The 143,502-nt window shown below is 42.9% G+C and overlaps 5 protein-coding genes and 1 non-coding gene across 15 annotated transcripts in view; 1 reads left to right on the forward strand and 5 right to left on the reverse strand.

Annotated features, from left to right (window-relative positions):
- Positions 1-1,534: 1,534 nt before the first annotated feature.
- Positions 1,535-69,217, reverse strand: Rhot1 (ras homolog family member T1). 6 transcript variants are annotated; one of them, XM_076936197.1, is made up of 22 exons: positions 68,879-69,107; positions 54,402-54,460; positions 50,558-50,639; positions 48,941-48,984; positions 48,466-48,519; positions 47,528-47,580; positions 41,102-41,210; positions 40,536-40,637; positions 31,685-31,783; positions 31,122-31,230; positions 30,277-30,397; positions 24,465-24,549; positions 23,716-23,861; positions 21,901-22,001; positions 20,159-20,289; positions 19,362-19,445; positions 17,485-17,604; positions 15,958-16,160; positions 14,819-14,914; positions 13,126-13,248; positions 3,948-4,091; positions 2,357-2,597 (listed from the first exon to the last, which is right to left on the reverse strand). In XM_076936197.1, the coding sequence occupies exons 1-22, from the start codon at positions 68,952-68,954 to the stop codon at positions 2,480-2,482; spliced, it is 2,259 nt and encodes a 752-aa protein (XP_076792312.1). In that variant the 5' UTR covers positions 68,955-69,107; the 3' UTR covers positions 2,357-2,479. The 6 variants fall into 6 exon arrangements, with proteins under 6 accessions (XP_034360785.1, XP_034360787.1, XP_034360786.1 ...); XM_034504894.1 differs by lacking the exon at positions 3,948-4,091 and having other exon boundaries at positions 1,535-2,597; positions 68,879-69,151; XM_076936198.1 differs by lacking the exon at positions 14,819-14,914.
- Positions 69,218-77,523: 8,306 nt separating this feature from the next.
- Positions 77,524-96,514, reverse strand: Rnf135 (ring finger protein 135). Its single transcript, XM_034504361.2, has 5 exons — positions 96,069-96,514; positions 91,682-91,825; positions 87,199-87,382; positions 79,628-79,702; positions 77,524-78,059 (listed from the first exon to the last, which is right to left on the reverse strand). Exons 1-5 carry the CDS (start codon positions 96,426-96,428, stop codon positions 77,530-77,532), a joined length of 1,293 nt encoding a protein of 430 aa, XP_034360252.1. The 5' UTR covers positions 96,429-96,514; the 3' UTR covers positions 77,524-77,529.
- A 2,989-nt stretch (positions 96,515-99,503) lies between these two features.
- Adap2 (ArfGAP with dual PH domains 2) lies at positions 99,504-125,001 on the reverse strand. Of its 5 annotated transcripts, none has more exons than XM_034506095.2 (11): positions 124,375-124,986; positions 123,571-123,701; positions 121,531-121,622; positions 119,414-119,493; positions 117,682-117,794; positions 113,851-113,997; positions 109,210-109,293; positions 105,551-105,613; positions 103,775-103,852; positions 102,724-102,986; positions 99,504-101,606 (listed from the first exon to the last, which is right to left on the reverse strand). In XM_034506095.2, exons 1-11 carry the CDS (start codon positions 124,655-124,657, stop codon positions 101,534-101,536), a joined length of 1,407 nt encoding a protein of 468 aa, XP_034361986.2. In that variant the 5' UTR covers positions 124,658-124,986; the 3' UTR covers positions 99,504-101,533. The 5 variants fall into 5 exon arrangements, with proteins under 5 accessions (XP_034361986.2, XP_034361987.2, XP_076792315.1 ...); XM_034506096.2 differs by having other exon boundaries at positions 102,758-102,986; positions 124,375-124,975; XM_076936200.1 differs by lacking the exon at positions 105,551-105,613 and having other exon boundaries at positions 124,375-125,001.
- Tefm (transcription elongation factor, mitochondrial) lies at positions 123,701-141,259 on the forward strand. Its single transcript, XM_034507780.2, has 5 exons — positions 123,701-124,044; positions 135,047-135,600; positions 137,535-137,992; positions 140,022-140,171; positions 140,664-141,259. Exons 2-5 carry the CDS (start codon positions 135,558-135,560, stop codon positions 141,105-141,107), a joined length of 1,095 nt encoding a protein of 364 aa, XP_034363671.1. The 5' UTR covers positions 123,701-124,044; positions 135,047-135,557; the 3' UTR covers positions 141,108-141,259.
- On the reverse strand, positions 128,662-128,808 carry LOC117712157 (small nucleolar RNA SNORA43). Its single transcript, XR_004607226.1, has one exon. It is a non-coding gene; the product is annotated as a small nucleolar RNA SNORA43 (small nucleolar RNA).
- Positions 141,260-142,647: 1,388 nt separating the features above from the next.
- Atad5 (ATPase family AAA domain containing 5) overlaps positions 142,648-143,502 on the reverse strand; it is a 44,494-nt gene continuing 43,639 nt past the window's right edge. Inside the window, exon 23 of the mRNA XM_076936203.1 lies at positions 142,648-143,502. This exon is cut by the window's right edge and continues 627 nt beyond it. The gene's annotated coding sequence lies outside the window, so the exon portion shown is untranslated.

The following is a 143,502-nucleotide window of genomic DNA, read 5'->3' on the forward strand; positions in this document are numbered from 1 at the left end:
AACATCATAACAAATAGCCTCAAACCTGTCCACTTATGAGACGATGCTACTGGTATCCAGTGAGAAGTTTTCCTTTAATCCTTTAGTTATTAACTCTCTCATTTTTCTGAGTATTCTTAGAGCTTGCATTTTTAGAGCACACTGTCAAAGCCAGAAGCCTCTTACTGTACGTTCCCATACTAACTAGTTCTTAAAGTGTAACACAAAGGGACAACCTACACAGCCGCAGCCCATGAGGAAGGCTGTGTCGGGACTGCCGCTCACACTACCACTCAGCTGACAGACACAGGAGGCCATCCAGGCTTCACAATGTAAGTCAGACATCAACAAAGACAAATGGGGCCACTATCCTCTCCGACTTTGTGTGAACCAAAGATACTTATCGTAAAGTGAAAAGATTAGCCAGGCACGGTGGCACTTGCCTTTAAGACTTTAATCCTAGCACTCAGAGAGGTGCATCTATAAATTCTAAGCCTCCCTGGTCAACAAAGGGAGTTCAAGGCCAGTCAAAGTACATAGGTAAGACCCTGTCTTAAAAACCCCAAAACAAACAGAAAACAAGATTGAGAAAAAAGTTTAAATATTGAACCTAGCACTTGCCACACCCACCCACCCCATCCTTTAAGAAGGGTTTCTCTGAACTAAAACTCAAGAGATCTGCCTCTGCCTCCTGAGTGCTGGGATTAAAGGCGTGCGCCACTGTGCCTGGCCACTTTCCACTTCTCCATAAGTTGCTTTCTTTCCTGTTTCTCACAAACACAGCAATCTATTAGGCATATTTATTTGAAACAATATTTTAGTCAAAACAAAGAGAGATGTGGAAGGAAAGAAATAGCTGTCTTTTAAAAGTGCATAGCTGAGATCAATTTATTTGGTACACGGGAAATTCTCAGAAAACAATCAAAATTAAGGGCTCAAAGATGGCTCAGCAGGGAAAGGCATCTGTTTACCAAGCCCGATGCTCTGAGTTCTATTACCAAGACCCACACTGTGCCAGGGAACTGACCCCTCTAACTTGTCTCTGGGCTCCACACACGGGCCACAGCACACACAGGCCCATGTACACACAGATATACAAAATAAAGACACATGTGATAAAAAAATAAGGAAAATAAAAAATGAGGTGTCGCCATGTTTAATTTTCTTTTTCTTCAAATATAGAATGAAAATGGGAAGACGAAGGAGAGGGGAACAAGCAGGTGGACAGGTCTGTAGACGAAGGAGAGGGAACAAGCAGGTGGACAGGTCTGTAGTTGGCTAAGTCGTTACTGTTGCTCGGGAAGGGACGAGTTGGCGGAGGGAGGAGCAGATGCCGTGTAAGCACCAGGAGCACCGCAGGCAGAGCACTGCAGGCCTCTCCGAGAGCACACCCACAGCCCTCTAAGACCTACACACATCCTTCAACTTCCTTCCTACCAAATAGCACTTTTTTGTATAAAAAAAATAATGTCTAAACTAAGAAAAGTAGAAACTAGAGGAGCAGACTTACATCTGGACACAGATATTTACCTCAGAAGACAAAAAAATCTCAAGATCACAGTATACAGCAGTTATTTATTTAAATACTTGAAAAGGTCAATGATGGAAAAAATAGGTTTATTGTGAGAGTTTATATTCATTAGATTTATTTTACCATTAAAAAAGTGTTGCCTCTAGGTTATCCTGGCCAGATATAGAACACTTCATGACACATGCAGCTACGGCAATATACTACACAGACATGGCCATTATAGGACGGTTTTCACTTCAGGTGAGATTCAGCAGTGGTCAGGGTGGCTTCTTTATTATAACTAAAAACATTGATAATATACAAATAGTTTTCCCCATTTGATTGAAAGGGCTATAAAATTCACACTCTGACAAAGAAGCAATGTGGTGACAGAAAAACTCCGCTACCTGCTCCTGCCTCAGGTCCTCAGCCACAACGTTCTAGGTTTTATGATGGCTTTGATGCCGGCCTACCATAAGTGACGGAAACAGAGTGGTTTTGGAAAGCTGACTTTGACTCCTGTGTAATCTTAAAAAAAAAGAAGAGAAACAGCTATAGAAGCCAAAGGATCGTTCTGAGTCACCTTGAAATAAATACGTGATGCCTGAGTAAACACAATCTCTGGGTGACTGAAACCTAGCAGGGTGAGCCAAGTGAATACTAGAACACTACTGTAGAAATGTCTGCAAACACCATTTCTAGAAGTCAGTTCGGGAGACCATATCTTGCTTGGATATGTACATTATTTACAAAATATTCCCTTTTGGCCTTTGAAATTTAGCCACTTATATTTGGCTACTAAGATGTTTTCTTTCCACATGCCAGCCAATACTGCAGTCATTACTATGAGTAAAATACTCTTATGCATGAATTACAAATATTTATAAAGTAACTCTGCATATATAAATATCTCAATATTTCTAGCAGAATTTAAAGCATTCAGGATGTACATAAAAGTATGTGTTTTGGTAGGCCGGTCCTTTTTCTTAATCATCGCTGTTTCAATAGTGCTTTGTACATAGCAAAGCCCACAACTGCAAAGACAGTAGCACCGAAGCTTGCTCGAAGCCAGAATGTTGAGCTCTTGAGGTCAGCTTGTGTCACATGCCTGCAGTCAGAAAATAGAATTAATATTTAAAACATTATTAGTAGGAAAAAGTTACAGTACTTATCTAACTGTCTATCTGGGGGAAGTATTAGCACACTTGTCAGGCTAATTGCATACAGTAATGCTTACCCCAAACACTGACCAATATGGCTATACACACAATATAGACATCGGTAAAGACAAATGTCTTTACAATTAGCTACTACTTGGAAGTTAACACCTAAAATTTTATATATTTTTGACACATGGGAAATGAAGTCAGATAAATCAGTTGAATACTTTTCAATATTACCATTGTCCTTTAAAATGAGAATTAGGCTGGAGCCTCCCATTTTCAGGGTCACATTCATTGTGTGTAAGAAAGACAAGTCTTCTGTCCTCAGGAATCAAAAGCTATCTTGTAAGCAGTTAATTGACAAGTGACAATACTGTCTCAAGAGCAATGAAATTTACTCCCTCTAAAACATTCCAAGGAGGAAGAGAAGATTGACCAGTTTGCATTAGTTTGGTTACTGCTAATTAAAGAGAAAAAACCCAAAACTAAACCAAACAAACCTTGATGTTAGTCAGACAAGCAGTGATAATGACAGCAAATGAAGGGCATGATGTAATGTGATGCACCAAAAGGTAAGGGCACAAAAGAAGCCATATTATGCACGACAAGATCAGGAATAGCCTGTGCCACAAACTGAGTTTGTGAGCATGTTCAGTTAATAACACTGCTAAGCACCCTCAGGCGTCTCGAGTATGACAGCTCACCATGAACAGGACAGAGTTTAAAGCAATGGTCTGAACACTGTATTTAAGTGCCAGTAAAGAGAGTTAGGCTGGGCTTTCAGGTAAGCGGACACAGCAGAGATGCTATGAGAATGTCCAGAATTAAGAGCTCAGTTTAGACAGTCTTGGCTACTTTACAATTAGGCAGATTTGAAGCAAGAGTCAGATCATTAATAGAAGACACTGTCACACACAAAGGAATTAAGAGCCAAGAGTTCAAATCGTACATAACTACTTAGTCTTAATCATAGCTATATAATTTTGGATTAGTTCTCACAAATGCAGTCTGTTCTTCCCTAGAAACCACTACAACACAAGCCCGTGCTCCATGCTCCTCACCACAGGCAAACAGCACATCACTCCACAGCTCATCCTCACCCCAGGTCTCTTTTCCCAGTTATGTTTTACACAGCAAAGTGATATCACAGGTTCATTCTACATTCTAAGTTAGTTCCTCTAGCAGGCATTGTTTTTACTTTTTAAAAGGTTAGGGAAGAGAATATTTAGATCTCAGTTTTTTTCTAGCTGGGAAGATTCTAACAAGGCCAGCCCATTGGTGGTGGGAAATGTTACCTGTCATCAAGAAAAAGCTGACCATGAGATGACTCCATGAAGATGGAATCTTCTACAGAGCTGACGGCGTGCACCTGGTGAGTAATACTGCCTTCGTCGTCTGCTAACAGCATGGCACCCCACTCAGCTACCCGGGCTTTTAACCTTTCATACACATGCACACAGTTGGCAGTGCAGAGCAGAGCTCACAAAAGAACAGGACTCAAAATAACATCTTTCAATTAAACACCCTACATATATTTTGGGCTGCTTTTCGATCATATTGAATCTTATGCTTTCTATATTTGAAATATATGTATTACATAGATAACTGCTGAGTTAAAAAACAATCTCTAAGTACTCGTAAAACAGTCATACACTGAACAAGGAGACCGAAGCTGCTACATGCATCTCCCATATAACTCCAGGAGGCTGGTCTTAGTATACACGAGACACTAAAAAAAAAAATCCTTCAAACCTGACAATCACAGTAGTCACTCAAATGAGGTTAACAATCACTAGTCATGAAGTTTATGTACTTAGAATTTCAGAATGCTGAAAAATAAAAGTTTCGAAAGAAACTTTTCATGAAGAAAAAAATGACTCCAACTGTTCTAACAGTTTGCTGTTAGATCATCAAGAATCCAGACTGAGATGAACAGTTTGCATTTCTAATAGGCAAAGAGATGACTTAAAGCAGTGGTTCTCAACTTGGGGCTGTGGCCCTGTAGGGGCTGTCGAATGATCCTTTCACAGGGGTCAACCAAGACCATCAGAAAACACAGATATTTACACTATAATTTATAACAGCAGCAAAATATCAATTATGAAGTAGCAATGAAAATACTTCTGTTGGTAGAGGTCACCACGACATGAGGAACTGTATTAAAGGGTCACAGAATTAGGAACACTGAGAACTACTGACTTAAAGTAACATCACAGGCTGAGAGTGTATTAGCCTTTTGCTTCAACTTTGAGTGCTTATGACAGGCAATACTGGGGGATAACCTAGGGCCTCGCACGTCCCATCACTAAGCTACATCTCTAGGTCTATGTATTTTATTTTGAGGCAGGGATCTGTGGTGTGCCTTGAGTCTATCTATGATCCTCCCACTTCTGCCTCCCAGGGCTGGAATTACGGTCAGGAGTCACTGTGTCCAGACAGCTTGTTTTTGTTTATTTTTTCCCTTTTTCTTCAATGTACAGGGAGAAAGCAATGAGCATTAAAGCTAGCCATAGTCACACCAGCGTCTGTCACAATTAGTTCTCTCAGCAGTCCTTAAATGAGTGTGTGCTTCACAAAGTTCCCTTTGTTGCTGCTGTTTTTGAGCTCTTAGATTTTAAGTATGCTGCCACAGCCAGCTTCCTTTCTGTTATGTCTGTTGTTGTATTTTTAAATATTTTAGTAGACTTTGTAACGTGTTTTGTCTGTCTGTATGCATGCCTGTCACCCTTAGAGATCAGAAGGAAAATGTAAGGATATTGGATCTCCTGGATCTAGAGTTACAGATGGTTGTGAACTATCGCATGGGTGTTGGGAATCAACAAGTGCTTCTAACCACTGTGCTGTGACTCCAGCTCACCTCTCACTTTCAGTATTACTTTAATTAGAATTCCCTGCAACTTCTTAGAAAAGAATTTGACGTTTTAATTTTTATTCCTTTTATCTTTCCATTTATCCTTTTTTAAAAAATTGGATATTTTATTTACATTTCAGATGTTATCCCCTTACCCCATTTCCCCCTCCCAGAAACCCCCATCCTATCCCCCCTCCTTCTGTTTCTATGAAGATGTGTCCCCACTCCCACATCTCCACCCTCAAATTCCCCTACACTGGACGTCCAGCCTTCATGGGACCAAGGACCTCCTTCAGTCTTCTCTCTATCTACTCCATTGGGAACCCCTTGATCAGTTCAATGGTTTATCCTTTCTAACCTTAACTCATAGGAAACAAATGCACTAATGCAGTGGTATTCTAACTTTACAACTCCATTTACATATCTCAGGGAGGAATTTTTAAGAAAGTACTCATAGATAACTGTAACATATGAGCTATTAGGGCACAGAAGTATTATCTATAGCTTTTCTTTTTTTCAAATTACATATATCAAGTTGAAAACTATTACAGAAGGTTACCAAAACTATAATCAAATTCTGCTTCTATATATGCTATTAAAAAAGGTTTCTGGACCTCCTTGCTTCATTTCTCTAAGTGTTTCTATCCAGCATTTCCTACATTTATGTCTAATAATAATAATGTGTATGTGTGTTGTCAGAAAATCAAAGTTTGGCTTTATATATAGAAACCTTGCTTTGAAAGAGATCAAGAGACTTTAGAAAGGGAGAAAGAATATAACCAAATTATACTGTATGAAAACTTAAAAAGATGATTAAAAATCACTAAGTAGCACAGGTGACTGAAAGAAAAGAATACCTAAAGGACAGATTAACTCTAGCACTCTCCGATACAGAAATACTATCATATAAAGCAGTTGTCAAATCAGAATAGGTAATAAATAAGAATTCTGGCTAGTCCAAGCCAATAAACAAGCTCATTCCTATGTACTTAGTTCATTGCTTTCAGATTCAAAAAAGTATTTAAATATTAAAATAATTTCAAATGGTGTTTTTCCCCAGCAACAAAATTTACACTGTTGGAAATGAAAGCAGAGCTAAGATGACCTGACTACAAGTGCATTTCCTTCTAGTGTGGGTGATCAGTGGGAATGAACCCACAGGCCCCTGCGTTTGAATGCTTGGCTTGGGAAGTGGCACTATTAGGAAGTATGGCCTTGTTAGATGAAGTGTGTCACCATGGAGGTGGGAATCTGAGGTCTCATATATGCTCAAGCACAGCCAGTATGACAAAATCTGCTGTCCTCAGATCAAGATACAGAACTCTCAGCTCTTCCAACAGCAAGTATGTCTGTATGATGCCATACTTCCCACCATGATGATAATGGGCTAAACTGTAAGCCAGCCCCAAATTAAATGTTTTTCTTTATCAGAGTTGCCTTGGTCATGGTGTCTCTTCACAGTGATAAAACGCTAACTATGACAGAAGCTGGCACTAGGAGTGCAGCATCGCTGTGATAGGTGTGACCATGCTTTTGTTTAGAGAAATGTGGACTCTGGGACACTGATTTAGGAGTGCAGTGGAATGCTTTGAGCACTGCTTAATGGGCCATCCTAGGAGAAGCGTAAGACAGTGGTGCTGAGGATGATTTGAACTGTGGGAACCTGGTTCAAGAGATTTCAGAGGTGAAGAATTTTACTGATGCCTAGAGAGCATTTTTGTGATATTTTGGTGAAGACTGCCTGAGGCTAACATGAAGAGATTTAGATTAACTACATTAACAAAAGAAATCTCAAAATAGCCTAGTGTAGACTCTGCTGTGGTTACTACTGCCCACTCTTATGAAAAGTGCTTTGCCAGGCAGTGGTGGCACATGACTTTAATCCCAGCACTTGGGAGGCAGAGGCAGGCAGATTTCTGAGTTCGAGGCCAGCCTGGTCTAAAGAGTGACTTCCAGGACAGCCAGGGCTACACAGAGAAACTCTGTCTTGAAAAACAAACAAAAATTACTAAAAAACCCACCAAAAAACAAACAAACAAGTGTTTTGATGAAAAAAAAAAAAAAACAAACAAGCTAAGCAAGGAAAAATACAAACTATGAAAAGTGTCACCAAAAGTGAGAGGAACTAAATCATAGGATTCAAGGAGATAAACAGATGGAGAAATGAAATAAAGGGAGTGGTGACTCGAGGAAGACCACACCCAGCTAAGCATCCGTAGTGTGAAGAGGAACTAAAGACAGAGAGCTGCTAGAGTCAGGTGTATAGGGCACTCCTTACTGCAGAGGATCAGGAGACAGAGGCATGCAGATCTCAGGTTCAAAGTCAGACCCAGCAAGTTCCAGGACAGCCAAGCCTAGGCAGTGAAGGAAACCATTGAAAACAGAAAGTTGGTGTAGATTTAATTGAGTGACGGTGCCATGTTCCAGCCCCAGCAAGCAGCAAAATTTGGCAGCTTCAGACATGTGGTTCTTCTGGCTTTAGAGTCAAGGATAGAAAGAAAGGGGTTATGAAATCTCCCGCCATGACTAAGGAAAGTCACTGAGGCCAGACATGTGGCTGGGGTATCCATGAATGGAGGCCGAGAGAGGCCACTGTGTGAGGCTGTGAAGGTGAAGCCTGGATTGCCATAGAGACCCCCAAGAGGTCAGAGATGCAGAGCTGTGGGATACCTGCTGAGGAAAGTTGTTACCAGGGAGTGGAACCAACCCTAGAGAAGGAAATGTGTTGCAGTCAACAAAGCTGAAAGGAGCTGGAGATCTGAAGAGCACTTGGACATCTGACATGGAGACGCAGAGTTTAGAGTTTGCCTGCTGGCTATCGGGTTTTGTTTTGCTCCAGTGAGGAAATACTGGATACCTTCCCTACATTTTCAAATGGTACTGTATGTCCTATGCCATTGTATGTTGGAAGTAGGTGATCTGATGTTTGACTTTGATTTTATAGGGTATTAAATTTAACAAATTGCATGAATCTCAGAAGAGGCTTTGAACTTTGTTGAGACTGTGACAGACTATGGGGACTTTTGAAGTAGGACTAAATTCATTTTGCACTATGTTATGGCTTCAAGTATATAGGGGGCAGGGAGTGGAACATAGTGGTTTGAATAAAATTGTTCCCTCCCCACTCCCAATTCTATAGAACAGAACAGAACAGATTCATGTGTTTTAATTCTTGGCTAACAGGGACTAGCATACTAGAAGGTGTGGCTTTGTTGGAGGAGGTGAACTTCAAGGTTTCATATATGCTCAAGTTTGGCCAATGTGACAGTCTCCTTCTGTTGCCTTTCTATCCAGATGGAGAACTCTCAGCTTCTCCAGCCCCATGTCTGCCTGCTCACTGCCACGATTCCCTCCACAATAATGGACTAAACCTCTGAAATTGTAAGCCAACTCCAATTAAATCGTTTTCTTTTTTGTTTGTTTTTTCTTTTTTTATTGGATATTATATTTACATTTCAGATTTTATCCCCTTACCCTATTCCCCCCACCACCCAGGACCCTCCTATCCCATCCCTCTCCTCCTCCTTCTATGAGGATGTGCCCTCACCTACCCCCCCACTCCCAATAAGAGTTGCTATGCTCATGATGTCTCTTCATAGCAAGAAAACCCTAACTAAGACAAAACTATGAAACTGTTCAGATATGAAATGTATGTTTGTATGTAGCCCTTGCTGTCTTGGAATTCACAGTTTCTCCTGTCTCTACCTCTGGAGTGCTAGGTTAAAATCATGCTTGCTTTCTTGCACATGTGCATGCGCCCCTGTGCCCCACTGTCTTTAAATCAAACAATTAGTGGGAAGTGGGAAGTCTCCTCGGGGAATGAGGCGCACCTAAAAGTCCTTCAATGACTTTTAATGAAGTACCTGTTTTTTTTTTTTTTCTGCTTGTATTAACAATATTAAGATATGCTTAGCATGGCAACCAATACTGTCAACGTCTGAGAAAACCAAAGTCTCCACTCTCCTCTCGACACCCAAATACTTTTCCTTGGATGAATGGTAAACTGTGAAGTGAAGAACAGAGACAGTGTCCTCCCGTAGTGTCCTCCTTTTCTGCTGTATTTGTGTGTGACAGGTTCTTAAATTTGTGGTAATCTCTTGCCTCAGCAGTACACCAGGCTTGGTCTGCCTCCATTTTCAAGGGACTTTACCTTAAAACTAAGACTATAAAATGGTGACTTATACACATACTTTGTTCTGATAATTTCTAAAGTCTTTAATGCATATTTGTCAATTACCAGAACATTTCACATCAAATTTTGTTTTCTGGTGGGTTTTTGTTTGTTGAGACAAGGTGTGTAGCCCTGGCTATCCTGGAAGCCTGGATCAGGCTGGCCTAGAACTCAGAGATCCATTTGCCTCTGCCTGGAATGCTGGAACTAAAGGCGTGCACCACCACAGAGTCTCTTTCTAGTCCATTAGAACGAATTCTGTGGTACAAGCTTGTTTCAAATGCATAATAATTCTCCTGCCTCAGACATTGTTTTCCTCCTCAGAAGTCAGTGATGAGTGCTGACACTATTGTTAAATTCCTTCCCACTTTAACAGGTGTGACACAAAGGGCTCACTTGTTAGAGGGTCTCAGTGTAGAGCAAGCACATCAATTTAATCTATCTCCAAACTATCTCACCTAGAACCTGACCAAATCAAACTATGTGCAAAAATTGTCACCAATGCCACAGAGAATGACTCAGTCTGCTATGATAACAGCTTCCAGGATAGATATTGAAATGGGTAGTTTGTAATTACTGTAAGCCAAGGTAGACTCACCAAGAATAAGATATCAAACAGATGTCACTTCCTATTTAATAGATAAAACAATCCATCGGTATGTCAGGAGAATGTGACAAAAATTATACTCTGATTTAAAAAAAAAAAACAAACCTTTCCTAAAACTCCTGATGGCTAAGAAGATACAGTGTGTACCTGGTAATAATATATAAAGTATACTAGATAATAATATGTAATATATATTAGGTAACATACAATATACACTAGGTGGTAATATATAATGTATATTAGATAATAATAAATATATTTTATTATTATTTTTTTGAGCTAGGTTCTCAGGATGAAGTTTAGTAATGCCTTAAACTTACTGTGTAAACCAGGCTGGCCTTGAACTGGAGATCCTCCTGCTCAGCCTACCTGAGTGCTGGGTGTGCCACCACACTCAGCTTAATGATACAACAGTTTTTAAACTTTATTACTTATCGTTTTGTTTTATTTTTTGAGATAGGTTCTCAAATAGCCCAGGCTATTTATATAAGCCAATTCCTGATCCTCCTACCTCAGCCTCTCAAGTGCTGGGATTACAGATGTGTCCTCCACACCTGGATCAAGTATTATTTTTTGCCAACTGAATTTTACATCTATCATCAGCAGAGTTTCCTATGACTTGTCCACTTTCTTTCCAATATATTTATCAGTAACTTGAAAACTAAAACACATCTAATATATGCAATTTGCAAATAACAAAATGATTGTTATATAATGGGATAAATTATAAAAATAATGTTTGAATGACTGAGCTAGAACAAATGGATTAAAAAGAATGACATTTAATAAAGAGATATATGTACCTAAATTTCCATTTAAAATGTCAGCTAAAATATTAAAAACACAATTAGAGAGGAAGGGACATTTGCTCTAATAGTGCTTCTTATGAAGAAAGGCTCCAATTTTGATTAGCCCCAGTTAATAACACATGTCATGTACTAGCTGGGTGCTGAACATGTGCCGGCTAGTTCTAGACTAGTCAGACAACACCTGCAGCACTGTTCGCCACTCTCTGTGGCACTTGCTAATTTAAGGGGATTTCAGATGGTGACAGTGAGGAATGATGTCACTAAAATCACCTAATTATTCTGCCTGGAGAAGAAAACGTCTGAAGAACTGCTATGTTGATGAGGAACGGTGGTCGGATGCTGTTCTAAAGGACAAAGCTAAAAGTAACAGAGGAAAAGCTACAGGAAAAACATCTTACCTAAAAAATTTAAGAGCAAAAGCAAAACTTCTCTCCAAAACAGAAAGCTGTCAACAAATAGCTACCTCTCAGGAAGGCATACAGAGAGAGTCATTCTCATGGTATTAACCAGATGGATTTCAGAATCTTCTAACTCTTAAGACCTAACACCAGAGCCCCTGGGTTTGTTTGATTTGAACTAGCCTTAAACTTTTGGCAGTCACCATGCAGGGTCTGTCTGGTTACTCCTTTACAAGATGCTCTCAAAAGACAGAGGTAGAACTTTATTACCAGAGGAGCAAGGTAATCCCTTCAAAGCAGTCCTTGAAGAGGCTACATCCTTATTCTGGAGGTGTTACTGGTAAAGCATCACTAAGACATGTAGAGCATGCCTTTAAAACCCTTGGCAAACAGTCAGCATCTCATAGGCTCAGCTCCTATATTGGTGGTGGCCACACACCAGATTATTTAATCCAGTTAAAGAGTCTAGCCAGGATATAGATGTAGCTAAAGTATTCAAGGAAGGGCCAAGGAGCTGAATAGTTTTAAACTAAATGTATTACAAGCTTGATCATATGTTGAATCAAGCCTAGCTCTTAACTCTATTTAGATGATTTAAAAAAACAAATTCATCCTTAGGCATATACAAATTTGGCATAAAATATAAACTAATATTACATAGGTTTTATTTTGGTTTTTGTTTTTTTGTTTTGTTTTTCGAGACAGGGTTTCTCTGTGTAGCCCTGGCTGTCCTGGAACTCACTCTGTAGACCAGACTGGCCTCGAACTCAGAAATCCACCTGCCTCTGCCTCCCAAGTACTGGGATTAAAGGCGTGCGTCACCACCCGGCTGATACATAGGTTTTAAATTTTTAAAAATTTTAAAAAGTAGCATGGTAAGAAGAATAATAAAAGTTCATTGCTTTGATAGAATAAATGTGTCCCTTCCCCATTTCATTTTTAAAGAATACATGACTTTCTAGGGCTATGTCATAGCTTAGCTCACTAAGAATGACTTCAGTATGCAATCTGCTTATTTGGAATAAATAGGGTTAATAAATTTGAGGAGGAGGGCTCAGAACCAGCACAGCTCTTTTTTCTCTTCCATCTCTCAAGACCTTTAAAGCTGATGATCAGTCTTGTTTCTAGAAGCCATGTTCTTTCAAGTAAACATTCCAGATACTCCCCCCCCCCAATTTCTCAAATTATAAATGGTGTCAAGAAAAGAATATGATTCATATTAGTATGGTTTGCATATGGTATGTCATAGGAACATGAACTAATACAGCACAGTGTTTTGATTTTGGATTGACATGTCTTCTCCTTACTGCAAAAGCCCTCCTAATCTACAACTCACACCCACAAGCTTATAACATCCATGTACATATTATGTCCTAAAACGGAACAGATAACTACTTTCCTAATGAAAAAGACTCAAATCTTGTTCTATAGTTCCCAAAATAGACCTATTAACCAAAAACATTATTAATGATGATTCTCAAACTAAACATTGCCACCACATTGAGACTTTCAGTGGGAGTTAGTGGGGGTCAGTTGGCTTTTGCCTTTGTAGTGAGTAGCTATATAATAAATAGTTATCCACTTTTTCTTTTGTATTTTAACAGAATGCCTGGTACCCAGTAAATAAAGTTAAGAACCTGTTAAGAACTGCAGTGAAGATTTTGTTCTTTACAGATTGCAGCAAGTCTGAGTTGAGGAAGTTCTGACAGATGCAAAATGTACACCTGTTGCAGGTGCACATACAGCGTAACCGGGCATGGCTGTGAAAACACACAGAAGGACAGGGTTGAGTTCTCACTTATAAATATGGCACAAGCTGAGGGTGCCAACTTAAAAAAGAAGGATTTAGGCATAAGCAACACTGTTTGTAGAAAGGAGAAGGACAGTGTGGGGCATGCTAAAGTTGTGCAGAATTCCACATTTGCTGAAAACACAGTGAGCAGTAACAGCTCTTCCTCCCTCCCTATAGAAAATCTAGGGAATATTAGCTAACACTTTACAAAAATGTTGGAGGGGGGAGTGCAATCATCATTAGATGAGTTTTAGTGGAATACATATGCACAGCAATAGATGGCACCCTCAACTAAATTAATAAAAGTAAAACTTGAGTAAGCCATAGCACCAACTGAAAGGACAGGTTTGCTAGCATTTGAGTAAGCACTCCCTCATCTTCCTCCTCCCTCAGCATACACACATGCCTGAAAACCAGGAAGGAGAAGGGTGACAAACGTACAAAAGCCAACCCTATGAAGATATGAACTGCATCATCTTTAATGCACCAAGCACCCTGGCTCCCAAAGGAAATCAGAGTGCTTTATAAATTTACACTAGAAGAAATGCAGGGCTAATTGCATCAGCTACAGAACAGCAGCTGTAAGTATGACGGATGACACTCTGGCAAGGATGTAAAAATCTACAGTGAGCCAATTGAATCAGTTATGAATTGAAGGACTTTCTGACTCCTTTCTGGTTCAGTGGAGTGTCACTGGTTAGCGCAGGCACATGGGGTAACCCACTTCACCTAAGCCCTGACTAGAATGCAGGGGCCTTCAATGACTGTTCAGTGGTCAAACAAAGCCATCATACCACCCATGAAAAGGTACTGACTGGCGCAAAACACACTGAGAAGAGCACCATTCGATGAATTAATGCCACCACTTCCTGGGACATCCGGTCATTTTCAGAGGCTTCTCAGTCAAAGGACTTGCCTTAGCCTGTGAGTGCTGATGAGACCACAGCACATAGAGGTGTGGTTGTAGCCATTAGCAGTATCCCAAAAGTGTCTAACTCCCAATATGAAGAAAAACAAGAATCAATTTTGAAAATTAATGCTAAAGACATTTCTTTTTCAAACTTGGCTTGTGGTGAGTAATTGTATTTCTGCTACCAAGACACTGCCAGCTGTCATACTGGAATCCATCCGTGATTTTATAAGCTCCATCTGACTCGTCTATATACACATGGCTCCACCCACCAAAGAGGAGAGATGCAAAGTATGCTGAGCAACAGGGAGATGCTTCATGAGAAGTGGTTTGTAGTTGATTACATAGGAAGTCTCCATATATGTACATTTATCATATATACACACACACACACACAAGTTAGCATAGGTGCTGTAGAGACACAGCTCCAGGCACGCCTGCAGCGACCTATGCAGCTGGAGGGGTATTGACACAGCAGGGACGGCACTGAGTTACAGCTAGGCAGGGGGTCTGACCAAGCAGTGCGTTTCTAGATAGTTCTAAATATTAACAGCAACGAAGGAGATTTGGCCACCCTATAAGAAAATGTAAACAAATCCCACAGAATCATAAAGAAAAAGTAACTTACAAAGCAGTTTTTAGAAAGACCCAGATTTTTCTCAAATTCTCTATTCTATCAGTGCTGCCCATGTCTCGGGAGAGGCTGCCTCTGTAATGATCCTCTCTGTAGATAACATACATGAGAGTTTTAAAGCAAAGGTAAAACAAGGGTTTTTAAATCTTATATTAATAGGAATGACTTGTCTTCCAATACAGATAGAAAAGCAAAGATTTGCTTTTTTTTTCCTAAGTATTTAATAGAACACCAGTCAGTATACTATGACTTCAAAAAATCTGTACAATTAACACCTTTTTGGAAAGCATTAGTCTTTGTTTATAATAATGTTTAATTATTATTGTTGTATTTGAGTATTATATTGATTATACGCTAGTTTTCATGAGAAAAATGACTTAAAGACTGACAAGAGAAATAAACAAGAGTACACTCTAAACTCCTGAGAAACGCACTGCCTGAAAAGCTGTTTGTTACAAAATCGAATTTATACAAAAACACTACTTGAGTTGGATGTCCTTAAGATCATGCAGTTTTAAGGCAGTTAGTAAACTATGAAGATAGCCATAGTTATATGCTTGTATATATGCATGTATAGATATAATAAATGTACATGAAATTTATGGCTATAACAATGCAAAATCTTTACACAGTGGACACTGCACTTGTAACTTTTTACAGCACTTTAAAAAAAAAAAGCAAATACTGAATTCAAACATAAAATTTAATCTCAATGTAAATTTATAAAAGACTAGAATTCGGCACACACCAAAGGTCAACTAAACCACAGAAACATTTAAAAATAAAATTGTATTCATATAGAAATGCCTTATAAGCATAAAGCGATATGATGTCAACTTCATTTTATCAGAACAGGATTGCTGTTCAATGCTGGGTGGGAGCTGTGCTTTGTCATACTATTCTGTTAGGACAGCTACAGCTTGCTCAAAAACATACAAGTATTCTGGAAGCACTGCTTCTATCATTTGTGACACTCAAACCAAATGTGCAGTTGTTCAAATTTAGCCCTTCTCATTACAAAGTTTCTTTCTGTTGCTGAACAATTTTTATGTGATAAAGATCCCCCATGGCAAATGGCATGCAATGTTACTATGAACCATGCAACATGAAATGAAGACAGAGCAAGTACTTACGGGTACATGGCCATTGTTGTCAACTTAACAAAGATATCCTTACTGGGTGCATCAGCAGTATTGCAAGTGAAGGCTTGAGGTGGAGGCATTTTGTGTTTCCTGCAGAAATCAGTAGGTGAGATACTATGTTCTTGTTTGACTTCATGCAGGTCTGACTTTGCAGCTACAATTAAGCAGGGAATTCTGCTGTCCATAAAATGTTGCTATGGAATAAAAACATGAAACCAAATATTGATGGCAAATTCAAACATTACTATATAATGATGTAAATGAAAACACTTCCCCAAACAGGCAAAGCAATGACAATTCCAAGTGGAGTAAATGAAGTGAGAAGCAAAGTTTGGTAGTTCTAGGTCAGTCTCCTTTCCCTAGGCATGACCATGCTTTTCTTGTAGGTAACAAAACCCTAGTTCTGAAGAAACACTGTAATTTTTTTAAAAGATTTGTTTATTTTATGCATATGAGTACACTGTAGCTGGCTTCAGACAACAGAAGAGTGCATCAGATCCCATTACAGATGGTTGTGAGCCACCATGTGGTTGCTGGGAATTGAACTCAGGACCTCTGGAAGAACAATCAGTGCTCTTAACCACTGAGCCATCTCTCCAGCCCCAATAACTATAATTTTTAACAGTTAAAGTATGTATCTATTTTCTATAATAAAAAGTACCATTTTCATTATATCACCTCTAATGTCTTATCACATACATTTATATTTATACAACTGCAATTATGCTAGATACAGCATTTAAAAATATAAGGCTGCATCATCTCTGTTCTTCAGAATCTAAACTATCACTTTCAGAGTTTGCTTGGTTTTTTTTTGGTTTTTTGAGACAGGGTTTCTCTGTGTAGTCCTGGCTGTCCTGGAACTCACTCTGTAGACCAGGCTGGCCTTGGAACTCAGAGATCCTCCTGCCTCTGCCTCCCAAGTGCTGGGATTAAAGGCATGCGCCACCACCGCTCGGCTCAGAGTTTGCTTGTTATTTTACTAGATATTTATCTTTTCTAGGAAACTATTATTCAATTGTTAGATGCCTGAATTTTCAGAGAGTTTTTGATATTAAAAACAATGCTACAATAAATATTTTTGTATATAGAGCTTTATCCTCCTATTGACTCTTGTTGATATGTCAAAGTGAATGATATGCCTTGCAAGCCCTTAGTCTATTCCCTTGCTCTGGCTGCCATTCTTTGGGTAACTGGCACTATATATGCTCTATTTTCATTTCCAACAGCCAAGGTCTTCCATTAATGCAAAAGTTCTCAATCAGGAATACACATCAAGTCACGTGTACATAAAAACATGTTACTGCCTATGACTGGGACTCGGTTAGTGTGGAATAAAATTAGGATTTTCCGAGATAGGGTACATAGCTGCATATATAATTTGTTTGTTTTAGATGCATATATTTTGAAAACAACTCTGCAGTCTATTTTCTTGTACTTTCTGACTAGGAAACACCACACTGGAGATCATTTAAACTGTTTATAAAGTTATAATTAGTCATGGGTATAAGAACAAACCTTAAAAATCCTGGCACAGTATTCAAAGGATTTGGGATTGGTGACATCATATACCAGGCATACAACATCACAAAGGGTCTCGGCCTCAGTTAGAAATTCCGACTCTGAGATATCGTGCAGCTTGTAAAAATAAAAAGATAATGGGAAACCAAGAATGGTAATATTTATATAAAATTAACTTGACAAATTTCAAATAAAACATTATGAAAGCATGCACTGTCCAAAACACAAAAAATGATTCACAAAGAATATAAGAATATTAATAGTCAGCAATGTCTGAGTATAAATATTTAACATTACATGAGACAAACAATATTTAATAAAAAACCCACAAAACCCTTAACAGAAGAATAAAATATAACATCATAAAATGTCTAACATTTGTTCAATGTGATTAACTGAGAAACTATTATCTAAGAAAAACAAAGTATGGATTTTTTGTCTTGTTTTCCTTTTTTTAGACAGGGTTTCTCTGTGTAGTCCTAGCTGTGTAGTCCTGGAACTTGATCCGTATTCTACGCTGGCCTCAAACTCACAGAGATCCACCTGCCTCTGCCTCCTAAGTGTGGGAATTAAAGGTGAAAGCCACCACTGCCCAGTTGCATGGATGTTTATTAATACTTAATTGTTAGAAGCTTTCCATAATTTGGTTAGAAATTTTGTCTTATGAGAAAGCAGCTTCCTGAAGTCACAGAGCTAATCAGTTGTGAACCAAGTCTGAATGGAATTCATGGCACCCAAGAAAAGCACAGAACCTTTCTACTGTAACTTACTGATAGTTTTTCCTCTTTTCATATACATTTATATTCCTATACAAAGCACAGAACCTTTCTACTGTAACTTACTGATAGTTTTTCCTCTTTTCATATACATTTATATTCCTATACTTCTCCCTGATGAACATACAAACCTGATTCAGGTTATAGATAAACTACCAAGCACCAGCATTGGTTTCATACTAATTGCTAGCCAATAATAACATTAAAATTTTAAATTAATATTTTGAAGCAACTAGGTTTTTATTTATTAGCATGGAAGGCATATAAGTGTTGCATGTGTGTGAAGGTCAGAGAATAACTCTGTGAAGCTGGTTTTCTCCTTTCATCTTTATGTAGGTTCACAGATCAAGTCAGACATTTAGGTTTTGTGGCAAGTACTGATGCCATTTCAGTAACAGTGACTTTTAAAAAAACCCCAAAAAACAACAACAACAAAAAATACTCAGGAGGCAGACACAGGTGGATCTCTCTGAGCTTGAGGCCAGCCTGGTCTACAAAGTGAGTTCCAGGCCAGCCAAGTTACAAAGTGAGCCCCATATCAAAAGAACAAGAACTAACAGAAAGATGTGTGTACGTTTGTATGTGTGAGACTGTGAACAGCCTGATGTGGGTGCTGGGACTAACTTGAATCCTCTGCAAGAGCAGTACATGTGCTAACTGCTGAGGTATCTCTCTAGCCCTCCAACAATACATTTCTTTTCTTTTAAAATATTTTACCTATATATTTATTTTATGTATATGAGGACACTGTAGCTGTCTTCACACACACCAGAAGAGGGCATTGGGTCCCATTACAGATGGTTGTGAGCCACCATGTGGTTGCTGGGAATTGAACTCAGGACCTCTGGAAGAGTAGCCACTGTTCTTAACCACTAAGCCATCTCTCAGCCCCCTGTCTGGGTTTCTTATTATGAGGTAGCTAACATATAATTAAGTGCACAAACAGATTAATCACACAGAATCAGAAGAATTAACATTCCAAAGAGTAAAGCAAATGAAAAGTAACACACACATACAGCCACTAAATGAAAGCTAGTTTGTTTCAGACTAATTTAACAATGTACCCAATGCTTTAAGTCTTTGTATCACAGATCTTACCAATAAGTATTTCTCTTGTCCATATACATAGACAGTGTTAATTGCATAATAGGACTTATGATCATCACGAATTTTCTTCTGCCTCTAAAAACAAAACCAAAAATCTCAATGTTTATAATAAAATATTAAAGTAACCTCTTTTTATCAGCATACACCTTTGTTCTTGTGTTGGTGTGTTATACATAACATTCATCCCGCTCTATAATGCTATTTATCAGTAAAAACAGGATACTGCTTTTATCTTCTTAGTTCTGAGGGCATTAGACTACAGGTGTGTGTATTTACTTTGCATAAAGTAAAAGCAGTAGCTGAAGAGGAAGTAAAGAGGACTTGTGAGCAGATACTCTGGAGCCATCTGCTGGCAAGTCTTAGTGCAATGTGGTCTCACATGAGAACCATCAGTAAATAGCATGAGTCTTCCTAGTCAAGGCAATAGTCAGAACTAAGTCTCAGCACTCATTTGATACATGAACTTCATGCCACAGCCAGAGTATACAATCTAAACTGTAACAATAGGTATACCTAGGACTTGGAGTCTAAGGTTAGCCTTGGATACACAGTCAGTTTCAGGCCAGCCTGAGGTACTTTCTGAGATTCTGTTTTAACAAAGTACCAACAATCCTGTTAAGTATCTATCTTGCTTCACTGGTGTAATCTTTTGGAAAACAGGTATTTAGGTATTAAATGACTGTGTATCACAACTTCTAATAATTATCTAAAAAAATAATGCCTATGAAACTTTTGAAAACATTACTATAAATGTTTGCTAGAAGAAATTACATTCTGATAGTCCTCACCATTAGGTTTCTTCCGAGGAGAGACTGAAGAACTCCGGTTTTCCCACAGCCTTTCACTCCAATTACATTACATCTGAACACATTTCTCTGAGTCTGTTTTTTCTGCAGGTCAATCTTTTTATCTCTTGTTACTAAGGAGAAAAACAAACAACAGGAACATGTACCACTAAGCTCACTCACCTCCAATCCAGCATCTATAAAGTCGGGTATTGCTTCATCTCATGTTTAGGAAGTGTCTGATTTACAAACTGTGTTGGTGGTGCTCACCTCTAATCCCAGCCCATGGGAGGCAGAGGCAGGTGGGTCTCTGAGTGAGTTCCAGGACAGTCAGAGCTACACAGAGAAACTCTGTCTCAAAAACAAACAAATCAACCCAACCAAACAAAAGCAAACGAAACACAGCTGTGCAATCAGCACAGAAAGGCTCCATGTCTGCCCTTCTTCTGGGGAGTGGGCCAGAGAGAGTTTGAGGCAGGATTTCCTGTCACCTAGACTGGCCTCTACGCTCTACTGGCTGATGATGACCTCATTCTCACTTTCATCACTGGAGCACTGGGAGCAGAACAGAAGCAAAAGCTCTATTTGAAAAATTGCCAAATCATAAGCGAAACAAATACAGACATGGAATAAGATGATCTTGTCTTTGTTCTTTGTAAACTTTGAGGTGATTTCTTTTTCTGGCCTCCGGATAACTTTGTTCACATTTTAAACATTATGTCAGCATGTATTAACTATTATAGTAACAGGTCTCCTTTCCCACATGGATATGGTGCACTGTGACATTCACCTCCTTCACATTGCCCCCTCGTTTCTTTCCCACTCCTACTGATCCCCCTTCTCCTTTTCAACAAGTTTTTCATGTTTGTTTGTTTGTTTGTTTTTAATTTCATGTGCATTGGTGCTTTGCCTGAATGTATATCTGTGTGAGGGTCTCAGATCCCCTGAAACTGGAGTTATATATAGCTGTGAGCTGTCATGTGGGTGCTGGGAATTGAAGCCAGGTCCTCTGGAAGAGTAGACAGTTCTCTTAACCACTGAGCCATCTCTCCAGCCTCCTTTTTGTGCCTTTTTATTAATCCATTAGTTTCTTACAAGAGCATGAGGAGTTATTTACAGGATAGGTATCGCACCACTTACCAGAAGCTATACCAGTGAAGAAAATGTCTCCTTTCCCCGGCAACCATTAACTACCTATACATCCTCGAGTAATGTGAGGCCCTGTAAGCCCCTGAGGTAGATGGTACCAACCATGTACAGTCCTGTATAAATAATCATAGCTATTTTTTTTTAATTAAAAAAATTATTTGTATATGAGTGTTATGCCTGCATATATGTGACTGCCCGGAGCCCATGGAGGTCAGAAGATTATGCTGGATCTCCAGGAACAGTTACACATGGCTGTGAGCTGCTATGTACCCTCTAACATGTGCACTCTAAAAGAACAGCCAGAGATCTTAACTGCAGAGCCATCTGCCCAGCCCCATTTTTGTTTTGATAGCGGGGTCTTATATAACACAGCTGGCCTCCAACTGTTTTTTTTTTTCTTCTGAGAATGACCTTGAACTGTTGCTGGCATTACAGGCATGCACCGCCATTCCCAGTTCATGGAGCACTAGGGATGAGACCCAGTGCCTCATGCACACTAGGCAAACACTCTACCAATTGAGCTACACTCCCTTCCCCCAAAACTCAAGGTAAAAAAACATTCATAGGCATGAGCTGAATAGCACCCATTTGCTTACCTGTAATGGCTGAAGCTTGAGACTCTTGTTCCGTCAGTATGGAATAGCCTAGATATCCCAAATATTCCAGGCAACGTTGCACATCTAAGTAGGTTGTTAGCCTAAAACCAGGAAGTTACAAGGCTTATGTCCTAATGAACTTTCACAGAAAAAAATTCCAATAACTCAAAAAAATAAACAAACAATCAAAAAAAAATCCTACCCACTAGATCAGATAATATTTGTCAGGCTGCTTTACTTTCTATGTGTCCAACTATGATTCTGTATGTATCTGCATGTACATAAGTGTAAAAGTAGGCGTGCACACGTGTGCCAGAGGACAATCTTTGGTATCCTTCCTCAGGAGCTGTGTACTGTGTATTTGAGAAAGTCTATCACTAGCCTGGAATGCTCCAAGAAAGTTAAGGTGAGGGCCAGTGAGGCTCAGGAATCCAAGAAACTGCCTCTGCCTTCCCTGAGGGGTGAGACATGCATGCCATGTCTGCACTACTTTACATGAGCTCTTAAAAGAAAAACCCAGGTCCTTCTAGCACTTTACTGGGCTAGATCTCCCCAGCTTCTCCAGCCATATCCTTCCCTACACTGCCATTACTATGGCAGAGCTGGTGGTAGGTAAGTACAGGATAATTCCTCTATTCTTTCTGCCACAGACAGCAAGCCTATGCAAATGAACTTCTACACAGATGGATGCTTGTACAACCTACAACAGGGATATGTTATATATATATGCTTTTTAGGCTAACGTAATGTTCAGCACACACTGACAAGGCAAAAGGTAAGCAGATATGAAAAGATTTGACAGAAGAGCAAAAAAATACCCCCTGAAAATACCCGAAATTGGTCCTTCTTCTGTACTTAGGGGTGGAAGAGTTTGGGATGTAGCTCAGTAGGTACAATCTTTAGTTTGATCCCTAGCAGCACAAACAAACAAACAAACAAGCAAGCAAACGAATAACAACAAAAAACAAGAAAGGCATGAAATCCTAGGTCTTTGAGGATTAAGAGTTCAAGGTCACTGTCAGCTACATAGTTCCAGGCCAGCTTAGGGTATGTGAGACCTGGATATAGAAAATGGAGAAAGGGCTGGAGAGATGGCTTAGCTGCTAAAGGCTAGGCTCACAACAATAACAACAACAACACCACAACACAAAACAAAACAAAAAAACAAGAAAAGAGAGACAATGGGGAGGGAGGGAGGGTTTGTGTAGAGAGGGAGAGCTGGTAGACAAGAGGAAGAGAAAATGCTGAAAAAGTCAGCGTCAAGGATCTTTCCTTGGGGTGGAGCCTGGTTTCCTTTAATACATCTATTACCTCTCTGGAAACGATGACATCATGTAAAAACAGAGAACTTTTTCAATGTTCTTGGCACAATGCCAACATGTGCCAACAATACCACAATGCTCTAAATAGGTTTTAGACTCATCTTCATTAAGTTTTAGAGAATTAACTAAAAATCACTTAAAACAACAAATGCAAACTCTAGTGTCCAGTAAAGCATGCTTCTTTCTTCCCATTTGATAATGGACTGTGAAATATGACAGTTCTAACTTCTGTAATCAGACAGCGTACACAATTTAGTTTCCTTTTGATATAATGTTATTTTGATATAATCCTATTTCCTACAACATCACCGAGAAAAAACAGCCCTTCTTGACAAACTTAGAAAAATGTCCACAGTCTATCTGAGACATGCTTCGTGGAAGTTAGAATGGAAAGACTTCCCACATGTGACAGGCACACACAATGCCACACGCAACACACCATAATCTGAGAGTGACTTTGACTCTAGAACACGGAGGCAGGCTCTGTACTCACGTCCACTGGGAGAGGAACCCCTGGTAGGTTATCCAGCCTCTTTCATTCGTGCAAACTGTGTTATTTACATCTGGTCCCCAAGGTATGTAAGGGAAAACTTGAAATAAATCTTTAAGTTCATCAGGTGATAAAGCACAGTCTCTGTCCTGAAGACACACAAAGAGGTAACATAACACTCACAAGCCTGAGAGAAGTCCCTAAACAACACAGCTCTTTCATCTAGCAAAACCATGCTTTGAGAAACTCATTCTAAAATAAAAACTGGCTGTGGTGGTGCATGCCTTTAATCAGAGGCAGAGGCCAGCCTACAGAGCTAATTACAGAACAGCCAGGGCTACACAGAGAATCCTTATCTCAAAATAAATAAATGAATTAATAAGTAAAATAAAATGAGAAACCTTTTTTTCTGTTTTGTATGATTGTTTTCTGAGACAATGCTGGGATTAAAGGTGCACGCCACAACTACTGGTCTTAAAATAACAACTTTTAGAAGAACTTTTATATGTTTTACTAAGACATCTCCTCACATTATAAAATAGTCTATCAGAAAACTAGACTTTTTCATCCTAAGAAAACAATAAAATGACTTAATCATTTGATTAAAAGCTTAAAGTTTGGGCAATATATCATAAACACTGGGTAGCTCAAAGGATAAAAGAAAATCATTCATAGAAAAATCCTTACTTTGTAATATTATACAAAATAACATAAAAACTATGTACATTGGAAAAGTGCAGGAGAAGACTTACCAAATCATGTTTGTCAAAGGTGCTTTGGAGAAACAAATATGCATGATGATTTAATTCAGTAGTGCAATCAGGAGGTATTTTTAGCCTGTTGATGGACAAATTTAAGAATAAATCATTAATCAAATATTAAAATTTTACTTGAGAAATGAATTTAAAAACAGAAGCAAGTATTCCTGTGAGATAAAAATACTTTCTCCTTACTCACACAGGCGATCTCAGGGAAAAGCCTCTGGGGTGGTACCACATTCCTCAGAAGAATTACTAGGAATGTTCATTCCAAAGACACATAGACATATTTTTCCTAGGTGTTATTAGGGCAGGCTGAAATAACAACTATGCAAACAATTCTGATTCTGAGATGGGATGTGGCTCAGCTGGTAGAATGCTTGTCTATGCACACAGCCCTCAGATTCATTCTACCTTATGTCTATCATCCAAACACTCAGGAGTTGGAAGCGGGAGGATCAGGCATTCAAGGGCATCTTTAACCTACACAACATCAGGCCCTATCTCAAAAAACAGAAGAACAATTTTAAAGGAGCCAGGAGATGACTCAGCAGCTAAAACCACTTGCTGAACAAGCCTGTCAACCTAAGTTTGGATCCATAAAACCATTGTTTAAAAACAGTGCCAACAGTTGCTGCTACCTTTAGTCCCAGCACTCAGGAGGCAGAGGCAGGTAGATCTCTTGAGTCAGGCCAGCCTGGTCTACAGAGAATTCCAGGGCAGCCAGGGTTACACAGAGAAATTCTGTCTCATGAAAAACTAAACAAAATAAAAAGAACAAAACAAGGGCTGGACAGCAGTTAAAAGTATCTATTGTGCTTCCAGAGGACCCAGGTTCAATTCCCAGCACCCACATGGCAACTCACAAATGCTGTAACTCCAGTTCTAGGGAATCTGACACCGTCACACAGACATACATGCAGGCAAAACACCAATCCTCATAAATAGTATCATTTAAAAAAGCCATCCTGTAGCTGTGGAACTTCACATTAGACTTTATACTTCTATTACTGAGTTCCTATAATATATTATAATATATAACACACAGAAAGAACAACAACGACAACAGCAAAAGGTCAGTATTAGGTGATGAAGAAGGCCTGAGTGCAGGATGGACAGAAACCTTTTCAGGTTTTACCTGTGTCATGGATTTTTCATTTTTTGGTGATAGATAAGTGTATAAAAATATACTCAATGGTGTAAGTCACAACTATGGGCTTAATATTAATGGCAGCATTATGAGTTGAAAAATTGAGATATTCTTTAACAAATGTCAAATGCAGTGAGCTAGGTGCTAGAGACAAAAACAAAACTTTTATGCTTCCTACCTTAGAAATTTTTGTTATTGTAGTTGTTTTTGTTTTGTTTTTTTTCAAGACAGGGTTTCTCTGTGTAGCCCTGGCTGTCCTGGAACTCACTCTGTAGACCAGGCTGGCCTCAAACTCAGAAATCCGCCTGCCTCTGCCTCCCAAGTGCTGGAATTAAAGGCGTGTGCCACCACTGCCTGGCAAGAATTATTTTTATTTATGTACTGCTTCATAACTTTTTTATTTGTTCACTTATTTTTACAACAGGATGCTATTAAGACAAGGCTGGCCTGGAGCTATACAAACCACAGTGGTCCTGGATTCTGGATCCCATCTCAGCCTTCAGTGCTGGGATGGTAGGAGTGTACTGTCAAGCCTGACTAATTTTATTTTTAGATAATGCTGCTTAGTTCATGTCAACTTGACACAACTGACTCCTGTAGAGGAGAAAGCTTCAATTGGGAAAATGCCTCCAAAAGAACAGGCTGCAGGCAAGCCTGCAGGAAAATTTCTTAGTTAGCAATTGTTGGGAGGAGTCTTGGGTGCTATAAGAAATCCGGCTGAGCAAGGCATACCAGGCAAGCTGGTAAGCAGCACCTGCCATGGCCACAACATTGACTTCTGCCTCCAGGTTTCTGCTGTTCTTGAGTTATTGTAGTAACTTCTGTTGATGATGAACTGCAAGGTGGAAATGTAAGTCAAATAAAGCTCTCCTCCCCAAGTTGCTTTGACCATGGTGTTTCATCACAGCAATAGTAACCCTGAGTAATACAACTGGCATGTAATATTTGTATTTGTCTATAGACTATAGTATTATAAATTTATATCTGATGCTAAGCACAGTAGCATACACCTTTAATCCCAGTACTAAGGAGAGAGAGACTGGCAGAGATCCGTGAATTCAAGCCTAGCCTGGTCTACACAGTGAGTTACAGGCCAGTACTGGCTTTCTAGAAAGGAAAAATCTTACCTAGATAGAATGTATAATGATAAAATCATAGTAATTAGTACCTCTATCTCCTCAAATACCATCCTGTCTACATGTTAGACATCATTAGACATCTTTTCTCCAGTGGTTTTGAAATGTCTATCATTACAAACTCTAGTTACCTTACTATGCTACATAGAACAGAAAAATCTCTTGCCGGGCGGTGGTGGCGAATGCCTTTAATCCCAGCACTTGGGAGGCAGAGGCAGGTGGATTTCTGAGTTGGAGGCCAGCCTGGTCTACAGAATGAGTTCCAGGACAGCCAGGGCTACACAGAGAAACCCTGTCTCGAAAAACAAAAACAAAACAAACAAACAAAAAAAAACAGTGGCTGTTCTTATTTGTGACCTGGGTCCAGTTTCCAGCACCAGCATGGCTGAACACAACTGTCTATTACCAGTTCCAAGGGATCAAATACTCTCCCTTGCCCCCCAGTGGGCACCAGCACACTTGTGAGGCACACACATACATGCAAACATTCATGCACATGAAAAAAACTTTAAAAAATATTTTATCCTGCTTTATGGCTGGATAAATATTAAGTACTTATTAAATATTAAAGAACTATATTCATACAGCACTTTAACATTTCTTTCTTTCTTAAGTGCGTGTATGTTCAGTGTGGGGGCACATGTAGTAGAGATCAGAAGACAACTATGTAGAGTCAGTTCAAGCCTTTAACTTTATGTGGATTCTGGAGCTTGAACTCAGGGAACCAGGCTTCATGAGAAGCATCTTCATTTGCTGAGCTACTTTACTCGCCCACAAGTGGCTCTGAATTGTGGCTCTTGTGAGCAGCGCTGCAGTAGACAGTCGAGCGCAGGCATGTCTCCTATGATTCCATTTCTGTGACTTATGATGTAAGCAGTGAGAATGGTGGGCCATACAGGTCATACAAACGCTATGGTTGGGTTTCTGAGACTCCACCTCCTGCACACTGTGTTCACCAGGGATGTGCTCATCTGTGTTACGACATCACTGCATCAGAAGTCTGTCTCACTCTGCATCCTTCACTGTTTGCTTGCTTGTTTCCTTTTGGCTCTGTTACACTTATAGCTCCCTAATTCTAAGGAATCATATTCAAGTGGGAAGTGCCAAGGGCATTTTTAGGACAAGGTGTGTGTGTGTGTGTGTGTGTGTGTGTGTGAGAGAGAGAGAGAGAGAGAAGGAGGGAGGGAGGGAGGGAGGGAGAGAGAGAGAGAGAGAGAGAGAGAGAGAGAGAGAGAGAGGTGAATGCAGGTACATATAGGGTTAGGTTAGGGTTCCATTGACTAGGAGTTGCAGGAGGTTATGAGCCACCTGATCTAACTGCTGGGAACTGAACTCAGGTCCTCTGCAGAGGCAGCAGTTTTTAACCCCTAAGCCATCTCTCCAGTCCTCAGAAGCAACTTCTTAAAAGAGTAGTAATTAGGGGCTAAAGATGCTCTGTAGGTAAGAGCACTGGTTGCTCATCTAGAGGATCCTAGACATCCATATGGTGGCTCACAACCATTTGCTGTAATTCCAGTTCCAGGGGATCTAATGCCCTCTTCTAACCTCTATGGTCACCAGACATACACATGGTGGTGCACAGACATGCATCAGCCAAAAGATCCATACAAACAAAAATAAAATTAAAGTGGCAACTGGAACTGAAGCCATAACTCAGTGGGTTCAAATCCCCAGCCACCATGTAAAAAGTGGGATGTGCTAACATAAGAAACTATAACATCAGGCTGGAGAAACAGCTCAGCAGTTAAGAGCACTGACTGCTCTTCCAGAGGACCTGAGTTCAATTTCCAGCAACCACATGGTGGCTCACAATCATCTGTAATGGGGATCTGACTTCTGGTGTGTCTGAAGACAGCGACAGTGTACTTATATATAAGGAAGGAAAGGGAGGGAGGGAGGGAGGGAGGGAGGGCGGGAGGGAGGGAGGGACGGACTCTAGTACTGGGTGGGGGTGGAGTGCAAAGAGGAGTATCAGGGGACTTGCTGGCTTGCCAGACTTGCTCCAGGTTCAGTCAGAAACCATGTCCCTCCAAAAATGAGTAGCAGACTGATGGAGCAGGATATCCAATGTTCTCTTCTGGCCTCACACTCACATGAAACAGAGCCCTCACAGTAATAAATAATCAATCTCCTGCAGAATGTATCCATCCATGTAAATAGTATAGGAAAGAAAACTTTGTAAAGGGTCCCAGGATAAACTCATTCATTCAGTATGTATTGAAATACTGTGTTAAACTTTAGCCAACATTCAGTTCCTTAAGTTTCAACCTAGGACATATTAATAATAGACCAAAATCTGATTAGAAAAATACTCTGGCTCCTTGACAATGAAGAAAATTAAAGAATTTTTTTCTGAACCATTACACAGATAGCTGGGGGTGCAATTCTTAGACAAAGACATGATACCTCAATGGTAATATACAACTAAAAGGTAAAGAGGAAAGGTCAGAAATATTTGAGCCATGGCTCAATTATTCAAGCCACAATTCCTGAGAGAAAAAAAGAGGCACCCAGGAGCAGGCAGTCTCTCCTGGGAGGACATCCCTGAGCCCACATTTAAACACATAAGACTCAAACAGCTGGGCAGTAGTAGCACACACCTATAATCCCAGCACTTGGGAGGCAGAGGCAGGCAGATTTCTGAGTTCGAGGCCAGCCTGGTCTACAGAGTGAGTTCCAGGACAGCCCGGGCTATACAGAGAAACCCTGTCTCGAAAAAACAAAAACAAAAACAAAAACAAAAACAACAACAACAAAAAAAAACAAAACAAAAAAAAACCTGATGTGAACTGAAAACAAGCCATAAAAGAAACAATAAAGAAATAATAGAAATAAAGAAACGATAAAGGAGGAAATTGTGAAGTAACATTTTTCTCATCTTGTGACTCTAAAACTATGATTACCTGGTATCTTTTTTTAACCTTATCTTCAATAGAAGTTTTTAAAAGGATTAGTAAAGTTAGGTATAGTGTCACAAATCTGTAATCCCAACACTTGGAAAACAGAGGCAGACAGATCTCTGTGAGTTCAAGGCCAGCCTGCTCTATACAGTAAGAACCTATCTTAAAACAACAACAACAAAAAAATTCAACTAAGTAAATAAACAGTGTTTCTGCTATATTAAGTACTAGCTTTCAGCTGTGGGTGATTTTGCTCATGAGTGGACACATTTACTTATCACAACTATTTGAAGAGGTATTGCTGTCCTTCAAGGATCTGCTCACAGACAATATCCACAATAATTTTCTGGCCTGGCAGTGTTGGCATACTCCTTTAGTCCCAGCACTTGGTTAGGCAGAGGCAGGCGAATCTCTAAAAGTTCCAGGCCAGCCTGGTCTACAGAGTGAGTTCCAAGTCAGCCACAATAGAGAGACTCAAAAATTCACTGTTCTAAAATGTTCAGTGTGCCAAAGTTGAGAAACTACCTATAATTCTGAATTAGTCACGAGACCCTTAAAAGTATGCATATATTAAATAAAATAATATAAAGTGAAATAAATTAGAAAGCTGAGGTACATACAAGGGGAATAAATACTCAGGCGTCAGATCCAGGTCATCATCATAACCAAATCGTCGGAGCACAGTCCAAGTAGTCTCATGCCTCCCCCTCTGGATAAAAAGTGTATGTAAAAAGAGAAAACCTGAAATAAAGTAAATCAGTAAATACAGCTGATGTGAACACTGCAACTGTGCCAGGGAGAAAAGCAAAGGACGGGAGCTAGGGCTGGGAGAACCCGTGTACTAGATTCACAGAGAGCAAAACAGTCCTCAGAGGTCTGCAAGAGAACGCATTCCAGACTCATTTTCCATAACACTCAGCTCAGCAAGAGCAAGAAATGGACAAAGGGACAAAGTTACACCCCAAGGAACACACTGACAGCCAGAGACACATGATGAAAAATGAGAATAGTGTACAAGTCTCCTGGCTTACTTCTCTAATGAAAAATTTTAGGTTTTCAGTTCATTTTTTTTACTACACCATGACTCAGCAACATACTCAACAAGGAACACTAAAATTGGTAAATCTGACTTATATATACAGTCCCTCCAAGTAGTTTTTGCCAAAAGACTGCTTAAGAGTACTAAGATGTTTGTTACATACATCTCTTTCCCTCAAATAGATTTCTGTAATATCTTATCTAGCCAATTTCCCTACCTGTTCTTTACGATGACAGTAAAGATAATAATCTCTTACCAATTCTAACATTTCCTTAATGTATAAGTAATTCTATTTGATAAATATTAAAGTTGAGGGGTGGGGAGTGGGCTAGAAATACACCTGAGTGGCAGAATTCTTGCTCCACATGAGTGAGGGCCTGGGTTCCCAGCCCCTCGGGAGGAAGTGATGAAAAACACCAGCCCTACCTCTGAGCGTCAGCCCACTGTCAGCCACACCATCACTTAAGTGCTTTCTAACCACATTCTTGACATCTTCCAGCGCTTGCGGAGCTAAAGGGGTGTTGAAACAAATTCTCTAGCAAAAACATAAAATAAAATACATTTAAAAACAAACCAGAATATAAATCTATGAAGAATATAAAACACTGATAATCTACAAAATCAAAGACCTACAACCAAAAGAAACAAGTTAGTGCTGCCTCTATTTCCTATTATTTAAGTGAAATGTGTTATATTCAAAGAAAGAAACCGGCAGCACTCCGAGTTCTGTTCCAGAAACACAGAGATCTTTGTGTGGTCACATAATACAAACCCCAGAAAGCAAAGAAATTTAGAGTTCACCATTCTTCATACACCCACTGAATACCATGACATCAAATTATCAAAGACTCCATTCCTAGGAATAAGAGGCTTTTTATATCTTGAGATTTATTAGTTGGGTGTGATAGTTTTACAGATAAGAGAAGGAGTTGCTTAGTGCTTACTGTTGATTAAACTGATAATTCTTAATCTGGAGCTGAAACAGCTACCTGAAAGAAGTTGAGTTCAGCATCATTCAGAGTGCCGTCATTATCTTGATCAGATATTTTAAATATACGAGTGAGGGCTTTTATACAAGCTGGTTTCATCTATACAACAAGGAGAAATGAAACAATTTTTTAAAATACAATTTTCACAAACAACACTAAGAAAACTTGTGATAGTTTTTACACCAAAAACTGGTAACATGAAACAATGAACTACAGAAAAGCTACTCAAAACATTCTATGGTTATGCCATCTCATCAATCCTTTAAACTGCTTTAATCTTATGTGCATGCCATGGTGCTTAGGTGGAAGTCAGAGGCCAACTCCGTCAGGGTCTAGAGCCTGCTTCTGGGGATTCTCCTGTCTTTGCTTTCCCTCTTGACAGAGGAAAAGAAGGATGATAGACCCAGGCTTCATGTGAGTTCTGAGGATGTGAACTCAAGGGCCCCTCACACTGGTACAGCAGACACTTTACCCCCAGCAACCTTTTCTTACTTTATATTTTGAGCCAAGGTCTTACTTATTTGTACAAGCTTAGCCTCCCAAGTACCTGGGATTGCACACCTGGCCCAGCATGGCCAGCAAGGCCCATGGCTTTTATTATAACCTCATTCTCTTGCATTCTCTCTTTCTTTCTCCTCTCCTTCTCTCCCTCCTACCAGCCTTCCTGCCCTTGCATGGCCAGCAAAGCCAAAACTTTTATGATATTCTTCACACCCTCTTTCCTGAGACATGGTCTTACAATAATATAGCTCAGCCTGGTCTCAAACTTTGAGTTATTTTGCCTCAGCCTCCTGAGTGCTGAGATTACAAGCACACACCATTATCCCTGGTTTGTTCTTGATCTCCACCCACCTGTGTGTGTATACGTATACACACACACACACACACACACACACACACACACACACACACAGCATCAAACCCAGGGCTTCCCATTAAATAAGCATTGAGTCATAATCTCAGCTCAAGGAACTCAATACTTTGATTCATTCCATGCATATGTTAAAGTTCAGTATAAATGAAATTATTCATAAATAGGTTTAAAAAAATCACAGGTTAGTAAGTATATAACTTTTACTAACTTGATATTGTAATATTATTTACATTTTGAAAGTGAATTTTGTCTTTTGAGATTTGTAAAACATATAAGTAATGGTGACAGAAATTTATTTTGGCAACCTTCTTAATTATCTTAGGATATATAAAGGACAAACTACCTGGTTACCTAAAAATAAGGTTCACAGGGCTAGTGAGACAGCTCAGTCAGTACTTTCAGAAGCATGTGGACCAGAGTTTAAATCCACAGAAGCCACATAAAAGCCTGGCACAATGACCCATGCCTGTAAACATAGTGTTGGAGACAGGCAGATCCTAGGCATGCTGGCCAGCCAGTCTAGATGAAACAGCAGATTGTTTACTGAGAGAGCCTGTCTCAAAAAGTATGATGGAAAAGCAATTGAGGAAAGACATGCTGACATTAATCTTTGGACACACACACACACACACACACACACACACACACACACCCCACAAAGATCCACAGGCTTCTACCAGGTAATCATTGCCAATAATACTTAAAAAGCAAGCCAGCCAGCCAGCCAGAAAGGAGAGAAGGAAGGAAGGAAGGAAGGAAGGAAGGAAGGAAGGAAGGAAGGAAGGAAGGAAGGAAGGAAGGAAGGGAAAGAAAAGACTTCTGGAGACAGTGATGTAGAGCAGAGGTAGAATGCTTGAATAACATGCCTGAAGCTATGGATTCAATCACCCACACTATGTAGGAAAAAAAATAACACAAAGATATTTATCTATTCATCTATTTATTTATTTAGAAACAAGATTCTTCTATGTGTCCCTGGCTGTCCTGGAATCTGCTATGTAGACCAGGCTGGCTTTGAACTCATAAAGATCCACCCGCTTCTGCCTTCCAAGAGCTGGGATTAAAGGAGTGTACCACATCACACGTGGCACAAAGATTTCTGAAGTTTATTTAAACTTGAAGGTAGGCTCATTCACAACATCCCCCTCCTCAGTAAGAGTATATCATATTCAATATAAATTCCAATAATCTCTTTAATGTCATTTTCAGTATAGTAGTGTCATAAAGACTGCTTATTGTGTTTTACCTTTGGTTTCTGGAGGTTGAATCAGAGAAAATCAGATTGTATAGTGAAAAAAACATACTAATTTTTTTTTTTTTTTTTTTTTTTTGGCTTTTCGAGACAGGGTTTCTCTGTATAGCCCTGGCTGTCCTGGAACTCACTCTGTAGACCAGGCTGGCCTCGAACTCAGAAATCCGCCTGCCTCTGCCTCCCAAGTGCTGGGATTAAAGGCGTGCGCCACCACCGCCCAGCAAAACATATTAATTTATAATGTCATTCCTATGACCAGCCAGAGCAAAACAGCAACAATAGTTGTGACCATAATATGAAACTGAATGTAAGAGTTTTGGGCTAGCAAAATGTCTCAGTAGGGTACTGCCTGTAAGCCTAATGAATGGAGTTAGACCATTAGGACTGACATGGTGAAAGAGAACCAACTCCCAAACGTTATCTTCTAACCTCTACACTCACCCACACACAGACACACATACAAATACAAACACACACACACACACACACACACACACACTCGTGTGCATACATACAAATAAATGGGGGGAGGAAATTATTTTTAGAAGAATGGTTTTTTATTATTTTTAATTGTATGTTTGTCTGTGTGTAGGTATATGCACATGAGTACGGGTGCTGGATCCCCCTGGAGCACAGTTATAGGTAGCTGTGAGACACTACAAGTGGGTACTGGGAACTGAACTCTGGTCCTATACAGAAAGAATAATACATGCTCTTAACCTCTCAGCTTATCTCTCCAGCCACCACCCCCCCAAAATTTTTTTAACAAAAAAATAGATTAAAAATTTTTCTAAGCTGGGCAGTGGTGGCACACGCCTTTAATCCCAGCGCTTGGGAGGCAGAGACAGGTGGATTTCTGAGTTCGAGACCAGCCTGGTCTCGAACACAGAGTGAGTTCCAGGACAGCCAAAGCTACACAGAGAAACCCTGTCTTGAAAAACAAACAAACAAACAAACAAAAATTTCCAAAAAGGAAATACTTTTCTTACAATAACCTGAACTTTTGTTTTAAATGGTCTCTCAGAGAGAGCTACTTGATATATTGAGACAGTTTTAACAAGATAGAAAGAAATGAGAAAAATAAGTCAATTAGAAGAGCATATTGGCTAAAACTTCTTTTGTGAGGCTATCAAATGGACTATAAAGATTACATTGTTATATTTTGTTGTCCTTCTGGGAAAGCATGAAGTCCTGAGTTCAATCCCCAGCACCTGTGTAAAGACTGGGCCCTGGGACTGGAGCCTGTAATTCCAGTGATGGGAGACAGAGAGAGAGACAGGAGGTCTTTGGGCATCGGTGGCCAGCCAGTGTAACCCAATGGCCGGCTTCAGATTTAGTGAGACTCTGTTTCAAAAACTAAGATGGAGCACAACTGAGAAAACAATGTCCACCCCAGTCTCCAGATATATATGCATACACATATACACACACTAACACTATACCAGACAGACAGACGGGGACACACACACACAGAGTCTTTTAATAATCTAAATATTTCCAAATATAGCAGTAGCTAGAATGATATACAAAACAGAATTTCCAGCCATGGCTACTAAGACCTTGCCTTACCCACAAGGAAAAAAATCCCTATTAAGACAACACCTTAGAGCACTTTAGTTTCTAAACCATTTCAGACTTTGATAGAAAAACACATTGTTACTTATATTTCATCTGATTACTAATATTAGTTTTGTTTTTGTTTTGTTTGTTTTTTGTTGTTTGTTTTTCAAGACAGGGTTTCTCTGCATATCCCTGGCTGGCCTAGAACATCCTCTGTAGACCACCTCACAGAGATCTACCTGCCTGTCTCCAGAGTACTGGGATTAAAGTCATGGGCATGGTACTATTATTACATTTTTTAAGGCTAGCTCTCAAAACATAGACACTCAAGGTCATAAAAATCCTTCATATATCTTTTTTTAAAACTCTAGTGTAAGCTTAAACTTAAAGCTTGTACACATATAAAACAATATATAGTCAAAAATTTGAGATTTTTGTATGTTATTTTATTAATTACTTAGATACACCTGAGAACTGAGGAGCAGATGGTGTCATGCCCAGGCTTTACTGAGGGACTGGGGGACAGGCGGGGATCAGCAGATTAGCAGAACTAATAATAGGCCTAAAAGCAGAGCAAAGGTGAAAGAGTTCAGAAGACACTAAGACGGAATACAATGTATCACTGGGGTAAAGACCTCAGGCAAATCCCCATAATTGAAAAACATTTTCTAAATTTCCCTGACTATAAAATATATGCACCTAGCTGGACTGGAAAAAAAATGTATTTTTAACCAGCTAACCTTGGTGAGATAAGTCTAGGAAACACTAGGTTAAGGATAAGTTTGAAAAACTAAAGGAATTATAAACTAGGAATAATGTTCCCTCTTAAAAGAGTTTTGTTTTATTTTTTAGCCTATCTATACTGCCAAATACTGATACAAGTATGTTTTTGGTTTGCTTCTTTCTTTCTCTTTCTCTATTTCTCTTTCTTTCTCTTTCTTTCAGGATAAGTTTGAAAAACTAAAGGAATTATAAACTAGGAATAATGTTCCCTCTTAAAAGAGTTTTGTTTTATTTTTTAGCCTATCTATACTGCCAAATACTGATACAAGTATGTTTTTGGTTTGCTTCTTTCTTTCTCTTTCTCTATTTCTCTTTCTTTCTCTTTCTCTATTTCTCTTTCTTTCTCTTTCTTTCTTTCTTTCTCTCTCTCTCTCTCTCTCTCTCTCTCTCTCTCTCTCTCTCTCTCTCTCTCTCTCTCTCTCTCTCTCATTTTGAAACATGGCCTATCTCCCGGGAGGTGGCAAACGCCTTTAATCCCAGCACTTGGGAGGCAGAGGCAGGCGGATTTCTGAGTTCAAGGCCAGCCTGGTCTACAGAGTGAGTTCCAGGACAGCCAGGACTACACAGAGAAACCCTGTCTTGAAAAACCAAAAAAAAAAAAAAAAAAAAAAAAAAAAAAAAAAAAACCAAAAAAAAAAAACCAAAAAAAAAAAGAAAAAGAAAGAAAGAAAAAAACAAACAAACAAACAAACATGGCCTATCTATGTAGTCCTGTCCTAGAACTCACTCTGTAGACCAGGCTGGCCTCAAAGTCAGATCCTTGTGTCTCTGTCTCTTTAGTCATGGGATTTAAAGTATGCACCTCCATTCATGGCTGGCTGCATAATATGTTGTGGTTTTTATTACTATTGTCTTTATTTCTTTACTGGTGGTGGGGGAGCATGACTGTGCACATGCTTGGAGATCAGAGGACAAACCTTCAAAGTCGGTTCTCTCCTTCCACCATGCAGGTCCTAGAGAGGGCTTGAACTCAGGCTGGGAGGCTTAGTGGCAAGGGTCCTTACACAATGAGATAGCTCACCAGCCCCACAAACATGATTTTAATTAGGAAAATCCATCCTTTGGAAGGCATCTATAGAGATGTATTAGACTCTTTGGCATCTACCTTTTTAGGATGTGACTAAACTGCAGATTCATCAGTTCTAGTTAGAGGTCTAGGAGAAAATTAACTATGGTGTCAGATGGACTGTAAAATTTGGAAATTTCCTTGGAATTACATCAAAGCTTGAAAAACAATGTTGCAACTATAGCTTTGCTACTGAAATCTCCTTGCTGCTTGCCTTGTGTTGGAATGGGGTGTGGCATTTGGGAACCCTCACAGCATATGTCTGTGTAGTTAAGTGGTGCACTAGGCAGCAGCCAGGCTGGACAGAACTAAACAGCACTGCTCAAACTGCCCATGGCTGACACAGACATAAATAAACAAGGATGGCTGATATGTAATCTAAATATAATATCATTTTTATATACCACAAAATATAATTCCTTTGATTTTTTTCAAAACTTAAAAACACAGTAAATGTACTTATACCTCAAAGGTTGTACAAAATTAATAATAGGCCAAGTTTTGCTAATGGGTCTCAATTTGCTAACTACTCAATAATATTATAAACTGTAAGATTTTATTAATTTATATGTGTGTATGTGCATGTGTCTGTCTACAGGCCATGTACATGTGGGTACCTGAAAAGGACAAATGATGTGGAATTAGGATCTGAACTCAGAAGGCAAGGAAATACTTCCTTCTGGAAGGTAAGGAAGTAAGCCCCAAAATTTTATTTCTTAAAAATAACACCTCAGGCTGGGTATTTGGTGCACATCTTTAATCCCAGCACTTGTGACTTGAGGCCAGTCTGGACTACAAATTTGAGTTCTAGGACAGCCAGAGCTACATGTCTCAAAAAGCAACAAAAACCAAACAAACACTCAGGGTTGGAGAGTTAGCTCAGCAGTTAAGAGTGCGTGTTGTTTTTGCAGAGGACCCAGGTTTAGTTCCCAGCACCCACATGGTGGCTCGCAATCATCTGTCACACTAATTGCAAAGGATCTGACATTCTCTCCTTACCTTCTCAAGGTCCAGGCATACACAAATTACTCATACATATAAATAATAAGGCTAGAGTCATCAGAAAGGAAGGAGTCTCAACTGAGAAGGTCTCCATAAGATCCAGGTACAAGGGATTTTCTTAGTTACTTATCAGTGAGGAAGGGCCCAGCCCACTGTGGGTAGTACCATCTCCTGGCTGGTAATCCTAGGCTCTATAAGAAAGCAGGCTAAACAAGTCATGTAAAGCAAGCCAGCAAGTAGCACCCTACCATGGCCTCTGCATCAGCTCCTGCCTCCAGGTTCCTGGCCTGTGTAAATTCCAATCCTGACTTCCTTTGGTGATGAATAGCAACGTGAAAGTGTCAGCTGAATGAATAAACCCTTTCCTCCCCAACTCACTTTTTTGTTATGATGTTTTGTTGCTGCCAATTAAGTTAGGGTTTGTTGAAACCCTAAGTAAATCTAAAAATTAAAAAACAAACCAAACAAAGCAAATGACTCGGGCTGGGTGGTGGTGGCATAAGCCTTTAATCCCAGCACTTTGAAGACAGAGGCAGGCAAATTGTGAGTTTGAGGCCAGCCTGGTCTACTGAGAGTTCTAAGACAACCAAGGATATCTAGAGACAGAAACTCTGTCTCAATCCAAAAAGAAAAACACTTGTATGTGAACAATCTAATATTACAGGCAGGAGCCCATTCATAATAGTCAAAAGGAATAACTGACCTCAGCAGACATGAGAAGATAAAAAAAAATAAATAATAAGAGTGGTTACTTTCATATGATGAAATTTTATTTAACTAGAAGAAATTAAATGTACACTACAGCATGAGTAAGCTTTGAATACATGGAGCTGGTGAGAGAAAAATAAAAGCTATTCATTGATGATTCCACTGACAGGAAATGTCCAGGACAAAATATACCAGTAGCTGCCAGTGGCAAAGAGAGTGGGGGGGTGTTTGCTAATGGTTACAAGGTTTCTCTGGGGAATGAAAGGCACTGGAGTTAAGAGGTGCATAATCTTCTGAATATACATACACATACATATATGTGCATGGGGTGGGGGTGGGGAGGAAGAAAGCCAATAAGGTAAGAGTAAGATTACTTGAAGAAACTGAAAAACACATTTTCCTTTGTAGACAGTACACATCTGTGGAAATAAGATCTCCATAGATTTTATACATACATACATACACACATACATGTGTGTGTGTAATTTTATGTATATAATCACTTAAATGTATGTCTGAAAGAGGTAAACTTTGTGTTACATATCTAAAAAAGTCAGTTTTAAGTTTATTGTAACATTTTATTAAATTCTGGATATTTCTCAATAGAATTATTATACTTCTTAGCTATGAAAGAGTATATTCAACTTGCCACATGTACCCATAACAAAAACTACAAGAGGCCCAAGAATATAGCACACTGGCTTACTCACTTACTCACTCTGAGATCAACTACTGACAGAATACAAAACAACAACAACACAAAAACAAAACCGTTACCCAAGCTTTTGTTTAGATTCATAGATTTTCAGGCTGGTGAGATGGATTCATGAGTCAAGAAACTTGATATCAAGCCTGCCAGCGAGTATGGGACCCAAATAGTGGAAAGAGAGAACTGACTCAGAAGCCGTCCTGTGACCCCTACAGGCATGGCATGGTACACACCCACCTCATGAGATGAATAAATGGACCATCAAAAAAGTTCATAAGTTTTATAGATGTAAAGTAAGTGTCATGGTTTGAATATGCTTGGTCCAGGGAGTGGCACTATTAGGAGGTGTGGTCTTGTTGAAGTAGGTGTGTCACTGTGGGCATGGGCTATAAGACCTTCATCCTAGCTGCCTAGAAGCCAGTCTTCCACTAGCAGCCTTCAGATGAAGATGTAGAACTCTCAGTTCCTCCTGCACCATGCCTGCCTGGATGCTGCCATGCTTTTGCCTTGATGATAATGGACTGAACCTCTGAACCTGTAAGCCAATCCAATTAAATGGTGTCCTTTATAAGACTTGCCTTGGTCATAGCATCTGTTCACAGCAGTAAAACCCTAACTAAGACAGTAAGTAAACCATTAACAAAGTTTAAGCTGTTTTCTTAGTGCTGCAGGGTCTGTATATTAATGGTACCACAGGAACCAATACTTAAACAGGAAGCTTATGAAGACACAATGTCAGTGTCATACTGAGCTGGAACAAACAATTTAGCAACTTAATAAACAACACAACCAAATTTCAATAACTTCATCTTAATAAAATGCTAAACATTACGAAAACCCACTACCATACTGGAATTCCTGTATCATTCAGGCCCACAGAACACAGCCTGGGGTTACCTCTTTCTCCTCTGGGCAGTACAGAGGCCCTGTAGGATGAAGAACAGCTTTCTGTGCATAATAAAACAGCTCTGAGATATTCTTTAGGTTTTTTGCTGAACACTAAAAAAAAAAAAAAAAATTAGTTTTTATGTTCTGAAATCAACTATGATAGCCAAAAACAATTTTTAAAATGTTAGCATACAATATTCCTCTTATAGAACTTTTCCCACTCTTATTAAATTTCCTTATTATTTCCTTATTATTTTTTGTTTGTTCCAGTTTTGTTTTTTGTTTTGTTTTGGCTACACTCAGCTTTAGTGGGGTGGGGGTGGGGAGGAAGAAAACCAATATAAGGTAAGAGTACCTTCCTTGAAGAAACCGAAAACACATTTTCCTCTGTAGACAGTACCAAGATCTCCATAGAGCTCAAGAGGAAAACTGTCAATTTCTCTGCTTTATTTGGTTTATATGACTTCACAATGAACAGAAAATTTACCCCATCCCCCATAATCTTCGCTCCCATTCAAAGTCTCCAATTATAGAGCATTCACCAGCACATTTCCAAACTAAAGCATGAGACATACCTCCACACAGGTTTCTATTTCTGTATATTGGTTCATAATCGGAAGGATGGTCTCCATACTACTATATTCCACCAGATCAGATTTGTTCCCAACCAATATCAAAGGCAGCCTAAAATGAATATGACATTAATGCAATAAAGAAAACATAAGATGTGAGATTTGTATTTTAACTCATGTCATTACCCATTCTAGTTAAATTCCCATCGTAAGTTTTCTAATAAGGTCAAACCAAGGCCCCCAGATAGTAGGTTCATTCAGTCAGTCATCTCGGATTTAAAGAATATCTGTTTTAAGTCACACACTCTTCTAAGTACTAAAGACCTTAAGAAAAAGGTTCCTCAGGGGTTGGAGAGGTAGCTTATTTGCTAAGAGCACTAGCTGCTCTTCCAGAGTTCAACTCCCAGAGCCCACATGGTAGTTCAAACTGTCTGTAACTCCAGTTCTAGGGGAATCTGACATTCTCACATAGACATACATGCAGATAAAATACCAATGGACACTTATGATAAATAAAAAAAAAAAAATTAAAGCCAGGTGGTGGTGGCATATGCCTTTAATCCCAATATTGGAAGGCAGAGGCAGGCAGATCTCTAAGTCTCTCTGGTCTACAGAGTAGGTTTTAGGACAGCCAGTGCTATACAGAGAAGCCCTGTCTCAAAAAAAAACAACTAAACAAAAAATATCCCTCTCATTCTAAGAGTGAAAACTGAACTGAACAGGGAGGTCCAAACAAAATTAAAGGGAGGGATATGATCATAAAACTTCTCTTTACTAGGTAGCATCTGAGCCAAGTATTGAGGGATTATATGGAATCTGCCATATGGAGAGCAGAGAGAACTAGCTGGGAAGAGAGCGCATGACCATCCTGGTGGGGTCGAGAACAGGAGAGGTATGCCAGAATGGATGGACAAGGAGAAGGTCGGGTGGGTTAGATTGAGGATGAAAGGCCAGACATACCAGGATTTCTAAGCTGTGGTAAGAAATACAGGTTTTATCATTAGTATAAATAAGAAGCTAGTGAAAAGGTAAGTAGGGGTGAAGCCTGATCTAGTCAATGCTTTTATTTTTTATTATTGCTATTTTTAATGTATCTGATACCACTGAACTCAGGATTTAAGTTTTTGTTTTGTTTTAGTTTCTGCACATATGTATGTGTACCATGTACATGCCTGGCACCCAAAGAAGTCAGAAGGAGGTATTGAATCCCAAGAACTAGAATTACAGAGAGTTGTTAGCCACCATGTGGGTGCTCAAAATCAAATCTGGATCTTCTGGAAGAGCAGCCATTACTCTTAACTGCTTAGCTAGCATCCTAGCACTAATTAATACATTAAAATGTGATCTGCTATATTTCAGAGATATATAGTGAAGTATTTACAACTTGGTGTGATGTCTATTTGCTTCAAAATGGTCCCGATGGTAAAAATAAACAAGATTGGTCCTGAATTAACTGTTGAATCTGGGTAACAGATTCATTACACTATTCTCTATTTGTTTTATGTGTGAATTTTGTCATTAAGAAAAAGCCTTAGCTCCGGGCTGTGGTGGCGTACACCTTTAATCCTAGTACTCAGGAGGCAGAGGCAGGAGGATTTCTGAGTTCAAGGCCAGCCTGGTCTGCAGAGTGACCAGGACAGCCAGGGCTAAACAGAGAAACCCTGTCTCAAACCCCCCCAGCCCCCCAAAAATAGAAAGGCCTTGGCCAATAACTCTCACAAATATGGTGAATGTTCCCAAGACTATCAGACTCTGCAAGAAATGTAAACACTAGCCTCATAAAATGACACAGTTCAAGAAGGTGAAAGAATCTTTGCATGCCCAGGGAAAGGGGCATTATGACAGGAAATGGATTGGCTATGGTGGGCAGACTAAGCTTATTTTCCACACAGACATTATTATGCTGAGGCTTGAGCCTGACTGCAGATTTAAGAGGATGTGGAAGGCAATAAGAAGAGAAAGAGCCAAGCGATTCAGTTCTATAATGATTTTAGGGAGCGTGTGTGTGTGTGTGTGTGTGTGTGTGTGTGTTTTTCCAGGAAGGACTTTTCTGAATATCCCTGAATTTCCTGGGATTCCCTCTGTAGATCAGGCTGGCCTGGAACTCAGAGCTCTGCCTGCCTCTGTATCCTGAGAGCTGGAAAGAGCAGACAAGTGAGCAAAACACATTCTCTGACAGAGAGCAGACTGAAAATTTAAAGATCTTGTTTTATTTAAGTGAAATCTGAGAGGTCTATAGGAAATCTAAATGGGTTATCAAAGATAACTGATTAGTGGAGACTGTTACATGTAAGTCCTAAAGGACAGCTTGGAACAAAACAAATCATTTTACTAGACTCCAGGCTCTCAACACTAACTCCTGCAGCATTTACTTTAGCATCCTTACCCTCAGTGTGATTTTTATTGCTTATATTGCCCAAGAACAGGCTCCTAACAAGATTAGGAAGAATTAGGAAACATGATAGTTTATTGTTTAAAAAAGTCTAAGCTCAAGTCCAAGTTTATCAATTCTAAAGTCCAGGCTAAAATGGAGGCATCTATTGTTTCTGAAACTTTCTGGCTGTGTGACACTGATAAAAAAGAGTCCTAAGAAAGAATAGGTATGTACCAAAAATAATCTACAGGTGAGGCTCAGGAAAGAAGTTACTGGAAAATGTAAGGTTGATACTGGCTTGGCAGTGCACACATACAATGGGGCAATTGGGAGGCTGAGGCAGGAGGAGGAGGTGGGAACAGGAAGATAACAAGTCTGAGAACAGCCTGGGAAATATAGTGAGATTTTTTGTATCTCTAAGAAAAATTAAATTAAATTTAAATAAATAAATAAAATAAAAACAAGGTCCACAAAATAGTCATAATATTTTAGTGACTGCAAAGCCAAAGTTCTAAAACCAGTGGCATAAATGGGTTCTTCATAGATACTGGCCAAAGTATGCTCTCTTCTCCAGAGTGGCCCTCCTAGAAATAGCCCCAGGAGAAAGCACCAAGAGCATGTGGACACTACAGCCTTTAAGGCTCCACTGTCCAATACAACATTCTATGGTGATGGCCTTGTTTGTTTTTTGAGACAGGGTCTTTCTAAATAATCCTAGCTATCCTAGAACTCCCTACGCCAGGCTGGGATTCAGAGCATGTGCCAATATGCCCTGAAATGATGATGATGTAGCTACTGAGCTTCTGAAATGTGGGTAAGTAGATCAGAGGAACATAGACTTGTTATTTCATTTTAATTAATTTAAACTGCCACAAATGACAAGAGGCTATAGCACTGACGAGCTGAGTCATTCTCTTCTTTCCACTTTGTCACCACAAAGTTTAAGGAACAATGAAGAGTCATCACAGAGCTTCCAGGCCATGTAAGTTAGTTTCCCTTCCACAAATAAGTTAGACAGGGCATCAGATTTCCAGAGAATAAAGAACAAAAATGCTGAAAAAAAAAAAAAAGCCTGAAAACTTGAGCAAAGGGCCAGATGTTTATAATTAATACATAAAACATGATTTTCCTAACATTTAAAAAGATTTAAATGGGGGCTGGATAGATGGCTCAGTGGTTAAGAGTACCTGCTGCTCTTCCAGAGGAACTGCCTTCGGTTCCCAGAACTCACATGGTAGCTCCCCAACAATTATAACTCCAATTACAGAGGATCTGATGCCCTCCTCGAACCTCTGACAGCATGCACACTGTACACCAAACTTCTCACATACACACAAATAAATAAGAACAGTAATAAACCAGTGTTAAAAAAGATTAGAGTGTTGGACTAGGAGTGGTGGCACAAACCTTTAACCCCAGCACTTGGGAGGCAGACAGATCTTTATGAGTCTGAGTCAGCCTAGTCTCAAAGAACCTGTCTCAGAGAAAAGGAAAGAAAAAGAAAAAAAAAAAACCCAAAAAACAAAAACAAAAACAAAAAAAAAACAGATTGAAGATTGAGGAAAAAGGGAAAAGTAGTGGTTTTAATCCCAGCAGTTGGTTTTTAGAGGCAGGTGGAGTGAATTCCAAGCCAGCCAAGATCCTGTCGCTCGCCGCCCCCCCTCCCAAAGAAAGAAATAATAAAAACAATTTTGTCCAATTAAATATTGGAAGGAAATACTTTCATCTGACTTTAAACTGAAAGCATTTATGCAGAGAACTATCACTCTACTTGGGAAATTACTGAGTGTGTTGTCTTGCATTTCCCCTTCACACTGTATCTTCCAAAAAACTACAGAGAGCCTCTTTGCATGAACTTCTTTTCTTTGCTTCTTTTTTTCTTTTTTCTTCTTTTTTTTTTTTAAACTCAAAACACTTTATTTATCAGTATTTGTATATACATATATACTTATACATGTATACATATATACATACATATATTAACAATAATTAAATAATAAGATGTATTTGAAAAGTATGGGGGGTTGGGAAGAGTGGGAGGAAGGAGAGAAAGGGAAAAATTATGTAAATACAGTGCTCATAAATGAAATTCTCAAAAAGGAATCCAGTTTTTTAAAATGTTCAACAGATTAACTAGCATTTTACAATATGAAAATAAATATGACCTATAATTATGTTGAAGGACATTTTAACTCACTACAAACTTTGAAGTTTAAAATGAAATCAATAAAAATTATTTTACCTAGCATACTAACAAAAACCACAACAACGTTTTATAATTCAAAGTATTTCTGAGAACAAGAAAATGAATTGTCAGAAGCTAAGTCAGCAGAGCCAGGGGGACACTATGTGTTCTTTCTTTTTTTTTTTTTATTATCAAATCATAATTTTTACTTTTTAACACAGGGGTTACAAACACGAAAATGCAGGATGTGGGGAAGGAGATAACACAGGAGCATAGATGTTCAGGGGGAGTACAGATACCTTTCAGAACAGATACCAACTGGATGAAGGTTCAGGGGTCAGGTCACTATGACTCTCCCTATGCTTTACTTGTCCTTATCTAAGTTGGTACTATCTGCCAAGGCCTATTTACAAGGTCTATGACTACTCAGGCTGGTAGATTTCCATAAAAGCTGCCTGTTTACAATAGTTTATAGATATCTGTTTCAGTGTTTTTCCATAAAGACCCAAGACTTTGTGTTAACCGGCATGTATGTCAGGCCTATTGCTGATTTTAGGCTTATGGCTGATTTTAGGCCTTCAGTGTATACGCAGGGCTGCCCCTGACATCTCCTCCCTTCTCCAAGTATAGAAGGGCTGTGGTGATTCTAATCTTTGCATGAACTTCTAAATGGAGATTTACACGGCATTTTAGAGAAGTTATATACAAGCTAAATAATTCAATTCTCACTACACCCATATGCATCCAAGATAGATATTACCTTTATCCCTATTACAGCTGAGGAAACTAGGCAGTCAAATGAAGTCAGAGCCTTAAGTTAAGCCCGAAGTGGGCAAAGCAGATCTGAAAGGTTGCTCAGTCCTATGTTCTGCCTAGTGCACACTGTGAGCAATCAACAATCCCACACCTCATTTTAAAAGCAACTCAAGAAAGGGCACACAATACAAAGACAGACTCCAGATAGACTCAAGCAGCAGGTTTTGAACAAAATGTAGAATTATTAAAATACTTTATCTGTCAGTAACCATTACAGTGTCAGAACTGTTTTCTGCTTTGCTCTCAAATCTATTTGCTCTTTCTAATCACTCCTGCCCTCAAAAAGGTATGTGGTGGCATATGGAGGTAGGCAGAAACGTGATGGAACCAATGTAAACGTGGCTCGGCAGGGAAAAGCACATTTACCAGCAAGCCTCAGTTCCATCCTGGAACCAACACAATAAGAGAAGAGAACTAATCCCTATCTTTTTTTGGTTGGTTGGTTGTGGTTTTTCAAGACAAAGTTTGTCTGTGTAGCCCTGGCTGTCCTGAAACTCACTTTGTAGACCAGGTTAACCTTAAACTCATACAGCTCCACCTTCCTCTGCCTCCTGAGCACCAGAATTAAAGGCATGTGCCACTGCCTCCTGAATAGATTTACTTTATTATTTCACGTGTATGAGTGTCTTGCCTGTATGAATGTGCCACACTCACACCTGGTACCTGAGGAGACAGTGAGCACCATGTGAGTGATGGGAACACAACCTGGGTCCTCTGAAACAACAAGTGCTCTTAACCACTCCAAACGCTCCAGCCCTAAATCCTGCAAGCTACCCTCTAACACATGCACGCACACACACACACACACACTCTCTCTCTCTCTCTCACACACACACACACATACACTCTCTCTCACACACACACACACACACACACACACACTCTCTCTCTCTCTCTCTCTGACACACACACACACTCACACACAAATAAATAAATATTTGAAAGAAAATCTAAATGTGGGGCATGTTAATAACTGGTAGAGCTAAGTGAAGACTTCACAGCTATATTTGTTACTGTTTCTTAGCTCTTTACATGTGAAAGAAAGAAAAAATACCTGCTGTCTTTGTCTGTTCTTTCATTTATGAGAGGAATCCATCGGCTTGTTACCTAAAATAAAATTAAGTAGGAATGAAGACACGATGCAGGACTTCTTTGAAAAGCTGCACATTTTTAATTCCAGCACTCAGGAGGCAGAGACAGAGGCAGGGGGATTTCTGAGTTCAAGACCCATCTGGTCTACATATTGAGTTCCATACCAGCCAGGGTTACATTATGAGATTCTTTCTTTGAAAAGAAAAGAAAAAAGAAAGAGAAAAAGAAAAAAGGGGGAGGAGGGACCAAAAAGAAAAAGCACACTGTTCTTTTAAAATTTATGATTTTAAAAGAATATATGTCTGGACACCATGAGCATGCCTAGTGCCAAGGCTAAAAGGGGGTTTCAGATCCTCTAGAATTGAAATGGAGTCACAGATGAGAGCAGCCTCTGAGCCATCTCTCCTCTATATTCTGTTCAGAGACCTTAAAATTCTCACTGGAGGATCAGCTTTCATCAGATTCGCCCCATCAAAGCTACACAGGGTGGTGGCATGTTTGGAATCCCAGGCTGCGGTAGGAAGATCAGGAGTTCCATCCAGGCTAGGATACAGAGCAAGAAACTACCTTAAAAACAAAAATAAAGCTGGCAGTGGTGGCTCACACCTTTAGTACCAGCACTTGGGAGGCAGAGGCAAATGGATCTCTGTGAGTTCAAGGCTAGCCTGGTCTACTGAGCAAGTTCCAGGACAGCCAGGATTACACTGTGAGGCCCTCTCTAAAACAAACAAACAAACAAACAAACAAACTCCCACAAAAAGAAAAAAACACAAAAACTTGAGGCAAGAGGATTACAGCCTGGGCTATATGAAGATTCCAGACCAGGCTAAGCTATATAATAAAAACATTGCTCAAAATAAGTAAGTGTTGAGTTTAAATAGAGTGAAAATGTAAACATACCTTATCAATAGAATGTTTGTTGTTAACAGCATAAACTATGCAGATGACATTAGCCTAGAAGATAAAGTAATAAATTAGTGGCACTTTAAAATAAAATATACACAACAGCATTTAATTACTAAATACCTAAGATTTTAGAGCCAAAGGGGGAAATTTTTTGAAAAAGAAAAACCTACCTAGAAGAAGAAAGTATCCCTAAAGAAGTAGAGCCAACAATACACATTCAAATACCAACTGAGAAATTCCTGCTAAGCTGGGAATGGTGGCACACACTATAGAGCACTCAACAAGTGGAGGGAGGGGCCAAGACACGCCTCAACCACACAAGGAATTCAAGGCCAGTCTGAGCTACAAGAAACTGTCAATATCCAACTGTCCCTCAGAAAAAGCATATTCTTGGTAAAAGAACTAAAAAGATACTCATAGGATTATTACTGTTCACACGAGTGGGAATACACACACACATTACGCATACCTGTGATATTTCTTGATGAAGTTGTTCATCACTCTGTTCTGCTTCTACAAATGACAAAAGCCAATGTTTTGTATTTTAAAATCTTTCAGAACTAATCATCAAGCTAAAATCAACAAAAAATTCTATGTAATATCCACCTAACAAAATTGACATAGATGGTTTCCAGCAACTACACAGCAGCACATAACTACCTATAACTCCAGTTTCAGGGGATCCTATATCCTTTTCTGGCCTCCATGGGCATCAGGCATGAAAATAATATATTTACATACCTACAGGCATACATACATACTCATAAAAATCAGTAAATCTTCAAAATGACATAGTGTACCAGGAAGAAACCAAATTGAGGCTAATCCAGTAAAAGAAAAGGCTGACCTACGATAAGGAAGCCAGTTAGCAGGGAAGCTAATTCAAGAGGACAATTCCAGCACAGAAGTGCAGAGGCCTCTTGTCAAAGATCTAGGCCAGTATCTGATCCAGAGTTGAAAAAGGGTCAGGCAAAAAGAGATCAACAACTCAAGAAAGGAGACTGAGCACTTCAGAGCCAGAATCCTAGACAAGAACTGCGACACAGAGCCCAAGACTACAGGATCTGGACACTATCAACACAGTAGGTAATAACAAAAAGTAATAACAAAAAGGCCCTGAGGCAAAGCTGTAGCTTGACAATAAAGAAAGCAAAAATTCCCTTTCTGGGCTGCTAAGATGGCTCAGTTGATAAGGGTTCTTGCTGCCACGCCTGAGTACGATTCCCAGAACCCACACAGTGGAAAGAGAGACTGAAATACCAGCAAGGTATCCTCTGACCCTCACACATACCATAGCATACTCATGTCCACACACATACTAAATAAAAAAATCAGTAACATGTATAGTCTTACAATCAGAAATAGTAAGTTGACCTCTGTGTTTATGTGGTGTATACGTGTGTACATATCTGTGTGTTCACCTGTGTGTCCACAGATGTGATGATGATGTCAGGGATCTTCCCTGCAGCTCACAAACTGGCTGACTAGCTGGCCAGTGAGCTCTGGGGTATGCCTGGCTGTCTTGGCCTAGTGCTGCTGTTACAGCCACAGTGCCCAGACTCTACTTTGGTATCAAGAATCTGCCTGCAGGTTCAGCAAGTGCTTTAACTACTAAGCAATCTCCTCAGCTCTCAAACTGACCATTTTTAATTCATTTTAATTCTTTGTAATAAAGGCTGAGAAATTAAAGAACACATATAGAGTTCAACAAATAATAATATATACACATATTTGTGTGTGATCTTAGAGATGAATATCAGGCTAGGCAAACACTGGGTAAAATGACCTACATCCCCAGTCCTTCAACAAATTCTAAAATTTAGAACTTTCTCACTCTTTTTTGAATATGTATGTGTGTATGGTACATGCATGTACAATGTGTCTGTGGTGGCCAAAGGCACTGGATTAACTCTGAGGCTGGAGTTATAGGAGGTTGTGACCCTGACGTGGGTGCTGGGGATTGGACTCAGATCCTCTGCAAGAGTAGTACATGATCTTAAATATTTTTAAAAGCAAGATGAGGTTTATTTCAGGGGTATTACATTAACTTCAGAGCCTCCTTCACCCACCAGAGGCCACCCTTTACCTGAATAATCGACAATGTGTGTTGGAACTCTTTCAGGGGTGACATCAGCTGGAATGGTGATTTCCTCTGCTCGGGGAGGAACCTTTATTTGACAACAAATATAAAAAAAGAATAAATGTGGTGAAATTATCCATCATACTTACTAATAGACCATTCAGATTTATCTATAGCAGGCCCTTCTGTTTAGAGCTATCTTTGTAGGTATTCACTGCATTTTAAATACTTTTGCTTTATCATATAAGCAAAACTACAATAAAAACATTTTTTAAGGTCCAGCAAGATGGATCAGTAGGTATGGATGCTTGCTAAGTCTGACCACTTGAGTGTGACCCCCAAACCCTCATGGTAGAAGGAGATAACCTACTTCGGCAAGTTGTCCTCTTGCCTCCAAATGTGTACTGTGGCATGTATGCACATAAAGAAATATAACAAATAAACATGCAACAAAATATAAATAAATAAAAGACAAAACAAAAAATGCAATAAAATATTTTAACAATAAAATAAAAATCAAAGGGAAAAATAAGTTTCCAGCTGGGGTATAACCCAACAGCAGAGTAAATGTCTGGCCCTATATAACAAGGGAAAAACTCTACCTCTGTAGTTAGAGGCCACACTGAGGATATCTCAAGTTTTTCACAAACTTAAAATGATTCAATTTGATATTGAAATATTAGATTTCTTAAATATATGGTTCTCATTCTACTTTGTTAAGAATTTAGGATGCGCCGGGCGGTGGTGGCGCACGCCTTTAATCCCAGCACTTGGGAGGCAGAGGCAGGCGGATTTCTGAGTTCAAGGCCAGTCTGGTCTACAGAGTGAGTTCCAGGACAGCCAGGGCTACACAGAGAAACCCTGTCTCAAAAAACAAAAAAAAAAAAAAAAAAAAAAAAAAAGAAAAGAAAAAGAATTTAGTAACTCAATGATGGAGGACTAGCATGTGCAGACCCTGGCTTAATCTTCAGCCTTGCAAAACCCACAAAATACACAAAACAAAATGACAACCTTCAAGGTAACCAATAGACACTAATTTTGTCTAGGCTAGATGAAAACTGTCTGGCTCCATAGCCACATTTAATAATTCCATGTTTCAGAAAGACTGCATATTTTTAACAAAACTGTCAAGAGTGGAGGCTCATTTCTTTCTAATTAATTAACTAATTAATTAATTAATTTTTATGTGTATGGGTTTTGCTTGCGTGCATATCTGTGAACCATATGTATATCTGGTACCACAAGAGGCCAGAAAAGGGTACTGGATCCCCTAGAACTGGAGTAACAGACAGCTGTGAGGTACCATCTGAGTGCTGGGAATCAAACCCAGGACCCGGGTCCTGTGGAAGAGCAGCCAGTGCTTTTTTTTTTTTTTTTCCCCAGACAGGGTTTCTCTGTGTAGCCCTGGCTGTCCTGGAACTCACTCTGTAGACCAGGTTGGCCTCGAACTCAGAAATCTGCCTGCTTCTGCCTCCCAAGTGCTGGGATTAAAGGCGTGTGCCACCACTGCCCAGTGCAGCCAGTGCTCTTAACTGCTGAGCCTTCTCTCCAACCCCAACTGTATGACTTTTAATTATGGAAGAAAACAAAGAAACATATCCACACTCAAGAGGAATACACTAAAACAACTCTAACTTCAGTTATACATTTAAAATTTACTTATTCCTTCTGAGGGGGTTTCACTATGCAGTTCTAGCTGGATTGGAACTATGATTCTTTAAATTTGTTTATTTATTTATGTGCATGGGCATCATAGCACACATGTGGAGTTCAGTGTGGAGTCAGTTTTGTACTTCCACCAAGTGGGTCCTGGGAATTAAAATCAGGTTGTAGTCTTGGCAGCAGGTATCTTTTCTCACTTTTCTCATCTTGTTAGCTCTTCAGACAAACTTCTGCAGAGAACTTTAAGTATTATATCCTAACTCTCAAATAATGTTAATAATTCCATAGTCCACTTTTCTTCTCTCTCTCTCTTTTTTTTAAAGATTTATTTATTTTATGTATGTGAGTACACTGTAGCTGTCTTCAGACACAACAGAAGAGGGCATCAGATCCCGTTACAGATGGTTGTGAGCCACCATGTGGTTGCTGGGAATTAAACTCAGGACCTCTGGAAGAACAAATGGTGCTCTTAACCACTGAGCCATCTCTCCATCCCTCCACTTTTTAAATTAAGGAATTCCTATTTGATTCTTCTTTAATGCAAAGGGGAACAAAGCAGCAGCCATGGAACTGTGAATGCTGAAACCACTACCAAGGGGAGATATGCTCAGCAGTGAACAGAAGCTCCTGCTTGGTGTGCCCAAGACCCTGGGTTCAATCCCAGCTACCACAGAAATCCAGAACAACAAAGACACTGCCATGTGACACATCAAATTCCTAGCTCAGCAATAAAACTATAAGATTATTTCGCTCTAAACAAGAGTAAAGAAAGGATTAATGCAAACCCTGACATTAATTTTATTTTTACTTGTGTGTGCAGGCATGTGTACTTGAATGCCATGTGTGTGTGTATGTTGGGAAACAGATACCCACACATGGCAAAGAGTGTGGATACCCAGGAGCTAAAGTTACAGACAGCTACGAATCCACTGATACTGGGAATTGCACATGGATTCCCTGAAAGTAAAGCAAGTTCTTTTAAGTACTGAGTTATCTCTTTAGCCTCAAACTCTGACATTAATAATACTTTGGAAAAAAAACAAAAACAAACAAAACAAGCCAGACCTGTAATCTCAGTATTTGGGAGGCACAGGTAGAAGAATCAGAAAGAAGTTCAAGACTAGCCTGGCTACATAAAAAGTTTGAGGCCAACCTATACTATACAGACTGCGCTCCCAGAAATAAACAGAACAAACAACAACAAAATCCGAATGTTGTTATGCTGCGCACTGATGACCCTAACACCCTAACGCTACAGGAGGCTTAGACAGGATCCCTCACACTGGGATTTCCCAAGGGAAAGTAAGTATAGCCCAGTATGATGGTGCATACATGTAATCCCAACACCAAGGAAGTGGAGGCAGGAGGATCAGGAGTTTAAAGTCATCCTGAGCTACATAATAAGCTTGAGGCTATCCTGGGGTACATGAGACTCTGTCTAAAAACAGCAATAATAGTAGTAATAATAGCAAAACTAAAACCACTGGTTTCTGCATTTCATTATTATTGTCATATACAACAATTCTTTGAATCTGTAGATAGAATGAATTCATTTCTAATTTGTAAAATGAAGTCTGTAGGTAATATTAGTTGCAACAGAATTCTAGTCTGACAAAAACTCAGGGACTGGACAGCATCAGGCAGAAGGTAAGCAGTACCCAGACTGTAATCTGATTTCAATTCACACAACACTCTGCATCTTTCACGTCTGGAAAACATTTTACCTCTAAAAACAAACTACACAAATGATATGATCTCCAGATCCTTTTTCCCACCACTTTAAAAATGAGACTAAGACCCAGAAATGACAAATGGCAAGGTCATTGGCTAGTGAGACCACTCAGTGACTTGCCAAGCCAACTGACAATCTGAGGTGGATCCTCAGGCCTCGTGTGGAAGGTGGAGAAAATTGTGACTCACACAAGCTGTCCTATGATCGCCACACTGTGCTATGGCATGTGTGTGTGTGTGCAAACATACTCATCTAATGTAAAACAAAACTTAACGGTAAAGTCAAAGGCACAAAATGAGAAGAACTTAGGCTCTTTCATAAGGTGATATCCTCTGTAAGCTTTTTTAAAGTCCTAACTGTTGAAGAAACACATGAAGGTGCCACTGATATCATTTTAACTTATTTTTTATTTAAAAACAAAACAAAAAAACTACAACAAAGAAATTAAATGTTTACCTCTTCCGGAAATTCTTCACTGACCAGAGACATAATCAGTGATGTCTTCCCAACTCTAGCTGTTAAAAGAAAAATCATTACTTAATAAAACATTTTGGTTCTACAGAAACTCAAATCCAGTAACCACATAGGGAGTTATTAGTTGTAAGGGGAAAGACAAGTATAAGGCCTTTTCCGAAAGCCTCCTGCAGTTCAGGTGTACCAGCACCTACCAATGCTTGCCTGTAATTCCAGCTACCTGGGGAGACTGAGGGAATAGGATGTCAGGTTTGAGGAAAGAACAGAATACAGTAACAAAAACCTTCCTGCATTACCTATTCAGAGTTGTTTAAGAATCTATCCCATAATATAAATGCTTAATTTTCTAAATTAAATTTCTAAAGATCATTTCTAAATCTTCACCTTTATGAATAATGCTGTAACTCATATTCTACCACACAAATTCCTTGACGTGAAATTCAAGTTAGCACATGGGTTGTTCTGTTTTAATGACATTATTAATTATGTTCACAGAGAACACATCAGCTTACATCCTCAGCAACAGAAGGACCTCAGAGTGCCTGTATGCCTATAGGGCACACTCCTTCCTTTTTGTTATGTATTTAAAGGGTTGGTAGCAAGGTAAAAAAACAAAAACAAAACTTTTCTGTCCCAGTGATCTTTTTAATAAAGGACAATTAAAATCTCAATCTTTATTCTACGTTTCTGATCATGTGGTTACTACTGTCAAACATAAATGCTTACCAACCAAGTCTGTCTGAGCTCCTAGAGGAAAACAGACTACTGACAGTTAATCCCTGCCATAGTGGCAAAGTATAAATTCTAAATACAGGTCCAAATATGAAAGATGGCAATTTTTAAGAGTTAAGAACAGCCAGGCGGTGGTGGTGCACGCCTTTAATCCCAGCACTTGGAAGGCAGAGGCAGGCGGATTTCTGAGTTCGAGGCCAGCTTGGTCTACAGAGTGAGTTCCAGGACAGCCAGGACTATACAGAGAAACCCTGTCACGAAAAAAAAACCAAAAAAAAAAAAAAAAAAAAAAAAAAAAGAGAGAGCGAGAGAGAGAGAGAGAGAGAGAGAGAGAGAGAGAGAGAGAGTTAAGAACAGTCACAGCCCTTTCCTAAAGGACTGGAAAATGATGAATGGCTAGAACACACAAGAAACTACACTGGTCACAACAGCACAGTGTGAAATAGAGACAAATTATACGGTTTAACAGGCAGCTTCTAGCTCTATTTCTATGGACTATTTAAAAATACTTTCATTTATATTATTTTATGTGTACATGTGTGTCTGTGTGTGGGCATATGTAGACATGTGTACCCAGAGAGTCCAGAAGACAGTACAGGATCCCCTGGAGCTGGAGTTACGGGTGGTTATGAGCTGTCCATGTGGATGCTAGGACACAACTCTGGGTCCTCCGTAAGAACAACAGGTACTCCTAACTCCTGAGGCATCTCTCACTACAGACTTTTTGATTGTCCTAGGTTAAAAAAAAAAAAAAACCACACAGAAATACAGTACTATTATCCAATCTATTGACTTTATTCGCTACTATACTTTACAGAAAATGAAAATAAAAATGCCTGTCACATCTCTTATAGTCCCTTTTGAACTAGGAGCATTATCTACATCAGAGTTTCATGTAGTCTAGGCTGACCTTGAACTCAAAATGTGTATACAGCTGAAAATAACCTTCACGGTCCTTTCTTTCCTCTCCTTCTCCCTCCCTCTGTCCCCGATCCCCAGACCCTTTAAACAGGGTCTCACTATATAGCTCTGGCTGCCCTAGAACTCACGATGTAAATCAGGTTGGCCTTGAACTCAGAAATCCCTTTGGGATTAAAGGTATGTTACCACCACACCTGGCCTTCCATATATTTTTATTTTTTGCTACTAAAAACTGCCAATAAGTACTATTTTAAATTATTTTGGTAGTAAAAAAAAAAATGGCAACTACTAGATTTACATATATCAAGTAAAATTAATCTAAATATTGACAAATGAGATAAATATATTCTTTTATATCTAAACAAATATATCTTTTGTTGTTGTTGTTTTGTTTGTTTGTTTTTCAAGATAGGGTTTCTCTGTGCAGCCTTAGCTGTCCTGGAACTCACTCTGTAGACCAGGCTGGCCTCGAACTCAGAAATCCGCCTGCCTCTGCCTCCCAAGTGCTGGGATTAAAGGCGTGCGCCACCACTGCCCAGCCAAATATATCTTTCTATGTGTACAGAGACTGTGTGTGCTAAAATCAAACACCGGACCTCTCACAGGCTAGGCAAATGTACTATCCTAGCCCCAACAAAAAATTTTGGAGCACTTCTATGTGTCTTAGATGTTCACAACACTTCTGCACAAGGCAGTTGTGTCTTCCTTTTACAAAAATTACAGGCTTCAGAGTTATCACCAATAAAGCCAACAGTTTTTCTACAAAGCAGGATAAACTGCCATCCCTGGTTCAGGTTTCTTACTTTGCATTAAAATTCTGTTAAATTTCTCTTGTTACTACTAGAGGAGACTACACTGCCCAAGTTAGTTTGGAACTCCTAGGCAGTCCTCCAAGCAGCCCGCCCTCTCTGAGTGTTAGAACCACTGGCGCCTGCCAGACTAAAAACCTAGCCTGTGGTTTTACATATGTCTCTGCTTGCCCTTTTGCCTAATTCTGGTATTTCATTAAAACATTTCCCGATTCCCAACTTTCTACCCTCATCAATCTACCAACAATATAAATGCCCACTCTACTTTCTCCCACCCCCATCATCTTCTACTCAGCCTTCTAGACTCTCACCTTCCTCGTAGCTCCCGTGAATCAAACTAGTCGAAAGGAGGGCCCCCGCCCAACCGCAGCTCACCTGCCTCATCCCATGTTCACTGCTGCCCACTCAGGCAATTTGCATAAACAAGGCCATTCCATGCTTCACACAGGTACAAGCACTAACAAGCCACAGTGAGTCCTGTCCCCCTCCTCATATAGCTTTCCTCATCTAAAAGCCATATGTCTCCTCTGTACTTTTACATCTTATCTCTTTAGGGCCCTTCAATCCTAGCACAACCTAAAGACCCCCAGAGGTACCACAGCCTCCACTAACAACTTCTATGCCATAACCTGTATTAAGCTACTATGAATGTAACATACATACTTACCATGTATGAGTCTATATGGACACAATAACCAGATATTTGTAAACAAGTGGCCAATAAAGCAAACCTTCTAATTTTGTATGAATGGAGGACCTCTAGCACTCCCTGACTGGATGTCTCTGCCCAGGGATAGCAGCACTGCCAGGGAAACCATTTCCATCTCCCAACACTTATCCAATGTTTCTTTTCTTAAAACGTATTTATTTTTATGTGTGTGGGTATTTCATCTGAATGCACATGTATGTACACCGTGAGTATGCATTGCACATGAAGGCCAGAGGAGTGTGTTGGATCTCCTGGAACTGAAGTTACAGGTGGTTGTCAGTTGCCATGTGGGTGCTGGAAATTGAACCCAAGTCCTCTCTTTAAAAGAGCAGCCAGTGCTCTTAACCACTCAACCATCTCTCCAGGCCCACAACTTTTAAGAGTGAGTTTCTGGATTTAAGGCCCAGTACTGCCCTAGAAGAGGTATTCTGCAAACTGAATAGCAGGCAACTGCTGAAGCAATATAAAAATAAAATACAGCCATCAAGATAACTCAGTGGGGTCTGGTACCTACTGCCAGGACTCACAAGCTGAATTCAACTCCCAGGACTAACACAAGAGAAATGACTTCTACAGGTTGTCCTCTGACTTCCACATATTCATACACACATACATACATAATAAAACAACAATTAAAATAAACTCTAGGCAGGTGTGGTGGCACACACTTTTAATCTCAGCACTTAGGAGATAGAGGCAAGCCGATCTCAGTGAGTTCAAGGCCAGCCTGGTCTACAGAGCGAGTTCCAGTACAGCCAGGGCCACACAGAGAAACCCTGTCTTGAAAAACAAAGATGAACTGTAAAAATCACTGTATCCAATCTGTTCTTAGAAAAAAAGTTAAGGTTGGAATTCCACATTACAAAATAGAGTGTGAAACTATGACAAGTGGTTTCAAAATCCCTTGCAATTCCCTAGTAACAGCTAGGTCTTTTCTTATAAATAACTATACAAGCTCATCCTATAGCCAGAGCTCATTTAGGAGATGCAGACAAGACAGCTTCAGAATGAGGGTTTGTCACCAGAAAAATCCAACCTCAGAAGTAGAAGGTTGGAACCTTCAGAGTCATCCTAAAACCTAGAAAGAGACTGAAAAGGGGGGACTGGAGTTTAAGTCTAACCACATGACAAAGAGACCCCAAATAAGACCTCTAGGCTTCACATCTCAGGAGACCTTCCAGGTTAGTGAATACACCAGAAAGGTGGTACACCCCACTCTAAGCTCCAGGTCCTTTCCAACCCTTCCTCCTGCCTCTCCCCATTTGCAGGATCGTAAGTGTAATGTTTTCTAGTGAACAAGCAAATTTGAGGGGGTTGGTGAGAAGCCTCTCTTCAGTGTTTGACTAACAGGGCAGGCCTACTACAAAGGAGACACTGGCAGGAGTAAAGATGGCAACTGAACAGTCTTACTGATGCTTGAAGACATGGACACACAAGACAGTGGCCCCAAGGGTGAGTGTAGCTAACTTGGCTGAAGTCATTTGCATCAGTTACCACTTCCCAGAGTATGATTTTATTTATTTGCTCATATGCTACCTCATCTAGAAAACAAGCTGAAGCAATTCCATCTAGAGCCAGCCATGTTGGCACACACTTTTAACCCCAACACTCAGGAGGCAGAGACAGGCAGGTCTCAAGGCCAGCCTGCTCTACAGAATGAGTTCCAGGACAGTCAGAGACACACAGAGAAACTCTGTCTCAAAAAAACAGAACAAAACAAAAACAGGGCTGGGCAGTGGAGGCGCATGCCTTTAATCCCAGCACTTGGGAGGCAGAGGCAGGCTGATTTCTGAGTTCGAGGCCAGCCTGGTCTACAGAGTGAGTTCCAGGACAGCTAAGGCTATACAGAGAAACCCTGTCTTGAAAAAACAAAACAAAACAAAAAAACAGGCTTGGTTCTTCCAAAGCAACTGTGATTATAATAAAGTGAGAGGGATGACTATGCAGTTATATTTTTAATTAACGTTTACCATTTGGAAAAATAATCCTAGCAAGGATCTTCCCTATAATGGTAGGCTAAAGCGGAAGGACTGCTATGGGTTTGAGGCCAGCAAATATGAGTTCCAAGCAAGCCTGGACTACAAGTGACACCTTCCGTCAGAAGGAGAAAGGGAAGAAGAGAGGGAGGGGACAACTTTGTTGTTACCAAGGAACAATTAAAAGTATGGTGGTTTAGCCAAGTGTGAAGGCACAGACTTTTAATCCCAGCACCTGGGAGGCAGAGGCGGTGGATTTCAGTTTACTTAGTGAGTTCACTGATAAGTGATAGCCTGCAGGACAAATGTTGTCAATACCTACGATCTACCTCTCTCCAAGTCTGATCAGCACAGTGACAAACAAACAAGACATTAAAGAGCAGAGGGGTGTGGGTGTGGGTGTGTTCCCAAGTGTGCACTTATTTATCACAGTGCATGTGTAAGGTCGGAAGACAGCCTTCAGGAGTTAGTTCTCTCCTTCCATCCGGTGGGTCCAGGGACTGAACTCAGATGAGAGTTGGTAGCAAGCACCTTTACCCCATGATTCAGCTGGCCTGAGGTTTTTAAGAAAACTATGCTGGATTTTTTCATGTTCTTTGTTCCATATATACAACCATCCTCTCTTGGGTTTTGTTTTGTTTGGTCTCACTGAGGCCCAGACTGACCTGGAACTCACTATGTAGCCTGGGCCACAGTGATCATCTTGTCTTAGCCTCCCAAATATTCTAGGACTACATGTGTTAGCCACCAGGCCCTGCTACATTTGTTTTTATATATAAGAGTGTGAAAGAGAAAGAGAGAGAGAAAGAGAGAGAGAGACAGAGACAGAGACAGAATGAATGAAGAAACTCAGATTTCTTCACTGTTCAACTCATTAGTCCAAAGGGCAGTTCTAGCTGCCTGAAGAGTAGCAGACTCCTATCAAACTACATTTCTGTGCCAGACATTTGCAACAGGTGAGGCCTATTGCAAAAGGGACATTGACAGTAGTAAAGATGACAAGGAGGCCAGACCATGGCATCAAATGCTCTGTAGCTGAATTGACAAGCACATTCATGTAGAGGCCAGAGTTGACATTAGGTGTCTTCCTCAATTACTCTATACCTTATCTTTTGAAATTGTGTTTCTCACAGAACATGGCAGTCAATGGTCCACTAGGCTAACTAGCTACTGACCTGTGGGGTTATCTGACCATCCCCACTCCTACTATTTGGGGGTTACAGAAGCATTTGATCACACCCAGCCTCATCCCTGGCCCCTTTCCCAGACAGGAGCTCTCTCTATATCCCTGGCTGTCCTGGAACTCGCTGTGTAGACTAGGTCAGCCTCAAACTCACAGTCACTTGCCTCTGCCACCCAAGTGCTGTGATTAAAGGTGTGCAGCACAGGCAGCTCAGCTGTCTGTTTAACTTATTTATAAGTGTTTCACCTGTGTGCACCACATGTGTACAGTGCCAGCAGAGGCCAGAGGAGAGCATCAGATCCCCTAGAACTGGAGTTACAGATGGTTTGAGCCTCCTTACAGATGCTGGGACCTAAACACAGGTCCTCTGGGAGAGCAGCCAGTGCTCTTACCCACCAAGTCACCTCTCCAGCCCATGCCTAGCTTTCTTAAGTAGGTGCTAGGGATTCAAGCTCAGGTCCTCATGCTTTAGTGGCAGACACTTTATCAACTGAGTCATCTCCTAAGTCTTTAAGGGTAGATTTTGATTCATAGGTGCTTGTGACATAGAAAAAATGTCTCCTGAATACTTCATATAGAATACTTTGTGCAAACATCCTGTAAGGTAAACTGTACTGGTAAGCTGCCGTGTCTTGTTTGAGCTCATTGAGAGCCTGATCTGGAAGCAAGGTTGCCTCCTACCCCCATTTCAGACCCAAACATGTTTGTCTTACAGTGTTCACCAAGGTCTACTTTTTTTTTTTGGGGGGGGGGAGGGGGATGTATTCCCCCACACACACACTCACTCAATCCTGCAACAGGAAAGAAAAATAACAAAACAACCCAAAAGTAAAATTACTGTGCTCTCAAGAATAGGTAAAAGGTGAGCCATCAACAGAAGTTACTATCAATTACCCATGATATAAAGTGCCTGCCATAGGAAACTGAACCCAGAAGTTCAGTCTGCCATTGGATGTCATTTGTGGAGAGAAAGCTCAATAAGGAACTACAGCTAGCTGCCTGAAAGGACCTTCTGCAGTCGATTTGTTCTAGACATTTGTAAACCCCTGAACTGACTTACCTTTCTGCTGTTATTTGTTATTTCACTTGGAAACCTCACCCCAAGAGACACTGCTCTCCCGGGACTCCTTCTGACCTCAACTCCAGCCAACTGGGGCTTCCCCAGTCAGATTTTTTTTTCTTAGATTTATTTATTTTTATGTGTAGGGGTATTTTGTTTGCATATATGTTTGTGCACCATATGTGTGCTCTGTGCCCTCAAGGGTCAGAAGAAGGCATTATATCATCTGGAACTTGAATTGCAGATGGTTATGAGCCACCATGTCAGTGCTGGGAATTGAACCCAGGTCCACTGGAAGAGCAATTACTCTTAACCACTCAGGCATCTCTCCAGCAGCCCAGTGAATTTCAACTAGATGCTTTAAGCATCCAACATAAAGAAGTTTTACTATCAACTATCAATGTATCTATCACTTACTATTTATTCTTTACTTTGGCTTGCTATATGCCTAACTCTGTCATTCATAACCCAATTTATGGCAATTGTAGATCACTCCCCAGACTGTATAGAATATATCCTTAGCCACAAGACAGGGTGTCCTCCTAGACGAGTGGTTCTCAACATGTGGGTCATGACCCAGGGGTCACATATCAGATATCCTGCATATTAGATATTCATGATTCATAAAAGTAGCAAAATTACAGTTATGAAATAGCAATAAAAGTAATTTCATAGTTGGCAGTCACCACAACCTGAGGAACTTTATTAAAAGGCCGCAGCATCAGGAAGGCTGAGATCCATTGCCCTAGCTAGTGAGTAAAAGCACTATTAATGACTGGAGCAGTTTAATTTTTTTTTTTTTTTTCCCCCGAGACAGGGTTTCTCTGTGTAGCCCTGGCTGTCCTGGAACTCACTCTGTAGACCAGGCTACCCTCAAACTCAGAAATTGCCTGCCTCAGCCTCCCAAGTGCTGGGATTAAAGGTGTGCGCCACCACTGCCCAGCTTAATATTTTCTTAAATGGAAAGCAACGTGCTTTAAAGTAATCTTACAAAGTTTTCTACAGTAAACGCTGGTTATACTCAAAGTATCTTAGATTTACTCCAGTTTATACTTGAAGAACCACTCTTCAGCCTCGTCAGTTTTCTAAAGCCTCTAGTGATCTGAGACACTGAAATCTGGGGGGGGGGGGGGGGGGGGGGGGGGGGGGGAGGCAAGACATGAAATAGACATGGTAATGGCAGAGGAACTCCCTTGTCTAATTTACAGCCAGAACACAGGATTCTCCCAGACCACATGAGGCATACAAGGGATAAGGACTAGAGAATGGATAAATGCTCTCCCTTCAGATCCGGACAAAACCATCTCCATTGGGTTTAAGACAAGATAACGAGGCTAAGCCTCTTGGCAGCTCATGCCTGTAATCCCTGTATTGGGGAGGTCTGTAGGTTTGAGGACAACCTACACCTCCTAACAAATCCCAGACCCATATGGGAAGTAGTAAGATATTGTCTAAGAACAAAGAGGGGGATAATCATTTCTGTTTGTTTTTTGAGACAATGTCTCACTAGGTTGGCCTAGAACTTGCTATGTAGACAAGGCATGAATTACCAGTGAATGTCTACAAGAACTGAATTATCCTAAACTCATTCATTCTTTCAGTAAATATTCCAGTGCCAATCTTGTGCAGGATATAAAAAGGCACAAGACAAATCTCCTATCCTCTAGCCAAAGCTGGAAACAGCCACTCTGCAGTAGTGGGGTTAATTAATGCCCAGGCCAGGGACTTCTTGTAGTGAGATCAATGAAGAAAACAGGATGAGTGGAGCGAAGGCCACTCTGGGAAGGATCTTGTTGAACCTTCTTCTGAGTGGGAGTGTAACTCCCTAGAGGACCTTTTAAGTGTGCTGAAGGATCTGGGATTGGGAGGCATGGAACAAATTCAGGGCTTTGATTATGATAAGCAAGTGCATATGAGGTATCTTTAAAGATGACTCTGCCTAGGCCAGCCATGGTAGCTCACACCTTTAATCCCAGCACTCGGGAGGTAGAGGCAGGCAAATCTCTGTGAATTCAAAGCCAGCCTGGTCTATAGAGTGAGATAGAGTGAGTACCAGGACAGCCAGGGCTACCCAGAAAGACTCTTGTCTTGAACACACATACACACACACACACACACACACACACACACACACACACACACAAAGATGGGGACTATTGCAGAAGCTTAGGCCATAACTAACTTCACTTTGAACCTTTGGCAGACGTTGGAATAACACATCCATGTTAAGGACTTTAAGAGAAGTATTTCTCAATTTAATTAAGAAAAAAAAAAAAAAACAGGGCCTCATTAAAATTCTAAGTATTGCAAAGTAGTGGTGGCACATACCTTTAATCCTAGCACTTGTGAGGCACAGGGGGGCAGATCTCTGTGAGTTTAAGGCCAGCCTAGTCTACAGAGTGGGTTCCAGGACAGCCAAGGCTACACAAAGAAAGCCTGTCTTAGAAAAAAACAAAAAACAAAAAAAGTAACCATTAACGTTAACTATGTTATTTAAATAATTGGTTAATAAAGTATTGCTAATTCTATGATTAACAAGGGTGTCTTGTTAAGCATAGTATAACAAACCTAGATAAAAGAAAGCTTGTTTGTTTGTTTTTTTGAAAACAGTCTATTATGTAGCTTTAGCTGTCCTGGAACTTGCTAAGTAGACCTAGCTGGCCAGCCACCTGCCTCTGCCTCCCAAGAGCTTAGATAAAAGGTGTCAAATCTGAACATGAAAAATTATGACCTGAAGACTAGGTTTCATGTGAGTGTACTTTTAAAGACTTTTAAGAATATGTTTTGTGTGCTGGAAAGATGGCTCAGCAGTTAAGGGTGCTTATTACTCTTGCAGAGGGCCTGGGTTTGATTCCCAGTACCCACATGGTGGCTCACAATCATCTATGGTATGCATACCTGAAGGAAAAAAGCAAAAAACTAAGAATATGTTTTGGGTTTTTTGTTTTGTTTTGTTTTTCGAGACAGGTTTCTCTGTGTAGCCCTGGCTGTCCTGGAACTCACTCCGTAGACCAGGCTGGCTTGAACTCAGAAATCTGCCTGCCTCTGCCTCCCAAGTGCTGGGGTTAAAGGCGTGTGCCACCACTGCTCAGCAAGAATATGTTTTGATAATAGTAATTCACTTTTGATCTGACTTGAATGGTATTTGATAAATAATTAGGCTATGGCATAAATGACGTTTAAAATACCTTGTCATTCTCTGCAAACAAAATGTCTCAAGATTTTATAAACAGCTTAAGTTCCTTCACCTTTGCACGAAGCAGAAAGCAGTTAGTAGCAATGATGCCCAGAGGAGAATGGGCTAAGAAAATATCCTTTCACCACAGCGGTACAGCAAGATGACTGAGCTAACATGAATCGGAAACCATTCACCACTTCAGAGCCAGTGTTGAAGTAGCCCTGCCTGGCTCAGGGAGGACATTGGCTGGAATACAAAGTAACAACATGACACAGAAGAATAGACTTGAGATCCATCACACCAGAATGGATGGATGCTTGTTTTTCTTTGCCTCCCCCACCCCCAACCATCTTAAAGCAACTGAAAACTAGATGTTAAATAAGCATATTAAAAACTCAAATCACAAGCTGGAGAGATGGCTCAGTGGTTAAGAGCACTGACTCCTCTTCCAGAGGTCCTGAGGTCAGTTCCCAGCAACCACATGGGATCTGATGCCCTCTTCTGGTGTGTCTGAAGACAGTTACAGTGTACTCTATTCATAAGACAAAAAAAATTAATTCTTTAAAAAAAAACCCTCAAACACAACCACTTTTGTCCAATACCAGAGGAATAAATTATAAATGTGTCAAATCTATTTTAAAATCGTCTCTGACACACACTTACATACCATTTAATCATTTAATTTTAAAATCTTTGTGTGTGTGTGTGTGTGTGTGTGCATGCATGTGTGTGTGTGTTTTAAGACAGTATCTCACTATGTAGCCCAGACTTCTTGCTCAGAACTCACTAGATAAGCCATACTGGCCTTGAACCTGTGGTGATCTCCTCCCCCTGAGTGCTAGGATTACAAGTGTGTGCCCTAAATCTAGGATTTAAGATGTTACAGCTAGGCTAAAGGCTGACAAGTATTTACATTAACTCTCAAAAAAGCAGGGCCTGTGAGGCTGTTCAGTAGGTGAAGGCACTTTCAAAGCCTGACTACCAAAGTTCAATCCCCAGAACCCACATGGTCAGAAAGAACAAACTCCCATAAGCTGTCCTCAGATCTACACACACACACACACACACACACACAAATAAACAAATGAAAGACATAAATTTAAAAAGTACAGCTTAGGCTGGGCAGTAGTACACTCCTTTAGTCTCAGCACTTGGGAGACAGGCAGGCATATCTGACTTCAAGGCCAGCCTGGTCTACAGGATACCAACAGGACAGCCAGGGCTACTCAGAGAAACCATTTTTGAAAAACCGAAGGGAGTTGGGGGGACGGGGAGGACTTACCTACCAAATACTAGCCATTAATAAAACAACTGAAATCCTATATCTCAATTAAGTATTACTATATTTCTAAAATTTCAAAATTAGAAAACATATGCATACAAGGGCTGAGCAGCTCCCTTGGTAGATGCTTGCTACTTAGCAAGCACTAAACCTTGATACAAAGCATCACATAAACTAAGCAGGGTGGGACAAACCCGTAATCCCAGCTCTTAAGAGGTACAACTGGAGGATCAAAAGTTCAAGGTCACTATATAACCACCTCATAGGCAGCCTAGCAAACTCAGTATTTTACCTTAAATGAAAAAAAGGATAAGAGAGGGGAACAAGAAAGGAGAGGGAAAATATATACATGTGATATGGTTTGTTTAGTTATTTGGTTGGGCTTTTTCAAGACAGGGTTTCTCTGTATAACCATGCTGGCTGTCCCGGAACTCATTCTGTAGACCAGGCTGGCCTTGAATATATAGAGATCCACCTGCCTCTGCCTCCCGAGTGCTGGGAATAGAGCCATGTACCATCACCACCTGGCTATTGTTTGCTTTCTTAATAGTAGATGCCCTAAAGCTTTGGTGACAACCTCCCCCCACTCACGCTATACTGTAGATTTAACCCTAAGTCCTCACGTGTAAGGTGAGTACCCAACCACTAAGCTACATGCCCTAGTCCTTGAAATTTTTTGATTAACCATCTTCCTGCCTCAAACTCCTGAGAAATGGTTTACAGAGGTGTGCCATCTGCATGGTTGGCACCGCCCTCTTAGGGAGAAGCAGGGTTTCCTTCAAAAGCTAAAGCTTTCTCTTTTAACTTGCTCCCTGTGGTCAGAAAACCCACACAGAGCTGTACCGATTCTCTAGTTGGCTTTCAGTACTACATGACACACTTTTTCTAACAAATTTTAAACGTCTGCATATTCCTAAATAATACTGTTAAAGTTGAATGTAAATGTCCTTCCTAAGGGCGACACTGAATTTAACATTTGTATAGCACTGCTACTCAGTCTATACACTAATGTTCTATAGTCCTATATTGAACACCTATGTTTCCTATATTGAACACCAAATCCAAATATCTACCTTTTTAACAAATTGAGTTTTTAAAAGTATCAGACTTTTAGAAAATACAATTAAGGGGTAACATGCTCACTTTCCCTAATTCTGCTCCAAATGTATCAGCACCAACCCTGCCTTAAATAATATCTTCCTTTACTGTCAAAGAACCTGATGCAAGACAGAGTAAGATATCATTATAAATGAGACCTAAAACTCATAACTGAAAATAAAAAAGCAAACTATGCTTTGTGGAGCAAGTTCCAAATTCTGACTAAAGAGTTCTCCCCAAAACTGCTACAGCTGCATGGATCAACAGTCCATAGTAGGAGTTTTCCCTCACCCTGCTCCCTTTTTGAGGCCAGCAGACTTGGGGCTGAAGTGGCTAAAACCAGAGGGTCCAAGTTCCGTTCTCAGTACCCAAGTCCGGTGGCTCAAACCACCTGTAACTCTAGCTCCAAGGGATCTGACTCTCTCTTTCTGGGCTCTGAGAGCACACCCTACCCCAACCTCCATCCCCACCACACCTTCCCAAATAGGGTTTTTTTCTTAATATGTGCACTTTCCTCCTTAGGAATGTATCTCGGTGACCTATAGAGGTTACTCAAAAATGTAATGTGGTTTAGAATAAAGTGCTTTAAATCAGCAATGGCAAAACATAAACTAATGAACCCCTCCTTTTAATTTAGTCCCCATGATTGAGTCATGTAACTTGCAGTAAGATCAGAAATCCCTGCTCTACTACTATATTCCCATCAGCCAGCAAAAGTATTATTTTTGTGGTTTTGTTTTCTTTACCCGGAAAAAAAAATGAAATCTATCTCTAAGGAGTACTGGGAGTATTATTAAAATAACTACTACAGAACTATGGAATGGCTAACAAGGAGCGAAAATTAAGATTTTAGGGTAACAACTGCTTCACCTGAAGGTCCCTCCCTAGTTAAGTATCGCTCACTAAATACTCATATTATTAACTTGACACTAATCACAAGTACGGCAAAAAAAAAAAAAAAAAATCTAATTTTTAAAAAAACCGCTATCTTAAACTTTTTTTCTCCCTAGTTCTGGAGAATGAATCCAGATCTTTACGCAGGCTAGAGTTCTACTACTGGACTGCTCAAGCAACCAACGCTCTCTCTTAATGCCCATGCACAGTAGCAGTGAAGGCAGCAAGTGAGAAAAAAAAAAAAAAAATTCCAGAAACCTGACCTTGCTCACAAGTCACTACTTCTGCACTCCTCCTCCCCCTAGTGTCCCCGCCAGCCGGTTCCCGCAGTCCTAAGTGCTCAGTCTGCCTGTTCCAACATCTGCCTGGCAATGAGTGACTGACAGGCAACCAGAGGGTCCGACAGGAGGTGGCCCGAGAAACGCTGAGGCCCAAGAGGAAAGGACTCGAGGAGGCGAAGGCGACAGCGACAGCTTTGGCAGCGAGAGAATCGGGCGTTAGGGACTGAAGGGGACAAGGCCTACGAGGAGCAGAGAGACAGGGCAGGGAAAAGCGGAGGGGCTGGCAGGCTTGGAGGGGGCACCGGGGCTGCGAGGCCAGGCAGGGCGCGGACTCACGTTCTCCCACCAGCAGGATCCGCACGTCTTTCTTCATGTCGGAGGCTCGCAGGGGCCGCACTCGGCCCGCACGCATGGAGCGCACGCCTCACGCCGGGAGCGCCCAGCCTGTGGCGCCGCTCTCCCCGTGCTACCGCCGCTCCCTGCCAGCCTCTCAGGCCTCTGCGCCCAAATCTCGGCCGCCAGGACCTGCCGCACCGACTCCTCCGCTACCGCTCCGCTTCGGAGCCGGGGCAAGCCAGCTCCGCCTCCTCCGGCTCCGCGGACGCGGGCGGTGGCGGCGAGGACGACGGCGTGCGGCGAGGGACACGCGCTTTCGGAACGTCAACGCTCTCGTGTGAGGAACAGCGCCCTTGCAGGCTGGCTGACGGTAGTGCAAAACCCGGGAGATTCGCCTGTGGCCCTCTGGACACTGGCGGAGGATGTAAAGTGGCAGATCCCAAGTCAGATCCCACTTGTTTTACAGAACAAGAACAGAAGAGTTGCTTGTCCGGGGTCACGCAGAAGGAGCTTGGTCGTGAATTAGAGGAGATATTTTGTCACTGAAACGATAAGATCCAGGAGAGCAAGTGACCTGACTACCTGGTTTTCAGCTGTGTTCACAGTGTTGCACTTACCTCTCAAAAATGCTTTATTGAACAAGGTGACTAAATCCCAGGGTGTGAACACTCCCCAGAGACCAACACCTGTTTGTTTGTTTGTTTGTTTGTTTGTCTGTTTTCAAAATGTATTATTCTGTATATTTGTGAATGTCCCGTGTGTTTGAGTATCTTCCATGGTATGTGGAGGTCAGAGGACAGTCCTCAAGAGTTGGTACTTGGCTGGGCATTATAGCACCAGCCTTTAGTTCAGCACTCAGAGGCACTTTGGACCCAGGGGTCAAACTCAGGTCATCATGCTTGAACAGAAAGCACAGCACAATAAATTGCTTTAAAAAAAAAAAAAAAAGTAGGGCATGATAGCTCTTGTCTGTTGTCCCAGCATCTGGGAGGCTGAAGTAGGACTGCCAAGGATTTGAGACCATCCTGGGCTACAGAGGGAGACCTAAGTAGGCACAGTGTTTGAAACCTGAAACTGGTGGAAGCAGGAAGAATAAGCCATCAAAGCTATCCTCATCCACACAGATACTTCATGCCAGTGGGGCGATAATTGTCTTAAAACAGCACACACACCAAAAATTATATGTGTGTGTGTATGATGCTTGTATGAAAATGATTTAAAGGGATTCAAATGTTTATATAATCTCTGTTTCTTCTAGAAGCCATGTGGCCTGCAGCAGTTCAGAGATGCTGAGCAATTTCCTGGGTTTCCATCCAGATTCTATCACCCAATAGCAATGTGATCCTGAATAAGGTCTTTTACTTCCCCACTTCCCCGAGTGTATTCCTTCTTCTGTGGCATGGCAGTGACTGGGATTCCTTCTTTCCAGGTTTGCAAAGAAAACGTACAATTTTGCCATGTTCAGCAATTGTGACAAGACCAGGATGTACTCTATTGATCTCAAACAGCATTATGATCAGAAAAGTTCATGAAAAGTTCTTCACAGGCTTGAAGGCAAATGCCCTACGTTCACAACTGTAGTCCTGATCTTAGTTGTCAGACAGATATGCATGCCATGCTTCCTGCTATGATAATGGACTGAACCTTTGAAACTGTAAGCCAGCCCCGATTATATGTTGTCCCTTAAAAGAGTTGCCATGATCACAGTGTCTCTTCACAGTACTAAAACCGTAAGACAGACAGACAGAGAGATAGAAGAAAACCCTTTCTAGAAAGTGTCTGGGAAGGCGGGGTTGGCGTTATAAACCATTTCAGTATTCAAGAGGCTGAAAGCAGGACCATGAGTTGGAAGCCAACCTGAGTTATTCAGTGAGACTCTATCTCAAACAAACAACAAAACCCAACTCTGTGATACAAGGGGATGAGATGGGAAGGCACACCTCTTGTTCACAGGGAGATGTCCCTAGGAGGGTAGCTGCAAAGAAGATCACAGGACTCTAGAGGTCCCATGGCCCCTCTGTCTGCTTGCTTCCCCTCTACCAAATGAAGGTGTCAGACCCTTCCTTGTAGAATTGTTTGGATCGATCTCATGAAATAGTAACCAAATGCTCCACTATTTTCTGATGGAACCACCTCCAGATGAACCCACTGGAAACAGAAATCAAATACAGCTAACCTTCCAAGCACCACATTTAAGCAACACTGTGGTTTATCTTCCTGATCATGAAGCTGAGAGAGACTTGCTGCTGCAGTCCTGCTCTGTATTAGCCCAGAAAGGCATCAAAAATGCAAAATTCTGAAATACAGTTCTATTAGCTATGTTATCACTTTGGCACTATGATACACTTCATTTTAGCCAAAAGATAGAAAAACAACTGACACTACTGTCGATATTTTTTAATGTAGCTGGAAGGGGTGACACATGCCTTTAATCACAGTATTCAGGAGGCAGAGATAGGCAGATCTCTTAAGAGTTCCATGCCAGCCAAAGCTACATAAAGAAACTTTGACTCAAACAGGTCAGCAATAATAAGTAAAGTAAGTAAATAAATAAAATTAAGTCAAATCACAATAAGTCAGGGACTGTGCTTTGTATCTGAATAATACATATTATAAAGAATTTTAGCTATGCATGTATCCCATGCGATTATCCCCAGCACTCAACAGGCAGGGGCTGGCAGATATCTGTGAGGTCAAGGCCAGCATGGTCTACAGAGCAAGTTCCAGGACAGCCAGGGCTACACAGAGAATTCTTCTCTTGAAAAACAAAAACCAAAACCAAAAAAAAAAAAAAAAAAAAATGTGTTTATTTATTGTGCAGTCCATGTGTTTAATACAAATACACATGCCCCTTCTCATGCTATTGGAAGTCAGAATTCTTCCTTTGTCACTGTCCATGTTTGTTTTTGTTTGAGAGAGGGTGTCTCACTAAAGCTAAAACTTACTGATATGACTAGACCACCTGGCCAGCAAGCTACTCTGGAGTTGCCTGTCTCCACACCCTTCCAGCCTCCAGGTCCCCCACCCACACACCCTGTGCTGAGTGACCAGGAATCTGAAAGTAGGTCTTTATTCCTATAGAGCAAGCCCTTTACTCACTAAGCCATTTTCTAAGCCTCAAAACTTTTCTTTAAAAAAAAAAAAAAAGTTACGCAAATACCAGATCATTAATCACAAAGGACTTTTGAAGAAGAGCATAAGCCTTTAGGCAACTGCCACCTCAAACAACACTCTGTAGAGGGTCATGAACTGAGGGCTCTCTGCACCACTTTATGTAGCAGCATTCATTCTAATTCTAATTCTGCAGGGCTCCCACAGGAGAGGAAGTGTGTGTGTGTGCTGGCTAAAAGCTTTGACATTTTTATCAAGGGAAAAAAAGTCTGCTAGGCAGGGATCTAGGGAGAAAAAGATTTGGGAAGACATCAGAGATGTTACTATGAAGAAGCACTTTGTAAATAACACCTACTTTAAAATCCAAGCAGACAGGCCAGAGAATGGATCAGCAGTTAAAAGCACTGGCTGTTCTTTCAGAGACCCCATTTTGATTCCCAGCATCCACATGGTTGCTCACTGTCCCGGCCCGAGCTGCTGCTCCAGTCCTCCGGTCAGGGTATAGCAAGAGAGAGAGTAGGGATGGAGGGGCAAGAGACTCGAAGAATGAAGACAAGACAGGGTGTGTGATCAAGTCCCGTTTACTGAAAGGAAATCCTGGGTATATATAAGCACAAGCAGGGGAACACAGCTGAAGACACTTTACCACATGTGCCTTGCAGCTGGGGCACTAAACAACAAAACAAGATATGTGGGGAAAACAAGACGTTTATCAGAGTGTGCTCAGCTGTTGTGGACTGCTTGTAAAACAAGACTCATATCAGGCAGGGTATATGGCTGGAGATGGCTGCAAAGATGATAGCCGCTTTTTGCTAAGAGTCGGCTCCCAACAGCTCACAGTGGTCTGTATCTCCAGTTTCAGGTGATGTAGTGCCTTCTTCTGGCCTCTGAAGGCACTGAACATGCACAGAGTACACAGACATACATGCAGGCAAAACACCCACACCCACACATAAAATAAAATAGCAATATTTATGGATGAATATAAATCAAGGCCAGCACTTTGTTAAAGGGGGGAGAAGGGAGTCTGACCTGCTGGAGTTTCCCTCCCCCGCCCAACCCCTGCTTCCTGAACTGATGTGGCCCCAAGGCTAGCCTTGAGCCCTGTGTCCTTCTCATGTTAACAAACGTCCACCAGAGGTCACCCAGAACTTCCCCTAAAGATGGCAGGGAAGGTTAAGAGCAGGGATTCCAGAGTTCCCCTGCTGCTTGGTTTCCCTTGGTTCATCAACTCTGCCAATTACTTGTTGAGTGTTATCAGTCAAATTATTTAACCTCTCCATTGCCTCAGAGGCCAAATAGAAGTAACAATGGGGTACATTATGTGAGACAGTTAAGAAAATTCAGTCATCCTAGATAATGAAAAATCCCTAAAAATACTGCCTGACGGATGAGAAAAAATATGTAAATACTGAGTATAAAATAAATCCTGAGGGAAGTAGGTAACTTCTTTTTGTTGTTGTTCTGTTTTTGAGACAGGGTCTCTCTATGTAGCCCTGGTAGTCTTAGATCTCAGTTTTTAGACCTAGCTGGCCTTGAACTGAAGAGTTCTGCCTGCCTCTCACCTCACCTCACACCTCCCAGGGCCATTGCCACCCAGTTAGAGGAAGTTACTTCAACCTCTCCAAGTCTGAGGATCAAGCCCCACCATAAAGTACACACAAAACACGAGGCAGAAGCCATTGTTGCCAGTGAAACCTGCTGTGGACATATGGCAGGTTTGTTAGAGTGTATTAAACAGATTGGGTGATTCCAAGAGGACGTGTTGGCAGCTAGACCGCACCAGTAGAATTTACTCAGTGCTAACGGGGCTTTCTGTTCACTGCCATGGGGGGACCATTGGGGAGTGAGAGCAAAGTGCCTCTGCCTGGAGATAAGAGGATCTCTCTTTTACACGTGGAGTCCAGGAGCGCTGTAACACCCCAGGCTAGTAGGCAGGCCTGCTGGGTAAAAGAGGTAGTGTGTAGTGTCCATGGACACTGGGCAGGACCAGGGCTTCATCGCTGATCCTCATCCGCCTGGGCAAGAGGCCAAATAGAACTTGGGTTGGCTTCAGTCCCACCCTGAAGACCCGTCTGTCTTCAGCTCTCAAGTTAAACCCCAAGAAGCACCGATGAGCTACCTACCTTGTCGTCACTTTTCCTCTTTCTCTTTCTCAGTGCCGGGGACTGACACGGGCCTTGCGCACTCAAGTGTTCTACCGCCAAGTCGCAGCCCTGAACTCCTTCTCACTTCCTATGTTGAACGTCACATTGACCAAGCTGGCCCTGAACTCACTCTGTAACCTAAATGACCTTGCAATCCTCCTGCCTCAGTCTGTCAAGTAGCTGGGATTGTAATGCTGTGCCTCTGGGAGCCTGAGGAGCCTCTTCTTCATTTGTGTTCTTTAAGAAGGCCGATTGCTTTCCTACTATGCTTGTTCTGGTGAAGCAAAAAAAAAAAAAAAAAAAAAAAAAAAAAAAAAAGTCCAAAGCCTGGGTATCTGGTAAATATTCTCTAAGCTTTCAGCAAAGTCGATCTTGGTTCAATGTTTAAATATCCACGTCCTCTACATGGAGTCTCTACAGAGACTGATTGGCCAATTAGAATTTCAGTCCTGTGAAGAGATTAGAATTTGGCAGGTCCAGAGGCTACTTACCTTATTCTAGACTAAATTCTATCCTCAAGAACAGCCATTCTTTGCCTGGCTTTGCCAGAACTAACTTCTTGTGACAACAGATAAAAAAAAAAAAGACCTTTTAGAGGGGCTGGAGAGATGGCTTAGTGGTTAAGAGCACTGGCTGTTCCCTTCCAGAGAACCTATTCCTTCCAGAGGTTCAATCCCAGCACTCACATGGCAGCCCACAACTGTCTGTAACTCCAGTTCCAGGGGATCTGACATCCTCACACAGACATACGTGCAGTCAAAACACCAATGCACATAAAATAAAAATAATAAAATTTAAAAAATGGCTGTGGTGGCATATGCTTTTAATCCCAGCACTCAGGAGGCAGAGGCAGACAGATCTCTGAGTAGGAGGCCAGTCTGGTCTACAGAATGAGTTCCAGGACAGCCAGAGCTATACAGACCCTATCTTGAAAAACCCAAACAAACAAAATACCTTGTAGAATCTATTGCCTTTGTAAGCAGCTATCTTCTACCCATCCAAATGCACCCACCCATGTACTGTAAACTTGCCTTGGTTTATAACTTTCTCTTTTTTCTGTGACACTATAAAAACTTTGTAAAACTGCCTCCACACTGGGACGTGGAATTTGGGGTAACTTAAATCTGTGTTCCTGGGCCACAGTCACTCAAACTGGCTCCCGAATAAACTATCTCTTACTCCCTTTAAGATGAGAGTTGTGGTTTTATGTCCCTAGGGTAAGCCTCCAGAGGACAAAGTCTCTGTTTGCTTAATTTTTTAGCTTGAAGGTGTATCACTCACCACATTTACTTATTAAAAAGGACTTGTTCATAACTATGTTGGGAGAAACTTTACAAAAAAATCTCATCTCTTGATTGGGACACATCTAGTTTTTTTTCTGAGTCTTTTTTAGGTCCTTCAAGTCCAGTGGAAAACAAGTGCTCTTGATTAGGAAATAATTAATATTGAGAAACCTATCTGACAACCCCACACACACACACACACACACAAATGGCCTGAATTTTCTATGAGGCAGTTAAAGAAACAGACTCTGAATTCTGCATTTCTTCTCCAATACTTTCCAGCTGTTCAGCACTAGGCAAGGAGCACAGCATCTCTGAGCTGCATAAACTTCACTACACAACAGAGCTATCTCCTGGGGTCTCTTGAGAAGGGAACAAGGCTGGCAAAGGATTCATCACATTGCTTGACATGGAGTGTGTGCTGCCCCGTCACACCCAACAGCACATTTTAAACTCTAATTATCTTTCCAAGGGCAAAGTGATTAGCCTGCCCACAACGCCATAAACTCTAAAAGGCAAGTGAGTATAATTTTTTTTTCCCACGAGATGCGGGAGGAGACAAGCGGGAGCGAGTGAGATTCGAACACACCACACCGGGTAGAGAGAGCTCAGAGGGACCAGCGCCCTCTGCAGGCGGACGCCTTACGGGCTGTACCACCGCTGGTTCGCTGAGTATAATTTTTAATCACCTTGGGTACATAAAATAAATAAATAAATCTTTTTAAAAAAAAAAAGATTTGTACACCAAGATGCAGCCAGTTAGGTTCCATTCCCATAGAAGGAGACACCCTGGCTCGCAGCCTGTCAATTTGTCCATTTCCATATCAAAGAATATGCCTTGGGTACACGTCTTTAATCTCAGCACTCTTGAGGTAGAACCATATGAATCTCTGAGAAGTCAGCCTGAACTAAATAGCAAGTTCCAGTAACGGCTGCACAGAGACTCTGCCTCAAAAAAAAAAAAAAAAAAAAAAAAAAATCAAGGTGATGGTACTGTCTGGGTAATAGCTGTCATTAAGTTCAGGTCAGGATTCTGCTATTAGGAAAGGCAGAAGACAGAACCTAGGGCTTTGTGCATGCAACATAAAGGCTCTACCACTAAGTTACACCCCAGCTTGTGTATGATTTTAAAGCAATAACTTTTTTTTTTTTAAGATTTATTTATGTTATGTATACAGTGTTCTGCCTGCAGGCCAGAAGAGGGCACCAGATCTCATTATAGTTGGTTATGAGCCACCATGTGGTTCCCAGGAATTGAACTCAGGACCTCTGGAAGAGCAGCCAGTGCTCTTAACGTTGGCGATATCTCTCCAGCCCTCCTGGAATTTTGATTACATGACAATTGCTAAGTGACATATATCCCTTCTGGTTGTGGATCTTTAAGGTCACTATATGCTTCAATGATCACTACAAGGTTGCACTGACCTCAACACAGTTGTGACAGTCATGATTTCAGTTTATTACACTGAAAGGCCACAGTATAAAATGAACAGTAGAAAAAAGCACATGAGATAGGGTCCAGGAACACTCCTTCTTACCAAGCATAGGCCAGCACTTCACCCTTCCAACAGAGGTATGCGAGGGCATACATAGCATATGCTAGCTAGAGATGTTCACCCAGCCGTGCTGCTGGATTAGGCTTTTACCTGGGGGTGGGGGGTGGGGGGGTGTTTGTCAGTCATGTAGGTGTAACTCGTTGGCCACAGGCTGATTGAACCAACAGTCCCAGATGAAGCCACAGAGAATGGTCCGAAGTCCTTCTTATTAAGCAGGCTATTCTGAGGCCTCAGAGGTCACTGTGGGGAGACACTCTAGCCCAGCTCTTTCTCTGAAATGACCAAGGTTTAAAGAACTCAAACCTGTTTAGTTAATTCTGTTCCACCCAAAAAAGAATAACTTTAAAATTGGGCAGTCATATTAACCCAAGCTGGCCTTGAACTCTCTTTATTGACCATGCTGGCCTCAAACTTGCAGTGATCCTCCTGCCTCCACTTTCCAAGTACTGGAGTTATAGGTATGTACTACCATATCCAGTCTCCCTAAGTGGAATTTTCCAGTTGCCCGTAAACAAAGAGGCTAAGAAGCTATTGCCCTAACCACGGGGGAAGCGTCATGTGTTAAGTTGCTTTATTTCCAGGTAGTTTCCAGGTTTTAAGCCATACAGCCAGAAGGCAGGATGCAGAGGAGAGGAGCTGGAGACCTCACACTCATACAGGAGCCTCTCCTGATCAGCCACTGAGTAGAAGGCAAGCTTCCCCAGCTCGAGGTCCAGCCACACGCCCACAACCTCAGGGAGGCCCAAGTGCAAGTCTGTTTTCTTCATCATGGCCCAAGCAGAGAACTGGCCAGGTCCTTTCCACTCTATACACCAAGAGTCCATAGTGCGTCCCAGCATCTGGTCCCGCTTCATGCCCCAAGAAGCCACCCCAACAGCCCAGTGGCTGCAGTGCCTGGTGTCCACTTCCCAGTACTTCTGCCCAGAAGAGAAGGACTGAGAACACAAGACCTGGCTAATTGAAAATCTCCCCGGACTTGGAGGATAGTAGTGTAGACCACGAGACACAGTCACTGTCCGGCAATTGTTGGAAACCTCCAAGATACAGGAGATAGTCTCCAGGTCAAAGGTTGGACTGATGGCCCCTGGGGAGGAATAAACACCACAGTCAGTTACGTTTTTCATTTTTTAAAATTCATGTGTTTGGGTGTTTTACCTGCATGTATTTCTGGGCACCACACGCATGCAAGGCCCACAGAATTAAGAGGGCGTTAGGTCCCCCGGAACTGGCATTCCAGAACATTGTGAGGCACCAAGACGGTACCAGGAATAAAACCTAGGTCCTCTGGAAGAGCAGCCAGTGCTCTTAACCACTGAGCCATTCCTCCAGTCATGGATAGCCAGTTTTGGACCATCCATGTTGGAAGTCATTTACACAATAGTAAAAAGTAACTTTTTGTATTTTTGGTGTGATGTTTACTAATAAATCCATACCTAACATGAGGGAAGCTCTATATAAACCTCATCTGTATTATCAACACCCTATTCCTGTTCTTATTTTCTTTTTTTGACCTCCCAGCAAGAAGTTATCTCTGACTCCCACAAAACACAGTCAATTTTTTCTCAATACTTGTGTATGAGCACAGCTATCTATCGCAAGATCTATGTGTTATTTATTTGTTATAATTTTCTCCCTTTCTTTCTTTTCTTTCTTCCTTCCTTCCTTCCTTCCTTCCTTCCTTCCTTCCTTCCTCCTTCCCTCCCTTCCTTTCTAGTTCTGGAAATGAGTTCAGGGTTTTATACATACTAGAAAAACACTACTGAACCACACTCCCAGCCCCTATTGGTCAGTACTTGAATACTGTGTCTTCTCTGCTCCAGGCACTTCTCCCTCCCCATCTCTCAGGTAGCCATAAGGCAGTTTTACCATGTTATTATTACCAGAAGAACCAAGGCCCTGAGAGGTGACTAGTCCAGGCTTGCATAGCTATCTAAAGAGCTGCTGCAGTCAAAACCAGGGGTTCATGGGACATGTGCTCTTAAGGACCACCTAGCCTGGGATAACACAGTATATATGTACCGGGGGAGCGAACAGTCAGCTGTAACTGACAACACCAGCATGGATGTACCTGGGATCTAAGGGCTCAAGGACAGCTGAGCCCAGAACTTAGGACTCTGAACTCTCTTTGCCTTTATATGAACCTTTCCATATGAAGGGATCTAGTCTAGAAGAAAAAAAAAATCCAAGGATAGAAAGTCAAAGACAGCTCAGTGGAGGTGGTGGCCCTTGCCTTTAATCCCAGTCAGGTGGATCACTGAGTTCGAGGCCAGCCTGGTCTACAGAGTGAGTTCCAGGACAGCCAGGGCTACACAGAGAAACCCTGTCTTGGGGGTTGGGGGAAGAGAAAGGCGGGAGGTATCAAAGATTAGGTTTCACAGCAAGGAGCTGGACACAGCACATTCTTACAGTTCCTCTATGCAGCATGTAAGTAAGTAATTTTTCAGGTTGACTCTTGGGTAGCCCAGGCTGGTCTCAAAGTCACTAGGTAGCTAAGGATATCCTTGAAACACTGATCCTCCTGCTTCTAAGTCCCACCACACATGGCTTATGCAGTGCTGGGGGACCCCATCTTGTGCATGCTGGGAAAGTGCTCTGTCTACGGGGTTATATCCCAGCCCCAGTAGGTACAATTTAAGTAGACCTCATACTTACATAGAGAAAAGTGAGAAGCCTTCCTGGGTACAGGACACCTCTGGTCAGGCAGCAGGCATAAGGGAGATGACATTTCTAGGAATTAAGAGAATAATTGGGAGGAGGGAGCCCCATTAGCAAAAGTCAAACCAAAGGCATCCTGTAGGCTTGTTTTTACAAAGCCTACTTTATTTAGGGCTCTTTAAAGCTTCAAAGCCTCTTCTAGCCCACCGACCAAAGTTTGGGGAGAAAGACAAGGGGGCTGTGGACCTGTTTAGAAGTACTTCGCTGGGACAATTCCAATCTTTGTTGTCAGGATTATTAGCAGTCCAGTCCAATAGCAAACACCAAACATGAATCAGTAGCAGTGGCTCGATCCAGCAGAAACCATGAGGCTCTCCCCCATCGGCCTGAGTCAGCAGAAGTGAAAAGAAGCCACCAAAATACCACAAGAAGTTTTTTGGTGCATTTCTCTCTACGAAGTCACAAGGGAAGACCAGCAAAACATTGCATGGTGTTGCAAGGCAAGAGAGTCCTTTCACTGTCTGTGGGGTTCTACCTATACTCTTTGCAAACATCACTGGCCTTTTCAAGTGTCTGCCTCCGCAAAACATCTTCTCACAAGACAGTTTCCAGAAAAATATCACAGGACTCAACTGAGTCCCCAAAGAAACCAGAAATGTCCATTTCAGCATCCAACTGTCACATAGTGGGCACAGACCTTCATTCTTCCTCATTAGCACCTTGCTGGGTGTCTGGGTTGTGGCAGACACCACATTCAGACCAAGAACACGTAGCTCCATCTTATCGTTGTGAGACTTTTTTTTTTTCCAAACTGTTTCCCCCCACAAAACCCCAAACTTCTTGCTAACAGGGAAGTTGTTCATCTCTAGGTTCTAAACATTAAGAACCATAGACAGAACGTATTGATGCATATTTATGAAATAAACAAATACAGTTCCAGGGGATTACAGCACCCTCAAATCCAGAACACTCACAACCCCCATGTCAGCACCACAAACGGCTATTACATAATCCAGGTGACGTGAGCCAACGTGAAGTTCAGGTTCAATCCTGGCATCTTCAGCTCCCTCTCCATGTTCCATATTTAACTATGCACCTTAGCAATTGTATCTTCTAGACTGTAACAACCATAGGGAGGCGGGGAAAAGAGAGTGGAAAGCGCTCTAACATGGCAAAGGTAGAATCTTCTCCCTTTATTTCTTCTCTGTTCTTTTTTTCCATTTCCATGTGTGTGATATGTGCATGTATACGCATATTTTTGCTTGTGCATATGTGTGTGTGTGTGTGTGTGTGTGTGTGTGTGTAGGTAAAGGTGCAAGCAAAGGTTTGATATTGATGTTGGAAGTCACCCTCAATCACTCTTTCGCCTTATTCATTCTCAATCAAACCCAGAGCTTGTCTATGTGGGTAGTCTTGCTAACCAGCTTGCTCTGGGGATCTGTCTCTGCCTTCCTGAGGTGACTCCCCTGCAGGCTTTACAGCAAGCAAGGGAAAACCGGTCAGGATGAGATTAGGCTGAAACTCAGCTCAGCCAAATTTGACTGGTATTTTCCTTTAGCCATAAGTGGTAGTTTAAATATGCTTGGCCCAGGGAGTGGCACTATTAGGAGGTGTAACTTTGCTGGAGGAAGTGTGTCACTTTGGGGCTGAGCTTTGAGAATTTCTCCTAGCTGCCCGGAGGCCAGTCTCCTAGCAGCCTTTAGAACAAGATATAGAACTCTCAGCTCCTCCAGCACCATGCCTGCCTAGACACTGCCATGCTTCCTCGCATGATGATAATGGACTGAACCTCTGAACCTGTAAGCCAGCACCAATTAAATGTTGTCTTTACGGGAATAACCTTGGTCATGGTGTCTCTTCACAGCAGTGGAAACTCTAAGACACCTTATTTAAGCAGAGCACAATTTTGGAAAAAAGGATTCAGGTAACAATGAACTCAGCCATATGAGTTTAAGCCATGTTTACATCAAAGCTCTTAGCAAAGTGCACACGGCTCCTTCACAAGACAGGTGCTGTTGACTCAGAGAGTACCCAAGATTTACGGTCTAGGGAGACTGACCGAGGTAAACATAATGTCTGTGCAAGTCAGGATGGGCCTGTCACATAAAGTCACTTAGGCTGCTGTGAAGCACAAATGCCATCACTCATAAGGATGGGTTTTATGGTCTAAAAAACAATGCTCAATATTTAGGGGAAACGGTCTGAGATAAGTAAATACATAAATTCTGGATGATAGGAGCAGAGCCTGTCTCAGACAGCAAAGCTCTCTAGATGGTAAAACTCCATCACTCTTGGCATTCCAGGAACAGTAGCTAGTACCTCAGTCCACTGAAGAGGAAAGCTGTGTGTTTAACCTTCCGACCTTCGCCATTGCTCAACTGTGTGCACAGGCCCTTTTGCCTTCTATACCTTCCAAGCTGGAATTACAATTCCACAGCCACCTGGCTTTTATGAGGGGTCTAGGATCCAAGCTTCAATTCTCATACTTGGGCCATGAATGCTTTAACCACTGAGCTGTCTCCCCAACCTCGATTTGTACCATATGACAGCAAAATAGAGCAAAGGTAAGGCCCAAGTTGAGTGAAAAGGCTATCTAGGACAAGAGCTATGGTAACTCAGGGCAGAACAGGGCAAGTGCCAATCAGAAGCCATGCTTTCTGTTCGTTTGTAGACAGGGTAAACCATGCTGACCTTAAACTCACCAAGAAGGCAAATATGGCTTTAAATTTATTCTCAACTGGTAGGATGGCAAGTATGCATCACTATGCTTGGATTAAAAGCCACTATCGAAATTCAGGTCAGTTCTGAAACAACTCAAGTGTCTATCGGTGAATGAATGATTATTCAAAATGTGGCAATACTCTTTTAAAAAAGGAATTCTGGCACATGCTACAACATGAATGAACATGAAAAATGTTAATCTAAGTGAAATAAAATAGCCACAAAAACCACAAACACTTGGCTGGGCAGTGGTAGCGCACGCCTTTAATCCCAGCACTTGAGAGGCAGAGGCAGGTGGATTTCTGAGTTCAAGGCCAGCCTGGTCTACAGAGTGAGTTCCAGGACAGCCAGGGCTACACAGAGAAACCCTGTCTCAAAGAAACAAAACAAAACAAAAAATCCACAAACACTGGAGTTTGTGGGTGTAATTCAATGATAGATCATATCTCTGGCATGCATGAAGCCCTGATTTTGATCCCACAAAACACACACATGCACACATGCACACATGCACACATGCACTCAGTAGAATCCCAGTTGCCAGAGGGTAGAGGACAGTAGAATACAAACCTGTCTGATGGGAATAAAGATTCAAGTTTGCAAGATGAAAACGTTCTCAAGATTGATTGTACAATCATATAAATATAATTAACAGTTGGCTCACCTGCACTCACAAATTGCTAACCAAGTAAATATGGCATCTTAGTGATAACTCTTGCTATGATGAATCACCACGACCAAAACCAAGTTGGGAAGAAAGGGGTTTACTTGGCTTATACTTCCATGTTGCTGTTCACCATCAAAAGATGTGAGGAAGGAAGGAAGGAGGAAAGGAGGAAGAGAAAGGAAAGAAGGGAGGGATGAGGAAGGGAGAGAAGGAAGGAAAAGAAGGAGGAAAGGAAAAAAAGGAGGGAGGAAGGAGGGAGAGAAGGAAGGAAGGAAAAAGGAAGGAGGAAAAGAGGAAGGGAAGAGAGAAGAAAGGAAGGAAGGATGGAAGGAAGGACAGAAGGAAGGAAGGAAGGAAGAAGGGAGGGAGAGAAGGAGAAAAGGAGGGAGGGAGGGAGGGAGGGAGGGAGGGAGGGAGGGAGGGAGGGAGGGAGGGAAGATGCAAACAGAAAACCAAATCTGGAGTATATACAGCTCTGAGGCCATTTGTTTCTCAAGCTAACTTCTTTTTTTTTTTTTTTTTTTTAAGATTTATTTATTTTATATATGTGAATACACTGTTGCTGTAGCTGTCTTCAGACACAGGAGAAGAGAGCATCAGATCCCATTACAGATGGTTGTGAGCCAACATGTGGTTGCTGGGAATTGAACTCAGGACCTCTGGAAGAACAGTCAGTCCTCTTAACCACTGAGCCATCTCTCCAGTCCCTCAAGCTAACTTCTAAAACAACTAATAAATGTTACTGAAGAAATCTTATTTCCTATTTAAACAGAACACCTTTTAATGCAAAGTGATGTTATTTAAATGCAGAAGGCAGCTGGGAGAGTGACCCTCAGAGGTAAAGCACTTGCTTAGTGCTTGTGAAGCCCTGCAGTCTACCCTCAATAGCACCAAGGCAAAAATCTAAGAAGTGAATGTTAAAAAGCTGTAATAAGATACATATTCCTAAGTACATAAAGCTAGCAGTAGCCACAGGGAATAGAGTCTTGGGAGGCCAGAGCCAATGTCTAATGCCTGACATGCATAATTATTGTATTTTAATATAAGTCCAAGAGAAGAAGAGAAAAAAGTGGTTCCTTCACACTGGTGCTACTTAATAATACATTCCCCAAATACAATAGAGATTTTTTTTTCCTCCCTGAGACAGGATCTTACTATGAATTCTAAGAACTCATAGAGACCCACTTGCCTCTGCCTATTGAAGTTGTTTGCCCCTAAGCTCAGGCAAAACTGTCTTTTTGACAGGTTCTATTGAGAAGTAGAACTGGGTCTGGTTGCTCACACCTTTAATTCCAGCACTTAGAAGCTTGCTGAGTTCAAGGCCTGGTTGGACTACATGGCAAACTCCAGAATCAGTAAGAGTACAAAGAGAAATCCTGTCTCAAAAACACACAAACAGCCAGGCAGTGGTGGTGCATACCTTTAACCCCAGCACTTGGGAGGCAAAGGCAGGCTGATTTCTGAGTTCGAGGCCAGCCTGGTCTACAGAGTGAGTTCCAGGATAGCCAGGGCTACACAGAGAAACCTTGTCTCAAAAAACAAAACAAAACAAACCACACAAACAAACAAACAAATTTAATTATATAGTTTCATGCCTATTTTCCTTCTTACTGCTATCCCTCCCCCCAAACCCAACCCACACACTCTTTTTGAGACAGGGTCCCCCTCATGTACCCCAAGTTGGCCAACTTGAACTGATACTCCCATCTCCACCTCCCAAGCGCTGGGACTGGAGGTACTTACTGCTGTGCTTAGTTTCATGCCTTGTTAGTAAAAACATTTACTAACTAAAAAGTAAAAAGAGGGCTGAGGAGATGGCTCGGTGGGTAAAAGTACTCACCACCAAGCTTGATGATCTCAGTTCAATACCCACATGATAGAAGGAGAGAATTCTCTTCCCCAAATTATCATCTTACTCATACACAGAGATATTGTGGCAAATATGTTCAGAAGATCACAGGCACGAATATACACACACAATAAACAAACAAACAAATATATAAAGAAATTTTTTTCTTAAAAAGACACAAAATAAAAAGCAGCCAGGTGGGGTAGAAGATATGGTGGACCCAACTACTCAGAGGCAAGAGGTTCACAGAAGCCTAGGAATTCGAGGTCAGCCTGGGCAATGTAAAGAAACCTCATCTCAGAAATGAAAACAGGGACTGTAGAGGTGGCTCAGCAGTTAAGAGCACTTGTTGCTCAAGTTGAAGACCCTTGTTTGGTCCCCCAGCTCCCACATGGTGACTCACAACCATCCCTAAGTCCAGTACCAGGGGCATCTGATGCCCTCAGCATCTGCTGACCTCTGAAGGCACTAGGCATACACATAGTGTCTTAGATATGCATGCAGGCAAAGCACCTGTACACATAAAATCAATCTAAAAGCAGTGGAAGCAGGGACTAGGGAGATGGTTCAATGGGTAAAGACGCCTGTCGCCAACCTCATAGCCTGAATTGGTATAAGGAGAGAACCAACTTCTGCCAGTTGTCCTCTGACCTCCCCCCACATACAAGCTCCAGCACACACATGACCGCCACAACATGTGTAAGTAAAAATAAAAACAAAGCCGGGCAGTGGTGGCGCACGCCTTTAATCCCGGCACTTGGGAGGCAGAGGCAGGCGGATTTCTGAGTTCGAGGCCAGCCTGGTCTACAGAGTGAGTTCCAGGACAGCCAGGACTACACAGAGAAACCCTGTCTCGAAAAAACCAAAAAAAAAAAAAAATAATAATAATAATAAAAATAAAAAATAAAAAAATAAAAACAAAAAGTCCAAGTCAGCCTATCTTCAATCTCCTCAGGCCAAAACCAAAGATAAGCCATAAGCTAGGATTAGGGTTCACACGCCTTAAAAAAATAGGGGTTTTGCTTTACTCGGGGCCTATGTTACAGGAAATACCTTGAGTTCATATCCCAAGGTGTACATAGCCACAGCCATACCTCAGTTGACACAACCACAGTGAAAACAGCCACGCTCCAAATCCTGTTCCCAAAGAACAAAGCCGGGGGCACTTGGTCATTCCCACCCAACTGAAGTGGCAACTTCTGGTTTCTCTGGAAAGTCAGTTATGTCAAATGACATTTTGCTGGGGCAGATGAAGGGATGCTTTGCTAAAGCAGACATGTGAAAAGACACATGGTGTTTAGAAGGGAAATAAATATAACCCAACAGGCAGTGGACGCCGCTGGATGGTATTGGTGTGCCTTACTAGTCTTTACTAGTCATTGTTTGTCATGACTTCATAGAAAGAAATGCACCAAAAAACTTCTGGTGGTGTTCTAGCGACTTCTTGCTACTTCCTCAGACTCAGGCCTAATGGAAGAGTAAAGTGGAAGTTTCTGCTGATACAGACTCACATGGTGTTTTGCTGGTGCAAACGATGTTTAGGAGTATTAAACAGGACGCAACAGAGAGTGACGGTGCTTGGATAACTAGCTTTGCAATGCTTTGGTGGTCTTGCGTTTTCATTGATCTTCACTGGGGAGAGGCGTGGCAGAGAGCTTCTCCTGGCGTCCCTGCTGGTCATGGTTGCTCCTGCTGACTCATGCTGATTTGGCGGAGGCCTGGCTGTTTCTACTGTATTATTGTGCCACCAATGATGATTCATGTTTGCTATCCTGACACTACTGAACTAGACTGCTGATATCCTGACAGACAGAGACTGAAATCACCCCAAAGAACAGCATACAGCAGAATCCCGTGATTTCTCCTGGCTCTACCTGTTGTTGCTGAATCGTGAATGGTGTTTGTGAATGGTTTTTGTGAGTGCTGATTCATGTAAACTGAACTGCTGATATCCTGACTATAGAGACTGGATTTGCTCCAACAACTTTTCCTTTCTACTACCTCTGGTGGGTGGTGGGCTAGAAGGAAGGTTAAAGCATTTAATAAGTCTTATTAAAAGTAGGTTTTGAAAATACCCAGCTGGGCGGTGGTGGCACACGCCTTTAATCCCAGCACTTGGGAGGCAGGGGCAGGCAGATTTCTGAGTTTGAGGCCAGCCTGGTCTACAGAGTGAGTTCCAGGACAGCCAGGGCTACACAGAGAAACCCTGTCTCGAAAAAACAAAAAAAAAAAAAAAAAAAAAATAAAACAAAAAAAAAAAAAAAAAAGAAAAAAGAAAAAGAAAATACCCAACTTCCTTAATCAGTCCAGTTCCATGACACATCAGCTCACCCTGGACTTGTGCTCCAGAGGTTTCTTGCCGGGTTTCTTGCCGTGGGACACCCCCATGCATCCCATGCAGGTTTTCCCGGATTTCTTCTAGGTTATGGAGAATCGCCCGGATTTTCTTCTGAGATGCACTGAAAGTCACCAGCCTTGGAGAATCCAAGGAATATTCCTCCTCAGAGGAAGAATCCTGTTGGTCAATGAAGAATAAACAATGAGATGAAAGCCAACTGAGGAACTCATAAGACACACCCACATTCTGCCTTCTAACTGCAATTTTAAGTGGAAGTATAAACAGATAAACAGGCCTATTTTTTTATTGCTTTGTTTTTTATTTTATTTTTTTATTTTATTAGTTTTTTTTGTTTTGGTTTGGTTTGGTTTGGTTTTTTGGGGTTTTGTTTTGTTTTGTTTTGTTTTGTTTTTTGAGACAGGGTTTCTCTGTGTAGCCCTGGCTGGCCTCAAACTCACAGAGATCCTCCATGGTGAGCCATCATGTGGGTATTGAAGATCAACCCCAGTTCATCTAGAAAAGCAAGTGCTTTTAACTGCTGAGCCTTATTTCTGGCCCCCTTTTACATACAATTTATTGTGTGTTTGTTTGTTTGTATTTCAAGACAGGGTTTCTCTGTGTAGCCCAGGCTTGACTCAAACTCACAGAGATCCACCTGCCTCTGCCTCCTGAGTGCTGGGATTAAGGAGCATGTTCCACCACACCCAGCTATTATTTACTTCTTAATTTTTTTTTTTTATAGTGCTAGAAATCAAATCCAGAGATTTGTTCATAAACTCTATTAAGCTACAGCCCAGTCTATAAGATCCTTTTTTATTTTATTGTATATGTTTTTTGGTATCTGTGTGTGTGGTATAAGGGGTGTGTGTGTGTGTGTGTGTGTGTGTGTGTGTGTGTGTGTGTGTAGTATATGTGCACATGGAAAAGGATGATGTCAGGTGCCCTGCTCTGTCACTCTCCACTTTATTCCCTTGAGACAGGGTATCTCACTAATCCTAAGCTAGGCTGATGGTCAGTAAGTCACAGTAATCTCATTTTTCCAGCCACAGCACACATGCAACCCCTGTTCCAAGATCTCAGTAAGATCATAGTGGCTTGTTGGTTTCAACAGATGCCCCAGGTTCAAGGAGAGACCCTGGCCTCAAAGGAATAACCAGACAACAACAGAAGTTACCTGATACCTTCTTTGTGCCCCTGAATACACAAGTCAGAAGGTTACAGCTGTAATAACTGATAAAACAAACATACCAGGGCATATGAAATCTTAAGAGCCTCTGATAGGGAATCTAATTCATTCAAGGAAATCGGTGAAGGCTTCTCTCCCGGAGGGTGGTGATGTAGGGTCTGGAAGAGGACTAGTCTTCCCCTAGGTGATGAGTAAGGGAAGCAAGTGTGAAAGGCACCCATAGTGGGAAGACACAGACATGCCATAGGAACTGACGTGTTCAGGAAGGACACAGGCATGGATCCTATATGGTTTTTCTGGTTCTGTGAGGATTTAGGTCTTAATCCCAAACAGATGGACACTGCCACAGTTCAGATTATACATGGCTCCCCATCTTATAATGTCTAATATTGTTTGATGTTGGTTGTAGGTGCCACAGTAGAGAAAGAAGCTCACCAGGATGCTAAGCCTTCATTTTCTAAAAGAGCAGAGGGGTCAGCCTTCTTGGAAAAGACTGACCCCCAGCGAGATCTCTCCAGTTCCTTTAGTCAAACATGCAAGGTTAATTGGGGCTGGGAAAGGTCACAGCTACCAAAACTATCTTGCTCTTGCTGGCCGTGAGCGCAGACAACACGCACAAATCTCAGTTCCATTGGAATATGGCTATCCATAATCAAAAGTAAGAACTCCAGGCTTGCCGGGAGTGTCTTCAGACCAAGGTCAGTGCAGTTGCAAGCTCTCACATAGCACCAAGCTCAGATTCTCCAGAGAAAGAACATTTCCTCAAGGTTCAAACCCTCTCAGAACCTTCTCAGCCTCTACTGATTGACACAAATGTAGCAAAGGCTTTGCTGAAATCTTTCACTCCAGTCTGATCTGGGGGTCTTAACTGGTAGGCAGTGAAGGCTTTAGGAGGTAAGTGGAGCAAGGTCATCAGGCCACTGGGAGCTCGGTCCCATTCCTTTCTTCTTTCTCTCCATTGCTCCCTGGCCTTGAGGTTGTGAGGCTCTCCCATACCACATGGTCCTGCCATTGCCACTAGGCTCCTGTAAGTAGTGACCTAAAATTTTGTAGTGAATAAACTTTTCCTTTTCTAAAGCTAGTTATCACTGAATAAGTCAGACATCATCAGAATGTTTTAGGCAGATGAGCTACGTGGTCATATTTGTGTGAAGGGAGGTAACTAAAACAGAGTGGACCATTTGTAGGGCTATGATGACAACCCAGGCAAGGGACTGTCATAGCCTTGGACTAGAGAATCTCAAAGGAGCTCAGGCGTGAATAGAGCTGGAAGATCTTCGGCTGGCCTTGGAGCTACTGTGCGCTGGTAGGCAGGTTAGGGCAAAGGAAGTGTCATGACTTCCAGGCTTTTGACTTGTGTATTTGGAAGAAAGAGACCAAGACTGTGATGGAGAACAGAAGAACAGCAGTTTGGGGCATCTAACTGTGCTGTTTTGGAGAAATAGCCAGAAGGAAACACTGAGAAATGAAGTGGGAACTTCTAGTGCTTTGGAAAGCTAGTTATGTCAAATGTTTTGCTGGGGCACACAGGTGAAAGGACACTTGATGAAGGAGTATCAATATGACCCCACAGACAGCGGGAGCCGAGCACTGAGCCTTGGTTTGGTTTGTTCCGCCTCGCTATTCTTTGCGCATGTTTTGGTTGGCCTTACACAGTGTTGCTGAGTTCAACTTGTGATACACAGCCGTTTAAAGAAACTCACCTAAGAACTGTTCTTGAGGGCTGGAGAGATGGCTCAGCGGTTAAGAGCACCGACTGCTCTTCCAGAAGAGCACCGACTACTCTTCCAGAGGTTCTGAGTTCAATTCCCAGCAACCACATGGTGGCTCACAACCATCTGTAATGGGATCTGGTGCCCTCTTATGGTGTGTCTGAAGACAGCTACAGTGTACTCCAAACTGTTCTCAAGGTTCCTGCGGCAGCTTGCTCAGGCCATTTGGTGGGCCTAGTGGTTTCTTCAGGATTAAACTACAGCTTCCTGGTTATCTGCTTGCTGAAAGGACTGGTCTGCAGCTGCTGAATCATATTTGAGGTTTTCTATAGAACTGAACTGCTACCAAGAAGATTAAGCCTGCCCCTAAAGAACTATTGCTGAACAGGTCCACTTTCCCCGCATCCTAATAACTTTTCTCTTCTACTACCTCTGCTGGGTGGTGGGCTAGAGGAGAGGTTGAACCCTTATTAAAAATAGGTTGCGCTGGGCGGTGGTGTCGCACACCTTTAATCCCAGCACTTGGGAGGCAGAGGCAGGTGGATTTCTGAGTTCGAGGCCAGCCTGGTCTACAGAGTGAGTTCCAGGACAGCCAGGGCTACACAGAGAAACCCTGTCTCAAAAAACCAAAAAAAAAAAAAAAAAGTTTGCAAAAAAAGGAGGGTCAGGAGTTCAAGGCCAGCTCTCATTACGTACTGAATTCAAGGCTGGACTAGGATGGAGATCCTGCCACGTAAACCAAAAGCAAAAAAAAGCAACCTAAAGACTGAGCACAGTGGACTCGGGATTACTTGGGATGCTGGGATGAGTTCATGATGAAGGCTAGACTGGACAACATGACAAAATTGCTCAACTGGTAAGAGTGCTTGCTGCACAACTCTGATGACCTGAGTTAGATTCCTGGAACCTACAGTGGACAAAGAGAATAGACTCCTGAAAGTTGTGCTCTAACCTCCACTCACCCTACCCTGCCTGCACACACCCTCTCAACACACATACCCTCCCCTCCACACACAGACCCCCTTCCCTCCAGACAATAATAAAATAGTTTTTAAAAGGTCACTGAATGAGGCTGGAGAGTTAGCTTGGCAATGAAGAACATTTGTCGATCTTGTAGAGGACCTGAGTTCAATTCCCAGTACCCACATGATGGCTCACACCCATCTATAGCTTTGATTCTAAGGGATCCAACATCATCCTTCTTCTGACCTATACGGACATCAGGCGTGCACATGGTGCACATACATAAAAGCAAGCAAAACACCCAAAACCAAAATAAGATAAATACATCTTTAAAAAAAGATTTAAGGGACACTGAAGATGAGGACTTTCAGGTCTGTGGGATCTACCTAGAGATGGCTTTAGAGAGAGTAAATTACGTAGAGTGGGAAGAATGGGTCCCAGACATTAACTTCCATTAATTTCCATTAACTCATATCCAGCATGCCACTTTCCCAATCGCCCATATTTGGCAATAAAGAGAATAGTAAAGCATGAGACCTGTTGCATCCCATCTCCCAATAGCTCTAAGTTGGAAGCTGTCTTTCACCCCAGCCCCTCCTTCCCTCTTGAACCTACCGTGTACAGGATGCCTAGTGCATTGTCCAGTCCAGATTCCAAGCCAGGTCTTTGCGTTTGAAGGCTCTTGGTGATGTCTACAAGCTGTCCCACCAGTTCAGTCAGCTCCTGGATAACTTTTGTGTTGCTTTTCCGTACTGTCTCCTTTAAAAGAGCAAAATTGGAGCCGGGCAGTGGTGGCGCATGCCTTTAATCCCAGCACTCGGGAGGCAGAGGCAGGCAGATTTCTGAGTTCGAGGCCAGCCTGGTCTACAGAGTGAGTTCCAGGACAGTCAGGGCTACACAGAGAAACCCTGCCTCGGGAAAAAAAAAAAAAAAAAAAAAAAAAAAAAAAGCAAAATTGGGCTTCTGGTTCCCAAAAACATTGGACCCAGGAATAGATAGCTCCTTCAATAAAAGGAGCATTAAATACCAAGGTAGTAGCATGGAAGCAGACAGGCAGACCAATGGAAGAACAGGTGGCTAAAGTGATGTTTGCTGCCTTTAATCCCAGCACTCCAGGGGTAGATGCAAATACTACACAAAGGGGCAAGGAGTCCTTCCAACAAATCCTATCAGGAAAATAATATGAACAAATGAAGTTAGATTCTTTTGTTGGTTTGTTTTGTTTTTTTAGACAGGGTCTCTCTACAAAGTCCTGACTGTCTTGAAACTCACTATGTACACAAGGCTGGCCTAGAACTCACAAAGATTTGCCTGCTTCTGCCTTTAGAATGCTGTGATTAAAGGAATGTGATGTGCCAATGAAAGGGGTGAATTGGCCTGAGCCAGGCTGACTCCATGACAGGCTGTAAACTAGCAGTTTAAAAGACCAGGCCTGAGTTTCTACTCCCCAGAACTGGGCAAGTCAGTTACCGGAACAGCACAGGCTTATGTAAAAGGGTCTCTTTCCCAGCAAAAGGACAGTTAGCCAAGCTTGTGGCCAAGAGGTCTAGAGCTCCTCCTCCTTGGCATGAAACAAGAATAGTCAAGTATGCTTGAGGCAAGACCCTAAGCAATCATAGCATCACCCAGACCCCTAGCAAAAGAACCCGTCAATCAAGATATAAGTCACCTACCCCTCCCTCATATTCCTCTTTTTAAAACTGAATCTGCAAATTCAGTCAGGGTCCTTCCATCCGTGTGGAATTGGGCCACTGCATGCAGGAATTTGTTAAATAAATGCTCTTTGCTTTTGCATACTATTTGAGTCTAGGGTATTATTCTTCAGTGATTCACAGACCCTGACACCAGCGTGTCTTGCTTGAAGTTAGAGTTCTATCCGAACACTATATAGAAAAATAAGTGAGGAGACTGGGGACAGTGCATGCCTCAAAGAGTGAAACCAAAGACAGGAACCATAGAGGAATTTTAATCCAGGAACATGGCCACTCTGGATGAAATACAGAGATGCCCTTCGAACACACCTTTAGTCCCTCTGCAGAGAATACAGACATGCCCTTAGTACACACCTTTTATCCCTAACAATGAAGGTAAAGTTAGTTTTGAGAAGGAAGCGGCCATGTTTGAAAATGATGTCTAGGGGCTGGAGAGATGGCTCAGTGGTTAAGAGCACTGACTGCTCTTCCAGAGGTCCTGAGTTCAATCCCCAGCAACCACATGGTGGCTCACAACCATCTGTAATGGGATCTGATGCCCTCTTATGGTGTGTCTGAAGACAGCTACAGTGTACATAAAATACATAAAAATAAATAAATACATAAAATAAATAAATCTTTAAAAAAAAAAGAAAATGATGTCTAATTGAGGGGCAAAGTGATGAATCAAAGAAAAATATGACAGAATAGGATATGCCAACTCTCATGAGAAGGGACGGGAAAGAGTCAAACTTAGGAAAGGCAGAGGAAGAGAGAAGGGTGACAGTTTTACTGGGAGAGTTTTACAGAGATAGGTTGAAGAAAGAACAAGCCACAGAATGAGAAGGAGCCAGAAGATTAGAACAGATTACTAGAGTTAGTTTGAGGCCAAGCAGAGCAATTCAGTCAGAAGCTGAGAGAAGTCAGTTTAAATCAGTCAGCTTGGAGAAGAGGTTGTGCCAGAACTGCTGAGCTGAACCAGCCAGCAAGAATTCAGAAAGAACTAAAAAGGGTGAACTTATTCAGCAGTAAATCCCAGAGGCTGAAAACATTCTAGGCCTAGATTAAATTGTACAGAGGCTAGAAGCTTCCAGGATGATTCTTAGGTTAGCAGACAGTGGCAGTAATCCTTGGAGACAACAATTACATCAGGCAAATAAAACATTTTTTTAATTAAATTATTTTTATTTTATGTACATTGGTGTTTTGACTACATATATATCTATGCAAGGGTGTTGGATCCCCTGGAACAAGAGTTAAGGACAGTTGTGAGCTGCCATGTGGGTGCTGGGAATTGAACGGCCAGTGCTCTTAACCACTGAGCCATCTCTCCAACCCCCAAAACATCCTTTTACAAGGAACTCAGTTGTAAGATAATGTATACTGTATCAGTAATCATACTAGCCAAAAGGTGGGAACAATTCAAATGTTCATAATTAGATAAATTGATGGGAAAGTGATATATATCCACAGAAATGATATAACAGCTATTGGGAGCTGACTTGTAGCAGAAAGCGGCTATCAGCTTTGCAGGCATCTCAGGCCATATACCCTGACATGTGACTTGTTTTTCAACAGCCTACAACAGCTGAAGCACACTCTGATATCCCACATATCTTGTTTTGCTGTTTACTGCCCCCAGCTGCAAGGTGCACATGGTATCCACGCCTGCACGGCATGCGGTTCACGTACTATCCACATGCTATCCACGCCATACACACCTGCAAGGCACGTGGCAAAAGCCTATAAATACCCCAGATTTCCCTTCAATAAAGGAGACTTGAGACTTGATCAGAACCTCTGTCTTGTCTCCATTCTTCAAGTCTCTTCCCCTTTATCCCCACTCTCTCTCTCTAGACCCTGACCTGCAGACCAAAGCAGCAGAGCGGTCCGCAACATTTTGGCTGCCCAAAGTGGGCAGCTCGGGCCTCAACATTTTTGGCGCAACAAACAGCAACACAAAGCAATGATGTTCTAATACATGCTGCAATATAAATCAGCCCTGAATATATGGGACTGAAAGAAGTTAGACACAAAGGGGCCCATTTACACAAAACATGTAGAATGAGAGGGCCCTCAAAAAATAAAGACCTTGGAAATAAAGAAGTTTCAGTTTCCCAGGGAGGCAGATGGCTCTGGAAGCTCAGAGCTGAGTAAGTTCCTGGGATTCCCCAAGACCTCCCCAAATATAGTAAAACTAGCATAACAGCCAATCAGAAACCAACCCATGTAATTTCCCTGACACCCACCAATGAAGTTTTATTGCCATTTTTGTAAGTGGCCAACCCCCATGTGCAGGTTTCTTGCTTTCTTGAAATAAAAACACTCTTGCCAGCTGGGCAGTGGTGGCGCATGCTTTTAATCCCAGCACTTGGGAGGCAGAGGCAGGCGGATTTCTGAGTTTGAGGCCAGCCTGGTCTACAGAGTGAGTTCCAGGACAGCCAGGGCTACACAGAGAAACCCTGTCTCAAAAAACCAAAACCAAAACAAAACAAACAAAATCTTGCCTGTTGTGAGTGGTGCTCTCAGTATGCTTTCTGACCTCACAGAGTAGGTAAATTCCAAGACATAATGCACAGGAGAGATGTACAGAGGCTGGAGAAATCAGGTGTTATTGCTTAGTGGGCACAGAGGTCTATTTAAGGTGATGAAATCACCTTGACAACGGTGGTGACAGATGCATAGTAATGGAAACATGACAAATGCCATCGAACTGTACACTTAAAAAAAATTGTCCAAATGGCCAGTCATGGTGGCACATGTGTTTGATCTCAGCTCTTGAAAAGCAGAGGCAGGCAAAGTTCTGTGAGTTTCAGGAGCCCACATCTGTAATCCCAGACTTGGAAAGTTGAGGGAGTTACCCCCAGGTTCAACGCCACCCTGGTCTAGCCTATTAGACCCTGCCTCAATAAATATATATATATATATTTATTCAGGTCAACTGAATTAAAGGGGTGCAATGGCAAATTTTGTGGTATATATATTCTACCACACTAAAAATTTTCAGACATCACAGAAGGCTGGGGAAAAACTAGAACTATGCAAGCATGTACCACACCTCGGCTGGATGGGTGTTGGATTTTTAACTACGGTATGTGACTGGACCTTACTATATGTAACTCTTACCGTGTGGGACAAACCTCTGTTTTAGCCTCCCCAAACCTGGGATTGCAGGCATGGGGTCACCACGTCGGGCTTTTCTACTTCTTTATACAGCTCTGAACTTTTTAAAGGTTCTCCAGAAAACAGGTTAGATTGAGCAAATTAAGTGGCAGAAAAAGAGATCGGGAAGTCAGGTGCTGGCTTCTTACCTGGGGTGGGGTGGGTCGACATAGAGAACGGGGAGCGGGGGCGGGTTCAGGTTCGGGTTCGGGGCCAGCCTCGAGCTCCAGCGCCGCTTGGCGGTACTTGTCCACCAGGTCTTGCAGCAGCGGGTTCTTATGCAGCATGGGCTTCGCCGAGGGGCCCTTCCTGCATATGGGGCAAGCCCAAGGGCAGCCATCCACGCCCGCGCGCTTCGTGACCCACAGGTCTTTGAGGCACTGGAAACAGAAACTGTGGCCGCAGGGCAGGGTGGTGGGCCAGTCCAGCAGCCCTTGGCAGATAATGCAGCTCAGGTCGTCCTCGCTCAGCCACACGGGGACTGCAGTGCCAGAACAAGCGGCCGCCATAATTAGGTGACAGCCAGGAAGCACATTTAGGTTCCGCCTCCGGCCACCAACTTCCCCCGCAACGCTTCGCCGGATCCATTACTTCGCCCCGCCCATCCCATCAACTCGCCCCGCCCAGCTGCTAACTTTCCCCAGCCTCTAAAAGTGCCCGACATTGCTAGCTACCTGCCTGGATTCTGGCCTGGAAAACCGGCTCTTCCAAGTAGCTGGGTCCTGCTCACCTATCCATAGACAGGCAATCCTAACAACTTAAGCTATGAAGAGGGTTCGCTTCAGAAAGCCATTTTATAATCATAAGAGTAGCAAAATTACACTTACGAAGCAGCAACAAAAATAATTTTATGGTTGGGGGTCACAACCATCTGTAATGGGATCTGATGTCCTCTTCTGGTGTGTCTGGAAGACAGCTACAGTGTACTCAAATAAATAAAATAAATAAATCTTAAATAACCAAAAACCTACATTTGCTCTCCTTAAAAATAATTACTTAGACGGGCAGTGGTGGCGCACGCCTTTAATCCCAGCACTTGGGAGGCAGAGGCAGGCAGATTTCTGAGTTCGAGGCCAGCCTGGTTTACAGAGTGAGTTTCAGGTCAGCCAGGGCTACACAGAGAAACCCTGTCTCAAAAAACAAATAGAGAGAGAGAGAGAGAGAGAGAGAGAGAGAGAGAGAGAGAGGAGAGAACATTTACATCTCTTTCATTTTCATTTCTTTCGTTTTCACATCATTTTCATTGAAAGGAGAAGAAACAAAGACCCTTGGGCATGTTTCTCTTTAACATTTCAGTCATATGAAATTTCTTTCAGTTCTTCTTTCCTAGCTTGAGGCTAGGAAATTTTGAAATTTTGAAAATTTTCTTTCCTCAGCTTGAATTCTTTCCTTTGCCCCTTCCCTTTGACTAACCTCTACAGTTTGAAGAATTTCTTTGTTTGATTGATTGATTTTTCGAGACAGGGTTTCTCTGTATAGCCCTGGCTGTCCTGGAACTCACTCTGTAGACCAGGCTGGCCTCGAACTCAGAAATCCGCCTGCCTCTGCCTCCCAAGTGCTGGGATTAAAGGCGCGCACCACCACTGCCCCGCGAGAATTTCAACTTTAATGTCACTTTCTTGAGAGAAAGGAGCCTGAGCACTTCACTGCTTGCTGCCCCCTGCAGGCTACAGTTTGCATTAGTTTGCATACAATCTCCCAGCTCATGCCTGTCATGTAAGCGGGTCTCTGCCCAGCACTTGGCAAGTGATCAAGTACGTGTAATTTATGTTGAGTTTCAACAATCAGTGCAGCTTCCTCATATTTTTTTTAAAGGTCAAACCTAATTTTTAGATATGTGTGCACATGTGTGGGCTCACCGAGGCCCGAGAGGATGGACTCCCCACCTGGAGCTGAAGTCACAGGTACTTAGAGAGCTGACTAATGTGAGGACTGGGAATTCAAATTCTCTCCAGGAGCTGCAGTGCTCTTAACCGCTGAGCCATGTTTCCAGCCCCCTGACTTCCTCATTTTAAATATAATAAGTAGGGCAAATAGTTAAGCGACTTTTCTTGTGTTCCCAGGTTAATGGCAAAACTAGACCAAGTGGCTCCTCAGCTTGCTTTCCCTTGCAAATGAAGACAGATAATGATAATGAAGACAGAATCATTTTTACATTATCTGGGTTTTTTATTTCTTCTCAAATGTGCGCAAAAATGGAGTTCTCTGAGGAAGGTCTTAAAATCTTTTTTTAGCCGGCAGTGGTGTCACACTCCTTTAATCCCAGCACTCAGGAGGCAGAAGCAGGCGGATCTCTGTGAGTTTGAGGCCAGCCTGGTCTATAGAGTGATTTCCAGCAGAACCAGGGCTACACAGAGAAACCCTGTCTCGGGGGGAAAAAAGAAAATAATAATAATCTTTTTAAAATGTCTTTTCCTGTATGAGTCTGATCTGCATGTATGTGTGTGTTGTGCATAGTGCCTGTGGTGTCCAGTAGAGGGCGACAGATCCCATGGACCTGGAATTATCCACTGGGCATCGCCTTGGGGGTGCTGAGAACCAGAGTCCTCTGTAAAAGCAACAAGAGTCCTTAAATGCTGAGCTGTTGCTCCAGCCATCTTAGGAAAAAAAAAATGTTATTTTGTGTCTTTAAGTGCTGATGATTGAAGTATGTTAAGCATAAAACAAAATAAATCTAAAATTAGAAGGAGCAATTTCCACATTTTATACACATCAGATCCTAACTGTTTGGAGCCTGGCCCCATGACTTGTGATTCCTTACACAAGCGTCTAGCGTTGACTTCCTAGTGACCCATGAACGATCGGCCTCAAGGTCAACAGGCACTGGAAAATGTTCTGGTTAACAAGATGGACAGATGGTTAGCTATCTACCCTGATATGAAGCCTGTGCAACCAGCACAGAAGATGCAATCAAGTAACTCTCCTTATAACGGAGGAAATTCCTTTCCTTGGGCAGCAGAAGTGTTCTTTCTGAGAATTTTCCATCTCTGTGCAAGCCTGGCTGCCTGGCTGTCCTAGAACTAGCTCTGTAGACCAGGCCGACCTCAAATTCACAGAGATCGGCCAGCCTTTCCCTCCGGAGTGCTGGAGTTAAAAGCACGTGCCACCATCTCCTAGCTCTCTCTTGCTGCACTTCATTTAATCTTTTGTATCTGTTCTGGTTTGGTAATACTTTTACCCTAGTACCTCCTTTAGTCACCACTGTTCCCTGAAAACTAAGTACATACTCTACCACTGAAGGTTACACTTCCAACCCCTCCCATGAACTTTGAGACAATATCTCACCAGGTTGGTGTGTTCTCAGACTGGCTCAGGTGGTCCTGTCTGAACCCCCTGAGTACTTGGGTCTGCAGATGTACCATCCACACCTGGCCCCAGTGATATATTGGATTTTTTTTAAAAGATTTATTTTTTTTCTATTTATATGAGTACACTGTAGCTGCTTCAGACATACACTAGAAGAGTGTATCAGAGCCCATTACAGATGGTTGTGAGCCACCAGGTGGTTTCTGGGAATTGAACTCAGGACCTCTAGAAGAGCAGTCAGTGCTCTTAAAAAAAAAAAAAAAAAAGTGAAGCCTGGGTGTTTTTATCAGTCTTTTAATATGAAAAGTCAAATCTATATAAAATGTTCACAAATAGGAAAATAAATGTCCAAATTACATTTCATCTAGATTCATCAGTGGTATGCTCTCTATATAAAGATATAGAAATGCACACACGTGCATTCTATTTTTGTACATATATACATATACTGATTTTTTTCAGTTGAACCATTTAAAAATTGGCCATAGAAATCACCACATTTTACTTCGGTATGTGTCCCAAAGAACAGGAACACTCTATACAAACATCATGATTGTTACAGTTTTACAATACTGCTATATAATATACATCCAGATTCTAGTTTCTCTAATACCAATTATCTCCTTTACAGTGACTTCTTCTAAAGATTATTTTATGTGTATTGGTGTGAAGGTGTCTGATCCACTGGAACTGGAGTTACAGACAGTTGTAAGGTGTCCTAAGAGTGCTAGGAATTGAACCTGGGTCCTCTTCGAGAGCAGTCAGTGGTCTTAACTATTGAGCCATCTCTCCAGCTCCAAGGTTTCTCTCTCTTTCTCCCAGTCTCCCAGTTTTTTTAGATTTATTTATTTATGTAGTGTTTTGCCTGCATATGTGGCTGCAAGCCAGAAGAGGGCATCAGATCCCATTACAGATGGTTGTGAGCCACCATGTGGTTGCTGGGAATTGAACTCAGGACCTCTGGAAGAGTAGACAGTGCTCTTAACTGCTGAACCATCTCTCCAGCCCCTCTCCCCATTTTTTGGAAACAGAGTTTCTATATAGCCCTGACTGTCCTGGAACTCACTTTGTAGACCAGGCTGGCCTTGAACTCACAAAGATTAGCCTGCCTCTACTTTCTAAGTACTGGGTTTAAAGGCATGCACCATCAACACCACCCAACATTTAAGGTTCCTCTTTTTTTTTTAAAAAAAAATCCAGATTCCAATCAAGAATCCTAAACTGCATGTGTTGCCATGACTTGGTACTGTTTTGTTGTTGTTTTTCTTTGAATGAGGGTTTTCTGTAGTCCAGGTTAGACTTTCACTCTCATGTACAACAGATCTGATCTTCCTGCCTCTACTTCCCTAATGCTTAATTATAGGTACTATCACCCCTGACTTTGATCAGTCTGCCTGTCTGTGTCACCCCCTCCTCAGTTTTTTGAAAACAAATTCTCTATGTGTAGCTCTGGTTGCCTTGGAACTCACTATGTAGACCAGGCTGGCCTTGAACTCAAAGAGATGTGCCTGCTTCTGCCTGCTGAGTGCATGGGGCGAAAGACATGTATCACCACGCCTGGCCAACTTCATCTTTTATAATCGTGTCATTTGAAGAGTTCAGGCTGGTTGTATTTACATGTAAGTACTAAATGCACATCTGAGTATTTCTTCATAGTTAGGTTGAGATTAACTTTAAAATTTTTCCATTTGCACAGCCTGGATTCTGTCACTTTTTTTTTTTATTGCGATGTCCACCCCTATCTGTAGTTTTTATTGTTGTTTGCTTGCCTGCTTTCGTTTCTGTTTTTTGTTTTTAGTTTTTATAGACAGGGTTTCTCAGTGTAACCAGCCCTGGCTGTGACTGTCCCGGATCTGTCAGTCTCTGCTGGTTTTTTTTTGTTTGTTTGTTTTGTTTTGTTTTGTTTTTTGTTTTTTGTTTTTTTTTTTTTTTTTCTGGTTTGGTTTGTTTGTCTGTTTGCTTGCTTTTGAGACAAGGTCTTGCTATGTAACTCAGGCTGGACTTGAACTCCCTGTGTAGTACAGGTTGTCACTGGGCTCATGGCTGTCTTGCCTCTCGACAGGCATGCATCACCATGGCCAGCTCTCGGTGCAGTTATGAGGAACCAAACCTTCAGGACTTCTAAGCTTGGAGAGCTGAATTCTCTGTACCAGCTCCTCATGGCTGGGAAATGTTTGCTGGAAGGAGCCGAGGGAGCCGGAGGATCAACCACACCCTGAGTCTTGACAGAGTTCGCTGACAGGGCAGCTGCTGGCCTCAGGGCTTCCTTCTGGACAACCAGGGCTGAGGTGAACAGTTCTCCAGGACTTCAGGTGCTCAGTAGCCAGCCAGATCCTCCGAAATGGGTCACCGCAGGCCACAGCCAGTCTCTGCTGATGTGGCTGCAAGGGAAACATGGGGGCTGGGGAAGGAAGCCATGCTGGTGCTGTCCTGCTGGGGGAACGAACATGGAGGGGACAAGTGTGGCCTGACAGAGGAACCCAGGACAATACAGAGCAAAAAGAAACTTCAAATAAGAATAAAACAAACAACAACAACAAACCAGACCAGAGTAGATAGACAGGAGACAGACAAGTTGATAAAAACAGAGAGGAAAGCAGGGGGCAGAGACTGGGGGATTCAGGTCCACAGAGAGCAGCAAGTAGCTGCTGGGGCGCTCAGTCAAGTGCCTTCTGTTTAGGTTTAGGAACTGGATGGTGAAGGCAGTTGTAGGTTAGGTTTTTTGTTTGTTTTATTTCGGTTTTGGGTTGTGGAAACAGTCTTGTTGAGTAGCTCCAGCTGTCCTAGAACTAACTATGTAGACCAGGCTGGTTTTGAACACAGAGTTCTACCTGCCTCTGGCCCCAACACTGAGATTAAAGGCCTGGACTAGCTATGACACCAGGCTGAGACAGTTGGTGAATACTAGGAAGCCACAAGGGCTTCCCCCTAGGGCTGTTGGGGTCACCTGTTTGGTTTGTACTCTTCCAGATACAGAACTTTTCCTTTCTGCCCTAGAAGCTCTGCCCTGGGCCAGAAGCTTCCTCCCTAACTCAGCTTTCCATAGGGTTGTCAACAGATGGGAACAGTCTTCTTGTGACACATCTGGGGTGAAGAGGAGGAACAGGGGAGGGAGACAGACAAAGGAGAGAGGGCTGAGGAAAAAGAGAACACTAAAAATAGCCTTCCCTTTGGGTGGGGAGGAATCCAGAATTCCTAGGGGTTCCCAGCAGGTTGACCTCTACTAAGGATCCCAGGCCAGTGTTTTCTTAGGAGAAAAAGGACAAGGGGGGGGGGGGAATCTGCCCAGAGGGTATAGCCAGCCTCTCCAGTTCTGCCAGGGCCAGACTCCTCCTGAAGTTCATGAGGATGGCTGCATAGAGGAACTTGGTGGAGAAGGGACTTTCTGGCAAAAAATGTGCAGTGTGTGCTTTTCTATGGCAGGAAGTGAGGGAGACTCAGAAAAGCTGAGTCAGGCCCCTCTGGGACCACAGTGAAGGAGCCCTTTTCTGCCCTCACCCAAAAGAACCCCCACCCATCCCCCTCTTCTCACTGAGGAGGTGGAGGGGTGACAAGGGACTGGACAGGACACCCCGCAGACTCTCCAGCCATTCTCGCTGTTCCTTTTCAGTGGGGCAGGTGAAGATGAACTTCCGCTCTGGAGTGATGACGGTAAGTCCAGCCTTCCAGCGGTTCCCTCGGATGCCCTTGGGCAGGTCTTCCCATACCTCATATCCCTGCTCATTGCTTCCCAGAAAAACCTGGCCCTGCTCAAAAGCATCCTGCAAATGGAAGGCATGTAGTCCTCAGAGGCTGCCTTGGGGCAGAAGAGCCCTTGCAGCCTGGCCAATCCCAAGGTCAAGTTTGGTAAAAAGGTGTGTGTGTCATTGCCAGATTCGACTTTGATTTGAACTGTTCAAACCTCAATTACATTGCACATAAATCTGCTGAAAATACTAACATATAGAGAATACACCAGGCACAGGGAACTCAAAAGGCAGTTTGTTGCTTTGGTTTGGTCCCTGAGGATTGTGCCTAGAGTCTCAAACCCCACGTTGGCTTCAAACTTATTCTGAAGTTCAGGGAGTCTTTGAATTTGCATTCCAACTGCCTCAACCTCCCCAATAGCTGGGATAACAGGCTGGTGGCCCTGGGTTAAGTTCAAGGGCTTTATGTGTTAGCAACTTTTATACTCGCCATGGCCACTTCTGAGCAAAGCATTCACGCTAAGCCAATATTCTGCAAAAGGGAAATGCAGCATCAGAGAGCTAAGTGCATACCCGTCCTAAGGCACGGCTCTACAACAGCAAGGCTGAGATCGGATAGACCCCAGGGTCCTGCCAGACTGGACTATTCCTGAGCCTGCAGTACTAACCACTCCACTCCAGCCCTCCTGGTTACACCACACCTCACTTTAAGCACAATTAACAGCAGGATTCTGAATGGAGCTGAGTGAGAAGCAGGGATCCAGGCTTTCCTGTCCTGGGTTCCGCTGCCCAGGGATTCTGGGAGATGGTATATTCTGAGATCAGCACTAGCCCGCCTGACTAACATGCTAAGGGGCTCTTACCAGCGGGTTCTTATAATAGAGCAGCCTCCGCTCCTGAGGATCCAAGGCAAACCATCTTTTTTTGAAGGGTTCTCTATGCTGCAAAAGAAGGAACCTCTTAGTAGATGTGACAAAGCCAGACACAAGGGTCAGGCCAGTTAAAAGAGAGGTTATCACACTGGTTCTCTAGCCTGGCTTCTGCAATCAGATACACTAGAGCTTTTTATCCTGGGGCCAGTTCCTGGGAATGCATACCCTCCCCAGAAAATGGCCCTATAACGGTTGGACAGAGACTGAAGTCCAGCCAAACTGGTTCTAGGGTCCACAGGTCTGAGCACCTGGTGAGACTCTGGATTTCATGTTTTGTTTGTTTATTTGCTTGTTTGGTTTGAGACAGGTCTCTCACTGTGTAGTCCTGGCTAGGCTGGACAGGGACCCCTCAGCTTCTACTTCTGGGGTGTTGGAATTAAAGGGGTACACTACCATGAACCAGTACCTGCTCAGATTCGGAAAGCTTTAGTTCAGCCCCTCTCAGCCCCCAACCCCCTCCCTCCCTCCCTCCCTCCCTCCCTCTCTCCCTGTTAGCTTTGCTCTGCACCTCCAGGTGCTGCCTAGGAGTGAAAGGGGTACTTCCCTCTTTCTTGGGCTGTGGACAAAAAAGTCCCAGAAGAAGGAAGCCAGAGAAGTCAGAAGTGGCTGCTGCTTATAAAATTGAAAGTGCTACCCTTGGCTCAGGGGAGAACAAGGCCTGAGGCAAAAGCCAGGGACAGGCCTGGCTTCTGAGGGAAGGGTTTCCAACTTCTGAAGCTTTGTTTCTTTCTTTCTTTCTTTCTTCTTTCTTTCTTTTTTTTTTTTTTTTTTAGATGAGGGTTTCTCTATACACCAGGCTGGCCTCAAACTCACAGAGATCCTCCACCTGCCTCTGCCACCCGAGTGCTAGGACAAAAGACGTGTGCCACCAGCATCAGGCTCCTGAGGCTTTTTTTCCACACTGTCCTCCAACACTTTGGGTCCTCTTACCACCTGTCCTATAATACATTATTGTGTTTTGCCATTGAACCCCTGACCTTATGAATGCTGGGCTAGGCAGGCCCTCTGCCTTGAGCTATATCACCATACCCTATCTCACCTTATTAAATTTCCAGTTTGAGATAGGGGTGGGAGGCTCACTACATTGTGCAGACTGACTTTGACTTTGTCAGGTTAGCTTCAAATTTGTAATCCTTCTGCCTCAGCCTCCTAAGAACCTGGGTTTGTATAATCTTTGTCTGGCTTACAGACAAAGCCCAGGCTCCTCCCTTGAGGGGCAGCTCCTTGTCTTCCTTATATTAGTGAGAAGGCACAGGACCTGGTGAGGGGGTGGGCTGGGGGAGCCAGGCTGAGTGTGAGGAGGAAGGAATACAAGGCCATGTTTTTTCAGACTAGCTCAAGTCTCTCTGACACTGTCCTGGTAGCACAGCAGATTCTGAACCACCTGCTCAAAAGCAGTCTCTCTGGGGGATTCCTTTCCTTCATCGCTTCCCCGAGGTTAGAGTCTAACGGTGGTCAGAGAAAGGATTGGTGACGATGACAGGATGGGACATGGGGGGAAGAAACCCTTGGAGCAATGCTGGGTCCCACACCAGCGAACTCCTCGTCTCTACTCAGTCCATCAACACAGAAACTCACACACATTGGTATGGTATTCTTCCCTTCCTCTCCCTCCCGCCTCTGGCCCCACCCCCACCCTCGGTTTTTTCCTTTATTGGTGGTTAGAATAGAACCATACTAAGTGACACAGAAAACACTGGGATGTACCTTTGGACCGGTCTTCTCCATGAAGCCTTGTTTGAGGTAGTTCCTGGTGATGAGAGGCACGAGCTGGAGAGAGAGACAGAGGCTGACCCCTATTTACAGCCAGAGCTTAAGGTTTCAGATTGAACTTGGCCCCAAGACAAAGAGAAGCTTGGAATGGGGAAGGGTGTATGGCTTATGGGTTATATTTAGAGTACGTACTGGATGTAATACTTCAACAAAGTCTGTCTATGAGCCCCAACATGATTTCCAGCATGGCTCAGTTATGGTTAAAGTGTTTCATTCATCTCAGATTATAGATTAGACAAGACTGTTAAGAGACCCGCTTGTCAACAGGCATGGTGGTGCATGCCTTTAACCACAGTACTCAGGAGGCAGAGGCAGGTAGATCTCTAAATTTGAGGCTAGCCTTATCTACAAAGTGAGTTCCAGGACAGCTGAGGCTACAGAGAAAAGCCTTATCTCAAAAAAAATAAAAATAAAAAAGAAAGAAAGAAAGAAAGAAAGAAAGAAAGAAAGAAAGAAAGAAAGAGAGAGAGAGAAAGAAAGGAAGAAAGAAAGAAAGGAAGGAAGGAAGAAAAGAAAGAAAAAAGAAAAAGGAGGAGAAAAGGGAGGAAGAAGAAGGAAAAGAAAAGAAGGAAGAGAAAGAATAGGAGGAGGAGGAGGAAAGAAAGAAGAAACCAAGCCACAGAGATGAGGGAGAAGACTTTGCTGACAGTCGTCATTCGGCTGACATGACAGCATGAAGAAGTGGGACTTACACTCAGGGCTGACAGGCAGTGGGCCAGCTTCCTGTGTACCATCACACTATGATACCAAATGTACAGATGGCAGAGGCCTTTGACCATCACACTATGATACCAAATGTACAGATGGCAGAGGCCTTTGACCAGACTCCTCACCATGCCAGTGCCAGCTGAGACCTGGTCACAGATTCTGACACTGGCCATGAAGAGGAGACAGCAGGGAAGACACATTGAAAAAACTCTGGCCTAGGTGTTAGGAGACCACCAGAATCTCAGCACCACTTCTGGCTAAACCAGATGTTACCTTGGTAAGCTTTCTGTCTCTTGGGTCCACACCCTACTGTTGTCTCCCACCACTCTAAGGCCTGCTTTCCTACAGGCAGAGAAGCTTCCAGGGATTACAGGTGACTTCCTATGCTTCCTGGGGACCATACAGACCTAGAGCATCAAATGGCAGTCTAATGGCAGTCTAGATTCCTAAGGACATAGTAGGGCCCTGGAGCTGCAGGGACAAAGTTGAGGTGGGAGCTGGCAAATCACCACAGGAAGCAAGAAAGGGAAATTGAGGTCCCAAATGAAAATCTACACCAGACTATTCCATCTCTCCTCAAATACATTCTACAGTCTAGGCCCAAGAGAAACAAAAGAAGCTGCCTGGCTGGAGTCTTACTTCAGATTTCCTTCAGTATTTTTTCCTGTACTTCAGACACTGGCTCACTATAATAGCCTGGCAGGGGCAGGGGGCCACGGTGACAGATGAGCACACTAAAGCTGGGAGGCCGTGTCATTCTCTGGGCAGCACTCTAGCCTCTGACTTGAGTCTATGTGCACATCCTTAAATCCCCCCTTCCTTCCTTCTTTCCTTCCTTTCTCTCCCCCCCCCCCCCAACATAGATTTTCTGTGTATCCCAAGCTGGCCTGATTTTGAACTCACTATTTGGCTCAGGCTGGCCTCAAACGTTCAGCAATCCTCCTGCCTCAGCCTCTAAAGTGCTGGGATTCAGGACAGCCAAAGGCTATACAGAGAAACCCTGTCTCGAAAAACCAAAAATAAAATAAAATAAAATAAAATAAAGTGCTGGGATTATAGGCCACTAAACCTACCTTCTTTCCTCATGCTGGGAGTAGAACCCAAGCTCTAATGCAAACATGGTAAGTGCTCTACCGCTGAGCCACAACCCCGCCCCCTGTGCCTTTCAGATGAAAGAATTGTAACTCCACAAAGACTTTGTGGATTTCCAGCACCAAATTCTTAAATCTGAGCACCACACCTAGATATAGGAAAGACAAGAACGAGAGACAGACAGGGGTGGTAGAATATGGTTGACAACGGGGGTAAGGGGACACTGAGGACACTGGTCAAACACCAACTTTCTCCACACAGGTTACCAAACATAGGAAGCCAGGCCAGATTAAGTAGCGCTAAGCACTGCGGTGGTGGTGCACGCCTTTAATCCCAGCACTTGGGAGGCAGAGGCAGGTGGATTTCTGAGTTCGAGGCCAGCCTGGTCTACAGAGTGAGTTCCAGGACAGCCAGGGCTACACAGAGACCCTGTCTCGAAAAACCAAAAACAAAAAAACAAAAAAAACCTGCAATCAGCACTCTGATCTCTTCACTGAGTCAGCAGTAACCAGCTCTGGGTGTTGACTAAGCACTACGACCTCAGCTTTGAGCCTGACCCTTGGCCTTGCTGGAACTGTGCCTAGGGAACCGCTAAGTGGGTACATTACTGGGCCTCATGTGGGCCCGTGACAGATACTCAGCTCCCTGTAAACTCCAGGATATGAGGAACATTAGGCTTTCAATGAGAGTCTAACAGAAACTCCAGAATCAGGCTGAGAAGCCGGTCTCATGGGTAAAACTGAGCTTTGTCATGAGGACAGTCATCTCAGCACTAGGGAGACACAGACCGGAGGATCCTTGGGGCTCACTCGCCAGCCAGCACAATGGGAGGGCACAGGCCAATGAAGAGAGACTGTCTCCAGAAAATAAAGGGAAATGGCATCTGAAGGATGACACATGAGGCTGACCTCTGACTCCACACACAGGCATACATGTGTACCTGTATCTGCACATATGAGTACATACACATGTGCCCACACCTTTCATCATGGCACTTGGGAGCCAGAGGCTGGCAGATCTAAGTGAGTTCCAGACCAGCTTGGTCTGCATAATGAGTTCTAGGCCAGCCTGGGCTAAACAGTGAGACTGTGTCACAAACACCACCACCAAAAAACAAATCAGATCAAAACAAAACAAACCCACATCCTCAATCACAGAACCTCATAGCTTAGAGGGGACCCTGCAGGAGACCTGGACCATCTTCCTAATATGGGAACATGCTCAGAAAGGTACCTGTAAGGGTGACACAGTATGTTAATGACAGAGCAACCATGAGGGCCTAGGACTCCTTGGCTTAAAATACCATCTTTGCCCCATGTCATTCCTGTCCCCAGACAAGGCTTCAGGAAGTAGATGTAGGTCCCAGATGTCTGGGGACAATCAAAAGGAAGTCCTCAGCTTACTGTCACTTTACCACCACAGAGGATCCGAGGATCCCAACATAGTCCCAAGGCCAGACCACAGAACACAGCCACAAAGCTGTGGGAGGGCCCATTATTTACTTAATGGGAGTAATCACCAAACCCTACCACCAGTTCTAAGTAATTACTATATAAGAAGACTCCAGATAAAGTGGGTTAAAAGTACTGGGCATATAGTAGGTAGGCTCATTTGCATATTTAGTGGGAGAGATCAGAAAGATGTTCAGGTCCTTGACCCTGCAGAGAGTTGTTATCTTCCAGCCCTCCTAGGCTTAAACTGCAACAAACATTGTCTAGCCCCTGAGTCAAGAGACAAGAAGAGAAAAAGGGAGGGGATGGAACACACAGAAGCCAAGTCCACATTTAGCTCACCTCAGACTCTGGGAGATCAGGAAAGGCCAATTTTAAGTATTGCAGGCGGGCTGCACGGAGAGCATTGAACCAGTCCACTATCTCCTGCCAGGGAAAATTAAAAATACGCAGAGTAGTGAAATGAACGGATATGGGAGAGCCCTGGCAAGGCTAGAGGGAGCAGGGTCACAGCACACACACACACACACACACACACACACACACACACACACACACGGTCAGGAAATATACACTTCACACAGGCCCATCTGGGAACATCTGGAGAGGGTGATATCAGAGCCCAGAGGGCTGCCTTGAGCTAGTCACAAGTCACATACAGGAAGAGCTCCCAGCCACGGAAAAAGGCCAGTGTGAGCTGCACAAAAGAAGCTTAGTACAGTTCTTAAAGTCTGTGAGACACCCCTGAATTCCTATTAGGAGACTGGTGTGGAGTGGGCCTGAGACTGTATTCCTTAACACTAAGACTCTCGGGTGCTGCAATGCTGTGGGGTGCTGGGACACTCTTCTTTGGGTGGGGGTGGGGGAGACATGTGGAGATAGTCCTCCATCAGAGATGCTCAGGACCTGGAATGCACAGGCCAGGCACAAGTGGATGTCACAGTGAGAGCACATCCTTCATCATCGTGAGCCAACATCATCTCAGCCGGAGAACCACATTCCCAAGCTTTCTCAGCTCCTCTCCAACCAGGCATCCTCCCTTCCTTCCTTCTGCCCCACCCTCATGCTTTCCTTTCTTCATGTGTATATGTGTGTGCCTACACGCATGTTTGTGCTCCCAAGTGGGCCTGCAGAGGACAGAAGACAGCCTTGGAGATCCCCTTGGAACTGGAGTTTAGAAGCAGCTGTGTGAGCCACCATGTAAGTTTAGGGAACTGAACCCAGGACCTCTGCAGGAACAGCAAGTGCTCTTAACTGCTGAGACATCTCTCCAGCTTCCCCCTCCACCTTGGTTTATAATTGAGAAAGCCTTCTACAACTGAGCTGTGCCTCTAGAGCTCTTTTTACTCCCCCCTCCCAGTGGTATAGTCTCACGTAGTCCAGGCTAGCCTCCTCAAACACTTAAAGTAGCAGAGATTAGCCTTGAACTTTTTTGTTTGTTTGTTTTTATCGAGATAGGGTTTCTCTGTGAAGCCTTGGCTATCCTAAAACTGGGTCTATGGACTAGGATGGCATCGAACTCACAGAGATCTGCCTGCCTCTGCCACCCAACTGCTGGGACTAAAGGCGTGTGCCACCACTGCTGATGCTGCCCATACAAATGCCACTGACGCCACCGCCAACTGGCTAGCCTTAAACTCTTCATCGTCCTGTTCCTTCCTCCCGGGTTTGGGGATTGCACATGTGCACCACATCATGTTTTTATTTTATTCTTATTTTTGATACAAGAGCTTGCCATGTAGCCTACACTTGAACCTTGTTGTTATCCTCCTGCTTCTACCTCCCAAGAACTTGACTTATAGGTGTGTATCACCACAGTGATCTTACTTTGTGCTCTCTCTCTCTCTCTCTCTCTCTCTCTCTCTCTCTTTCTCATCCCCACCCCAATCACTACCCACACCTGCCCTACCCACCCTTTGACCTATGATAGTCCATTCATTGCATAGGTTAATTTAGATGTTGTAATAGATCCCCAGGCAGTTGCTCCTACCCAAGTTTCTCTGAGAACTGATCCTCAACCTCACACCCCACAGTCCCCACCCTGCCCCTGCTACAGCAGCTGGACCAATAAAGAGATAGGACTGGACTTATCAGATATGCTCTCTCCCAGGAATTTGGGATGGAGAGGCAGAAAGACTTGCTGGGAGAGTTGTGTTGCAGGGCAGGCTGAGGCATTGCAGTGATTGAGGAAGTCATGTGAGTACAGGCTCAACAGAGAGCAACAAGTTCCTTTCTAGCTCCAAAGCCAGACACAGCCAGACACAGCCAGACACAGCCAAACACATGGGCCTAGTCAGACTTCTGAGCTCTCCTGTCCTGGTGTTTGTTAAGGGCCTTCTTGGCAGGGTATGTTGGCCTATGCCTACAGTCTCAGTGGGAGAAAGGCTGAGGCAGGATTGCTCCAAGTTCAAGACCAGTTGAGCTACATAGCAAAATAAAACTCCTCCCTAAAAAGGAACGAAATTAAAAAATGAAAGACAAAAGTTCTTGGGTCTTAGGCATTAGGAAAATGGGGTCACCTCAGAAAAAAAGGAACCCAGCATGTCCTTGGGTTATATTTATATTCAGAATGTAAGCAAAAGAAGAACAGTCTTACATCCTGCGTGAACAGTAGCTGCAGTCCAGAATGCCTCCATTGCATCTCACACTGGGAAACACTTCCACAATGAAGCTTAAAAGCCCTGTGGGAGCCGCGTGTGATGGTATATATACCTTTATTCAGCACTCAGGTGTGTTCAAGGCCAGCCGGATCTACACAAGCTCCAGGCTAGCCTGGGCTATCTAGTAAGAACCCTTCAAAATAACAACAACAAACCCCCCAAGCAAACAAAACCACTCAACAAGCAAATAAAAGCCATGAGAGAGATGGGCATTAAAGAGCAGTCCAGAGTCACCTCCTCAGTTTGGGGGACCCTTGGAAAATCCATCCATAGCTCCAGATAGCTGCTGCCCAAGGTCTTTCACCACAGAATCATACTCACACATAAAATATAAAATGAAGAGATCTAATTAAAAAAAATGTTTTAGCTGGGTGGTAGTGGCACACACCACTGATCCCAGCACTCGAGGCAGGGGCAAGGGCAGAGGGGCAGAGGGGCAGAGGGGCAGAGGGGCAGAGGGGCAGAGGGGCAGAGGGGCAGAGGGGCAGAGGGGCAGAGGGGCAGAGGGGCAGAGGGGCAGTGGGGCAGAGGGGCAGCGGGGCAGAGGGGCAGAGGGGCAGAGGGGCAGAGGGGCAGAGGGGCAGAGGGGCAGAGGGGCAGAGGGGCAGAGGGGCAGAGGGGCAGAGGGGCAGAGGGGCAGAGGGGCAGAGGGGCAGAGGGGCAGAGGGGCAGAGGGGCAGAGGGGCAGAGGGGCAGAGGGGCAGAGGGGCAGAGGCAGAGACAGATGGATCTGAGTTTGAAGGCAGCCTGGTCTACAAATCGAGTTCCAGGACAGCCAGGGCTGCACAGAGAAATCCTGTTTTGATCCCTGGCACATAAAAGTTGTTAAATGGGTGCTGGGCTGAGGAAATGTCCACTGTGTGACCTGAGTAAGGGACCTGACCTGTCCCTGTCCCCTGAATGTGGGGAGAAAATATTTTCAGGCTTGTCGAGCATTCAGACATAAACTGTCACCAAGAGTGTGTCTGGCAAAGTTAAATGACCCCAAAGTGTCAGCCAATGCTTCCCTCATGTATACTCAGCATCTCTGCCCTGTCCATCACCGACTATGCTGAGGACCTGAACCAGTTCTCTCTCACATACAGCCTTTGCTTGACTGCTCTGCTCAGACCAGCTGATCTCCCAGTCTTGCTATGTATCCTAAGTCGGCTGCAAACCCATGATCCTCCTGCTTCAGCCTGTCAAGTGTTATAAAATCATAAGGTTTCTCAAACAGTTTTGTGTGTCCTAATCACTCCAGACTGTTAAAGTCTCTAATCGAGCAGGTCTTGGGTGGCCTGAGACTGGTCCTTCTGTTTATTTATTTTGGGGCTGGACAGATAAATGGCTCGGCAGTAAAGAGTACTGGCTGCTCTTCCTGAGGACCCAGTTTTAACTCTCAGCACCCACATTTATTTGTAACACCGATTCCAGGGTAGTATGATACCCTATCCTGATCGATACACAGACACACAATGCAGGCAAAACACCCCTACACATAAAATAACATATGTTCTTAAAAGATATTTGTTTCTATTTCATGTGTGTGAGTGTTTTGCCTGCATGTATGTCTATGCACCACATAAGAGTCCTGTACACACAGAAGCCAGAAGAGGGCATTGGATGCCCTGGAACTGAACTATTGTGAACCACTGTGTTGGTGCTAGGAACTGAACCCAAGACTCTGCAAGGGCAGCAGGGTCTGTACTGAGCCATTCCTTCAGCCTCCCAGGGTCTTAGGTAATACCCATGCTCTTGGTCCAGTGTGACATATGGAAGGAAAGACCCTGGCCCAGTCCATCCACCCTTCCTCCCAGATCACAATCTCCACCCTACCCACACCTGCCATTTCTTCATTGTTGTTGTTGTTGTTGCTGTCTCACTATGTAATCCAGGCTGTCCTGGAACTCAATCTATAGACCAGGCTGGGCTCAAACTGACAGAGATCCACATGCCTCTCTGCCACCCTAATTCTGGGGCCTGGCATGTGACACCATAGCTGTGGATTTGCTGTATTTTGCTAGGGTCCCCTCTGCTAACTTTTCTCTCACTGATGAGTGTGCACTGCCCAGATACGTTCCCAGTGCTTGCTAGGTTCATCTATATTCCACTCTGCCTTCCTCAGATCTCTAACTCAGAGTACACAGAGGAAATAGCTAAAGGCACTTAGCAGCAGCCATGGCAGCAACAGCAGCGGCGGCAGCAGCGGCAGCAGCGGCAGCAGCAGCAAGCAGGTCTCCAGAGGCAGCTGAGTGTGTGATGAAATGTGTGGCGGAGGTGATAAGCTGGGCCCATGGACTGGACACCATGCTGGAGGCTGCAGAAGTGACTTGAGCCATCTCACCTTTCCACTGTCGTGATATACAAACAGGTTCCTGGTGTGGCCCTCTTTCCTGTAGGTTATCTGCAGCCCGTGGGGATGTCCAATCTTCTCTGTCTGGAAGGTGGCATTTAAGTCCTTGATGTTGATGACAGCCTTTGGGGCTTTACCCTAGAAGAAAGAAAGGATCCTCAAGATATCCATGGCAACAGGGGCCTTCCTGCCAAGGCCTTCAATACAAGGAAGCCTCTAATACATAACCCTGGGCTGCTCCAATAGCCTGTGCTGGTCATCCCCACCTGCCTAGTCAGACTGGCCCCTCTGAGCTGGAGGGGGGTCTAGGAAACCTTCACTTTGGACTTTTCACACGTTTTAGTCACAGAACCTTTCCCGGAGCAAACCAACCACTTCTGTGAAATAAACAACCAGTCAGCAGGCGTGGGGCTCAGAGTGTCGCATGAACCCTGCGGCACACACTCTTGGTGTCTGCCCCTTGGGCTCTGACACATGGTAGAGCACTAACTGATGCCAAGGAATCCTGATGAGAGACAGGATGATTTCAAGCCCCAGGACTGGCAGGAGCCACAGTGAACTCTTCTCTGGCCCACACATTTTTAAACACAAATTTGAATTCTAAGTCCTGAACCTTGAGCTTGCAAACGAGTGCTTTCCCACTAAGGGGCGCCTCCAGCTCCCCTGTGTTGTTTGTTTGTTTGTTTGTTTTAAGATTTATTTAAAGATTTATTTATTTATTTATTTATTTATTTTTGTATGTGAGTAGATCTCCTCGGACACACCAAAGGAGTGCATCATATCCCATTACAGATGGTTGTGAGCCATCATGTGGTTGCTGAGAATTGAACTCAGGACCCCTGGAAGAGCAGCCAGTGCTCTTAACCACTGTGCCATCTCTCCAGCCCTATTTGTTTATTTATAATCTGCCACTGAGCTACACCCAAGTCCTTCTTCTATTATTCTTGTATAATGATTTCTTTTTCTTTTTCTTTTTTTTTTTTTTTTGCTAGAAAAATGTTTTTAAACGTTACCTATATTGTTCAGTTACCCATTTTAGGAGATTGTTATATTAAATTATGTGTATGTCTGTGTACCTGAGTGTATCTATGTGCACTATGTGTGTGCAAAGCTCTCAGAAGACAGAGGGGGCATGAGATCCCCTGGACTTACAGGAGGTTGTGAGTTGCCTAATGTGAGTGCTGGAAACCAAACTTGGGTCCCCTGGGAGAGCAACAAACGCTCTCAGCTGTTGAACGTTCCTCTAAATCCTACTTCATGTCTTATAATGGTTGAGCAGCAGTTAACTCTGTTATGTTATCATTTCCTTAGTTAACTGTAGGTGAAAACTTAGTTCTGTGGGTTTCCTTTTCTTTTTAGAATTGGGCTAAAATAAAGTTTCATTCTTTCTCTTCTTCTTCCTCCTCCTCCTCCTTCTTCTTCTTCCTCTTCCTCCTCCTCCTTCCTTTTGTTTGGTTTTGGTTTTCGGTTTGTTTGTTTTTTTTTTTTTTCAGACAGGGCTTCTCTGTGAACCCCTTGCTGTCCTGGAACTTGATCTGTAGGCCAGGCTGGTCTCAAATTCACAGAGGTCCACCTGCTTTTGCCTCCCATATGCTGGGATTAAAGGTGTGTGCTATCATTTGTGACTGCCCAGGTTAGTCTTTAACTCTTGAGCTGAAACCCTTCCTGCCTCAACCTCCAGAGAAATTGTGACTCCATTTAGCTTAATTCTTTGCACAATCCAAAATTTTTACATAAAAATTAGCTACTTTCATAATAAGAAAAATTTCCATTTTAGGAAAAATACAAGAATGAAAGAAAGAAAGAAAGAAAGAAAGAAAGAAAGAAAGAAAGAAAGAAAGAAGGAAGGAAGGAAGGAAGAAAGAAAGAAAGAAAGAAAGAAAGAAAGAAAGAAAGAAAGAAAAGAATAGGAGGTCCATTTGAAGTACATTCCTGTAATCTCAACAGTCAGGACCATTGTGAGTTAACGGCCAGCAGGGGCTACACAGCAGGATCCCATCTGGAAACAAAATCAAGCAAAAGTGACTACAGAGGTCACTGCCACCCCCACTACCCTTAACACAACATACTGGACAGGCCTGGGACTGAAAAGCAGACAAACTTTATCCAGCCAAGGAGGAGACCCTGTTATGGAGACCAAGTCACAGCCACCAGTGGGGTTTGGGCCCTGCCTGACCACAGGAGAGCTTTTCTCTTCCTGCCTTGAAAAAAACAGAAGCGTTGAGAAAGCAAGTTGTCAGTGTTTAAAGTGGCAGGTCTCCACTTTTCTCCACTACACTTTTCCCTAAGTCCGGGATATACCAGCTTGCCCTTCTAGAAATGTCTACTCATCTAGGAGAACATCAGAGAAAGACACAGACCAAATGTCTCAAGGCCGAGCTGCAGAGCTCAGAGCTTGCCCCTCTGGTCGGCTGCTACTTCACCTTCAACTTTGTTAACACTTTCCTTTTTTTTTTTTTTCCTGTTCTCTAATACTGCACCACCCCAGGGCTCAATGTGGTAGCTGGCCTCCAAAGATATCCTCACCACTTCCTTCTCTCCCCGTAATCCCCAAATGCTCTACCCAGAAGGATGTAGAACTGTATCCCTTCCTTTAAGTAAAGCTGGATGCATGATTTGTCTTGACCCTGTAGAATACAGTTCCTGGCCTGGCTTTTGAAGGCTTGGCAATTTTGTTCTTTTATTGTTTGGTTTGGTTTTGATCTATTTTTAGGTTCATCTTACTTTATGTGTAGAAGTACTCTACCTCCGTGTAGGTACCTGTGTTGTGTACTCGCCTGACGCATGTGAGTTCAGAGGAGGGTGTTGAATTCCTTGAAACTTGAGTTAGGGGTGGTTGTGAGCCACAGTGTGGGTGCTCAGAACCACACGAGAGTCCTCTGCAAAAGCAACATTTAATTGCTGAGCCATTTCTCCAGCTCTTGTTTAGACAGGGTCTTGCTATACAGCCCAGGATGGCCTGGAACTCACTATGCAGCCAGCTCAGACTGGCCTGGAATTCATAGAGACCCACCAGCTTCTGTTTTGGGGGCACAGGGATTAAAGGCAGGTGGCACCACACCCGGCAACAATCAGTTTGGCACTGAATTGAACAGTCTCTGTGCCTTAAAGAGGCTTACACTAGCTGTGCTGGGGATGAACTCAGTGACAGAACGATGTCCAGCCTGTACAAACCCTGGACTCAGTCCCTAGCATCATAAGAAAAAAAAACATAGAAAAGGCAGACTTCTGACTGACTGACCACGGGGTTCCCAAGGGCACTGGGCAAGGAAGAGGGAGTTTAGTTGGAGATATATGTATATATATATTTGAAACAAGTTCTCATCATGCAGCACTGGCTGGCCTGGAACTCACTCTGCAGACCAGGCTGGCTTCAAACTCACAGAGATTGGCCTGCCTCTGCCTCCCAAGTTCTGGGATTAGTGTCACATGCCATTTACCCAGCCTCATTTAAATGAGTAAACCAAATATGGAAATATATCTCAATAAAATTGTTTTTAACCAGGCATGGTGGCACACTCCTATAATCTGAGCACTCAGGGGGTTCTTTCTGAGTTCAAGGTTATCCAGATTTAAGTAGCAAGTTTCAGGCTAGTAAGGGCTACAAAGTGAGACTCTGTCTCAAAAAGAAAAAGAAAAAGAAAAAAAAAACTAGAGAACAACAGCAATGAAATGGACCAAACTAGGCTGATTTTTGACTGACCAAAATGTGGCTGCTCGTGGACTGGATTGACTGTAGCCATGGAGAAACAGGAGAACATCACCCTTGCCAGGACTGAACGGGAGTGATCCTGAGAAAACACAGGGGGCCTGGCCTCTTACCTCCTCCTTGGTGTAGTACTTCAGGAGGCCTTCCTTCGACAGAAGGACAAACCTTCTTCTCAGGAACTGTGCATTGTCCCGTCCTCGCTTCCACAGGAACCCTTCTCGGTTACCTTAACCACCAAGGGCAAGAAATGAGCCATGAAGTCAATATAAATAGGCTAACCTGAGGCTCAAGGGACCGAGGGTAGAAGGGCCTCCACCCGCCACTGGAATGTAGCCAGTCTGACCTGGCACTCTCAGGTGTGGGACGCAGGGTCCTATCTGGGGCCAACTTTATATGATTTCAGTCTCCACCCACTGTGCAATCCCTTCTTCCTCGCTTCTCCATGAGATCCCACTGCTTTCTGAGAAGAAGGCAAGTGTGGTGGGGCCTGTGATCCCAGGATTTAGGCTGAGGAAAGGGAGCTGTTATGAGTTCAGTGCCAGAACCAAAACAACAAAGAAAAATGTGTTGTGGAAACAGCTCAGCAGTTAAGAGCACTTGATGTTTTTGCAAAGGATCCAGGTTTGGTTCTCAACACACACATGGTAGCCCACAACCATCCACACATAACTCCAGTTCCTGAGGATCAGAGACTCTCTTCTGACCTCTGAGGAGCATGTAGTGCACGTACATACATTCGGCCCAACAGTCATACACATAAAAATAAAGATCTTTTAATAATAAAAAAGGAAAGACAGAGAAGAGAGGGGAAGGGGAGTGGAGAAGAGAGAGAGAGAGAAAAAGAAAGAAAAGAAAAAGCTCTTAAGACAACCAAGTATTAAGAAATAGGACTAATTCTGAAGGAGGTCCTGAGCTGGGATGTGGCTCAGCTGGCAGAGTCTCTCATAGCATGCAAGAAGCTTTGGATTTAACCCCTAGCACTGCATAAGGCCAGTAGCAGTGGCTATAATCCTAACATTCTGCAGGTAGAAGCAGGAGGATCAGGAGTTCAAGGTCATCCTTGGCTATACAGAGAGTTCAAGGCCACCTTGGGACAGATGAGACTTTGCCTCAAAGGAATGAAGGGAATGTGTGGTGGTCAACACACCTTTGATTCCAGCACTCAGGAGGCAGAGACAGATGGGTCTTTATGAGTTTAGGGCCAGCCTGAGATACATTGAGAGTTTCAAGTAAGCCAGGAATATATAGTGAGAGTATGTATGTATGTAGTATGTATGTATGTATGCATGCATGCATGTGTGTGTATATAAAATTATATACTCCTAGCCAACTTTGACATTGGCATCAGTCAAGTTTGAGAGTATAAGAATGATCCTCAAGACCTCTATTAGTTGGGAATAATTTATACTCCTAGAAATCCTGGAAGCTGATGTCCTTCAAGACCTTTGTCCTCTGGGCAGTGCCAGCTTGAGAGTTTGAGTCAGTGGGGTGAAGAACCTCCCTGGATCTAGGGCTGCCAGTGAGGTACCCTGCATGAGTGTGGAGAGAGAAGCTGAAATCCAGCTCATGTTCTCACCAAGCCTACCTCCCCCTTTCGTTATCTAGAGCCCATAAGAGCATAGACCTCAAAACATTAAGATGGTAACTTTTGGGGTGCAGATGGTTCAGTGGCTGACAACATTACCTGCTCTCTCAGAGGACCCAGGTTCAAATCCCTGCCATACCCACATGACTCACAACTGTCACAACTCCAGTCCCAGGGGATCGAATACCCTATCCTGGCCTCTGGGTGCACTGCATACATGTGGTGCATATACGTACATGCATACAAAATGGTAACTTTACCTGGGAGTGAGACAGCTTTCTCATCAGCCATAAACTCCTGTCTTTCATACTTAGCTCGAATCCATTGTTCCTTTAAGACCCTAAAAAGAGAACTTTTGGTCAGTCATGTCTTCAGTGTTTTCCCACAGTGACTTCCCAGACCCTACAGCAGAAGGTGAGGACAACTCAGAAAGTGCTACCTCAAGATACCCAGAGGTTTTCCTCCTTGGGATAGTTAACATTGGTGCTGGATGATTCTCTGTAGTGGAGGTGGGGTGTCCTGTGCTTTATGGAATGTGCAGCAGTACCTCTGGCTTTTCCAGATGACATACCGGGGAAATGTGTCTTCTAGTGGGTTGAGAAGCACTAGCCTGTCCCTCAACCCTCTACGTCAGTGATGAAGATAGCAGCTTCCTGGACACTTAACCTGACCCCACCGACAGCTGCCTGTTCGGGAACTTGAGTAGTAAATGTCCTGGACCTGTTGAACTCAGGGCCACCATGCCGCATAAGAGCAGACTGACTCAACTTTCTGTTTCATGTCTTTTGAACTGAGGTCTAGTGCATCCCAGACTGACCCCGAGGTGTCCAAAGTAGCTGAGATTGGCTTTGAACTCGTGATCTTCCTGTTTCCACTGCCCACCCCCCCACCAAGTGCTGGGATTACAGATGTATGCCACCATATCCGGTATTATGTAGCATTGGGGATCAAACCCAGGACTTTAAGTTAAGCAAGCACTCTAGCAACTGTTATATTGCCAAACCAAATTACTGACCATCTCTAAACCTAGGAAATGAGGCAGTAATAAACCTGCCTTCCTAGTGCTGTTGAGGTGGGCAATTCTATGTAAAGAACCCAGCACTACATTCAACACAAAGTAGGGTTGATTGGTTGGTTGGTTGGTTGACAGTGACTTACTTTGTAGGCTGGCCATGAACTCACAGAGAACCGCTTGCTTCTGCCTCGCAGACAGTTTAGAAGGTGTGATTCCCAACACCAGGCTCATGGTGTTCTTACTGCTAACCTTGACCAAATGTTACTCTTTGCTGCTGTGAAACTGCAGCTGAGAACAAACCTATCTCCATTGTTTGTTCCTTCTTATCTTTTCTGGGTACAAGTTCCAAAGGTTAGCTGACTGAATGGCCTAGGCACAGGAGTGACCTAGAGCTGTACATCTGGCCCAAACAGGTCACCTGCAGCTCTGGGTTGCTCTGGGTTGTATGGGCCAAAGGGATCAAAAGTGAGAGACTGACTGGAAGCCCTCTCTGGGCCATGCTGGGCAGTACAGAAGGCACCTGGGTAGCAGTAGAGCTGTGGGGAGGGGAAACCTGAAACCCTCTGCTTATAAAGATTCGCTTCCCTGCCACTCCTCATGGCATCAGTAGGCCTCGGGTCACCTAACTGCAAGACCACAGACCCACCAATCACAGTTACATATTTGTTCAAGGTCTGAGAGCACCATGCTGTGGTTCAAATGCAACTTTGTAGCCAGCATGGAACTGTGTCTACCCGAGGATCCCTTTTCCTGTGTACACAAGACACTCTCTTGTGAGCCCTGAGTGAAGCCAACTCCCTGAGAAGGTGGCCCAGGCTCAAAGACTCAGCCTTGCGGAAGTTTGGGGTCAGTAGGTTCTATGGTCCTCCCCATCCCTCACCTTTACAATCCTCCTGCTAACCCGGGTTTTCCTAATGCCCCTTCACATCCATCAGGTTCTGTCTCCGAATCATAGGGTGACAGTCATCCTTTCAGAGTCGCTGAGAATGTTTGACAATAACACACACAGCATTTAACACACTTAAACATATCTATGGAGCTTAGCACACTTGGAAAGCTCCATAGATATGAATGGCTTTTGTTTTGTTTGAGGTGGAGTCTCAGGTAGCCCATGCTGACTTCCACCTCACTGTGTAGCTGAGGCTGACCCTCTTACCTCCTGAGCATCAGGATTGCAGGCTTTTGCCACCACACCTAGTTTCAGGCAGGATTCCTATGCACCCTCCATGGTAATACCAAATCCATCCTTGAAACAACCTTCCATCCAGATCACAGGAGAACTCACCTCAGACAAAGGTACCAGGGACAGAGCAAGACTGGGAAGACCCCTCCCCCAGGCCCTCCCTGGGATCACTCACTCACAGGCAGTCGTTGGCCTGAGGGACGTAGTAGAAAGCTGGGACTCTAGCTTCAAACTTGGCTTTCACACTGAGGTTCCCATTGTGAGTCATGAACTATAAGACAAGAGCAAACTGGCGTAATTGTAGAAATTGAAAATGAACTTGAAATGAAACTGTGGCTTTCCCAGAAGACTGTGACTGTTGGGTGTGGTGCCCCGCACGCACACAGGCCTTTAATCCTAGCAGAGCCTGGTGGATCTCTGTGAGTTCAAGGCCAGCCTGTTCTACACAGTAAGAGTTCCAGGACAGCCAGGGCTATGTAGAGAAACCCCATCTATAAATAGATAGATAAATAAATAAATAAATAAATGCCTGTGGTTTTCACTGGTCTGAGGCTGGGCCAGGAGAAACTCTCTCTACGGTGGTGTCTCACCAGGCATGGAAAGCCCTAGTTTGATATAATATGGGGTATTGATAACTATGCCTTATAGAAGAACAACCCCTTACAGTTCTCACATAATAGCACATTGGGTTCTCTTAACCATTTTAACACTACTATTCTGTTTTTAAAGAGGACATCGGGGCTCAGAGAGGTTAGGTGGCTTCTTAAGGCAACAGCACTGGTTAACACAAAATGAGGATCTGGCTGGGCAGTGGTTGCGCACGCCTTTGATCCCAGCATTTGGGAGGCAGAGACAGGTGGATTTCAGAGTTCAAGGCCAGCCTGGTCTACAGAGTGAGTTCCAGGATAGCCAGGGCTACACAGAGAAACCCTGTCTCAAAAAAAAAAAAAAAAAAAAAAAAATGAGGATCTGAAGCCAGCTCTACCAGACCACAAAGCTCATGTTTTTTTTCTCTCACTCATTCCAAGACAGCCAAGCCCCGTCACAGCCCTTAGAGCCTACAGGAGACTGAAGTAGCTAGAGAATGAAAATGGCTGCCAGCCCCATAGAATCACCACATGTCACCAGAGACTAGCCTGGGCATTGTGTCCAGTGATGTGCTGTTGTGCTAGTAGGTGTGACATAGCTGGGCTAAAGGCAGGAACTTCAGGTTGGTAATTCATGTCTCTGGACACAGTGAACACTGTCCTCCTGGAGCTGTGTCAGAGACATGTATTGCTTTTGGACCCCTGGTGATCTCACCAGTCCCAGGGAAGACATCCCAAGGGCTTAGAAGACAAAACCCTGTGAGTGTATGGGCTAGCTGGTGGAGTACCTGGTTTTCCCTTGCTTAGAATGTAAGCCTTGAATGCATAGCCACTTTGTCTTCAGTGTGCTCTTCCCACAAAGAATAGAATAGGCTTCCAGTTATGTCTGTGTGGATTGAATGGTAAAAGGCCCAGCCCAGATCCTGCCACAAAAGGGAAGTGCTCAGGGACGTTACCCTCTCCCCCTATGGCTCTTGAACCTCTCTGTTAACCAGTGTGATGTTGACCTGCCTGTTCTCTTAAGGTTTGCTGGGCAGGAAAGCAGAGTGGGCTAGGAAGGGGTGAAGGACCTTAGGCTATGAATCCGATGTTTCTCTTCTCAGTTCCTGGCTCCTACAAATAATGACAGTAACTTAATTCACTTTGTGTCGGGGCTGAACCTGTTTTCTTCTTACAGCAGCCGGTGATAGGGAGATGCATGTCCATTACATGGGTGTGGAAACAGACTTCATAGGCAAGATTAAGGCCCTAGCACAAGGGCTTGAGCAATGAATGGCTCAACAGTGAAGAGCACTTATGGCTCTTGCAGAGAACCTGGGTTCGATTCTCAGCAACACCATGGCCATTCACAACTATTGGTTACTCCAATTCCAGGGGATCTGATGCCTTCCTCTGACCTCTGTGAGCTCCTGGGCATACATACAAACACTCAGGGACACACACACACACACACACACACACACACACGAACTTAGGGGCCTTTGTCTAAGCCATCATCTACAGGTCTGTTTCCTCTCATTAATCATTGCACCTCTCTGGGCTTCATTTTCCTCCTCTTCCACAGAATACCTGCATCCCGCCTCTTCTCCCTCACGCCCAATTCCAAGAATCTGCACATGCGTGCCAGTCTACCTCCACCATACTGTCGTCCCAGAAGTCCAGTCTCACGGATTTAACTTTGCTGATGTCTGGGAAGTTGCGGTGGACGCCAGAGCAGTGGAGACAGATGAAAATCCCCAGCTTGTAAGAGGCCCAATCAGGATCTGCAGGGTGGAAGAGCAGGATCTCCGCTGAGCTGGACAAGGACTGGACTAGGGTGCAGGGACAGGCTGGGCCGGCAGTTAGGATTCTGCGTCGGAGGCAAGCTCTGCCCATGCCTGCAATCCTTTCTCTCTTGGTTCCCAACTTTGGACAACTGAGGTGACAGCATGAATCGTGCTTAGCCCACCCTTTGGCTCGACGACACCCAGGAGACCTCGGAAGTGGGAACCGAGGAGAGCGGGCAAGTGAGGGACCTGCTCAGAGGCTCGGGCCCGGAGCCAGCCACATCAGCATCCTCGATCATCGCGCGGCAGTGAGGGTCGCGGAGGCCCAGGAGGCACCGGGGTGAGGACCTCAGGGTCCGAGGGCCCGGGAAGGGCCCGGGATCGGAGATGGTGTCCAGAGCCGGGTCCTGGGTAGTTAGGTGCCGGGTGGGAGAGCGAGAGGGACTCAGGGCATGGACCGCATCTGATGCGGAGCGAGGACCGAGGTCCCGGGCTTCGGGAGCAGGGAGACGGAGGACCGTCGGGGTCTCCCGAAACTCTCCAGCGAGAAGGACTGGGGTCCCAAGCGAGGAGCGAGTCTGAGTCGCGCGTGGACGGGCTCCTAGGGAAGGAGCCGGTGGGCCAGTAGCCGGGGCCGTGGCTGCACCTGCCCCGCACACCGCGCCCTTACCCGCTGCCCCGCAGTCGGCGCAGTGCCCGTTGCCGGTGCCCGCAGCCTGCAGCAACTCCAGCAGCCGCTTCTTGTTGCGCTCCCGATCGCCCATGGCCGGCCCAGAGGTCTCAGCGGGGCTCAGCCCCGCCGCCTCTGTGCTTCCCGCTCTTGGACGCCCATGATCCGGCGTTTCCCTGGCCGCCGGAGACGGATTCAGATCCCTAAACCTCCAGGCTGGTTCGGCCGCCGGCTCCGCCCACGGGACAGAAGGCCCCGCCTCCTGTCTTAGGCCACGCCCCATGAATATATGCCCCGCCCCAAGACTGCGCAGCCCAGCTCCACGACCTGAGGAAAGGGACAGAAGTACACCAGATCTAATCCAGCCTGGCTACTTGCTAACTAGAGACCATGGTTTATTCAGTCGCTCTGCACCTCACTGTCCATATCTGAAAAAGAGGCATATAAGGCTATGTGTGGCTATTTCCTCATCGTGGAAGCATTCTGCGCTGGAGGAATAGCTCGTAATACTCAGGAAGTTCAGAAAAGTACAGGACTGATAAGGCTGGCGAGAGAAGACCCTTTTTGCTGGGCTGCCTGCTTGTGAGCAGGGAGATCCAGCTGAACAGCATTCATGAATAGGCATTCACACTGGGTGGGCTTTTGGCGATGCCTCTTCTTTTGAGACATCCATTCTCTTGTAAGTAACCTCAAGAAACTCATTGGTTCTGCAAGCTAGACTTAGGTACAATTATTTGGTCTGTCGATGGTGTGCTATATAGGGTGAATAGACATTTGTTCATGTCTGTCATCTCTCCGTGTACACAACAGGAATGTGTCTGTCCTTCAGAGCTCCTTGGAAACACTGGACATGCTTTAATTTGTGTTAAAGTGTTCTGTAGGTCTTACATCTGTGCAAATGTCCCCTTCTCAGAACACCCTCCATGATTCCCAGTCCCCAGATCTGGTCCTGTTACCATTCCTTAAGCGTGCCATCTATCCTCGGGAACCCTGATTGTATCGGTGCTCCATGTCATATTACCATCACATAGATAACTGTGTTAATTCCAATCCCTGCAGCCTCACTAGAGTTCAGTGTCAATATTTTATTCCTGAATCACTGAGAATCCTGGATAGCTCTGAGAAACAGCGAAACAGTTTCTTGACTGGATTCACCAGGAAGTAGACCAACCAGACAGAGCTGGAGCCTGTGAAATTCCATCACTGTGAGGCAGGGCAGGGATGGGTGGTCTTGAACCTGTTTTGCTACACCTCTTCTCTTTGATACCCAGTGACTCACTTGAGGAGTCTAATCATTCATCTGTGACACACATGGGCTTCTATCCCAAAGGACCTGAGGCCCTCCATACCCACATTCAACACACACAGAGAGAGAGAGAGAGAGAGAGAGAGAGAGAGAGAGAGAGAGAGAGAGAGAGAGAGAGAGCCTGATAATGGTGGTATATGGCAAGGATTCCACAGATTTAAGATATGAATGTTGGTCCCAGCTGCATCTCTTCCTGTTTGTGTGTTCCATCACTTCCCTAAATCTTGGCCTCATCTGGGAGAAGAAGATGTTGAGGAGTGCTGAGACAGCATACAAATCTCTGAGAACCCAGAGGTTTCTTTGCTTCTCTGATGGAAACTCATCTGGAATGCTAGCTTTCATTTCTCTCCATTCCCATGGTGGAGGAGGTCAAGCCACCAGACCTGGAGAAGAACATTCCAGAAACAGCCAGCCCTTTGGGGTCTTGACTGTGTGTTGGGTTTGGGGTGGCTCGCCCAGGAACATCCATAAAAGAACCAGTAAGCGAGCCAGCTGGGGTCAGGAGCCATGAAACTATTTACCAAATAAACCCAGAGATGATTCATTTCCGCTGCACTGAATTTAAAAAGAGACAGAAATAAGTCTCCCAGGAGGAGGATGGGAAAGACTACAATGTAAGGTATGCAGGCAGAGGGGAGAAGCACAGGGGGAAGAGGGCACAAGTCAAGGCCGTCTCTCCTTTTCTCATCCTCACGGTAAAGCTGGTCCATTTGGAGCCCCAGCCCAACTTAGTCACCTGTAGCATCTTGACTCTTAACTCCCTGGAGCCTCATAAAGAAGCAGAGCAAAGGCTGAAGGTGGACTTGCAGTCATCCTAAGAAAGGAAAAATAATGGTAGGTTGGCACTTTGTGACAGGTTTCCTGCCTCCTGCCTCTTTGTTGGGGGTCAGAAGACAATTAATACAGACTGGGCGCTTAGCAGACCAAGCTCCAGACATGAACATGAGTTTCACAATGTACCTCGGTGGGTAGCAGACATCTTGTCATTTCACAGAAGAGACAGACAGCTGAGCCCCAGAGGAGATGTTACCCAAGGTCTTGTGGCCAAATAGTGTGTGCAACAGGAGCTGACAGACAGATTTCCTGTTACAGTGTTGTTTAGTCTGCTTATTTCACAAAACCCACTTTCTTCTCACCCTGAGTTTGGTACACTGTGTAATGATGATCAGATTCAACCCACCCAGGTGTGTGTGTGTGTGTGTGTGTGTGTGTGTGTGTGTGTGAGAGAGAGAGAGAGAGAGAGAGAGAGAGAGAGAGAGAGAGAGAGAAGTGAGAGGAGTGAGAGGAGAGAGAGCAAGTGCAGTGGTTAGAGCACTTGCTGCTCTTCTAGAGGTCCCAGGTTCAATTCCTAGCACCCACATGTCAACTCACAACTATCTGTAACTCCAGTTCTAGGGGATCTGATGCCCTCTTCTGTCCTCTGAGGGCACTCAAAATCATGTTCACATAAACAGACACAGACCTATACATAGGTTAAAAAATAACCTTAATAAAAACCCACCCCCAACACCTACACACACACACACACACACACACACACACACACACTCACCAGCACAGAAAACCCATGCTCATCAGCACCCTGCTGTGTTCATCTTATAACTGAAAGGTTGTGACCTTTATTTTCTCTACTGATTTTCAAAACATGCTCATCACCCAACAGAAACTTTGTCACCCGCTCCTAAATTTGGCATGATAGATGCTGTATTCTGCCCATGTGCTCAGAAATGACAAGCTGAAGGGACGTGGGAACAATCCTTTCATCACAGCTCCTCAAGAGGGTGACACAGAGGATTGAGAGTTTGAGTTGTGTCTGATTTATACAGTGAGTTCCAAACCAACCTGAGCAAAGATTTATCTCAAAAATAAAACGTAAGAGGAGGGGCTGGAGAGATGGCACGGTGGTTTAGAGCTGCTCTTGCTGTAAACCTAGTCAGGGTTCTCAGCATCCATATCAGGCAGCTCACAGCAGCCCAAACATGTTATATATATATGTATATGTATATGTATATGTATATGTATATGTATATGTATATGTATTTGTATATGTATATGTATATGTATATGTATATGTATATGTATATGTATATGTATATAACCAAACCATCTTTCAAACTTCATATTATTTCTATGTATATGTAAAAGTAAATCATTTAAAAATATTTGTAAATTATGTGTATGTATTTGTGGGTAGTTATGTGTATTTGAGCACAGATGCCTATAGAGTCCAATGGCATTGGAACCCTTAGAGGTAGAGTTAAAGGCAGTTAGTTGCAAGCCACTGTGTAGGTGCTGGGATCTGAATGTGGGTTTTCTGCCCGACATGAAAGCATTTATAACTGCAGGGCTATCTCTCCAGCCCTTAAAGAAATCTTTTCTTTTCTTCTTCAAAAATTAACAAGTTTGTATCAGAGCACCTACAACCAGTCCTCCCTCCTACACAATTGTCACTTTTAAGGCCATGTGCAGTTGTCTGGATGGGAGAGTCGAGCCTTAGAAGGCCCTCTGTCCCAGGTGCCACCAGCATTGACCACATTTCACTAGTCTTGGAAGAACTGTCAAATTCCAAACATGGTTCAGAATTTAGGATGTGAGCTCTTGGGATAAGAACTGTGGAGCTGGCCAAAGCCTGTTCGGGTGACTCAGCAGGTTCCTGGTGAGGTTAGAGAGGTCACGGCTGAGTCCCATGGCCTAAAAATCACAGCTGTCCTGTTATAACCAGCCACATGGCCAAGAGGTGATCCTTATCTTCTCTGGCTTCTGGATCTGGAATATGAAGGAAGGTTGACCATTTCATGTATTTTCCTGGCCTCTTTAAATGTCCCCCAGAAAACTCTGTTTCCACACTTCTCCCACTCCAAAGCTTCATCTTACTAAAATGCTGACTAGACAACCTCAGGTGAGTCCTTGAATTCTCTGACAATGGAGTCTGATCATCAGCATCAAAGCCAAACCACGGTGTCACCTCACCACCGTCTGTAAAATGTCAGGCTAACAGCCAACTATTCTTAGTGCTTACTGGCTTCTGAACACTGAGTGTAAAAATAGCCACTTGCCCTCTGCCCTGATGTGACAGACACAGCTAAGCAACTGTTCTGTGCCTGTAGTGCTGACAGACATAGAACAAAAATAAATCTTAGGAAAAAAAAAAAAAAAAAGCCAGGTATGGTGGTGAACACCTTTAATCCCAGCACTTAGGAGGCAGAGGCAGATGGATCTCTGTAAGTTCATGGTCAGCCTGCTCTACCGAGCAAGTTCCAGGACACCCAGAACTACACAGAGAAACCCTGTGTAAAACAAAACATCCTCACCCCCCTCAAAAAGGGGGAGGGGGAGAAAGAGAGAAAACAAAGGGAAAGAAAGGTAAAATTGAAAGCTAGCTTTATAATTTAGTAGAAAGGCATATGCCTAGCACACATGAGACCCTAAGTTAAATATGAGTACTGACAAGAAGGAGGAGGGGGGAGAAGAAGGAGAAGGAGGAGGAGAAGAAGAAGGGGGGGCGGGGACTGGTGACCTAGCTCAGTGGTTAAGAGCACTTGCTGCTCTATCAAGGGACTTGGATTTGGTTCCCAGCACACACACAGCACTCTCACACACTCACAACTGCTTTTTAACTCCAGTTCCAGGGATCAGACACCCTCTACCTGCCTCCACAGACACTAGGCACACATGTGGTGCTCATCATATGTGCATAGGCAAAACACTCATGCGCATAAATAAACCTAAAATGTTTTTTTAAAGAAAGACAGGGGAAAGGAAGAAGGAAAAGGAGAAGGAGGAAGAGGAGAAAGAGGAGAAAGAGGAGGAGGAGGAAAAGGAGGAGAAGGAAGAGAGAAAGAGAGAGAGAGAGAGAGAGAGAGAGAGAGAGAGAGAGAGAGATTAGAAGTTATTCCTAAGGGAAGAATTCCAAGCCAGAGGCTGTCCTGCCCCAGGCCATTGCTGAGAGCTGAGACCAGAATTTGAGGGTGGGTTGAGGCAGCCTCTCTGGGGTACTCAGTTCAGACAGCAGCTGCTGGGGTGATAGAGGCCAGGACCCTGGGACAGAATGTCCTCTGTAAACAAAACTCCCAAGGCTCCTCAGGACACATTCAGTCCCTTTTGGAAATGGTGCTGTCCAGCTGAGATGAGCCACAGCAGGCCTGGAAGAAAGCCTTCTGCTATGTTCCCAGGAACAGGCTTGAGATCCCCAGGGAATAAAGCATAACCCCCTTTGAAAATGTAAAAAAATTATATTTATTAGTTTTAGAATTTTCAAGAAAAGTATAATTATAGGGAATTTGGAAAACACAGTGAAAGAAAACACGGTTCCCACTGATGGCCTGTAGCAACATGGTGCTGGCTTGCACAAGTCTGTCTTATCTTTGTCACAACGCCTGGATAGTTTTAGGCCTGCTTGGTGAACAAGGCAACTCTAACCCAGAGACAGTAAGGTATTTACCCAATGTCACAGGGCTGAGGTGAAGCATCCCTGGCAAGTGCAGAGCTGGAGCTGGGGTTTGAATCCAGTTTGACATGGCAGGTTTTCACCAGTACATCAGGTGGAGCCCATGAACATAACCTCCACAAAAAGCAATGCCAGGCAGCTGAGCTTCACGCTGCACTTAATAACCCTATTATGTGTTGTTATGTGTAAGTTGTGAGTTTCCTTCAGGTTTTTCATATATAATTTGATATAAACTAAATCATAGTTTTCATACCATTTTACATCTCTTTAAAATATATATATATGTGTGTGTGTGTGTGTGTGTGTGTGTGAATACACTGTCACTGTCTTCAGAAGCTGGTATCAGATCCCATTACAGATGGTTGTGAGCCACCATGTGGTTGCTGGGAATTGAACTCAGAACCTCTGGAAAAGCAGTCAATGCTCTTAACCGCTGAGCCATCTCTTTAGCCCTCATTAAGTTTTTATATGTATCATATTTCTAAGATTCATTTTATTTTTGTGGGCTGGAGAGAGTACGAGTACCTACTGCTCTTACCAAAACCCACATGGCTGTCTCACAAGGTGCATTTCAGTGAGCAGACTGTTAGCTTTCATGAAATCCAGTATCAAGTTGTATACTTCTGATGCCTTAGGAACTGTTCATGCTGGGCATCTATGGTATGCGCCTTTCCTTCCAGCACTCAGGAAGCAGAGACAGGTGGATCTCTGAGTTTAAGGCTAGCTTGGACCACAGACCAAGTTCCAGGATACACAGGATACACAGAGAAACCCAGTCTCAAAAAAAAAAAAATAAATAAATAAAAATAAAAATAAAACAAATGTTCACATAACTCAGTTACGAATTTTTTGTTTAGTCTTTTTTTTAAGGTTACATTTATTTATTGATGTATTCACACACATGCTTGTGTGCTGTGATGCATGTGTGGAGGTCAGAGAATAAATAATAACTTGGGTCAAGTCTGCCACATGGGCTCTAAGGACTAATATAGGCTGTCAGAATTAGCAGCAAGTGCCTTTATCTGCAGAGCCATCTTGCCAGCCCTGTTTGGTTTTTCTCTTTTTAGACCTGGGGCCAGGTCATCTGACATCTTCATTCTTATGCCTGTGCAGTGTTGGGATTTAAATCCAGAGCCTCATGCACGTGAGACCAGAGCTACACATGCTCTACCCAGGGTCTTACCATTAATTAGGTCAGGATGCCCTTGACCTCAATTCTCCTACCTCGGTGAGCATTACGGTTGCACCACCATATCTGGCGATGGAGGACTGGTATTTTTTAAATATCTCTACAAACAAAATTAATTTGTTCCAAAGCTATTTATCTGGAAAAAGAAACAGGGAAATGAGAAGCAGCTGATTTCAGAAGATGACCACTTTCATTTTGAACACCCTGGTTCTGGCTTGCAGTGAACCACGAGTATTAGGCTGTCTCTTTCCTTGCCACCTCCAGTCTCTGGTCAAAGTGCAATTCTGAATGGAGGCTCTGATGAAGACATTTCCTCTCAAAGCTATTAATCATTAACTCTGAGGAACAGATGATGCTTTGATGGGAAAACTAGCATCCACAGAGCGTATATTATACATGTGTTCTCTTCACTCTGTGTCCCAAGTCCTGTGAGGCAGCTACCACAGACTCCAACTTACAAATGAGGAACCTGAGGCTCAGTGGGGAAACTCCCTGCTTTGGCAGCTAACAAGAACTAAGTTGTGTTTTCCTGAATGGCATCATCTCTCAAAGGCACCTCGAGGATTCCTAAGTGTTTGTTTCATTGAGTACCACATAGCTGCTGAAATGAACCATGGGAAATTTATTCCCTCACACTTCAGGAATCCATTCACCTGCAACCAGAATGTCAGAGGGGTTAGTTCCTTCTGAGGACTCTGCAGGAAATGGGTAACGTGCTTCTCTCTGACCTTCAGGTCATACATACAGATGTGTCACGTCACTAGGCATTCATACGGACATCTCATGAGGACAGTGATCATGTTAGAATGACTTTTTTATTTCATTTGGGGAGATAGAATTTTTGTGTGTCTAGCTGTCTTGAAATTAGCTCTGTAGACTAGGTTGGCCTCAAACTCACAGAGATATACCTGCCTCTGCCTCCAAAGTGTTGGGATTAAAGGCATGTGCCACCATCCCCTGGAAGCATTTTATTTTATTTATTTTTATTCTTTATTTTTTGGTTTTTCGAGACAGGGTTTCTCAGTGTAGCCCTGGCTGTCCTGGAACTCACTCTGTAGACCAGGCCGGCCTTAAACTCAGAAATCTGCCTGCCTCTGCCTCCCAAGTGCTGGGATTAAAGGTGTGCACCAGCACTGCCCGGCTTGCATTTTATTTTTTAAATAGGCTGGTGAGATGGCTCACTGAGCAAAAGGTCTTGCCACCAAGCCAGGTGACCTAAGTTTGATTCTTGGAACTCACATGGTAGCAGGTCTGTCCTCAGACTATCATGCATGCACATGTGCACATGCACAACCCCATCACAGACACATAAATGGATTTGAAAATGTAAAACTTCAAGGTAAATGCTAGAGAGAGATGTCTCAGGAGTTCAAAGCCAGTACTGCTCTTGCAGAGGAGTGAAGTTTTATTCCCACCACCCACATCAGGTGACTCATGGCCAGCTGTAACCCTAACTTCAAGGGGTCTTCTGGCCTCCTCAGACACCTGCACATTTAGTCACCCCCCACCCTATCCAACACACACATACATTCATAATTTTAAAAGAATTTTTAAAGATTTTTTTTTATTTATATGAGTACACTGCAGCTGTCTTCAGACACACCAGAAGAGGGCATCAGATCCCATGACAGATGGTTGTGAGCCACCATGTGGGTGCTGGAAATTGAACTCAGGACCTCTGGCAGAGCAGTCAGTGCTCTTAAAAGAATTTTTAAAAATAAAAAAAATTTAAAGCTTCCAATCCAGGAAAAAAATGACTACTTTTTCACTCCAGAACTTACTATTTCCTGAGGTTTAATTACATAGTTCAAAACAAATATATTGACTCTTAATTCCTGGCACCTCAGTAGGCAGCCTTATTTGGAAACAAGGTCACTGTCAATGCCATTACTTGAAATGACATGGAAGCTGAGGTATGAGTAGCTCTTGCCTAACACACATGCTCTAGACTAGAGTCCAAGCACTGCACAGTCAAAAGAATAAAACTGCCAAGTGACCTGGGATATAACTGTCTTAGGTGGCTGAGAGGAGACCTTGAGGCCAGAAGTTCAAGGGTACCCTGGGCAACATAATAAAATCTATCTAAAAAACACCTCCTTCTTCCAAAATGAGATCACACTGGACTGGAGCGGTGGCCATTCCAACATGACCACTGTCCTCATGAGATGTCCATTTGAATGCCTAGTGACAGCAGACTGACACATCTGTATGTGGAAGAGGTAGTCATCTGAAGGTCAGAGAGAAGCATGCAACCCATTTCCTGCAGAGTCCTCAGAAGGAACCAATCCCACTGACACTCTGGTCGCAGGTGTCTGGACTGTGAGGGAGTAAATTTCCCATGGTTCATTTCAGCAGCTCTGTGGTACTCAATGAAACATGAAACAATTCTGTATAAAATTTTGTGTTTTAAAGAAAATTTTTGTAAGATTTTACACATAAAGTTGTCTTTAGTTTTGTTAGATACATAATTTATGGAGAAATCATTAAGATTTGTAGAATTTCCATGAGTTTCCCAACCTATCTCAGTTTTTGTTTGTTTGTTTGTTTGTTTGTTTTTTGTTTTTTTAAGACTAGGTCTCATTATGACAGCCCAGGCTGACCTGGAATTCATGCTTGATTACAGGAATATGCCACCACACTAGGCTCCCTTGAGAATAACTTTTATTTTAGACCTATTAATTTGCATGTATGAGTGTTTGGTACATATGTCTGTGTACCAGGCATGTGCCTGGTGCCTGTGGAGGTCAGAAGAGGTTATTGAACATCCTGGAACTGGAATTACAGATGGTTGTGAGCCGCTATGTGGGTGCTGTGAACCAAAGCCAGATCCTCCACAAGAGCAAAAAGTACTCTTAACGGTTGAGCCTGTGAATAACCTTTGTTGTTGATGCCTTTGAGTCAGGGTCTCATTTTGTAGTCTAGGATGGCCTCAAACTCACTACATAGCCCAGGCTGGACTCAAACGCACAGCAATTCTCCTCATCCTCCTAAGTGTGGGCATTATAGGTTAGCTATGTCTGATATAACCACAAACCCATTACCAAACCCCTTTCCACTCTTCTTCCTTCTCTCAGGTTTCATTCCCCACAGTTCTTGCCTTGGCAAGATAATCTATTGGCATTCTTCCTACGCTCTGTCCAACAGTTGCCTACCAGCAGCCAGAACAGCCTGGCTTGTTCTAAAAGGAACTGTTTGCTCTCTCTGACTCTGACTCTTCTCTCTCTGACCCCTTTCTCCCTCTCTCCTCTTCTTCCTCCCCCTCCTCCTCCCCCTCAACATGTTCTGGGCCAGCCTCTCTCTCCCTCCCCCTCCAACTCTGTCCCCTCTCTTTCCCTGCCTCTACTCCCTTCTCAACCCCCTTCCCATTCCCCCAAATAAACTCTATTCAGACCAGTCGTCTGGCTGGTACCTCGGGGAGGTGGGGGTTGCCTCAGCATGGGCACCCGCTCCCACCACACCATACCACGTTCCATAAAACACATTTTTTTGTTTTGTTTTTCGAGGCAGGGTTTCTCTGTGTAGACCAGGCTGGCCTCGAACTCAGAAATCCGCTTGCCTCTGCCTTCCAAGTGCTGGGATTAAAGGCGTGCGCCACCACCGCCCGGCAAAATCCATTTGTTTTTAAAAACACATCATAATCACCTTCCGATTCCTCTTGTCCTCAGGCTCTCCTCCAGTCCAGCCTCACATTGGCTGCAAATGACCTTTTTTTTTTTTTTTTTTTTTCTAGAAAGCCCCTCCAATCTGACTTTACAACTAAAAAACAAGCGATCTGCCCGACTTTTTCAACTGTTCCGTTCCGCCTTCCAAGGATCAAATGTGGCTCCAGACTCACCTCCCTCCACCCTTTTCAAACAGTCAAAAGCGCCCAGCGTCAAAGCGATCACATAAGTTGACCTTATCCCGTGCATCTCTCCTAGTTACTCCTCTCAACTCAGCACAGATGGGTGCATACAGGCTCCCCACTGTCTGCTCAAGGATCTCTGTGTGTCTGGAAAACCAGACAAGTCTAGCCCCAAAACAGGATTAAACCTAGTTTAGTCCTTTCCATCTCGGAGATCCCGCCCGGCCATATATTCTCGGGAGACCGTCACCCATCAATCGCTAGGAACTCAGTTGGCATTTCCCTGAGATTGTCTGTTTCGCCGGAACCTTTCTGCCCAGCCCTAGTCGAACACTTTTTGTTGCAACACACAAAACCGGAAGTTGGTGGAGAAACACAGGCGTGAGAGAACCTGGCCATGGCTTGGAGGACAAACCTTGCTTGCCTCATCAAGGCCGGAGGTAGGGTTCCTGAGCACGAGGTTGATTGCTTGCCATTCATTAGCCTGTGATCTGGTGTGTTTCTCTTCTGCCCCTTGTCCGGTTCTCCCGCATGGAGTTGTAGCGGAGCTGAGGGGCTTTCGTGTCCCCCCAGCCTCTGAACCTATGTGCTTTTGTGGCCCAGGTTCCGCGCGCGCCCCTTTCCGGGCTGGGCTGCTGGCAGAGCTTTCAGACACTAAGTAGCTTGCTTACCCTGTGGCTGCGCTGCGAGAATGATTTCACACTGTTTTATAAAGTTACCCACTGCATAGTGTAGGCTCTGCTTGCAGAAACACGGCTTTGTTAGCAATACTGAGAACCATGCAGAACAAAATAAACCGTCTCTACCACTTAGTTAATACCATCAGCCCCCGCCCGCCCCAGTAAAAACTCCACGTAGCCCAAGCTGGCCTGGAACTCACTATGTAGCTAAATCTTGACCTTCCTGCTTCCACTTCCTAAGTGCTAGGATTACAAGTGAGGACCACCACTCCTGACCAGCTAAAACATTTATTATAAACGAATAAAGTTTAATTTTCCTTAGTTCCATCGGATGATAAACTAGTAAAAATGGGAGTGGAGATAAACCTTAAGAGATGTAACAAAAAATCTTCGGAATATTATAAACGCCATAAATAGCAGACATTTAATTTTTTTTTTTCCGAGACAGGGTTTCTCTGTGTAGCTCTAGCTGTCCTGGAACTCACTCTGTAGACCAGACTGGCCTCAAACTCAGAAATCTGCCTGCCTCTGCCTCCCAAGTGCTTGGATTAAAGGCGTGCACCACTACTGCCCTGCCGAAATATTTTTTAAGATTTATTTTTATTTATTAAATGTATGAGTACTCTATTTGCATGTACACCTGCATGCCAGAAGAGGACATTAGACTTCATTATAGATGGTTGTGAGCCACCATGTGGTTGCTGGGAATTGAACTCACGACCTCCTGGAAGAGCAGGCAGAGCTCTTAACTGCTGAGCCACTGAAATAATTTTAATTAAAATTAAGTGGTGCTAGGTATAGAAACTATGGCCTTGTCAGAAACTAGGCCCTACCTACTGGCCCTTAACAACTTTTTATATTGTTTTTACTTTTCCAGACAGTCTCGTTGCCTGGAACACAGGATTAGACCAGGCTGGCCATAAACTCACAGAGATCTGCCTGGTTTTGCCTCCCAAATGCTGGGATTAAAGGTGGACTCTACTATCCCCAGAAGACTATAGTTTTTTTTTTTTAATTAATTAATTTTTTGGAGATGAGGTTTCAGGTAGTCCAGACTGTTGTCAGTCTCTTGGAATCTGAATCCTGTATGGACTCTGACTCTCCTGCTTCTGCTTCTCAGGGGCTGAGATTGTAGATACAGTGCCAGGCATCTACAGCTTCTTTCTTGAGACAGGGTTTCTGTGTAGTCAAGACTATCCTGGTGCAGGTGAATTACTGTAAATTCAAGGCCATCCTGGTCTTCATACTGCATTTGAGGCCTGTTTGGACTATCTAGTGGCATCCTGTCTCAAAAAAGAAAACAACAACAAACCACAAGCAAACCCAAACCTATCAATAATCAAAAACAAAAATAAAACAACAACAACAAAAACAAAACCAAAAAACTCCAGGATAGATAACTGTATTATTGTAAAACTACTCTTTAAATTCGTTTTTCAATACAGAGTTTCACTGTGCAGTCCTGGCTGTCCCAGAACTCCCTCTGTAGACTAGGCTGCCCTTGAACTCAGAGATCCTCCTGCTTCTACCTCCTCAGAGCTGGAATTAAAGGTCTGCACAACTATGACCAGCTCTACACTCCTTTTAAAGCCAACTCTCTGTGATAATGTGGTTTGTGTGTAAGTCTGTATAACTGCACAAGCTTTGGAATTAACGGTCAAAGGAGATCATTCTAACTTAAATTTCTTTTTTAGGAAGGAGATGGTTTCCAGTCCCAGAGTACTCATCCCTACCTCCAGGCCTAAATAATATCTGCGCTTGGAGAAAATCCACTGCACCTGAGAAACTTATCGCCAATGTTGCTGCTTGTGGTACAAATGGAAAAGAACCGGGGAGTGCACTGGACAGGCTCTTCTCCCCGGAACAGCAGGCTTCTATCTTACATGTGTTGAATACAGCTTCTGATAAAGAACTGGAAGCTTTCAGGCTGCTTCGAGGCAGAAAATCCGTCAATATTGTAGAACACAGAAAGAGGTTTGGACCGTTTCAGAGTTTGGAGAATTTGATAGACGTGCCCTTGATCCAGTATAAAACTGCTGTTGAAGTTTGTAACTCCATTCTTTGTCCAGAGAATAGACGGAGAAAAAAGTCACAGGAAAAGTGGCTGCTGAGAAAGTTCATCAAACCAGGTGTAGAGAGTGAGAGACTTAAGGTACATTCTCCCCCTGACCAGCTACTCTTTGAAAACTTACTCTGGCCGGGCAGTGGTGGCGCACGCCTTTAATCCCAGCACTTGGGAGGCAGAGGCAGGCGGATTTCTGAGTTCGAGGCCAGCCTGGTTTACAGAGTGAGTTCCAGGACAGTCAGGGCTACACAGAGAAACCCTGTCTTGAAAAAACAAAAACAAAAACAAAAAAAAAAAAAAAAAAAGAACTTACTCTGGAAAGCACCGTTCCCAATAGTGGGTGAGAGACGAGGTTTTTTTATTTCTAATTTTGTGTGTGTGTGTGTGTGTGTGTGTGTTTGCACTGGTAGTCAGAGAGAGTAGTTCTTTCCTTATGCTATGTGGGTTCTTGTCAGGCTTGGTTGCAAGTACTCTAACCCAATGATTCATCTCACCAACCCAGAATAAGACCCTTCAGATTTAGTTAGGACTCTGGATTCTGGATATACTCATATTAATGGGTGATCTGTTGCACAAAATGAAAGGTACTGATAACTGCATGATGACTGGGGTTTGGGGAGGGGTTGCTGTGAAGAAGAACTTGGGGGAAGTTTGCTGAAAACTCAATTTGGAAGAGAGAAATGAGGCTGACGGAAAGGAGATGGCTCTCTGCATAGGAACGTGAGGACACAGTATGTGTACACAAGGCTTGGTTTTATTGTAACCACATTAGTCATTACTGTTGTGTGTGTATGGGTACTCATGCCTCATACATAGAACTCAGGCTGTCAGCCTTGGGGCACCTCCTTTACCTGCTGAGCTTTTCATTTTTTAAAATGTTTGCTTTGTTGTCCTCCAACTTGCTCTGTAGACCAGGCTGGCCCTGAACTTAGAAATCCACCTGCCTCTGCCTTCCGAGCGCTGGGATCAATGGAGTGAGCCACCACCATGTGGTTCTTGCTGAGCTTTCTTACTGGCCCCTATTTTTATTTTTTATTTTTTGAGACAGGGTTTTATTCTGTTGTCCAGGCTGGCTTGGAACTCTTAACCTAGCTGGCCTCAAACTTGTTGGCTGGCTCCATGCATACACTCAGACACCTATACAGTACTGATGCACAGATACCACACAGAACACAAACAGCCACACACCAAAAACAGCTTTAAGAATTAAAAAAAAAAAAAAAAACCAACCAAACAAAAAAACCCATGCATGGTGGTTCACACCTTTAATCCCAGAATAAGGGAGGGAGGCAGAGGCTGGTAGATTGCTGTGAGTTTGAGGCCAGCCTGATCTTCAGGACTGTCAGGGGTGTTAGACTGAGAAATCCTGTCTCAAAAAACAAACACACAAACAAAAAATAAATAAATACATAAAAAAATGAAAAAAAAATCTGTTGTCCATAAACAGCTGTGTGCAAATGGTTCATGCCCATCAATTTTTTTTTTTAAATTTAATTGTATCTTTGTGTGTCCCTTTCACAGTGAAAGTTAGGACAACTTGAGTGTCATCAGCTGACTCCTTCAACCATGTGGATTATAAACTAAGTTTGCCAGACTTGATGGCAGTTCCTTTACCCACCAAGCAATCTTGCTGGCCCCACCTTGGTTTTATTTATTTTTTTTGTTTGTTTGTTTGTTTTTGAGACAGTGTCTGCTTTCTGTTGCTGTAATAAAAACATCATGACCAAAAGCAACTTGGGGAGGAAAGGGTACATTTTAAAGGTAACAGTCAATCAAGGGGGAAAAAGCAGTGGACGGACACACACACACACACACACACACACAAAATAAGGAGCTGGGTGGTTGTGGCACATGGAGGGAGACCCAGGATAGCCAGACTACACAGAGAACCCCTGTCTCAAACCCCAACCTCCCACCCTCCAAAAGGCTTGCTTTTAAAATAGTAATTGAAAAGGTGAAGAACAAAACAGTTTTTTGTTTTTTTCCTCAAGACAGGACCACCACACCCAGCTTGTAAATAAACTTTGATCACCTAAACTTGTTAGGCATTTTGAGTTTGTAGGTTTTATAGCTGAAAGATGTTACACTTGTAATCAAATCAGCTCTTTTCCCTTAGGCAGTTAATAGTATCGTATCTATTGTTTTTGGTACTCGAAGAATTGCGTGGGCTCACCTTGACCGAAAACCGACAGTGCTGGACTGGCAGCAGGCTGAGTGCTGGAAATTAACTAACAAAACATACCCTACATCCTTTTATCTGGAAGAGGTAAGGCAGTGGTTCACCCTTGTGCATTCCCACATGGTTCCTTGTATAGTTCATTCTGGCAGTTCCAAAAGGGATGTAAAAAAAATGGTGAAGCTGGGTCTTTGGGTCACCTTTTACTTCTATTATAGCTGTATATTTGCTTTAAAAATGTAGAAACCTTGTCTTTAAATGTGATCTTTTAAGTCTTCAAGACGTGAAATGGGTAGGAATTGCTATTTTGGTGAGTGCATGGTGATCAGAGACTTTGGCCAGACCCTTGTACCAGCAGATTCCAGGCTAAGGAGGCCAGCTCTCTGTTCTACCTTGGAATAATTCAAATTGCTAAAAGTTTTGAGTTGCTGAGTCTCAAAGTCTTTTAGTCTCTTTTTTTTCTTTTTCTTTTTTTTTTTTTTTTTGTGTTTTTTAGTCTCAAAGACTTTAGACTTCAGGAAGCTTTTTAGTTAGAAATGGGACAAACATGAAGCATAATCATTCTGATTTTTTTTTTTAAAGATTTCTTCAGTCATTTCAAAGATGCCTAAAGCAGATCTCTACGTTTTGGAAAAATCAGGACTTTCCATTCAGAACACATCTCTTCTTCCTATACTGTTACACTTTCTTATCATAGAAGCCATGCTGTATGCCTTACTCAACAAAACTTTTGCTGAGGATGGCCAGCATCGGGTGCTGAGCATAAATCGAAATGCTGTGGGCAAGCACTTTGACCTGATGATTGGAGACACGAGGACTAGTGGGAGGGAACTGGTGAAGCAGTTCCTCTCTGAGTCGGTACTGAAGCAGCAGCCTCGGGTGTTCTTCCCACAAGACCTCGTAGTGCAATACAGACAGAAGATTGTGAAGAGTTCATACCGGATTGAAGAGTTGTATGATTCATTATTACAAGCTGTTGCTTTTTATGAGTTAGTTTTTGGCAGAGGCTCAGAGCTCAAATGTTAATCCACTCACTCTAGTGTTAACTAATTTATTAAAGCAACTGTTCCCATCTTCCATGTTAGTTAGTTTGGAATATATCTTCCGTGTTTATAAAATCAGATTTTTGGCTTGAAAAAAAAATGAGCCAAGATTAAATCAATAAATATTTTGTGAGATTCTGTGCCTTCTTTGTTTAAGTTCTAAATAGTAAGGAGCCACATAGGCAGCCAAAAGTTACCTCCATTTAAAAGCAAGTACCAGGCTGGAGAGATCTCTTGCTCATTAATCTCACTTGGCTGCTTTTCTAGAAAGCCCCAGTTTGGTTCTCAGCCCTTCATTGCAGGTGCTCACAGTTACCTATAATGTCAGTTCCAAGGGATGTGGTGTTCTTTGTTCTGCACAGACACACAAAGGAAGCACACATAAACATAGAAAAATAAAAGATAACCATTTAAAAAATAAATAAATAAAAATAAATAAATTAAAAATAAAAATAAAAAATAAATAAATAAAGAGCTGCGTGGTGGTGGTGCACACCTTTAATCCCAGCACTTGGGAGGCAGAGGCAGGTGGATTTCTGAGTTCGAGGCCAGCCTGGTCTACAGAGTGAGTTCCAGGACAGCCAGGGCTACACAGAGAAACCCTGTCTGGAAAAACAAAAACAAACAAACAAACAAAAAAAAAAAAAAAAAAAAAAAAACCAACCAACCCTAGTAAAAGAAAGAACTAGCTCTGAATTGATAGCTGTACCTGTAATCTGTGTACTCAGAACACAGAAGCAGTAAGAATGTGTGAGGTCAGTTTGGGAATACAATGAGAAACTCCTGCCTCCCCCCAAAAGAAAAAAAAATGTTGATAAGACAGGTTGGGGTTGAATGGGGAAAAATGTTCTCTCAAACTAAAAACCACTCCACTAGGTCATATTTCTGCTAAAGACGTAGTTTTGATAACTTGAACAGTTTTATGGATTTATTTTACATTGGTTGATAAGTTGTTGGGAATGACCAGAGACCCTAATAGTAAAACACGTGAATAGCAGCTAAACACCTACAGTAGCCACCCAGCAGGGAAACACAGATACAGACACTTAAAAGCTTCAAGTCGTTGGTGCCCTTGTAGGGGTCCTGGGTACAGTTTCCAGCCCCAACATGGTAAGCAGCTCATAACCATTCTTAACTCCAATTACAGGGTACCCAATGGCCTCTTCTGACCTCAAGGACACTGCAAGTATGTGGTTCTCATACATACATGCAGAAAAACTTTCATACACATAAATAAATCTTTTAAAAAGCTTTGACCAGCCAGGTTGTGATGGTGGCACACGCCTTTAATCCCAGCACTATATATATACAGTATATACAGTATATATGCAGTATATATACTAAGAAGGCAGAGGCAGGTGGATTTCTGTGAGTTCTAGGTCAGTCTGGTCTACAGAATTACAGAATAAGTTCCAAGACAGCCAGGGCTACACAGAAATCTTGTCTCAAAAAATAAAACAAATCAAACAAATGAGCAAAAACCAAAACCCAACAAAAATCATAACAATTTAAATACCATAGGAAACATTTTAACTTTAACTTTTAATTAGATCAATTTACTAATTAATACAAGAAAAGGTAGGTTGAACAAGAGGTAAAAACACTTCATATACATTTGTAAACAGGTATGCACCTATATTTTTAAAAAAGTACAAAACTAGAATCCTTATCTTCTGAATTAAAAATACAATTAATCAGAAAATGTACCTGAATATTATGTTATTATACAAATATTTACATTATGAAGGAATTTTAAACAAACATGATTATTTGTAAAATAACATTAAGTAAAATGTGCATTTTAAAATCTTGCTCCTAAAGTAAAAAATAGGTACTTAAAAAAATATTAAAAGATGACTTTGCTTGGTGTAGCATATACCTGTAGTCCCAAGAACTTAAGAAGCTTGAGACAGGGACCACAAACTTCTAGAAGGAGTTTAGGGGTAGCCTACGCAATGTACTATACCCTGATTCAAAATCAGGATGGGGTTCTAGCTCTGGTTAAGCATGTTCATAGAATGCATAAGGTCTTGGGCTTGATAGGTAACACTGGGATAACTGCTGAAACATAAAGCCTGTATATATACTAAGATGCAGGACATTTGTCTATAATACAAAAATCCCTAAGTTTAATCCTCAGCACCAAAAAGCCTAAAATCCATACTTAAATGCAAATGCTGTCAGGTAGGAACCCCATGGTAGAATCCTTCATTATTTCTTCAACCACCAAGTTGTCCAAAATAGATAAACTAATGTCATTACTTTATAATACATAATGATGTAAAAGTACCAGAAAATGTACAAATGATTTGAGTTGGCAAAATGCTGTAGACTGTAACTGCATGGGGGGGATAAGGAAGAAAGGTATGTGAACACTA

Source organism: Arvicanthis niloticus, chromosome 6 (assembly GCF_011762505.2).
Source record: "Arvicanthis niloticus isolate mArvNil1 chromosome 6, mArvNil1.pat.X, whole genome shotgun sequence".
Classification (NCBI taxonomy): domain Eukaryota; kingdom Metazoa; phylum Chordata; class Mammalia; order Rodentia; family Muridae; genus Arvicanthis; species Arvicanthis niloticus.

What these genes read in the sequence shown, in the direction of transcription:
- Rnf135 (XM_034504361.2), bottom strand. Translation starts at nt 96,428, where the DNA reads ATGGCGGCCGCTTGTTCTGGCACTGCAGTCCCCGTGTGGCTGAGCGAG. An exon ending in GTCGACCCACCCCACCCCAG is followed by an intron (nt 91,826 to 96,068) that starts GTAAGAAGCCAG and finishes GCTCTTTTAAAG; the next exon opens with GAGACAGTACGGAAAAGCAA. An exon ending in GGCTTCTCACTTTTCTCTAT is followed by an intron (nt 78,060 to 79,627) that starts GTAAGTATGAGG and finishes ATTCCTCCCCAG; the next exon opens with GGGCCATCAGTCCAACCTTT.
- Adap2 (XM_034506095.2), bottom strand. Translation starts at nt 124,657, where the DNA reads ATGGGGCGTGGCCTAAGACAGGAGGCGGGGCCTTCTGTCCCGTGGGCG. An exon ending in CCTCAGGCCAACGACTGCCT is followed by an intron (nt 119,494 to 121,530) that starts GTGAGTGAGTGA and finishes TTCTCTTTTTAG; the next exon opens with GGTCTTAAAGGAACAATGGA. An exon ending in AGTACTACACCAAGGAGGAG is followed by an intron (nt 113,998 to 117,681) that starts GTAAGAGGCCAG and finishes TCTTTCTTCTAG; the next exon opens with GGTAAAGCCCCAAAGGCTGT.
- Tefm (XM_034507780.2), top strand. Translation starts at nt 135,558, where the DNA reads ATGGCTTGGAGGACAAACCTTGCTTGCCTCATCAAGGCCGGAG. An exon ending in TTGCCTCATCAAGGCCGGAG is followed by an intron (nt 135,601 to 137,534) that starts GTAGGGTTCCTG and finishes TTTCTTTTTTAG; the next exon opens with GAAGGAGATGGTTTCCAGTC. An exon ending in CATCCTTTTATCTGGAAGAG is followed by an intron (nt 140,172 to 140,663) that starts GTAAGGCAGTGG and finishes TTTTTTTTAAAG; the next exon opens with ATTTCTTCAGTCATTTCAAA.
- Rhot1 (XM_076936197.1), bottom strand. Translation starts at nt 68,954, where the DNA reads ATGCGTGCGGGCCGAGTGCGGCCCCTGCGAGCCTCCGACATGAAGAAA. An exon ending in AAATAGAAACCTGTGTGGAG is followed by an intron (nt 40,638 to 41,101) that starts GTATGTCTCATG and finishes TTTTTTTTTTAG; the next exon opens with TGTTCAGCAAAAAACCTAAA. An exon ending in GTCTTTCTAAAAACTGCTTT is followed by an intron (nt 13,249 to 14,818) that starts GTAAGTTACTTT and finishes GTGTTTTCACAG; the next exon opens with CCATGCCCGGTTACGCTGTA.